The sequence below is a fragment of the Oncorhynchus tshawytscha genome, linkage group LG09 (assembly GCF_018296145.1).
Source record: "Oncorhynchus tshawytscha isolate Ot180627B linkage group LG09, Otsh_v2.0, whole genome shotgun sequence".
NCBI classification, from domain to species: domain Eukaryota; kingdom Metazoa; phylum Chordata; class Actinopteri; order Salmoniformes; family Salmonidae; genus Oncorhynchus; species Oncorhynchus tshawytscha.
In genome coordinates this window covers 46,462,570-46,606,748 of record NC_056437.1, presented here as the reverse complement: position 1 = coordinate 46,606,748, position 144,179 = coordinate 46,462,570, and the positions used below count along the sequence as shown (strand labels likewise).

The 144,179-nt window shown below is 42.3% G+C and overlaps 5 protein-coding genes and 1 long non-coding RNA gene across 9 annotated transcripts; 3 read left to right on the top strand and 3 right to left on the bottom strand.

Moving 5' to 3' along the window:
* Positions 1-5,898: 5,898 nt before the first annotated feature.
* On the top strand, positions 5,899-12,071 carry LOC112258057 (tripartite motif-containing protein 16-like). The gene is made up of 6 exons (XM_024432129.2): positions 5,899-6,574; positions 6,816-6,896; positions 7,081-7,314; positions 7,603-7,762; positions 8,961-9,122; positions 9,226-12,071. Exons 1-6 carry the CDS (start codon positions 5,999-6,001, stop codon positions 9,762-9,764), a joined length of 1,752 nt encoding a protein of 583 aa, XP_024287897.1. The 5' UTR covers positions 5,899-5,998; the 3' UTR covers positions 9,765-12,071.
* A 17,340-nt stretch (positions 12,072-29,411) lies between these two features.
* On the bottom strand, positions 29,412-48,941 carry LOC112258056 (glucose-6-phosphate exchanger SLC37A2-like). Its single transcript, XM_042326964.1, has 19 exons — positions 48,234-48,941; positions 43,596-43,677; positions 43,189-43,279; positions 42,912-42,990; positions 42,657-42,792; positions 41,941-42,017; positions 41,332-41,494; positions 41,000-41,003; positions 40,823-40,860; positions 40,360-40,506; positions 38,307-38,397; positions 38,081-38,143; positions 37,613-37,698; positions 36,767-36,815; positions 36,412-36,485; positions 36,009-36,087; positions 33,792-33,889; positions 32,496-32,560; positions 29,412-29,790 (listed from the first exon to the last, which is right to left on the bottom strand). The coding sequence occupies exons 1-19, from the start codon at positions 48,290-48,292 to the stop codon at positions 29,775-29,777; spliced, it is 1,497 nt and encodes a 498-aa protein (XP_042182898.1). The 5' UTR covers positions 48,293-48,941; the 3' UTR covers positions 29,412-29,774.
* A 19,349-nt stretch (positions 48,942-68,290) lies between these two features.
* On the top strand, positions 68,291-72,280 carry LOC112258055. The gene is made up of 3 exons (XR_002954675.2): positions 68,291-68,330; positions 71,229-71,440; positions 72,063-72,280. It is a non-coding gene; the product is annotated as an uncharacterized LOC112258055 (long non-coding RNA).
* Positions 72,281-72,311: 31 nt separating this feature from the next.
* Positions 72,312-80,362, bottom strand: LOC112258054 (hepatocyte cell adhesion molecule-like). Its single transcript, XM_024432127.2, has 7 exons — positions 80,098-80,362; positions 76,584-76,928; positions 75,632-75,913; positions 74,777-74,870; positions 73,739-73,833; positions 73,555-73,625; positions 72,312-73,260 (listed from the first exon to the last, which is right to left on the bottom strand). Exons 1-7 carry the CDS (start codon positions 80,183-80,185, stop codon positions 73,033-73,035), a joined length of 1,203 nt encoding a protein of 400 aa, XP_024287895.2. The 5' UTR covers positions 80,186-80,362; the 3' UTR covers positions 72,312-73,032.
* Positions 80,363-87,660: 7,298 nt separating this feature from the next.
* nrgna (neurogranin (protein kinase C substrate, RC3) a) lies at positions 87,661-101,210 on the bottom strand. Its single transcript, XM_024432126.2, has 3 exons — positions 101,044-101,210; positions 93,883-94,029; positions 87,661-88,475 (listed from the first exon to the last, which is right to left on the bottom strand). The coding sequence occupies exons 1-3, from the start codon at positions 101,056-101,058 to the stop codon at positions 88,455-88,457; spliced, it is 183 nt and encodes a 60-aa protein (XP_024287894.1). The 5' UTR covers positions 101,059-101,210; the 3' UTR covers positions 87,661-88,454.
* A 28,467-nt stretch (positions 101,211-129,677) lies between these two features.
* Positions 129,678-140,391, top strand: LOC112258194 (TIP41-like protein). Of its 4 annotated transcripts, none has more exons than XM_024432389.2 (9): positions 129,730-129,762; positions 135,987-136,041; positions 136,837-136,964; positions 137,162-137,341; positions 137,507-137,606; positions 138,360-138,491; positions 138,727-138,822; positions 139,010-139,072; positions 139,805-140,391. In XM_024432389.2, exons 2-9 carry the CDS (start codon positions 136,039-136,041, stop codon positions 139,934-139,936), a joined length of 834 nt encoding a protein of 277 aa, XP_024288157.1. In that variant the 5' UTR covers positions 129,730-129,762; positions 135,987-136,038; the 3' UTR covers positions 139,937-140,391. The 4 variants fall into 4 exon arrangements, with proteins under 4 accessions (XP_024288158.1, XP_024288157.1, XP_024288160.1 ...); XM_024432392.2 differs by having other exon boundaries at positions 129,745-129,762; positions 135,987-136,098; XM_024432390.1 differs by lacking the exon at positions 135,987-136,041 and having other exon boundaries at positions 129,678-129,762.
* The last annotated feature ends 3,788 nt before the right edge of the window (positions 140,392-144,179 follow it).

Sequence of the window (144,179 nt, the reverse complement as noted above, 5' to 3'; positions counted from 1 at the left end):
GTTTTCTCTCTTTTGTCTCTCTGCAGCAGACATAGTGAGCAATATATTTGGAACATCAAATTGCAGTATCGAATCCCAATACATATAGAACTGTGAGAATCGCAATACATATCGTACCGGCACCTTAGTATCGTAGTAATTTTGTAACTGGAGGTCCTGGCAATTCCCAACCATACCATTAAGGGTGGTAGTCATTCCTCTCACAAAAGCTTAGGTACGATAGAGTTAATAATACCTATGAATCAATCCCACTATTAAGATTGTGATGTGTTTGCATCTAAAAGGTGTATTGCTATAGTAGGTTATATGGCCTAGGCTGAAATCAATAAACAGTGTTCAAAAGAACACAATATTGGATTATTCATTTATCCAACAACATTTAGGCAGTCTTGTAAAGGACAAACCTATATCCATTTTACTAGATCTGGTTACATTTTTGTTGGAGATCTAGCCATATTGTTTTTGCCCCAAAACCACCAAATGAGTCTTTAGCTTCTGTAAGAGGAAACCATGTGGGGGAACTGGATGACCTCTTCTTTGCTCCAGACCCGACAGATGTTAATTCTCTCACCTTCAAACTTAATGAACTGATCGATAAGGTCGAGCAACCTGTCGGTTCCAATTGGAACAATATGTGACTCACCACCTGGATTCGGTCATATGTATCACATTTTGTTATTTTTTACATGGGATAAAAGTAGAGACTCAGAGCTACAAAATGGTATATTATACACAGCATTTTTGATGGGTCATGTCAAAGAAATGCTCGAACCCTCAGCCATATCCAGTGGTGGAAAAAGTACTAAAGTGTCATACTTGAGTAATAGTATAAATCATTTCTAATTCCTTATATTAAACCAGACGGCACAATTTTTTTTTTTTTTTTTTAAATAGCCAGGGAACAACGTATTAAGTATTAAAAGTAAAAATATAAGAAACCAGGGGCACACTCCAACACTCAGACATAATTTCCAAATGAAGCATGTGTTTAGTGAGTCTGCCAGATCAGAGACAGTATGGATGACCAAGGGTGTTCTCTTGATAAGTGTTTAAAATTGGACAGTTTTTCTGTCAAAATGTATGGTAATGTACAGATACCACAAAAAATAACTTAAGTAGTACTTTCAAGTATTTTTACATCACTGCCCAAATTCCTTCACAACAGTACATTAGCATACTTTATATACTGTGTACACATGCACGCATCACATAGGATTACATACACAAAAGGCCATGCAACCTAAATTGAAACCTGAGTGAGATGCACTTGTACAGTACATAAACCTATGCATGCACCATATATTTACGTTGTGGACACTTGAGACAGTCACATGATGTTGTTGCAGTATATCACAAAATCATGATACGACCACACAAATCAATATTCATTTTATTTATCAATATTTTGCTAAGTCTTGCTAAGTGGATGGTCTCTACAGAAGGTGTAAACAGTACAGCCAAATGGTTACTTGCATAGTAGCAATATCAGAAATAGATAGTGTCAATATAAATAGAATATACAGTATGTACAAGAACAATAACGATATCAGTGATATACGAGGTAGTTATATGCATACAATCAGGGGTAAAGTGGCTGAGCAGCAGGATAGAAAAAAATAGCAGCAACGTATGGCGTGTATGTTAGGAGAGAGTCATGTGAAGAGGCACTGCAGATAGTGCTGATGACTGGTCCGTCCAAACCACACATGAAGGGAATCTATATTCAGAGAGCATTTCTGTCCTGCCCTGGACTTTGGTGCAGGGCATGTGATGTCCATAGCCTCAAAAATATAGTTTGTCTAGCTGTGTCCAGTCCAGGTGGTGCTTTTACAGGCAGACCATCTATGGGAGGAAGGATGCTAGCGTTGCGCAGCAACTGAAACCTGGTCCCGACTGAATCCGAACGCTCCTTGGCGACAACAACACCAGGTGTCAGAGCATTGAAGCTATAAAACAGGGAATAACAGCAACAAAAAATCCAAAGACATTACAACCCTGCACAACATAAATTCACCTCCCAAGTTTAGATAAGCATAACCTCATACAAAGAAAATCATTTTTTACCTGAAGTTCTGGTACTGCTTGATCTGTGGCAGCGGCCTGAAGGACAGAGTCAGGTGTTGTTGCCAGACATAGCTTTCCACCAGCACTCTACCATCCTCCAGTCCAACCAGCTGTGGGATGTTGACACATGTCTCAGTGCTGTCCTTCACAACACCAGCAATCTCAGACAAGGTATTCACTCGGGTCTTTCTGAAGCCCTGTTTGATGAGGCCGAAGCACAAGTCAGGGGCAAACTTGTTGTGGCCTGTGATCAAGAAGTGAAGATCCAGAATGTGGTAGAGCTTGTGCATGGTCCACCAGGCACAATACCAGAGCACAAACGTATTGTTTTGGCCACTGCAGTTATCACAATTCAGGTCCACATGTGTTTTCCCAACTCCATAGTTGAAGAAATTGTGCATGTAGGCAGCTCTCTTTTTGATGACTGTATGACTGGTGGATTAGAGTCAGGCATGTTCTACTGATTAATGCTGAAAGAAATTCCAGATACAAATACTTCAGCATTATCATACAATAGATGTGAAATGGCATTCCGAGATAACATCACTACACACAGCTCATACAGGTAATGTTAGCTACTGTAGCTAGTCAGCCATCTAACGTCAGCTGGCTAGTTAACAGCAAAGTTTTAACTAGCAATACAAACCGATTGTCATAACTAGTTAAAGTTAACCAATAAGTTCAATGTTAGCTAGCTACCATTAGGCTATAACTAGCAATGCGAAATGGCATTCTGAGAAAACATCATTAACGTTATACACACTTCATACACATAAATTAATCTTAGCTAGCAAGCAAGCCAGCCAGCCACCTAACCTCACCAAACAGCAAGCTTTAACTTGGGATCTTTTGTTTAGACATGTCATGTTAAATAGATAGCTAAATTAACTGTAATCCCAAACCACAGAGTAAAGTTACTAGCAATACAAACCAATTGTCATAGCATGATAAAGTTATCTAGATTCTGTAGCTAGATTCTTAACTGTATACATGGATGACTGCAGCCACTTTTATAAGACATCCTGTGTTGTTTCCGTTTAGTTTGCACAGTTTGTTTGGCCCGTTAAGTTCCACTAATTTCAAAATGTGTTATGAAATGAGAGTCGCATAGCATGGCACGATCGTCTTCCAGAAAGTACTCCATCAAAACCTTTTCCCACTGACCTTTGTTGATAGCGCCTGATAAATTCTGGGCATCACTGTTATTGAGAGCAGTAGCAACATATTTGCAGTTCTCCATGGCTAACATAATAACTTTCTGAAAAAAACTGCAGTACAAGCAGCTCATTTTATAGACACAAGATGCAACACCGACCAATCCAAACTCATCTCTCGGCATGTCCAGCCGACTCATTAGCTCAGACAATCATGGCTAGCGTGAAGGTTGCTTACTTTTTCTGGGGATAAACCAATTAGGCTATTTACCGATGACATACAAGTTTGATATTAAGGCACATGAAAGTTCACATGTTTGAGAAAGCATTTCTGCCCAAAAAATGCATTTTGATAAAAAATATGTTTTTACATTCAAAAGGCTCCCTGTGAAGTCGTGACTTGCGACGTACGCCTGGATCTATTTTTACCTTATGATCGCTGGAGTCATGTAAAACCAATCATGTGACAGCCACCGTAAGTTGCCACCAGTCATTGCCATTAGTGTTAATTTCCTTACATTTTGCATCATTCCATTACATAATTAGTTTATCTTTCTTTCCTCTGTCACATTCGTGTGGTTGTTCCTGAGGATCACTAGTAATAGAGGATCATATTAGGCTAAAGTTTTACAAGTTGGGTAAAGAATTGGGACATGTGGCCTATTTTGAATCACTATGGAACGCAGACCATACCAGGAATACCTGTGTAAGAATGCTGTTCATCGACTACAGCTCAGCATTTAACACCATAGTACCCCCCAAACTCATCATTAAGCTCGAGGCCCTGGGACTCAACCCCAACCTGTGCAACTGGGTCCTGGAATTCCTGACGGGCCGCCCCCAGGTGGTGAGGGTAGGAAACAACAACTCCACCCCGCTGATCCTCAACACTGGGGCCCCACAAGGGTGCGTTCTCAGCCCTCTCCTGTACTCCCTGTTCACCCATGACTGAGTCGCCATGCACACCTCCAACTCAACCATCAAGTTTGCAGACAACACTACAGTGGTAGGCTTGATTACCACCAATGACGAGACAACCTACAGGGAGGAGGTGAGGGCCCTCGGAGTGTGGTGTCAGTAAAACAACCTCACACACAATGTCAACAAAACAAAGGAGATGATCGTGGAATTCAGGAAACAGCAGAGGGAGCAGCCCCCTATCCACATTGACGGAACTGTATTGGAGAAGGTGGAAAGTTTTAAGTTCCTCGGCATACACATTACGGACAAACTGAAATGGTCCACCCACAAAGATAGTGTGGTGAAGCAGGCGCAACAGCGCCTCTTCAACCTCAGGAGGCTGAAGAAATTTGGCTTGTCACAAAAAACACTCACAAACTTTTACAGATGCACAATCGAGAGCATCCTGTCAGGCTGTATCACCGCCTGGTACGGAAACTGCTCCGCCCACAACCGCAAGGCTCTCCAGAGGGTAGTGAGGTCTGCACAACGCATCACCGAGGGCAAACTACCTGCCCTCCAGGACACCTACACCACCCGATGTCACAGGAAGGCCAAAAAGATCAAAGGACAACAACCACCCGAGCCACTGCCTGTTCACCCCGTTATCATCCAGAAGGTGAGGTCAGTACAGGTGCATCAAAGCTGGGACCGAGAGACTGAAAAACAGCTTCGATCTCAAGGCCATCAGACTGTTAAACAGCCATCACTAACATTGAGTAGCTGCTGCCAACATACTGACTCAAATCTCTAGCCACTTTAATAATTAAAAATTGGATGTAATAAATGTACCACTAGCCACTTTAAACAATGCCACTTTATATAATGTTTACATACCCTACATTACTCATCTCATATGTATATACTGTACTCTATACCATCTACTGCATCTTGCCTATGCCGTTCAGCCATCGCTCATCCATATATTTTTATGTACATATTCTCATTCATTCCTTCACACTTGTGTGTATAATGAAGTTGTTGTGAAAATGTTAGATTATTTGTTAGATATTACTGCATGATCGGAACTAGAAGCACAAGTATTTCGCTACACTCGCATTAACATCTGCTAACAATGTGTACGTGACAAATACAATTTAATTTGATTTGATACTTAGCAGTTTAAACCTGGAGCTTTGCGCACGGTTCACAACAACTAGACCGTTGTCATTACACTCATTAAATCCATGATTAATGAGTATTATTAGGGTAGATTTATAGGACTACTGTTCATCCCCTATTGTACACTTTTTTTTAACCTTCCAATATTTAATGGATTTAAAAATGTAATACGGCAACTTTCAGGATGAATAACATTGAAAGACATGTATTTAGCGTTAAGCACCTGCATAAGGTAAGTCTGAATACTAACTACTGAGAAGTGTGTCGGAAAGGCGTGCGCAGGAAAGGCGTACTTTCCTAAGTCTGAACGGGCCCTACATGATCGAGGGATACTACAGTGTTTAGTATAATATTCTACAGTATTCTACAAAAGTCTATAGTAAGCACTACACGATCTTAGGTATACTACAGTGTGGAGTACAGGTTTTTACAGTATACTACCATGTAGTACTATTCTATAGTAAACTGTAATATTTTTTTATGTAGGCGCCCCTGCACTGGCCGAGGAGAAGATATTCACTATCAAAGAAAATAGCCCCTCATATAACTATATAGAATCCATCCAACGCCACACCCCTTGCAGGTACAGAGTACACGCACAATCAATTCTCATTTCTATAACCCTAAACACTTCTAGAGAAACGTTAGTGAACTCTGATACTCTGCTGCACTCCATCTGTTAGTGTGTCAGCGCCAAAATGGCAACATCCATGGATTCGATCAGTTGTTCGATCTGCCTGGATCCACTGAAGGATCCTGTGGCTATTCCCTGTGGACACAGCTACTGTATGGCTTGTATTAAGGATTACTGGGATCAGGATTACCAGAAGGGTGTCTACAGCTGCCCACAGTGCAGACAGACTTTCATTCCAAGGCCTGTTCTCAACACAAACACTTTGCTGGCTGAATTGGTGGAGAGTCTAAAGAAAACAGGGCTTCAAGCTGCTCCTCTTGCTCACTGTTATGCTGGACCTGGAGATGTGGAGTGTGACGTCTGCACTGGGAGAAAACTCAAAGCCGTCAAGTCCTGTCTGGAGTGTCTGGCCTCTTACTGTGAGACTCACCTTCAACCTCACTATGAATCTCCTACCTTTAAGAAGCACAAGCTGGTCAAAGCCTCCACACAGCTACAGGAGAAGATTTGCTCTCGTCATGACAAGCTGCTGGAAATGTACTGCCGTACCGATCAGCAAATTATCTGTTACCTCTGTATGATAGGTGATCATAAAGGCCACGATACAGTGTCAGCTGAATCAGAAAGGGCTGAGAGGCAGGTAAGGACATAAACTGTATTATTTACACAACACTTGAGCAATTAACAAGTCATTTTATGCATGGCAGTAGTATTTGATTTCAAACATGTTTTTTTATGGAAACTTTAGTTACACTAACGTGCGTGTGCATACATACACACCTCCATGTGGTATGGACATTGACTTATCATAAAGTTTGACGTAGACAGACACTTTTGCAAATGGTCTATGGAATGAAAATGGAAGATTTGTTTCTCTACAGAGGCAGCGGGGGGAGAAACAGAGAATCCAGAAGATAGAGAAAGAGATGCAGATGGTTAGACGTTCTGTGAAGTCACTGAAGGTGAGTTTTGACCATTTACATTTATTCACTTAGCAGTGAGTGACTTACAGTAAACTATACTGCAGAGCCAGTGAGAACCCCAGTGAACCCTACTGTGGGGAACCTGCTTATCTGGTGTCCTGGTGAGAACGGAGTGACTGGGCTGATTCAAAATGAAACCCCTCCTCTCTCTGTGTCTTAACAGCGGTCTGCACAGGCAGCAGTAGAGGAGAGTGAGAAGATCTTTACTGAGCTAATCTGCACCTTTGAGAGAAGGTGTTCTGAGGTGAAGGAGCTGATCAAAGCCCAGGAGAAGGCAGCAGTGAGTCAGGCTGAAGGACTTCTGAAGCAACTGGAGCAGGAGATAGCCAAGCTGAGGAGGAGAGACGCTGAGCTGGAGCAGCTTTCACACACAGAGGATCACATTCATTTCCTCCAGGTGACATCACTGGTTTCGCTCTCCACAGGAGCAGATGGCACTGCAGAAAGTGATCGTTTCAGCCGTTCCCAATTTGATCCCCTTCCCATTGGTCCCACTCCTAACCCTTCAATGTTTGCAAGATCTGTACAGTGGAAGCTTCACCATTACACTGCCTATACCTATAAAGAACCTTCAGGAATGCTAACATCAAGGGGTTAGGGCCAATGGGAAGGGATAGGGAGTGATTTGGGAACGGCTGGGAGTCATCCTCAACAATAATCTATTCCCTGTTTCCTTACTCTGTAGACTTTGCAGTCCCTCTGCGTCTCTCCTGGATCTGAGGACTTACTGAGCATCACTGTCAACCAACATGTCTCTTTTGAGGATGTGAAGAAATCAGTGTCTGAGCTGAAAAATCAAATAGAAGTTATCTGCTCTGGGGAAATTGCTATGATCTCTGCGAAAAGTAGGTCTAGGTCTTTTTGAAGGACATTGCTAGAAATGAAATGTGCTTCATCCTATCGGAGTTAATCTCACTGACATGGTGATTTCATTAGGTGATCTAATTTGAACATAGATGAATGTTTATACTCAGTGAAGAACCACTCTCAACCTGGGATTCAATGCACGGTACATTATAGCGCAGCACACTATAACATACTTTTAAAGGTTATTTACACTTGAGCTGACATTTACCATGAATGCAAGCTCTGCAAACGTAGGGGAAAATGCCTTTAAAAGGCCTATTGTCTGCTTGGTTGTTCCATGAAAAGAGCACCTTTTGCATCTCTTTGATATTTTAAGTAGAAATTGCGCACCAATATTGCATTTTAAAAGCTATTTATCTTGAATGAGTTGCCCTTTAGTATAGACAACATGGAGAATTCAATAAATCTGAATTTAGTGTGCATAAAAATGTTAACCCACTTTAAACCCACTTAACCCCAAAATGTCTACAAGTTTTCATCATCATTGTAAAGCCCTAGCTTTTTTGTTGCTTTGACAAAGTCATTTCTGAAGATTATTATTAATTTATATTTCATGTGATTAGTGATTCATTTAAAAGTTTGTCCTTAATCTTAAGGTCAACCTAGTTACGTGAACTGAACTCTCAATTTAATATGGCGAAATTATTCCTTAAATTTTTATTTTTTTTAAATTAAAAAAACATTTAACATCTAATAGTCAAATCATTGTGTAAAAGCTGGTGAGCTGGGTCTACTCTTTTTGGCCCTTTTTCTGGTGTTTTTGTGGTGGAAAATGCAGCGGGTCGAATATAACACGTAAACCCTTTTACCCATAGATAAACGGGCTTGAAATATTTTAACAATTTAAATGCATTTGTGGATCTTGCGTTCAATTGCCACTCACTGTTACGCACAACAAGCTACCTTTCCCCCTAAACAGGATTTATTGCTGATTTAAGATGACATAGTCAAGTTGAAGATATGCTCTTTATGACAGAATGTTAAAATTAGGTGAAAAAGGTTTTCTGACGAAGTTACACTTCTCAAAAGGCACCCAATTGGTAGAATCCCGCTAATGTATAGTGCTCTGTGCCTTACATTGAACCCCAGCCTTAGTTTCTTGACCCGTTAACTTCCTGTATGTTTATGTAATGATCAGTGTGGACCAGTGATATTTGATGTTCTTTATCTCCATAGTGACAAAAGTCCAGATTTTTCACCCCGTTGAGCCCTGTAGTCTCACGTCATTCAGCACGCCTCAGTCTGGACTGTTAGTTGGTAAACTAGCGTCATGTAGAAATGATGCCACCTTTCAGAAGATAAGGCCTGAACCCAAGACCAGAGAAGAGTTCTTGGAATGTGAGTGTGCATGCATGTGCGTACACACACACACACACACACACACACACACACACACACACACACACACACACCCTTTCACCTACTTTTTCTTTGTCCTCAGATTCCTGCCAGCTCACATTGGATCCCAACACAGCTAATAACTGGCTGTGTCTGTCAGAGGGGAATAGGAAGGTGACGTGGAGTCCATGGAGTAATAAGGCCCAACCTTATCCTGACCATCCAGACAGATTTTCCACCTATGAACAAGTCCTATGTAGAGAGGGTCTGTCTGGAACCTGCTACTGGGAGGTAGAGTGGAGCGCATTCAAGGCTTATATAGCCATCTCATATAAAGGGATTGGCAGAATAGGACGTGGTGATGAGTGTTGGTTTGGAGGCAATGATCAGTCCTGGAGTTTGGTGTGTTGTTCTCTCCTTGGCTGTTATTTCTACCACAATAACAAACGGACTGCCATACATGTGCCCCGCTCTTCCAGAATAGTAGGAGTGTACCTGGACCATAGGGCAGGAACTCTGTCCTTCTACAGCGTCTCTGACACAATGACCCTCCTCCACAGAGTCCAGACCACATTTAATCAGCCCCTCTATCCTGGGTTCTGGATTTATGCTGGATCATCTGTAAAGATACTGAACCAGTGATTAACTTTGTTGAAAATACAGGCATGCTACTGTATATGACATGTTCAACTATCCATGTTGCAAGATTTTAGCATTTAAAAAATATTTGATCACTCTTCGCAATGTCAGCGCATAGTTCTGATATCTACCCTAATAATCCTCACTAATCATGGGATTGTGGTGACAATGGTCCATTCATCGTGAACCGTGCTCCAGGTTTAAACTGCTACATATGGTTTGCGTTCTATAATGATTCAAATAGGCTACATGTCCCAAATGATTGAACAACTTGTAATACGTTAGCCTTAGATGCCCTATTGCTAGCGATCCTCAGGAACAACCACACGAATGTGACAGAGGAAAGAAAGTTAAACTAACAATGCAATGGAATGATTCAAAATGTAAGGAAATGAACACTAAAGTCAATGAGAGTTATAAATGTATGTGGGTCTAACTGGCGGCGATGTCCTATAGTGGCTAATATTTAACACGATTCAAATTGTAAAGAATACTGTGAAAAGTCCGGGCATATAATTAAAACATTCTAGAGATCCTAAATCAACTGATTTGGCGCTGTAGTGTCATTTGCACATGGCTACAGAAGGCTATAGCTTGGGTCTCCAAATTGCATCCCATTATTAGACCAGTATTTCATAAATGTCACTGTGGAAAAGGTGATTTGTTGATATGCTTCAGTTTGCTGCCGTATGACTGGTTTCACATTTGTCTCCAGGGATCACAAGGTAAAATAGCTCTAAAACAATTGTCATTTATGTTTACAATTCCCTTATCGAAACCGCTCACTCACTTATTTACTTTATCAATAGCTCCTATCAATTTGTAAATTACAGTGAATGGAGAATGGTGTTATTTCTATCAGAAAACAAATAAATGAGATGTTCCACTTGGAACTGACAGGTTGCTCAACCTTATTCATAATTTCATCACGCGTAAAGGTGGTGGAATTATGAGTGCATTAAGTCAATTAATCTGTAGACACACCTCCGCCACACCTTTATTTGTTTTTAAATCTCCACCCCAAACGAATAGCGGGTGAATGGCATGCTTTTCTCGTGTTCAAGGTCAAGGTCCGTATACACGTAGAGAGAAAAGAGCATAAAAAGGGAATTATTTTCCATTTACACCGCTTAACTTGGGTAGGAATTCCCCCTTGGTGAATAGAATCCTAGAATCCTATTGACTCTTGGAACTAAGACGACCCAGTCCTATGGTTCCAGTTTACTATGGAACTAATCCTGACTATCACAGATACGCTGGATTTTCACTGAGGTCTAGCTTAAATTTCACATTTTATTTCAGTCTAAAAAAAGGCTTAATGAGAATTGATTACATTGTTGATTGCAATATTTTGGTTTTAGACAAACAGAAAAATAGACATACAGAGGGATGAGTTTCTACACAAAAATATATTGTTGTGTGTGTGTGTGTGTGTGTTAGTTAGACAAGTATTGCTGTTCTTTTTTTGTGACCAAATCCGTATTCATTTTTTTTATTGGAGGGGGGACTACATACACAATACAGAAATCATTTAATAGTTAGCTTGCATCACAGAACCAAAAAGTAACAATACATTTAGTTTGTAAAAAAATAACATTAAAAATAATTGTGCCTCCACCCTTTCTGAACAGCTGTGTTAATCATTTCATGTAACAGTGGATCTAATTGGTTAAAAAAATGTGTATAGATCTCAGTAGCAGTACTGTCCCAACCAGATGATTTGCTTTTCTCCAATGCCCTTTTAAGTTCATGGAGAGAGCTTTGGGCTCCCATATCTTTAAAAAAAAGGACTCAGTCTGGCTTGGTGTTGATTTATACTCAGAGGTGTACAATTATTTAGAGAAGCAGAATAATCTTTGGTTGATTAATTTGGGTTCTGATAGTAATTTACCTGACTCAGATTCAATAGCTGCAATATCCACTAACCGATCATTACGTCGAAGCATGTTAGCTATTAGATGACTGGGTCGATTACCATGAAAGTAATGGTTGAGTCTAACTCGATGGTTGGCTAATTCTGCTCTCTGTCTAATCAATATATTTAGTTCTGTCAGAGAGTAGTCACTACCTGAAAAAAGTGTTTGTTTACATCGTTAACAACTTTTCCAATTATGATATCTTCTTTAATTGTGATTTATTCAGTCCGGATGCAAATACATTTGCATTGTTTTCAATAATAGCTTTAATGGTGTCCCATAAAGTCAAAGGATGATAGACTGAGTTTTTGTTAATCAATATGAATTAATTCAATTGAGTTTTAAATTGGTCACAGAAATTAGGATTTTGTAGTAAGGAAACATTAAAGTGTCATCTTGTGGCTCTTTTAGCAGATTCTGAAATGTGTGTCTGTCTGTAAGCATGATTATCACAAGGGGGCTGGGGAAGGGGAAAGGGGGGACTGCCGCGCTGCGCCACCGTCCTGTTCAAGTGCGCACAACAGGACAAGGTGAGTCTAAAAAATTTCTTATATGCAGCAGCATAGATGATGTAATATGACAGGGAGATAAAGTTGAAGTCAGAAGTTTACAGACACTTAGGTTGGAATCATTAAAACTTGTTTTTCAACCAAACCACACATTTCTTGTTAACAAACTATAGTTTTGGCAAGTCGGTTAGAACATCTACTTTGTGCATGACACGTAATTTTTCCAACAAATGTTTACACAGATTATTTCACTTATAATTCACTGTATCACAACTCCAGTGGGTCAGAAGTTTACATACACTAAGTTGACTGTGCCTTTAAACAGCTTGGAAAATTACCTACCTTCTTACTTAGTGCATCTTTGCTTGACATCATGGGAAAACCAAAAGAAATCAGCCAAAACCTCAGAAAAAAAATTATAGACCTCCAAAATTCTGGTTCATCATTGGGAGCAATTTCCAAAAGCCTGAAGGTACTACGTTTATCTGTACAAACAATAGTACGCAAGTATAAACACCATGGGACGACGCAGCCGTCATACCTCTCAGGAAGGAGACGCGTTCTGTCTCCTAGAGATGAACATACTTTGGTGCGAAAGGTGCATATCAATCCCAGAACAACAGCAAAGGATCTTGTGAAGATGCTGGAGGAAACTGGTACAAAAGTATCTATCTCCACAGTAAAAGGAGTCCTATATCGACATAACCTGACAGGCCGCTAAGCAAGGAAGAAGCCACTGCTCCAAAACCACCATAAAAAAGCCAGACTACGGTTTGCAACTGCACATGGGGACAAAGATTGTACTTTTTGGAGAAATGTTCTCTGGTCTGATGTAACAAAAATAGAACTGTTTGGCCATAATGACCATTGTTATGTTTGGAGGAAAAAGGGGGAGGCTTACAAGCCGAAGAACACCATCCCAACTGTGAAGCACAGGGGTGGCAGCATCATGTTGTGGGGGTGCTTTGCTGCAGGAGGGACTGGTGCATTTCACAAAATAGATGGCATCGGAGAAGGAAAATTATATGGATATATTGAAGTAACATCTCAAGACATCAGTCAGGAAGTTAAAGCTTGGTCGCAAATGGGTCTTCCAAATGGACAATGACCCCAGGCATAGTTCCAAAGTTGTGGCAAAATGGCTTAAGGACAAGAAAGTCAAGGTATTGGAGGGCCATCACAATGCCCTGACCTCAATCCTATAGAAAATATGTGGGCAGAACTGAAAAAGCGTGTGCGAGCAAGGAAGCCTACAAACCTGACTCAGTTACATCAGCTCTGTCAGGAGGAATGGGCTAAAATTCACCCAACTTATTGTGGGAAGCTTGTGGAAGGCTACCCAAAACATTTGACCCAAGTTAAACAATTTAAAGGCAATGCTACCAAATACTAATTGAGTGTATGTAAACTTCTGACCCACTGGGAATGTGATGAAAGAAAATAAAGCTGAAATAAATCACTCTCTCTACTATTATTCTGACATTTCACATTCTTAAAATAAAGTGGTGATCCTAACTGACCTAAAACAGGGAATTTTTACTAGGATTAAGTGTCAGGAATTGTGAAAAACTGAGTATAAATGTATTTGGCTAAGATGTATGTAAACTTATGACTTCAACTGTACATAGTGGGATCATGATGCTTATCCTGGGTCATGTTCTTGAGGCACTAAATGGAATAAATGTATTTTTAAACTTGCAATTTTACTTTTAAGTTGAGAGAATTCTCAAAATGTGGGAATGTGATAGAAAAATGACATTTACATGGTTTGTTTGATATTAATAGTTAGCAATTAATACTTAACAAACAGGACATTTCTGTTTTGTTTAATTCTGGTCACCAGCTTCATAAACACAGCAAAATCTGGTCACCAGCATCCAAAAGACCACGAAAGCTAGGCACTAGTGTCCAAAACACAACTAAGGCTGGTCATCAGCGTCTAAAACACAAGCAATGCTGGTCACCAGCGAAAACACAAGCAAGAATGGTCACCAGCGAGAACACAACAAAGGCTGGTTACCAGCGAAAACACAACAAAGGCTGGTTACCAGTGTCCAAAACAACAAAGGCTGGTTACCAGTGTCCAAAACACAAAAAAGGCTGGCCACCAGCTTCCAAAACACAACGAAGGCTGGCCACCAGCATCCAAAACACAACAAAGCCTAGACACCAGCGAAAACACAACGAAGACTAGACACCAGCGAAAACACAAGCAAGGCTAGACACCAGCGAAAACACAAGCAAGGCTGGCCACCAGCGAAAACACAACAAAGACTAGACACCAGCGAAAACGCAACAAAGACTAGACACCAGCAAAAACACAACGAAGGCTAGACACCAGCGAAAACACAAGCAAGGCTGGCCACCAGCAAAAACACAACAAAGACTAGACACCAGCAAAAACACAACGAAGGCTAGACACCAGCGAAAACACAAGCAAGGCTGGTCACCAGCGAGAACACAACCAAGTCTTGTCACAGGCGAGAACACAACCAAGGCTGGTCACCAGTGTCCAAAACACAACAAAGGCTGGCCACCAGCATCCAAAACACAACAAAGGCTGGTCACCAATGTCCAAAACACAACAAAGACTGGTGACCAGAGTCCAAAACACAACAAAGGCTGGATACCAGAGTCCAAAACACAAGCAAACCTGGTCACCAGTGTCCAAAACACAACGATAGCTCGTCACCAGTGTCCAAAACACAATAAAAGATGCTCACTAATGTACAAAACACAACAAAAGCTGGTCACCAGCGCCAAAACAAAAGGAAGCCTGGTCACCAGTGTCCAAAACACAACAAAGGCTGGCCACCAGCATCCAAAACACAACAAAGGCTGGTCACCAATGTCCAAAACACAACAAAGACTGGTGACCAGAGTCCAAAACACAACAAAGGCTGGATACCAGAGTCCAAAACACAACAAAGGCTGGATACCAGCATCCAAAACATTAAAGGCTGGACACCAGCAAAAACACAAGCAAGGCTGGACACCAGCAAAAACACAAGCAAGGCTGGTCACCAGCAAAAACACAAGCAAGGCTGGTCACCAGCAAAAACACAAGCAAGGCTGGTCACCAGCAAAAACACAAGCAAGGCTGGTCACCAGCAAAAACACAAGCAAGGCTGGTCACCAGCAAAAACACAAGCAAGGCTGGTCACCAGCAAAAACACAAGCAAGGCTGGTCGGCAGCGAGAACACAAGCAAGGCTGGTCACCAAAGAGAACACAACCCAGGTTTGTCACCAGTAGAGGTCGACTGATTAATCGGAATGGCCGATTAATTACGGCCGATTTCAAGTTTTCATAACAATCGGAAATCGGTAATTTTGGACGCAGATTTTAATTGAATCTTTATTTAACTAGGGAAGTCAGTTAAGAACACATTCTTATTTTCAATGACGGCCTAAACCGGTGGTTTAACTGCCTTGTTCAGGGGCAGAACGACAGATTTTTACCTTGTCAGCTCAGGGATTCAATCTTGCAAACTTGCGGTTAACTAGTCCAACTCTCTAACCACCTGCCTCACGAGGAGCCCGCCTGTTACGCGAATGCAGTAAGAAGCCAAGGTAAGTTGCTAGCTAGCATTAAACTTAATCAATCATAATCACTAGTTATAACTACACATGGTTGATGATATTACTAGTTTATCTAGCGTGTCCTGCGTTGCATATAATCGATGCAGTGCGCATTCGCGAAAAAGGACTGTCGTTGCTCCAACGTGTACCTAACCATAAACACCAATGTCTTTCTTAAAATCAATACACAGAAGTATATATTTTTAAACCTGCATACTTAGCTAAAAGAAATCCAGGTTAGCAGGCAATATTAACCAGGTGAAATTGTGTCACTTCTCTTGCGTTCATTGCACACAGAGTCAGGGTATATGCAACAGTTTGGGCTGCCTGGCTCATTGCGAACTAATTTGCCAGAATTTTACGTAATTATGACATAACATTGAAGTTTGTGCAATGTAACAGGAATATTTAGACTGATGGATGCCACCCGTTAGATTAAATACGAAACGGTTCCATATTTCACTGAAAGAACAAACGTCTTGTTTTCGAGATGATAGTTTCCAGATTCGACCATATTAATGACCTAAGGCTTGCATTTCTGTGTGTTATGTTATAATTAACTATATGATTTGATAGAGCAGTCTGACTGAGCGATGGTAGGCACCAGCAGGCTCATAAGCATTCATCCAAACAGCACTTTCGTGCATTTTGCCAGCAGCTCTGCTGTTTATGACTTCAAGCCTATCAGCTCCCGAGATTAGGCTGGTGTAACGATGTGATGTGAAATGGCTAGCTAGTTAGCGGGGTGCGCGCTAATAGCGTTTCAAACGTCACTCGCTCTGAGACTTGGAGTAGTTGTTCCGCTTGCTCTTCATGGGTAACGCTGCTTCGAGGGTGTCTGTTGTCGTTGTGTTCCTGGTTCGAGCCCAGGGAGGAGCGAGGAGAGGTACGGAAGCTATACTGTTACACTGTTACACAATACTAAAGTGCCTATAAGAACATCCAATAGTCAAAAGGTATACAAAATACGGCCTCCCGGGTGGCGCAGTGGTTAAGCGCGCTGTACTGCAGCGCCAGCTGTGCCACCAAAGACTCTGGGTTCGCGCCCAGGCTCTGTCGTAACCGGCCGCGACCGGGAGGTCCGTGGGGCGACGCACAATTGGCCTAGCGTCGTCCGGGTTAGGGAGGGATTTTATTGATGTATTATATTAAGTTAAAATAAATGTTCATTCAGTATTGTTGTAATTGACATTATTACAAATACATTTTTATTTGTTTTTTAAAATTTAAAATCGGCCGATTAATCAGTATCGGCTTATTTTGGTCCTCCAATAATCGGTATCGGCGTTGAAAAATCATAATCTGTCGACCTCTAGTCACCAGTGTCCAAAACACAACAACGGCTGGTCACCAGTGTCCAAAACACAAGGAAGCCAGGTCACCAATGTCCAAAACACAAAAAAGGCTGGTCACCAGTGTCCAAAACACAACAAAGCCTGGTCACCAGCCTTTGTTGTGCTTTAGACATTGGTGACCAGGCTTTGTTGTGTTTTGGACACTGGTGACCAGCCTTTGTTGTGTTTTGGACACTGGTGACTAGAGGTCGCCCAAAACACAACAAAAGCTGGTGACCAGCGTCCAAAACACAACAAAAGCTGGTGACCAGTGTCCAAAACACAACGAAGGCAGGTCACCAGTGTCTAAAACACAATGAAGGCTGGTCACCATCGAAAACACAAGGCTGCTCACCAGGGCATGCTGGTTCATGCAGTTTTTTTCAGCATCAGTATGAGAGGGTGAAGGACTCCAGGAGCGACTGGAAAAGGAAATAGCTGAGCTAAAGGAGCAGAGGCACTGAGCTGGAGCAGCTCTCACACACAGAGGATCACATCCATGTCCTTCAGGTGATACAAATGGCTCTCTGTCCACTGCAGCAGGTGTCACTGCTGAAAGTGAAAATAATATTTTCCCTGTTTTCAGTCCCTCTGCGACTTTCCTGAATCTGAGGCCTTACTCAGCATTACTGTCAACCAACATACCTCCTTTGAAGATGTGAAGAAATTAGTTTCTGATCTGCAAAATAAAATTGAAGAATTAGTGCATTCGGAAAGTATTCAGACCCCTTGACTTTTTCCACATTTTGTTACGTTACAGCCTTATTCTAAAATAGATTTTTTTAGAATAAATCTAAACACAATACGCCATAATGACAAAGCAAAAACAGTTTATTCTGTAAATGTGTTAAAAATAAAAAACGGAAATATCACATTTACATAAGTATTCAGACCTTTTAATCAGTACTTTGTTGAATCACCTTTGGCAGCGATTACAGCCTAGAGTCTTCTTTGGTATGACGCGACAAGTTTGGCACACCTGCATTTCTGGGGCTCTCGAGTGCCACAAATCAAATCTCATTTAATGGTCACATACACATGGTTAGCAGATGTTACAGTGAGTGTAGCGAAATGCTTGTGCTTCTAGTTCCGACAGTGCAGCAATATCTGACACGTAATCTAACAATTCCCCAACAACTACAGTAATATCTTAGTAATCTAACAATTCCCCAACAACTACCTAATACAGACAAATCTAAAGGGGTGAAAGAGAATATGTACATATACATATAAGTATATGGATGAGCGATGACCGAGCGGCATAGGCAAGGTGCAGTAGATGGTATAAAATACACTATATGTTGTGATATGAGTAATATGATAAGATATGTAAACATTATTAAAGTGGCATTATTTAAAGTGTTAGGTTCTAATTTTAAGAGGAAATGACTCCACGGACACTAGGAAATCTTAACCAACTTTAATTCTTCTCTAAGGGTCGATACAGCTGCATTCAGACAAACAACATTTTACACAAGCACTGATATTTAACCCTTTCTCCTATGTTGTGTCTCCTCCACAACTGAACAGACCATTGTATCTCTGTTGCTAGACAGAACCTTAGTGATATCTGTTCTTCCTCACTTCATCTAACCTGACCTCTACCCCAAAGTGCTCATTCCTCCCCAGCTCAAGACTGTCATGGTTATTGATACCAGACTGTATCTCTTCTCCTCCCAGAGGATCCCAGATGGCTAATAACATATCCTGACATAATGTAAACGCTATACATTACCCTCTCTCCCTCAGTGGTATTGTTAGGTTCTAAGATCTCCACCCGTCTCCCCTACACTCTCCAAAGCTATCTAACTCCTACAGATAACCATTAACTTCCGATGTAAAAAACAGTCTTGTTCACTGGTAGACACTATCCTTATGAGTATAACAATGTTCCAAGTTTCACCCAGAATCTAACAGTCTCCCGTCTGGAACAATAGCTTCCTAATGTTCAACTTACATAAAGTTAGAAATTACTTATAAATGAACAAACAATGTGCATCTGTAAAAGTTTGTCAGGGTTTTGGGTGACAAGCCACATTTCTTCAGCCTCCTGAGGTTGAAGAGGCGCTGTTGAGCCTTCTTCACCACACTGTCTGTGTGGGTGGGCCATTTCAGTTTGTCTGCGATGTGTATGCCGAGGAACTTAAAGCTTTCCGCCTTCTCCACTGCTGTCCCGTTGATGTGGATAGGGGGGGTGCACCCTCTGCTGTTTCCTGAAGTCCACGATCATCTCCTCTGTTTTGTTGACGTTGAGTGAGAGGTTGTTTTCCTGACACCACACTCCGAGGGCCCTCACCTCCTCCCTGTAGGCTGTCTCGTCTTGGTTGGTGATCAGGCCCAGTACTGTTGTGTCGTCTGCAAACTTGATGATTGAGTTGGTGGAGTGCATGGCCATGCAGTCATGGGTGAACAGGGAATACAGGAGAGACCTGAGCACACACCCTTGTGGGGCCCCAGTGTTTAGGGTCAGTGAAGTTGAGATGTTATTTCCTACCTTTACCACCTGGGGTCTGCTCGTCAGAAAGTCCAGGACCCAGTTGCACAGGGTGGGGTTGAGACCCAGGGCCTCCAGCTTGATGATGAGCTTTTGAGGGTACTATGGTGTTGAATGCTTAGCTGTAGTCAATGAACAGCATTCCTACATCGGTATCATTTTTGTCCAGATAGGATAGGGCAGTGTGATGGCGATTGCGCCATCTGTAGACCTGTTGGGGCGGTATGCAAACTGAAGTGGATCTAGGGTGCCCGGTAAGGTGGCGGTGATAGGATCCTTGACTAGCCTCTCAAAGCACTTCATGATGGCAGAAGTGAGTGCTACGGGGCGGTAGTCATTTAGTTCAGTTATCTTTGCCTTCTTGGGTACAGGAACAATGGTAGCCATATTGAAGCATGTGGGGACAATACAGACTGGGATAGGGAGTGATTGAATATGTCCATAAACACAACAGCCAGCTGGTTTGCACATGCTCTAATTGCAACTCCACCTTGTCCTTGTACCAGCATTTCGCTTGTTTGATTGCCTTGCAGAGGGAATAACTACACTGTTTATATTCAGCCATATTTCCAGACCTCTTTCTTTCCATGGTTAAATGTGGTGGATCGCTGATTGGTCAGACCAGTGTTGAATGGTTCTCGTCACTGGTACATCCTGTTTGAGTTTCTGCCTATAAGACAGAACAAGCAAGATGGCGTCGTGGTCAGATTTGCCGAAGAGAGGGCGGGTGAGGGCTTTGTATGCATTGCGGAAGTTAGAGTAGCAGTGGCCGAGAGTATAAGCCCTGCGAGTCGTGCAATCAACATGTTGATAGAATTTAGGTAGCCTTGTTCTCAAATTTGCTTTGTTAAAATCCCCAGCTACAATAAATGCAGCCTCCAGATATATAGTTTCCAGTTTACGTGGAGTCCAGTGAAGTTCTTTTAGGGCCGTCTTGGTGATCACTTCGGGGGGAATGTGCACAGCTGATGACTCTAACTGACGAGAATTCTCTTGGTAGGTAAAATGACCGGCATTTGATTGTAATGAATTCTAGGTCAGGTGAGCAGGACGTGAGTTCTGTATATTGTTATGATTACACCATGAGTCGTTAATCATAAAGCATACACCTCCGCCCTTCCTCTTCCCAGAGAGGTGTTTATCTCTGTCGGCGCGATGCATGGAGAAGCCCGGTGGCTGAACCGATTCCGACAACATATCCTGAGAGAGTCATGTTTCCGTGAAACAAAGAATGTTACAACCCTTGCTCGAATTTCATCTACCTTGTTGCCAAGAGACTGGACATTGACGAGTAGTATACTCAGGAGCGGTGAGCACGTCTACGGAGCTTGACCAGAAGGCTGCTCCATCTGCAGCGCCAATGTTTTGGGTCAGCTACTGGGACCAGATCCATTGTCCTGGGTGGTGGTCCGAACAGAGGGTCCACTTCAGGAACGTCGTATTCCTGGTCGTAATGTTGGTAAGTTGATGTTGCTCTTATATCCAAGATTTCTTCCCGGCTGTATGTAATAAGACTTAAGATTTCCTGGGCTAACAATGTAAGAAATAATACATAAAAAAATGAAATACTGCATAGTTTCCTAAGAGCGCGAAGCGAGGTGACCATCTCTGTCGGCGCTATTTACATTATGCGGTCTAAGGCACTGCATCTTAGTGCTAGAGGCGTCACTACAGTCCTAGGTTCATTTCCAGGCTGAATCACAACTGGCAGTGATTGGGAGTCCTATAGGGCGGCGCACAATTGGCCCAGGGTCATCCGGGTTAGGGTTTGGCCGGGGTAGGCCGTCATTGTAAATAAGAATATGTTCTTAACTGATTCACTAGGCAAGTCAGTTGTGAACAAATTCTTATTTACAATGACGGCCTACCAAAAGGCCTCCTTGTGGGGACGGGGACTGGAATTAAAAATACAAATAAATTTAATAAAAATATAGGACAAAACACACATCACGACAAGAGAGACAACACAACACTACATAAAGAGAGACCTAAGAGAACATAGCATGGCAGCAACACAACATGACAACAACATGGTAGCAACACAATATGGTAGCAGCACAAAACAGGGTACAAACATTATTGGGCACAGACAACAGCACAAAGGGCAAGGTAGAGAGAACAATACCTCATGCAAAGCAGCCACAACTGTCAGTAAGTGTCCTTGATTGAGTCTTTGAATGAAGAGAATGAGATAAAACTGTCCAGTTTGAGTGTATGTTGCAGCTTGTTCCAGTCTCTAGCTGCAGCAAACTGAAAAGATGAGCGACCCAGGGATGTGTGTGTTTTGGGGACCTTTAACAGAATGTGACTGGCAGAACGGGTGTTGTATGTGGAGGATGAGGGCTGCAGTAGATATCTCAGATGGGGGAGTGAGGCCTAAGAGGGCTTTATAAATAAGCATCAATTATGAAATATGATATAGGTGGGAAAAGGGTATTGTTTTCCATTCATAGCAGCCATTGATTCATTACATGTATTACATTCATGCTGGATCATTACCATGAAAAGGAAGTGATAGTATACTTACTTATCAAAATGTAAAATATGATCAAATAATGATTTTTGACATTGCGTATACTTTGAATAAATACATAAAAGATAAACATTAACATTTTCCTGTCAACCAGTTGCTACATATCACATTGAACGATAAAGGCAATCGTGTAGAATGTCAAATGTAATATCATGAACAAAAATAGCTCAATGCTTATTCATCTTCCAAAGAATCGAATGAAACTAGATTTACGTACCTCAGTCAGTCAGTTAGGAGCTAACCTCTCCCGCCTGTTGATATGCTGCAGATCCAGTTAGGGGGATGGAATACCACAACCTGTATGAAAACTGAGAGGGAGTGATCCACTACCAGCGCTTTAAATAATCACCCATTTACTCTGCAGTTGCCAAGGTACCGTTACTACAGCGAAGTAGGCTTTCCACTGACCCTGTCACATCTTCCACTCCTTTCAGGAATCCATGAATTGGGATCATAGTGGTAGAATATCAATATTCTCTTGATTCCTCGCATCCTCTCTCCTTGCCTCCAATGCAGTTTGAGTCTAGGAAAGAGGATGTGAGGAATCAAGGAAATACTGTTGAGATGCATCCATGGTGGTAGAAAAGAATCAAACATTGAAATGTGCATGCGTTTACCTTTGATGGCCTGATTTGGTAATGCCTACTCAATGGGTTACATCAGATGCGAATGGTGTTCATCAGGTGTTTCCACATTGAGTTCACACGTTCATACATCACTAATATCAATAATAAAGTGGGCTTGTTCTGATTAACTATTAGTTCACCTGGGGTCGAGGAAACAAAAGATCCAGATGGTGTTAAAAGTATGTGTGTGAATCTTAAATTGTACTATTTTACCTATATAGTACACTACTTGTGACCAGTCCTATAGGTCCTGGTCAAAAGTTGTGCACTATAAAGGAAGTAGTGCACATTTGGGATGGACACAGTTATTGTGGTACCAGGATATAGGTTCTTGAGTGATTTTATATTTAGATAACTGAGTATAGTTTCTGTGTAGCCATTTCCTATCTTCTACATTATAGAAAATATGAGATAAAAACATCCTAGGATAAGTTTACACCAGTTATCCTAACTGTTATGGTGAGGAGTTGCTTTTTACATATTAGGTAGACTTCCCCTGTAATCAATCATTCCCATTGAATATGAATTTTACATGAAGCAAAACATGCCCTTTTAATGAAATACTCAAACTCATATTCATCGGATGTTCATACATTAAATGCACATATTTATTTGTTAACATTTTAGTCATTTTTGGAGACAGTCTTATCCAGGGTGACTTACAGTAGTGCATACATTTTCGTACTGGTTCCCCATGGGAATCAAACCCTCAGCCCTGGCGTTGCAAGCGCCATCCTCTACTAACTGAGCCACAAATGTAAATCATGTTAAAAAAAAAAACATCTACTTTGAATATACACTGAACAAAAATAAAGAACATTTAAAAGTGTTGGTCCCATGTTTCTTGAGCTGAAATAAAAGATCCCAGAAATTTTCCATACGCAAAAAAAGCTTATTTCTCTGAACATTCGTGCACAAATTACACTGAACAAAAATGTAAAATGCAACAATTTACAGGATTTACAGTTCATATAAGGAAATCAGTCAATTGAAAAAAAATCCTTAGGTCCTAATCTATGGATTTCCCATGACTGAGAATAGAGGTACACATCTGTTGGTAACAGACAGGGGGGGGGAAAAAAAGTAGGGGTGTGGATCAGAAAACCAGTCAGTATCTTGTGTGACCACCATTTGCCTCATATATCGCGACATCTCCTTCACATAAAGTTGGTCAGGCTGTTAATTATGGCCTGTGGAATGTTGTTCCACTCCAGTTCAGCGGCTGTGCGAAGTTGCTGGATATTGTCGGGAACTGGAACGCGCAGTCGTACATGTCGATCCAGAGCTTCTAAAACATGCTCAATGGGTGACATGTCTGGTGAGTATGCAGGGCATGGAAGAACTGGGACAGTTTCAACTTGCCCAAATTGTTTACAGATCTTTGCGACATGGGGTTGCACATTATCATGTTGAAACATGAGGGGATGGGGATGAATGAATGGCACGACAATTGGCCTCACGATCTCGTCACGGTATCTCTGTGCATTAAAACATGAAATTATCTGGCAAGAGCTCTGGTGGACATTCCTGCAGTCAGCATGCCAATTGCACGCTCCCTCAAAACTTGAGACTGTGGCATTGTGTTGTGTGACAATACTGCACATGTTAGAGTGGATTTTTATTATCCCCAGCACAAGGTGCACCTGTGTAATGATCATGCTGTTTAATCAGCTTCTTGATATGCCACACCTGTCAGGTGGATGGATTATCTTTTAGAAATGCTCACTAACAGGGATGTAAAACAATTTATGCACAAAATTTGAGAGAAATATGTATGTACATTTTCTGCAATCTTTTAGTTCAGCTCTTTAAATGTGCGTTCATATTTATGTTCAGTAAAGATGAGTGTACCTAAAACTGAGTGTACAGTGCATTCGGAAAGTATTCAGACCCCTTCACTTTTTCCACATTGTTACGTTACAGCCTTATTCTAAAATGGATTAAATAAAACATGTTCTATATCAATCTACATACAATATCCCATAATGACAAAGTGAAAACAGGTTAAGAAATGTTTGCAAATGTATTACAAATAAAAAACAGAAATATCTTATTTACATAAGTATTCAGACACTTTGATATGAGACTCGAAATTGAGCTCAGGTGCATCCTGTTTCCATTCAACATATTTGAGATGTTTCTACAACTTGGAGTCCACCTGTGTAAAATTAAGTTGTTTGGACATGATTTGGAAAGGCACACACCAGCCTATATAAGGTCCCACAGTTGACAGTGCATGTTAGAGCAAAAACCAAGCCATGAGGTCAAAGGAATTGTCCGTAGAGCACAGAGACAGGATTGTGTCGAGGCACAGATCTGGTGAAAGGGACCCCCCCAAAAAATCTGCAGCATTGAAGGTCCACAAGAACATTGAAGGTCCACAAGAACACAGTAGCCTCCCTCGTTCTTAAATGGAAGAATTTTGGAACCACCAAGACTCTTCCTAGAGCTGGCCGCCCAGCCAAACTGAGCAATTGGGGGAGAAAGGCCTTGGTCAGGAAGGTGACAAAGAACCCAATGGTCACTCAGAGAGCTCCAGAGTTCCTCTGTGGAGATGGGAGAACCTTCCAGAAGGACAGCATTCTACCAATCAGGCCAGATGGAAGCCACTCCTCAGTAAAAGGCACATAACAGCCCGTTTGGAGTTTGCCAAAAGGCAGCTAAAGGACTCAGACCATGAGAAACAAAATTCTCTGGTCTGATGAAACCAAGATTGAACTCTTGGTATGAATGCCAAGCCTCACATCTGGAGAAAACCCGTCACCGCTTATCACCTGGCCAATACCACCCCTACGGTGAAGCATGGTGGTGGCAGCATTATGGGGATGTTCTTCAGCGGCAGGGACTGGGAGACTAGTCAGGATCGAGGGAAAGATGAACGGAGCAAAGTAAAGTGAGATCCTTTAAGAAAACCTGCTTCAGACCTGACTGGGGCGAAGGTTCAACTTCCAAAAGCACAACGACCCTAAGCACATAGCCAAGACCACGCAGGAGTGGCTTCGGGACAACTCCCTGAATGTCCTTGAGTGGGTCTGCCAGAACCCGGACTTGAACACGATCGAACATCCCTGGAGATACCTGAAAATAGCTGTGCAGCGACACTCCCCATCCAACCTGACAGAGCCGGAGAGGATCTGCAGAGAAAGCTCACACTAACTTTAACCACGGTGGGAGCAGGCCTGGCTAGGCAAGTGCAGGGGGGTGGCCTAGCAATACGTGCCTCGGAGGGAGACAACGCCTGCATAGCGTGACAATTTCCAATGATTTGTGAATCTGTTCAGACCAAACTAGAGCAACAGCTAAAATGGCTTTGAAAAAATATTATTTCAGCTTCTAATGAGAAGTATCTTACAAAATAACTACACTACGGCATTCACTAATCAAACTGTTTACGTTTTATAGAAATGTGGATATATTTGTGGTTTTTTTGTTTGTTTACTTACTCAACCTTAAATGTTTACTATATTTTGCTACTTCACTCAAGTAAAACTTTTTAAAGTCAACTAACAAATTTGTTTTTAACACTAATGAAATTCTAAATTTCTTCCACCCGATGCACCATCAGATTTCTCTTCCCAAATGATACTCAAACGTTTTCTAATTTCTCATGAGTGAAAGTGTATTAGTCTGAGTGTAGTTATTTCTGATTAAATATGTGTTCTAACTTCCCCATAGTCCAAAGTAATAAGGTTAATATTGTCAAAGTAATCAGACTAGATATTTTTACATTTTGAACTTTGACTATATTTCACCACTTCACTTAAGAAAATCGATTTAAACTTCTTCCACAAACATACTTTAAGAGCTGACGCAAGTCCTAACATTTATCTTCATGGACCCCCCCCCCCAATAAAATAAAACAACCATTCTATCATACGTTTCAGCACTCTGACAGAGTTGATAAAAATTATAATTTTTCTTCATTCGAGTGGTATACACAGAACCAATTGTGTTTTTCCCCAGTTGCTTTGACTCTGAACCATATTAAAAGTAACATATTTGAACCAAAATGTATATTCTATCAGACAGATGGTGTTGACAGTTTACGGTTGTGACCATGGTGATTCCAATATTGTTTGTTTAAATCTATCAAAAGTGGAGCACTTTACAGACCATAAGTGGTCTTGTTGCAAAACATGTGCATGTAATGAGGACACAAATGTTAAAATGGCGCCAGAGCAGAAGGCAGACGTTTTACATGCCCCCAACCGATTGTTTTTTTGTTTGTTTATTACTTTTTTTTCTCTTTTTTTTAAACTATTTTTGTACATAATGTTGCTATCTCTTATGACCGAAAATAAATTATAGACATCAGGACTGCGATTACTCACCATGGACTAGCAGAATCCTTTTTCTTCTTTCACGACTCTGACAAGCCCGAGGCGGAGGATATAAGTCTCCCTCGGGAACAGGCCCGACCCAAATGATCTGCGTGAAGAGGAGGCAGAGAAAGAGAGGCCGGAGGGCGGGCTGCCTTCTGAGGAGTAGGCGGCTATCGAATCGAGGACAGAGCATGCCCCCATTCTCATCGACGGAGCTGCAGTGGAGCAGGTTGAGCGCTTCAAGTTCCTTGGTGTCCACATCACCAACAAACTAACATGGTCCAAGCACACCATGACAATCGTGAAGCAGGCACGACAAAACCTATTCTCCCTCAGGAGACTGAAAAGGTTTAGAATGGGTCCTCAGATCCTCAAAAGGTTCTACAGCTCAACCATCGAGAGCATCCAGACTGGTTGCATCACTGTCTGGTATGGCAACTGCTCGGCCACCGACTGCAAGGCACTACAGAGGGTAGTGCAAATGGCCCAGTACATCACTGGAGCCAAGCTTCCTGCCATCCAGGACCTCTATCCCAGGCGGTGTCAGAGGAAGGACCTGAAAATTGAAAAGACCCAGCAACCCTAGTCATAGACTGATCTCTCTGCTCCCACGTGGCAAGCGGTACCGGAGCACCAAGTCTAGGTCCAAGAGGCTTCTAAGCAGATTCTACCCCCAAGCCATAAGACTCCTGAACATCTAGTCAAATGGCTACCCAAACTATTCACATTGCCTGCGCTTGAAATTGGGATCCTTTGCTTCGACAAGGACATTCAGGCACAGAGCCGACATGGAAATGAACAAATATTTAAAGTATTTTCAAAAATTCCCAAAACGAATCTATTCCCTTATAAAATTCCCTTAAACGTAATTTTTATGCTCAAATAATGCAACAAAATCAAAATAATTTCTACTCTATTTGGGGGGGATTGTCACGACTTTCAAGAAAACCGGACTTTTAAAAACCCATCTACATCAGAATACAGCCTGCCCTCTGCATACGCTTATGCATGTCATCATCTGTGGCATTACAACTACCGGTAACTGCATACCTCTCCCTCAATTCAAAATGTATTTTCTGCCACCTATAGCAACGCCTCTCATTACAACAAAGCAGAGGGTCCCCAAAGTAAAATGATCACCTTAATAACATGGGCCACTAGTGAGGATGGAACCAATGTGTGAAATGTAGATCAAAAGGAATGGAAGACCAATTCATTGAAGAAAAAAAATATATATATATATATATAAAAATGTGTCAAGTGCACACTGGTCACCTGCCTGTTGTTGGTCAGAGGGCATAGTTGTCATGTGCCATTGAAGTGTTTACAAATCAAAATCACATGAAAACATTGAGTGAGCTTGTTCTGCATGGCCCACAGTTCTACTATAACAGGGTGATCAGATTAAGAGCTTACATCTGTAGCACTCAACTTGCAATTTGGGAGCCCGGCGACAAAAGTCAAATCCCCGTTATTATACTAATGGGCGGCAGGTAGGCTAGTGGGTGGAGCATTGGGCTAGTAACCCAAAGGTTGCTGTGATTGAATCCCCAAGCTGACAAGGTAAAAAATCTGTTGTTCTGCCCCTGAGCAAGGCAGTTAACCCACTGTTCCCCAGACGCTGAAGACTTGGATGTCAATTAAGGCAGCCCCATGCACCTCTCTGATTCAAAAGGGGTTGGGTTAAATGCAGAAGACACATTTCAGTTGAAGACATTCAGTTGTACAACTAGGTATTTCCCTTTCCCTAATGGTTTGCCAAGTCTGATGGTTTCTACAGTTGTGGCTAGATGGTACAGCTCCATCAAGTTATTAACCTCATTCTTAACCTTAACCTCATTCTCCTATGTTAATACTCCTAACCTGCTGCGTTAGTTCTCCTAACCTGCGATGTAAAGTCACTTCTGTCCGTAGCTGGCCACAACCGTAGAAACCATCAGTATCACCACACCCCGCTCAACATGTGTGAGGCCCACTATGAGAGGTGGAGTCAAAAACAAAACAACAACCAAATGCATGTGGTGGATACAAACAAATGTCTAATCATTGATCAACAAACATTTCCATCAGAAACAAATGGAAGGATGTGATGGTACTGTCTGAGAAATATTCTTGATTTTTTGATTGGTCAGACAATTTATCCTTATCTGCACTGGTTTAGTTAGTGACAACATTTTCCGCCACAGCACTTGATTACAACTGCAAACTCCTCCTTCGCTGCTTATGTAGTTCGGCGTTCTCCAGGCTGTGCAAAACATGTGCGCCCAATTTAGCTTGGCCAATACTAGCATGTGATTTTAACTTATAGTAACCATTGAGGAGAGATTGGGGAAATGCAGTGTGCACATTATTTTAATAATAAGATGAAAGATGCACACAGCCCCGAGAGGGGCAAACAGAGAAAAAAAATAAACATACAAAATAATCATAAAAAAGGCATAAGAGAGAAAGTGCTTTGCGACCATTTGAAGAAAGGACTTGTTCTCTCTCTCCATCAGATGGTCCCAAAATATCAATGGCCCCTTCCTCCTTTTTCAGATCCTTTCATCCGCTGGTGACGGGGTCTGGGGCCATTAAGGATGAAGGATGAAAGGATCGGCACCCTATAAATCTTGATGCACCTCAGGGGTTAGTTCTTGGTCCTTTTTCCTGCGTCCTTCCTTGCATGTGTGATACGGTCTCTTGTCCCAGGCACCCACTCATATTTCTTTGAACCTGACAACACAAGGTGAGATTAGCCCGTTTCAGAATGGACCAAATACAAACCAATTCTGGTCATTAACATAGGTACCAAATCATTGGATCTGATTAATTCAATGTAATTTTATATTTGAGGACTGGAGGAGAAGCAAGCACCACATAATCTTCAACTGAGTATCCTCTCTGAAAATGTTGCAAGTAAACACAGTCCCTAGCACTTTCTCAACCTTGCTGGAGAGAGGCTAATGCTATGGAGTCAGTTTGGGAAGTGGAATAAATGAGGGGCAGTATAGAGCCATGAGGTGCACAATTGTTGTTGGGGATGGAGCCTTGCTTTATTTGGCAGCATTATTTGACAGGATGTGAGGGTTAGTTTGGGACTTGGAATAAACGGGACAGTGTGAGAGTGGCCGGTGCCTTGCGCAGTTGTGTATATTGGGGTGGATACAGCTTCCTTTTAGCTTTGACACTTAGGTAGCTCAAAGAAAGACTCCTTGGACTGTAGCGTAATTCCATTATGACAAACCAGACATGTTACATGGTGAATTATGAGTAATGTAGTACTGCTATAGTTTCCAAAACAGCCTACAATGACATATGTTAAACTTGATGTCACAATGGCTCTTAACCCTTTACATTCGCATAAGGGTTGAAAATGGTAGATTTGGGCACTGATAAACGCCTAAACAGGAACGCAGTGGCTGTACAGTATCACGCTATACATAACGTCTCTGACAGCCATTCTGAACTTGAGTACCTCACACGACAAGAAGTTGCCCCCATCCCCGCATCTAAATTGGGCAACTTTTCACATTTCTTGTTGTCTGAGTGAGGGAAATGCTATAAACTCAGAGGACTATGTATTTTGAAAGATGAGATAGAGGATTATAATAAATACCACTGATGTCATACAAGCAAGCCAAACACCTGTGAGTCCAGAGGTGCACTTCACATTTCCATATCATAAAACTCACGTCGTATAGTTAACGTTTATGATCACTATGTTTGATGTACAGTTACTAGATTACATTGCATCATACACTGGGTTGTTCTGACAAGGATGAGCCCGTTTGTCTATTGTGAAGAAAAGTTACCACGGCACATGAACCAGAATGCACTCATGCCTCCTTTCTGTGCGCGCCAAAATTATGATCCGTTTCCCTGAATTGCATTGTTAAAGCCTAACACTAAGATCGTATTTTATAACGTAGCTAGTCATGTTGGCAATAGTACAGACTTTCAAATTATGCCCACCTGACAGATTGAGATTTATTAATGAACTGTTTTTTTGACAGTAATTGTGTGATGGCGGGGATGAAGGGCTGTGTACCAAAGAAAACAACTAAAAGTGTGGTTGCTCTAGTTCCTCAACGGCACTGCTAGGAGTGCTCAAAAAAGCACCGTATAGTTAAAGACTGGATACGTAGAGTATTTTCTGATTTTGTTATCAACAAATACGGCGAAAAGTATAGTAAATAAAATGCACATAAAATCAACAGTGTAATGTCTGGATTCAGTCTTGTGTCCTCACAACTTTGGTCTAAGAATTTTTGCATAATCTCCAAATTGTTCCCTTTCATTGCTACCATGGTTATGCATATTCTTTTCATATTTCTTCTGTAAGAAACATTTCAATTTAGCCCTATCCATATAAGCCAATTTCCACAAGTGCAAAGGGTTAATCGCAGTTGCACAGTGTATATAGATTTGCAGAACATGGAAAGTTGCTTGTAATCAAGAAACCGTTACTTGATGCTGTGAAAGAATAAAGAAGCCTGAGTGCTCAGTGAACAGAGAAGATTCTGTGTCATATTTGATTGAGCGTCTAAGACCCAACTCAAGTCATCCATTCAAAGACAATCATGTCTCAAATCCTTTGGGAACCTGTTGGAAAAATAGAACTCTCAAGACGCAGGTTGTCCCAGGTTGATAGTGATTGATTACCTATGATGCCTAAAAATAGCCTGAGGTGTAACTGCAATTTTTTTCTTAAACTGTCCAATGAAATTCTCACTTTTAAAAAGTTAATATTCAGTTAACGCATACCCAAATATTATTGTCGATTCATTCTATACTCCTATAAATTGGAGAAAAAAATGAAGAAAAAGAAAACATTTAAAAAAAACACACCTTAAAATTGTATCAAACAGAATGTTTAAAAGAATGCTTGATATTTCCTCATAGAGGATGAGCAGGCCAATCAGTGGTCTACTCACATTAATATTTTGTATGGCCAGAATACGCCCCCCTTTCTATTCCAAAACAGAAAATATGCTTTTTAACATACTTAATTACCATGTTTTGGAAGAAAACTATTTCACTGATATTATAATTAATTTCAGGTAATATTTCATAGAAATGTAGAAATACTGGACAGTTACTTTCAAGCTGGCCAATTAATAAGCAGCCTGGAGGCCCCTTTGGAGTAGAAAAATGGGCACCCTTAACCTCCAGAGAGAGGCTAATGTACAACAGCCCTACTGAGTAGCTATTTGTGGCTTTGACCTGTATTTCAAGGAGGAGCCATTTTTGTGCACACGCAAGTTCAATTGCAAAAAGAAAATGTACCCTTAAGGAGCCAGTATTTGGTCACTCCTTAGATTCGCAAATGTATTATTTTATGACTTATTGCACTTAGAAGCCTCTTCAACTTAAAAAAATGAAACCAGCTTTTGGTTTCCTGATTGGTGATATAAGTGGTGTATTCATGAGTGGCTCACCCTCTCTGTCTGGGGCTGTGTCCACACCAGCCCCTCACCTCCTTATACACCAGCCTGGACAGCAGCTGGAAAACAGGAAGACAGCACACTCAACACAGTTTACCAATCACCCGACCTCAACCAAATTGAGATGGCTTGGGATGAGTTGGACCGCAGCGTGAAGGAAAAGCAGCCAACAAGTGCTCAGCATACGTGGGAACTCCTTCAAGACTGTTGGAAAAGCATTCCTCATGAAGCTGGTTGAGAGAATGCCAAGAGTGTGCAAAGGCGGTATGTCATCAAGGCGGTGGCTACTTTGAAGAATCTCAAATAGAAAATATATTTTGAATTGTTTAACACTTTTTTTGGTTACTACATTATTCCATATGCTTCATTTAATAGTTTTAGGTCTTCACTATTATTCTACAATGTAGAAAATAAAGCAACACCCTGGAATGAGTAGGTGTGTCCAAACTTTTGACTGGTACTGTATATACTGTATATATGTTTTTAGATATATAAAAAAACACATTTTCCACATATTTATAACACAAATGTTTTTATAAGAAAGTATTCAGACCCCTTCCCTTTTTCCACATTGTTACGTTACAGCCTTATTCTCAAATGGATTAAATAAAACAATTCTCATCAATCTACACCCAATAACCCATAATGACAAAGTGAAAAACAGGTTTAGACATTAGCAGAAATGTTTTGGTACCACTCTCCAGATCTGTGTCTCAACACAATCCTGTCTCAGAGCTCTACGGACAATTCCTTTGCCTTCATGGCTTGGTTTTAGCTCTGACAAACACTATCAACCATGGGACCTTATATAGACAGGTGTGTGCCTTACCAAATTATGTCCAATCAATTTAATTTACCACAGGTGGTTTCCAATCAAGTTGTAGAAACATCTCAAGGATGATCAATGGAAACAGGATGCACCTGAGCTCAATTTCGAGTCTCATAGCAAAGGGTCTGATTACTTATGTAAATAAATTATTTCAAAAAAAAAAAAACAGATTTATGCTTTGTCTTTATGGGTTGTTGTGTGCAGATTGATGAGGGAAAAAAATATTGAATCAATTTTAGAATAATGCTGTAACGAGGTCTGAATACTTTCCAAATGCACTGTACAAGCTCCCAGTAATGTATTGGGTAAAATAGAAGCTGGCAACATTTATTTTTTTAAAGTAGCTCTCATGGTAGAAAGTGTTGGAGACCGCTATTGTACACAATCCACAGGTATAGCACCTTCTTTGTACATGTGGCTCAAATATTGCACTGATTTATAAAACAAGACTAAAAACTAACCAAACAGGCGAGGATATCAGCAGTGATCAGCATGAAGAAGACATTGTTCCACCCCGTCGGAGAGATCACTCCTGCTAACAGAGGACCTAGGGCAGCACCTACAGGACAGTCAGAATAACAGTCAAACACTTGAGCAGGGGAAACCAAGCACCTGAAACTAGGGGCTACATTTATCAACCGTGTGTAAATGTCTCACTAAATTCTGTCGATTCTAGGATTTGCAGGTAACAACAAATTGGGATTTATCAAACTGGCGCATATGTTTTCATTGATAAATCAGAGCCATATTATATTTGTGCGCTCGTGAACGAGCGTTACAACCCCGCCTGGAAAACACCCCCATTCACCTTTTATGGTAACAAAAACACCCTCGTTTGCTGTATGATTTGGAGATGTTGGAACTGGGCCATGACAGGTTGTAAAGTAAAGCGCAATGGTACATTTGATCACATTTATGTATAGATATGCACAGAATGTTTTTGTCGTAACTTTTTCAAACAAATGCATGCCGCCTATAGCGAGTGCCAAACACTAGCAGCACATTCTGGAAGTATAATTTTCTATTCGAACAATGTAAAACTAGGACTAAATGCTATAGAAACACAAACATCTATTGAAAATAGAAGTGTGCTATCTCCTGCCTTGGTATAGGATCTGAATGTATATATTGGCTATGATGTTGCGCTCCTATCGCACAGCTATACTGTAGCCTACTGTATACCCATACTACCAAATATATTAAATTGGCTACCGGTCTATTTAATTTCTAGCATGTTTGGCTATTAAATGAGCGATGAATAAATGGTACACTATTATATGTTGTGTAGCGGGAATAAATCAGTCATGTCAGAAAAGGGCAGTCATGTCCTGCAATATGATCATGATTTAGGCCTATATACCGTAAAACTTCAATTAAAAGCTCAGTCTCAAATGGCCACCTGTCCCTTTAAATAGCTGGGCAATGGCACGCATTTCAGCAAATAAATGCTGGGTTTGAATTGTTTACGAGGTTACCATGGATTACCATGAATTGTTTACAAGGTTTAATGTTTGATTTGTTACATTAAATAATTCAGTAATGACAACAACAAAAAATCTTCTGTTTTTTATCACCAGTAAGAAACTGCACGCCATTGGCTGCTAACAGCTGAGAAGTGCTAGCTAACGATCAAGCACAAAAACAGTCAACAACTTTGGGGGTTCAGACCCCTAGAAATCATCCGAAAGTAAGAACTGCTGAAAATGCAGTCAGAGGAGAATAATTATTCCATCAATTAAATGTTTTTTTTCTGTCTAAATTGAGACATACTACAACAAAAGAAATGTGACAATGTGTAAATGATAACACAGTGCATGAAATGAATAAATAACTTAATTGTTGGAAGCAAGCAATTAACTATGCAAATGAGAAAAAAAGCTGTGTTCATTAAGGAAATAGATGCCTGGTTCAAATAGAAACCTATCTCTAATAAGCGCCTGTTGTGTTCAGTGATTTAAGCAAATAAATGCCAAAGCTATTAAAATCAAGTTTTACGGTAATAAAAGAAACACAATAGGCTACATGCTGCCATGCGATCTCCTTACTCACGGCAAATGCATCCGTTTTATCATTAGGTGTTTTTATTCGTCTAGTATTATTACAATTCCGATGTATCAAACACCCACAGTTCCCTCAAAATAACAATATTTGCTTGCAATACAATTGATCAACCACTAGAAATGAGATATGCGTGGAGATACCCCCACTTTCACATCGTGTTCAAAATGGTTAAATATACCAACCTCTGGGGGAAAACTGGCGCACGCAATGTTTAGAGGCTTTTTTGTGCGTGCGCAGCTTTGATAAGTAAGGCCCCAGGTCTGGATATACAATTTGATTTGGGACAACAATCATAAAAAGTCTGCCTTTAGAACACTACATGATTTACAATGGAAAATAATTGTGCATGGCAATTAGCCATGGACCTTGTACATGAACTGTATAAAACTATTTGTCAATTGCCACATTACACTGCAATAAGTGAGCCATTGAAGTGAATCTCGAAACATAGGTGACCTCAAATAAATAAATAAAAACATTCCTTCATGCATTGACACAGGCGCACATAAATGCACCACAGCCCCACTAACCCATTACTGGTCACCATTACAAGCGTCAAAACTAAAACAACAAAATCAGCACCAATCCCCCATGTGGCCCAGACATTCCCCACATACCTATTGACCCTGTGCCGTCAATTATGGCCGTGACCGTTGACAACGCTCTAGAGTTTCCACTCAGGCTCTCATGTGTCCCCTATGAAAGGAAAAACACTCATTATGAATCATCATTCAATCCTATTCCTCAATTTGTCTCATCGATTCCTTGCGTCCTCTCTCCTCAAAACGCATTGAAGGTGATTGTCTGACGGGAGGCACCTTGAATCGGTTTGAGAAAGAGACAAGGGAGACAGAACGCAAGGAATCGAGGAAAGACGCATTAACACAGAGCCGTGGACTAACAGGGGATGTGGGAGGAGCTAGGGCAATGAGGAGCTTATCTCCTCCGTGTGACTTCGGGAGAGGTGAGGACCTCATGTTAGAGGCATGAAGTGGTCCATTCTGGAATGGATATGCTTACCAGGTCAGCAGACACAGCTGTGGTGATGAGGGCGTAGGGTCCGTTCACCAGGGCTCCACACACCAACAGCATCCCTACGGTGCAGAGTTACACAACAACACAGCACTGTGAGAGAATCAGGCATGTACAGTACGCTAGCTAGCCGATAGCAAGGGTCTTTTTAAAGAAGATTTATTGTGATATGTGGTTATGTTGATTGCCTACTTCACTTGAATGCACCGAATGTAACTCGCCCTACAATGTGTTAAATTGGAGCATTGATGTAGTTGTTAGCAGGAGGGGTTGAGACTAAAATGGCTCTATGGTTTGAAAGTCAAATACCATACAAAAAAAAAAAAAAAAATGTATCTCTTACCGATTGTGGTTGCTAGGCTATACTGTCCAATGTGGTTGTACAGGAACAGCTAGGAAAGCAAAACAAACATTTGGACTGGATTTTGGATAAAAGGTGGCACTCTTGAAGGATTTGCTCATGATTTAATAACCCACATGTAAACCCAAAGGAAAATATTTAGCTATGGTGAAAAACAGATTGACACAATACTGTCAAGGACCTTGCAACCTATCACGAAATATTTCTCGGGCAGCGGGTGAATTTCACTGCCAATTCCAGAGCTACAAGTGCAGCCAAATTCCGAGTCCACCAGGCAGTCATATTTACATGACATATGCAGTACCAGTATCAAAAGTTTGGAGCTGCCTACTCATTCAAGGGTTTTTCTTTATTTGTACTATTTTCTACATTGTAGAATAATGGTGAAGACATAAAAACTATGAAATAACACAAATGGAATCATATAGTAACCAAAAACGTGTCAAATAAATCAAAATATATTGTATATTTGAGATTCTTCAAAGTATGATGACAACTTTGCACAATGAGTTGGTGCGTCCTAACTTTTGACTGGTACTGTATGTGATCAACACATTTACTGAGAGAATTTCCTCTTTTCATTAGTGAACATAAAGTGTGTCCAGTAAAGATTTGCAATTCAGGCATTTGTGCAGGCCTTTCCTTTCATGATATACAGTATATTTTTGCCCAGCACCGGTTTTCTAAAGATTGGAATGTGCATATTACACTCAATTGCCACATTTACAATTCAAAGAGAAGTCATGAGTGTACTATAATAAAGAGACATGTCCATGGTGTTACACATGGTAAAAGCCAGTGATGTTTTCTGTGTGAGTGAACACTCACCATAGGAGCAGCCACTATTAACATGACACAGCAGGTTGAGGCTCTGCCCCCAGTTTGGTCCGACACCAGTCCAGCCACAACGCCCCCTGTAGACACACAACACACGCTTAACAGACTTAACACGTAGGGGAAGATAGCAGTCCTACATCATCTGAACGTCTTCAGCCTTTGAGGAGCTGCATTGAAGATCAATAGTAAGTGCTCAGACACCAATACAGTAGGAGCCAATCATTGGGCAATTCTAATGAGAACTCTTCTGACTGCAGACATCACTTGGTATGTCTGTTTTGTTATGACTGCAGAAACCCCCCTCGTTATGTCTATGACTTGTTATAACTACAGTGTAGACAAAACATCCAGATCAATAAGAGAAGACCTTCCTGGTTCCTCATATGATCGCTCAGAGTATTGTGCGATAAAGGTTACCTAATTCCATATAAAGTCAGTCACATGACTGTTAAGGCTTACCCACAATTCCTCCTACATCAAATAGTGTTGACATGTCCCCAGCTTCCTTGGGGTCAAAATGGGCTGAGGAAATAAACATTCGGAATTTTTAGCGACACAGTGTATGCCAAATTAACTAATGGCGCATCTCAAAATGCAAAGCAAATCATTATCAGCTTATAAGCATTGATATCATTTGAACCCTCAGGTGAACTGTCAACAAATAGGAGCTAAACTGAGTACGTACCAACATTAGAGATGTAGAGAGGAAGCCAGTAGAGAAAGGTGTAGCTAACAAGCTTAGCGAACAGCAGACAGAGGGAGAACTCCATTACACCCTGTAAGATAATATATCACACAAACTCAGCAAAAAAAAGAAACATCCGTTTTTCAGGACCCTGTCCTTCAAAGATAATTCATAAAAATCCAAATAACTTCACAGATCTTCAGTGTAAAGGGTTTAAACACTGTGTCCAGTGCTTGTTCAATGAACCATAAACAATTAATGAACATGCACCTGTGGAACGGTCGGCTAAGACACTAACAGCTTGCAGACAGTAGGCAATTAAGGTCATAGTTATGAAAACGTAGGACACTAAAGAGGCCATTCTACTGATGCTGAAAAACACCAAAAGAAAGATGCCCAGGGTCCCTGCTCATCTGCGTGAACGTGCCTTAGGCATTCTGGAAGGAGGCATGAGAACTACAGATGTGGCCAGGGCAATAAATTGCAATGTTCGTACTGTGAGACTAAGACAGCGCTACAGGGAGACAGGACGGACAGCTGACGTCCTCGCAGTGGCAGACCACATGTAACAACACCTGCACAGGATCGGTACATCCGAACACCACACCTGCGGGACCGGTACTGGATGGCAACAACTGCCCGAGTTACACGAGGAACGCACAATCCCTCCATCAGTGCTCAGACTGTCCGCAATAGGCTGAGAGAGGCTGGACTGAGGGCTTGTAGGCCTGTTGTAAGGCAGGTCCTCACCAGACATCAACGGCAACAACGTCGCCTATGAGCATAAACCCACTGTTGTTGGACCAGACAGGACTGGTAAAAAGTGCTCTTCACTGAGGAGTTGCGGTTTTGTCTCACTAGGGATGATGGTCGGATTCGCGTTTATCATTGAAGGAATGAGCGTTACACTGAGGCCTGTACTCTGGAGCGGGATCGAGTTGGAGGTGGCGGGTCCGTCATGGTCTGGGGCAGTGTGACACAGCATCATCGGACTGAGCTTGTTATCATTGCAGGCGATCTCAACGCTGTGCGTTACAGGGAAGACATCCTCCTCCCTCATGTGGTACCCTTCCTGCAGGCTAATCCTGACATGACCCTCCAGCATGACAATGCCACCAGCCATACTGCTCGTTCTGTGCATGATTACCAGCAAGACAGGAATGTCAGTGTTCTGCCATGGCCAGCGAAGAGCCAGGATCTCAATCCCATTGAGCACGTCTAGGACCTGTTGGATTGGAGGCCTAGGGCCATTCCCCCCAGATGTGTCCGGGAACTTGCAGGTACCTTGGTGGAAGAGTGGGGTAACATCTCATAGCAAGAACTTTCAAATCTGGTGCAGTCCATGAGGAGGAGATGCACTGCAGTACTTAATGCAGCGGGTGGCCACACCAGATACTGACAGTTACTTTTGACCCTCCCTTTGTTCAGGGACATATTATTCCATTTCTGTTAGTCACATGTCTGTGGAACTTGTTCAGTTTATGTCTCAGTTGTTGAATCTTGTTATGTTCATACAAATATTTACACATGTTACGTCATAGCAACTGTCATAACAATAAATCAAAACTGGATGGTCTTCAGAGATATATGGAAGGGGTTGAGGGTAGCTGAAGGCTGGGACTAAAAACAAACAAAAGATAACTCATGTAAAATATACTGTACATGAAATGTATGCAATATGTTTATACTGGAAGTGGAAGCCTAAGTATTGTTGTCTATTAGTTTACTCCAATTAGGGGAGGGGTGGTAGGGTTAGGGGAAAATAATAAAGAAAGAAAATATTTTTTTTAAATAACAAAAATATAAAAACACAACACTTTTTAAAAAGTTTTTAATTTAGCTTAAGAAACATGGAACCAACACTCTACATGTCGTGTTTATATTTTTAGTTCAGTGTAGTTTACTACAATTAGGGGGGGGGGGTTTAGGTGAAAATAATAAAGGAAAATATATTTTTTAATTATTTTATAAATATAATAAATGATCAACGATGAGTCACAACAGAAAGCAAATGAAAGAGCTTGAATTTAAAGTAGATAGTCATCGCACTCACAGGTATCCTGAGGGCCCCACAGAAGCTGATGGCCTCGGTGTGCTCCTCTGTCGACTCGGAGGAGATAGAGTTGGACAGGCCAGGACTGCTGAAGATCTCCTCGCTACTAGATGAGTTTTGTAAGAGAGGCTCCTTCTCGTTGTCCTCCTGCTCATACACAGCCATTAGCATTGTTCTAACCAGGGCTACAACTATTGACTATGTTTTATGTATAGTCTAACATGTCTTCTATTACTCTATAATATCAAGTCTTTCGAAAGAAGGGGAATTAATAGAATGACAAAACATTGGTCAAAACAAAACCAGGCCATAATCTGGTGGGAGCTGGTAGCCTAGAGGTTACAAAAGCAGGGCTGATATCATATCTCAGGTGCCACCGACACCGACTGCCCTTGAGCAAGGCAGTCGTTCTCTATAATACTAAAGGCACCCATTACTTCATATGTTCTTTGGTTATACTTACATGGTGCTGCGGAGGGCTGCAGCCGACATCTTCTGGTTCTGTGACAAAAAAAAAAAAAGGGTATGCTCACAAATCCATTTTCATGTCAAAATACGTCTTGGGATGAGCCTATTCTCATTTTACATGTCTAAATGAAAACAGTCTAGGTTGAATATGAAATTCCTGCAGAGTAAAAACTCTCGGATAAATCCTGTCGGGGGAACGCAACATGATCCATTTTCAAACTAGGTTAATAAAAACGTATCCTCCATAATAACTTCCTAATGGCAATTAATATTGTATACCATTTCATTTGGATTCTATGATCTACGGTATCAAGCTTCAATAGGTTGCAGTGGTTTATGCAGTCAGCACTATGGTCCTGTTGACATGTTTTGAACATCTCAAAGTAAGAATAGTGATCTAGGATCAGGCCCCCTCTGTCCATTCATTATAATCTAAAAGGCAAAACTGATCCTAGATCAGCACTCCTACTTTCTCTATGAAAACAGACCCAGAGGTCAAAAGGTCACCAGGAAGAAGAAGCAGAGAATGCCCGTGGATGCGATAATGATGCCGGGCACGATGAAGGACATGCCCCAGGCCGAGGATACAAAGATGCCGGCGATGAGCGAACCCAAGATATTGCCTACCGAGGTGTGTGAGTTCCACACGCCCATGATGAACCCTCGCCTGGAGGGAGAAGGGCAGACACACACAGATGGGATGGACACGAAAGAAGTGGGTTTAGAAACATTGTATATCTTGACAGTGAAAGGTGAGACAGTGAGCCTGCTTACATTAACTTATAGGGACACTTGAACATAGGGAATTTATTGGAGTGAATTCAATACATACTTAAAACATTCAACATACTACTAAATACTGAGGACAGCTTCCGGCAGTAAAATGCTGAATTGGAAACTGGACATCTGTAAATTGTTCCTATTTTGAATTTCCAAACACTCATTACACTCAAACAAAGGAACTGACCGGAGAGTTCTGTTTTTAATTTCACATAATGTGACTGACCTTGAGCAACAAACAAAAAAATACCCTACACATTATGGAAAAGGGGTACTGATACTGTGCACTCAGCATTGCTGAACCAGTCAAGAGTAAGAATATGTCTCACTCACTTCCCCTTTCCAAACCAGTTCCCAATGCAGGCCACCACTGCAGGCCAGCCCGTTGTCTGCACTAGTCCATTCATTGCCTAGGGAAGTAAGAGGGAGATTTAGATTTTTAGATGCTTTTAATTTCAACATTAAATATGCCCCTATACCCAACCCGATGAGAGAAAAAAAAAAGATGGGGACACAAAACATCTCTCCCATGAGAGAGATACAAACAAAGACACAGAAAAGAGAAGGGGGCTGGGCCGGTTACCCACACCATTATATTATCACACACATAGCCTTGAGGAAAGTACTGGCATGGAAACAATCCCTCAGCCTCCCTCACACGCTCTACATCATATGATACTGCTGATCTGTCATGTGATAGTGCCTAAAGCCCCCATGCCAACTTTTACCTGACTTTCCCAAGTTGTTTTGTTGCTGCATATGCTCAGATAGGAAAACTCATGCATGTGCATGCATACACAAGGCCCAGTAAACACAGTGTGGACAAAGATGTAACTTTAAACTGTTGTTTTTCAGTACCAGGCTGTGTTCATTAGGCACGAAACACAAGACAACTGACTGAAACAGAGGGACTACCAGGACTTCCCGTTGCAAAATGTTTAAGCTGCAAACTCTTATGAACATGCCCCAGGTCGGGCCTGAACTCAAAGGTAACTATGGGGCGGGGTGTGAGCGAGTGACAATGGTTTTAGAGGAGATTTAACCCTTACCTGGACGAAGGCGTAGTACCAGATAGAGTGGATGTTCCAGTAGAAGCCCAGGCCAAACAGACATGTGAAGAGACCACTGAGAAGCATCCCGGTGGTCAGGTAGTAGCGCAAGGGCACGCGCTCACCAAATATCCCACTGTCAAAACACACAACACATCATCTGGTTAACTCCTTGTAGTGAGGTTTAATACACAGGCAAGCACGCACACCCACAAAAAACAAAAACAATGATAGAATTTACATCATTCTGTCTACCTGAAAAACATGCCAATGGCATAAGCAACGAGGAAAGAGTTGTCCACGGCTCCAAACAGCGTCTGGTAGTTGTCCTGGTCTGGAGAAAACGAGTTGGCACAGAAAATGTCAGAATGAAATCTGCTGTCGTAATGCTTAAACAGCAACATAAAAACTGATTAATTCTATTGACATGGTGTGCTTTCTATATTCTCAGAAACACTTTGGAAATGTTTTGGAAGCATTTTTATTCCTTTTAAAAAATGAACGAAGAAGTTAAGTCAAGCCGAGGACTCACCAAATGGCGCCCAGTCACACCAGGTTTCATTGTCAGTTCCGTTTAGGTTTGGTGGCCGAATGAGGGTGGAACAATTTTTGTGCAGCTCACTCTGTATATACATGGGGCAATAACCAGAGATTACACACATGGACACAAAACACTAGGCCTTCAAGACGCAACCAGCTTAAACGTCTCGAAACAAAAACAGCCACTATCATATAACTATCTCAAAAATGACTATGTTAACTATTGTAGTGCAACTTGAGTGTTCTAGGGCTTTTGTGACCTAGAACACTTAGATAGTTAGAATATAGAGCTGAACAGTGTGGCCTTACATTAAGATGCCTGGTTAAATAAAGGTTACATTTAAAAATACAAATAAATAAGATAACGTTTCATACAGGTTTGTGAAGTCAGTGTATCACCTTGACGATGCTGATGGGTTTCCGGGAGAGATGGTAGCTGGTATAGAAGAGAAAGGTGAGGAAGAGGGTGAAACCTCTGTACCTGCACAGAGAGTAGAAAATGAGCTCATTCTAATGTTGTCCAAAGCAAATACCATGCCATCAACAACCTCACCTTTGTCAAAGCACACACATTTGTTGGACAGTCTCTTATACATTATCTAGAGGTCTACAGGGCTTGGGTATTATGGGATGTTAGTCTCATAAGACCGGAAGGGGGAGAGAGAGGGAAAAAGATTTTTAAAAAGAGAGAAGGAGAGAGAAAGGCTTCAAACTACCATCCTGAAGAAGGATCTGAGGAGAAGAGAAAACAAAACAATTGTTCACATGGTCTTGTCTGTACAGTAGGCAGTACACATAGGCTTGTTTTTTAGTGGGAACCAAACAGGGTATTCAGAAGAGTTAATCACTGCTGAGAGCAGTACAGAGACTTAGCTGACACGAGGTGTACACTGCACAGGAAGGCAGCTAGTTACACCACACTCACACTGTATTGACCTGTTTACATTTCCTGGAGTGGAAAGGAAGGCTTTACCACATTTAGATTTTAGTAACAGTTAACACCTCACTCACAACCTGGTGTAAACTCCTCATCCTCAAGCTAATTGCACACAACACATAAGATGCATCCAAAAAGACACCCTATTACTGAACTACTTTTGTCCAGAGCACTATGGACCCTGATCAAAAGCAGTACACTAGGGCCTTGGTCAAATGTAGTGACTACTGGGATGCCATTTCGGACACAAACATTCAGGAGAAAGTGTTGTGCACAAGACTCAACCTGCAGTGACTTTTACAGTTTGACTGACTAAATCTAGGACAAAGTGTGACTATTTGGTAAGGTTTATGGAACAACCTGGATCAGTGACAGCAATAATCCAGAAAGTATTGTGGATTGATGAAATGTTGTAGAAATCCAACAGTGTAGATGGCCTTCACCTAGGATGTTTTCACATAAAATTCGATGCTTCTTTTTGCACAAGACATCTTTGAATATGGGGTTTAAAGTGAAAATAAAACAATTGTGGCCCACAATTCATGGCGTTCCAACATGTGGGCATTCCTGCATTTGCAGGAAACCCTCTTTATACCTCATCTGGTCCATTTTTAAGCTAGGACCCCAGTACACAGGCGGGAATAGGTGGCGGTAATTAATGCACCATAACGTTGGATACCAAACACAGATAAAACCCACAGAAGAAGAATAGGCAGGGGAGACAACGCTAGCTAGCTAGTACACCGGTATACAGTGTTCATCACCCCCGCCCTAGCGCACATAGAACAGATATATAGCTTTGAATACTTGCTTTCAATGAGAAAACAGATCTAGAACTCACATTTCTATGTGAATTTGGTCGTGTCGCCCAAAAAGTTACATATTGCAGCTTTAAAGTATACTTATTTGAAAGTTCTAATGTTAAAAATGTCCCCACTACAACAAAATACTTAAAGCTTCAATATGTAACTTCTTTTGGCAAACTGACCAAGTGCACATAGAAATGTGAGTTATAGATCTGTCACTCATTAAAAACATGTCTAAGAAGCGGTACATCTGTTCTATGTGCTCTATTTCCATGCTTCCTATTCTTAAGTTTTGTTTTTGTGTCTTTTACTTTCGGTTTTGTACACCAGCTTCAAACAGCTGAAAATACAATATTTTTGGTTATGGAAAATATATTTCACAGCGGTTTAGATGGTTCAATGATTTTCTACACTATACAGAGCCAAATTTCAGTTTGTGACAAAACAATCAAACTATTAGAATTTTAGCAACCAGGAAATGTTTGCTAAAAATGAAACATTTAATTTAAAATACTGTAGAATTCTATTAATTCCTATAGACTATAGAGGACTGCGTCTTCTGGGGAGTTCCAATATGGTCGACCGGTGACTTCAAAGCCTCTCATTGGCCAAAACATAGCATTAGCAATCCAGGGTTTATATACATCATTGGTTTTAACTATACTAGAGGTCGACTGATTATGATTTTTCAATACCGATTTTTGGAGGACCAAAAAAAGCAGATACCGATTAATCGGCCGATTTTTATATATATATTTGTAATAATGACAATTACAACAATACTGAATGAACAATGAACACTTTTATGTTAACTTAATAGAATACATAAATCAAATCTATTTAGTCTCAAATAAATAATGAAACACGCTCAATTTGGTTTAAATAATGCTAAAACACAGTGTTGGAGAAGAAAGTAAAAGTGCAATATGTGCCATGTAAAAAGGCTAACGTTTAAGTTCCTTGCTCAGAACATGAGAACATATGAAAGCTGGTGGTTCAATATTCCCAGTTAAGAAGTTTTAGGTTGTAGTTATTATAGGAATTATGACGCATTGACTATTTCTCTCTATACAATTTGTATTTCGTATACCTTAGACTATTGGATGTTCTAACAGGCATTTTAGTATTGCCAGCCTAATCTCAGGAGTTGATAGGCTTGAAGTCATAAACAACGCTGTGAAGCAAGCATTGCTAAGAGCTGCTGGCAAATGCAGTAAAGTTTGAATGAATGCTTACGAGCCTGCTGCCGCCTACCACCGCTCAGTTAGACTGCTCTATCAAATGATAGACTTAATTATAATATAATAAACACAGAAATACGAGCCGTTGGTCATTAATATGGTCAAATCCAGAAACTATAATTTCGAAAACAAAACATTTATTCTTTCAGTGAAATACGGAACCGTTCCGTATTTTATCGAACGGGTGGCAACCCTAAGTCTAAATATTGCTGTTACATTGCACAACCTTCAATGTTATGTAATAATTATGAAAATTATGGCAAATTAGTTTGCAATGAGCCAGGCGGCCCAAACTGTTGCATATACCCTGACTCTGCATGCAATGAACGCAAGAGAAGTGACACAATTTCCCTAGTTAAAATTGCCTGTTAATATGAATTTCTGTTAACTAAATATGCAGGTTTAAAAATATATACTTCTGTGTACTGATTTTAAGGAAGGCATTGAAGTTTATAGGAAGGTACATTTGTGCAACAATTGTGCTTTTTTCACGAATGCGCTTTTGTTAAATCCTCCCCCGATTGGCGAAGTAGGCTGTGATTCAATGATAAATTAACAGGCACCACATTGATTATATGCAACGCAGGACAAGCTAGTTAACCTAGTAATACCATCAACCATGTGTAGTTAACTAGTGATTACATTAAGATTGATTGTTTTTTATACGATAAGTTTAATGCTAGCTAGCAACTTACCTTGGCTCCTTGCTGCACTTTCGTAACAGGTTGTCAGCCTGCCACGCAGTTTCCTTGTGGAATGCAATGTAATCGGCGTCCAAAAATGCCGATTACCGATTGTATTGAAAACTGCCCTAATTAATCGACCATTGAGATTAAATCGGTCGACCTCAACTATACGTAATGAACAGTGGCGATTTCAGCATGTAAATCTTGGTGGGGCAAACACCCCAAAAAATAGCAAATATGCATGCCAGCAAAGGCACTACACAACACTTAACAATACATTAATTGCACTATAACAGTAACAAACGATGCCCACAAACTGTTAGGGCCTACATAAAGCTGTCGCAACACCTTACCACTGCTACACCTGGCTATCAGCGGAGCCTTGTATGGCAGAGAAACAGTTCATTCAGCCTCATTTACTGCCTTTTCCCAGAGTTGCCAGTTGTCTTGAACTCACTGAAGTCATGCTGGATTGACAGCATGGCTAATGTTTATCTTTTTAAGCTTGGAAAAGAGACCCTTAAACCTAGACTTGGACCACACACCCATTCCACTGAATAACAGGCTAGTGATTGCTTTGCAATGCTTGCAGTTAGCCACTGATTCCTTCCACACCACTCATTGTTGAATTTGCGATTTCCAACATAAACTAATGTTTATGTCCAATGGCCGATGAGCACCGATACATTTTATCTATAATTTCTCTTCGTATAACAAGGATTTGCCAGTAGATTGTCGACTTGATTCATGATGACTGCTAGCTAAGATTTTGAAAGTATGATGTTGACATTATCAGTCCAATAAAAGCTACGGTAGATATAACTTGATTTGACGTCATTTATCTGTGTCCAATGACCTTGTGCTTTCTTGGATGGGCACTTCTAATTCTAACTATATGGCAGCACCCAAGCTGCTTGAATTTTCGAGGTAGCTGACTAGTGTTGGCTATTTAGCAGCCTGATGGTCTATAGGTAAAATCTCTTGGCCACTGGCCAGTCTTCCATTTTTTGCCATGATGCTCCTGAACCCAAACCTTAACCTAGCTAACGTTAGCCACCTAGCTAACATTAGGCACAACAAATTAGAATCTGTAACATATCATTTCGCAAAATCGTAACATATTGTGGATATCCACAAAGTAATACATATCATACGAAACATAACATTTCATACTACAGAATAATACAAAATGCTTTGAGACCAGGTTACAGCCTCATGTCTAGCCAATCATAGACTTCTATCTGATTAGGGACAAAACAGCTGTCCCCCCCCATCATCAACCTACATACTGTACAATGCAATAAATAGCTTTGTTTGCATAAAGGGTGTCACACACACAATAGAATTCAAAGATAGTAGAAACTTACCAGCTGTCTCTTGAGAAGGACGTGATCAGTCTGATACCGGGAGCCAAAGAAGACCTCATCTTGGGTGGAGGTCTTCGACCTTCGAAAACCTTGTTAAAACCGCTTACACTTTTCTCTCAGACATGGCATCAAAAGTTAGTTCGTTCGTCTTGTATACATCCAATTGATATGGTCTGTTAAAAAAATAGGACTACAAAAATATATAAAAACAGCACAAAAGCAAACTGAAAGTCTATACATGGGACTTTCAAAAACAGCTTCTCACACACGTTCGAGCTCCAGTGACTTTGAATTTTTAGTTACAATATTCCATCGATATTTTTCACACTTTGATTATAAAAACACTGGTTTATTTATTTTTTGTTTTGTTTAAAGTGTAATAATTTAAAAAATAAACAAATGTTTAAAAAGCACACTGATCAAAACAGCTTCAGTCGCTTGGCTATTCCTACTTCCTGTTAATGGGTGAATCTCCGCCAACAATGAATTCCCATAGATTTCCATGCATGCTTGAGCAAGCTGATAGCGTTACAAAAGCCGGTTCCTATAAATACTCTATGCACTTCTCTACTGTGTCACATGCACATTAGTCCACATGTTTACGGATTCTGTCCATAAGAGTTCAAGGGTAGCCATTTCCCAATATTTTCCAAGCCCAGCCGCCGTACCAATACAAATCTTCCCGAAGTGTGAGGACATGTGATTCCCGTATCTGACGTCACGGCATTAAAGGAGTGATGACTGATTTACTCAAGTACAAAACCACCACCACCACAGAAAATGATGCGTTGTCTTCTGTCAATCAAATGTGGTACAGCCTACTTAGAGCAGAAAATGAAAAGACATCAATGTGTTTGAAATGTAAATTATGCTCCTCTAAAATTACAGATTGAAAAGTTTCTAGGGTCATGAGTGGAGCATGCCACAGCAGCTCCTGAGTGGTGCAGTGGTCTAAGGCACTGCATCTCAGTGCATGACTGTAGTCTCTGGTTCAAATCCAAACATCACTGTTGTCCCTGGTTTAAATCCAGGCTGAGTTGCAACTGGCTGTGATTGGGAACCCTATAGGGTGGTTCACAATTAGCCCAGAATCATCTGGGTTTAGGCTGCCATTGCAATTAAGATTTGGTTCTTAACTGACTTGCCTAGTTAAAGAAAAAAAAATTCAAATGTTGAAAAGCTGTGCTGAGAAGGACAATGTAAAAAGAAAATAGTCATTACGGGTTGGTTTGGGTCAACACAATCCTTTGTGTGAAAAAAATATTGAAAGTTTCCAGGGCAGAAACACCTTGAGGGTGGTCATATGTCTCATGATTACAGGGTTTATGAACAGTGGGAAAGCACACCACACTTTCAAAATAAAGCGTTGAGAAAATCTCTCATTATTAGGTATCTTAAATTAGAACAACACACAAGCAATTTGTAAAAAAAATCTGTGCACTCATAGTAATAAATCAAATCAAATTGTATTTGTCACATACACCTGGTTAGCAGATGTTAATGCGAGTGTTGCGAAATGCTTGTGCTTCTAGTTCCGACAATGCAGTAATAACCAAAACAGTAATCTAACCTAACAATTTCATAACAGCTACATTATACACACAAGTGTAAACGGATGAAGAATATGTACATGAAGATATATGAATGAGTGATGGTACAGAACGGCATAGGCAAGATGCAGTAGATGGTAACGAGTACAGTATATACATATGAGATGAGTAATGTAGGGTATGTAAACATTATATTAAGTGCCGTTGTTTAAAGTGGCTAGTGATATTTTTTTTACATGTATGGCAGCAGACACTCAATGTTAGTGGTGGCTGTTTAACAGTCTGATGGCCTTGAGATAGACGCTGTTTTTCAGTCTCTCGGTCCCAGCTTTGATGCACCTGTACTGACTTCGCCTTCTGGATGATAGCGGGGTGAACAGGCAGTGGCTCGGGTGGTTGTTGTCCTTGATGATCTTTATGGCCTTCCTGTGACATCGGGTGATGTAGGTGTCCTGGAGGGCAGGTAGTTTACCACCGGTGATGCGTTGTGCAGACCTCACTACCCTCTGGAAAGCCTACAGTTGTGGGCGGAGCAGTTGCCGTACCAGGCGGTGATACAGCCCGACAGGATGCTCTTGCTTGTGCATCTGTAAAAGCTTGTGAGTGCTTTTGGTGACAAGCCAAATTTCTTCAGCCTCCTGAGGTTGAAGAGGCGCTGCTGCGCCTTCTTCACCACACTGTCTGTGTGGGTGGACCAATTCAGTTTGTCTATGATGTGTACGCCATGGAACTTAAAACTTTCTACTAACTTTCTAAACTTTCTACTGTCCCGTCGATATGGATAGGGGGGTGCTCCCTCTGCTGTTTCCTGAAGTCCACGATCGTCTCCTTTGTTTTGTTGACGTTGAGTGTGAGGTTATTTTCCTGACACCACACTCCGAGGGCCCTCACCTCCTGCCTGTAGGCCGCCTCATCGTTGTTGGTAATCAAGCCTACCACTGTAGTGTCGTCTGCAAACTTGATGATTGAGTTGGAGGCGTGCATGGCCACGCAGTCGTGGGTGAACAGGGAGTACAGGAGAGGGCTCAGAACGCACCCTTGTGGGGCCCCAGTGTTGAGGATCAGCGGGGTGGAGATGTTGTTACCTACCCTCACCACCTGGGGCGGCCCGTCAGGAAGTCCAGTACCCAGTTGCACAGGGCGGGGTCAAGACCCAGGGTCTCGAGCTTGATGACGAGTTTGGAGGGTATTATGGTGTTAGATGCTGAGCTGTAGTCAATGAACAGCATTCTTACATGGGTATTCCTCTTGTCCAGATGGGTTCATTATGGTTCATTAATAGTTCATTATGGTAGGTGCTCTCATTTCTCAGGATTGTGGCATTGATTCATTTGTTTTAATGTTACTACATGGATGCAAACTCAAAGGTTTTAAGTGCGCTTTTCTGATAAGAGTGCCTTGGTAATTGAGTACTTTTTCCACCACTGCTCGTATCCCAACGTCATGAAAGTTTGAAATGATTGTTTTTGTCAAATACTATTTCTGTTTTGGCTTCTTGCAGTAAATGTTCTATACAAATTCTTTATAATTACGTTCCGGCCTCCCGACCATCTGCTCAAGAAAAAAATTGTACCGCGGCTGAATGTTATTGGGGACCTCTGGTCTATATCCTACAAGTATAGCCTCCAATGTGGCCTTTCATATTCTGTTTTGGTTAAAACTAAAACATACATTCACTCATCTGACTACAATAGGAAACATTGTGACCAATCAACCTCACAATGCAATGAGTAACACATTAATAATACATTGACATAAAAAAAATACCAATTCAATCATAGGTCTGTGGTCTCAGACAAAAGTCACTCTTTCCCCATTTTATAGGAAATTAAACCAGCAGACAACATTTTCAGCCCACTCTTTTTCCATAGGAATGGAATAATATACACTGAGTGTACCAGACATTACGAACAGCTTCCTAATATTGAATTGCACCCCTTTTGCCCTTGGAACAGCCTCAATTTGTCAGGGCACTGAATATACAAGACGTTGAAAGCATTCCACAGGGATGCTCGTCCATTTTGACTCCAGTGCTACACACGGTTGTGTCAAGATGGCTGGATGTCCTTTGGGTGGTGGAACATTCTTGATACACATGGGAAACTGTTGAGCATGAAAAACCCAGTAGAGTTGCAGTTCTCGACACAAACCTGTGCACCTGGCACCTACTACAATACACCGTTCAAAGGCACTTAAATATCACCCTCTGAATGGCACACATACACAATCCATGTCTCAATTGTCTCAAGGCTTAAAAATACTTATTTAACCTGACTCCTCTCCTTCATCATCACTGATTGAAGTGGATTTAACAAGTGATATCAATAAGGGATCATAGCTTTCATCTGGATTCATCTGGTGAGTCTGTCATGGAAAGAGCAGGGGTTTCAAAATGTTCTACACTGTGTATACTGTATACTGTCATAGGAAGGATTAGGAGACCATCAGTGATTATGCCCACTGCCGCATCCAAAATACATTATAGGACAAACACCAATGAAGCATCATCCTGAGGTTCAAAGATAAATTGTCAGGTGTTTTTAAATCAGGACAGACTTAAACCAAGTGTACATCTCTGACAAAGGACTGAAGCAGGGAGGGACTACACTACCCATCCAACAAGAAACTCTAATTTGATCATTTTAGGTTGCAACGCTTAAACAATATATATGTTGCGTACCCTAATAAACACGATCCAGATAGGCTTGAAAAGAGACAAATCTACACAGGGAAGAATAAAAATAGGGACAATATGGAAGGAAGTTGATACTTTATATGAACAGGAGGTCACTAATGGGTAACTGGTACACATTAGTGGGTTCATGTTGCGGGACCTTGAAATACTTGTGTTAATTACTCCTCGAGGTATGTTACTAACAGGAACTGAAGAATGAATGCTTTAGGAAATAGTGAATTCTATCTAGTTTTCCCACAACATCGGACACCCCCTAACTTCGGACACTCTCATGGGTTGGAGGATTAAACCACTCAACATTTAAAATGGCCTGGAAAATAACGGTACGTTTTGCGACTAATGACTCTCTTCTATCTAGCTGACCACTGATTTTCATTGCAGTTTATGTAAGTTAGGTTTTGAGAGTTTTCAAAAAAGTAATATATACAGTTGAAGTTGGAAGTTTACATACACCTTAGCCAAATTTATTTAAACTCAGTGTTTCACAATTCCTGACATTTAATCCTAGTAAAAATGCTCTGTCTTAGGTCAGTTAGGATCACCACTTTATTTTAAGAATGTGAAATGTCAGAATAATAGTAGGGAGAATGATTTATTTCAGATTTAATTTCTTTCATCACATTTCCAGAGGGTCAGAAGTTTACATACACTCAATTAGTATTTGGTAGCATTGCCTTTAAATTGTTTAACTTGGGTCAAATGTTTCGGTTAGCCTTCCACAAGCTTCCAAAAATATGTTGGGTGAATTTTGGCCCATTCCTCCTCACAGAGCTGGTGTAACTGAGACAGGTTTGTAGGCCTCCTTGCTCGCACACGCTTTTTCAGTTCTGCCCAAAAAATGTTCTATAGGATTGAGGTCAGGGCCATTTGAGGTCAGGCCATTTGTGATGGCCTCTCCAATACCTTGACTTTGCTGTCCTTAAGCCATTTTGCCACAACTTTGGAAATATGCATGTCCATTTGGAAGACACATTTGCGACCAAGCTTTAACTTCCTGACTGATGTCTTGAGTTGTTGCTTCAATATATCCACATAATTTTCATTCCCTATGAAGCAATCTATTTTGTGAAGTGCATCTTGCAGCAAAGCACCCCCACAAGATGATGCTGCCACCCCCGTTCTTCATGGTTGGGATGGTGTTCTTCAGCTTGCAAGCCTCCCCCTTTTTCATTATGGCCAAACAGTTCTATTTTTGTTTCATCAGACCAGAGGACATTTATCAAAAAGACCAGTGCAGTTGCAAACATTTATCACAAAAGTTTTCCACCTCTTCCTCTGAAGAGGTGTAGTAAGGATCTTTGGTTGCTTATTTTATAAAACATAAACTGAACACTCAATGAATACAAAACAATAAACGTGAACAAAACCGAAACAGTACCGTGTGGCGAACAAACACAGACACGGAAACAATCACCCACAAAACAACAGTGAAACCCACGCTACCTAAGTATGATTCTCTATCAGAGACAACTAATGACACCTGCCTCTGATTGAGAACCATACTAGGCCCGAACACAGAAAACCAAGCTAGAAACACAAAACATAGAATGCCCACCCAAACAAACAAATAACACAAGAACTAGGGTCAGAACGTGAACCTATAGGGGAGGGTCTGGGTGGGCATCTGTCCGCGGTGGTGGCACTGGCGCTGGACGTGGACCCCACTCCACCATAGTCTTAGTCCGCCTCTGTGGCCTCCTAGGAACGGCGACCCTTGCCGCCGACCCTGACCTGGGAACCCTAATAAATAGGCCCACAGGACTGAGGGACACCTCTGGACTTAACAAATTCCTCCTGACCGAGGGGTAGCTCAGGACTGAGGGGTAGCTCAGGACTGAGGGGTAGCTCAGGACTGAGGGGTAGCTCAGGACTGAGAGGTAGCTCAGGCTGGTTGACGGCTCTGGCAGCTTCTGGCTGACTGGCGGCTGCTGGCTGACTGGCGGCTCTGGCGGCTCCTGGCTGACTGGCGGCTGCTGGCTGACTGGCGGCTCTGGCGGCTCCTGGCTGACTGGCGGCTCTGGCGGCTCCTGGCTGACAGGTGGTTCTGGCGGCTCCTGGCTGACTGGCAGCTCTGGCGGCTCCAAGCTGACTGGCGGCTCCAAGCTGACTGGCAGCTCTGGCGGCTCCATGCTGACTGGCGGCTCTGGCGGCTCCATGCTGACTGGTGGCTTTGGCGGCTCATGACAGACTGGCGGCTCTGGCGGCTCATGACAGACTGGCGGCTCTGGCGGCTCAGGACAGACTAGCGGCTCTGGCGGCTCAGGACAGACGGGAGACTCTAGCAGCTCTGGATAGGCAGGAGACTCTAGCAGCTCTGGACAGGCGGGAGACTCTAGCAGCTCTGGACAGGCGGGAGACTCAAGCAGCTCTGGACAGGCAGGAGACTCAAGCAGCTCTGGACAGGCGGGAGACTCAAGCAGCTCTGGACAGACGGGAGACTCTAGCAGCTCTGGACAGGCGGGAGACTCTAGGAGCTCTGGACAGGCGGGAGACTCTAGCAGCTCTCGACAGGCGGGAGACTTTAGCAGCTCTGGACAGGTGGGAGAATCTAGCAGCTGTGGAGAGACGGGAGAATCTGGCGGCGCTGGAGAGGAGGAAGGCTCTAGCAGTGCTGGACAAGCGGGAGCACCTGTAGACAAAGGACGAAGAGACAGCCTGGTGCGGGGGCTGCCACCGGAGGGCTGGTGCGTGGAGGTGGCACTGGATGGACTGGATCGTGAAGGCGTACTGGAGATCTTGAGAGCAGGGCTGGCACCATCCGCCCTGGCTGGATCTTCACTCTAGCCCGGCAGATGTGGGGAGCTGGGATGTAGCGCACCGGGCTAAGCACGCGTACTGGGGACACCGTGCGTTCCACCGCATAACACGGTGCCTGATCAGTACAACGCCCGCCACGGTTAGCACTGCTAGGAGTACTGTAGTGCTGAGCTAGCACAGGATGTGCAGGACTAGGGAGGTGCACAGGAGGCCTGGTGCTGTGCCTGGCTGGCACAGTCTTCACCAGACGACTAGCACGCACCTCAGGACTAGTATGGAGAGCTGACCCAGGTGCCATCCAATCCCGATACGCTCCGTCGGGCGAATGCCGTGCCTCATGCACCAACACAGCACCTCCCTCATAACTCTCTCCTCCAATTTCCCCATTAACTCCTTCACTGTCTCTGCTTCGCTCACCTCCAACACCGGCTCTGGTTCCATCCTTGGCTCCTCACAGTAAACAGGGGAGTTGGCTCAGGTCTGACTCCTGACTCTGCCACACTCTCCTGTGTCCTGGGGCTGCCTCCCTTCCAGCCACGCTGCTGTTTTTGGGGCCGCCTCTGCTTTCGCCGCCTCCAGCTCTGCATTTGGGGTGGCAATATTCCACCTGGCTCTGCCCAGTGTCCTTTTCCATCCAACTCGTCCTCCCATGTCCATGAGTCTTGTGATGCTGGCCGCTGCTGCTGCTGCTGCTGCTGCTTCTCCTGCTGCACTTTGGGGCGGCGATGTTCCCCTGGCTTTGCCCAGGGTCCTCTCCCGTCTAGGATTTCCTCCCACGTCCAGGAGTCTTGTGTCTTCGGCCGCTGTTGCTGCTGCCCATTACCACGCCGCTTGGTCCTTGGTGTGTGGGTGATTCTGTAAAGGTTTTCCTCCTCTTCCTCTGAAGAGGTGTAGCAAGGATCGGACCAAGATGCGGCGTGGTAAGTGTCCATGGTTGTTTATTTAAAAATATATAAACTGACCACTCAATGAATACCAAACAATAAATGTGAACAAAACCGAAACAGTACCGTGTGGCGAACAGAAACAGACACGGAAACAAACACCCACAAAACAACAGTGAAACCCAGGCTACCTAAGTATGATTCTCAATCAGAGACAACTAATGACACCTGCCTCTGATTGAGAACCATACTAGGCCCGAACACAGAAAACCAAGCTAGAAACACAAAACATAGAATGCCCACTCAACTCACGTCCTGACCAACTAAAACAAAAGCTCAAAAGCTAAGATTAATCTGTAAAACAAATAATGACACATTATTTGGTTACAACCCTGAAGATGATGTTGGTGGGCTACGCAATGAATATGAAAAACATACAGCAAGGGTGCAAGTCACCTATCTTGGCTTGCAGCAGGTCAAAGAATAACAATACCTTTAACTTTACTGTTCTATTGGAGGTAGCCAATTGACTTGTGGTTGAGACATTTAGCGCTGATTGTACACTCTTACTGACAGTTGTGGCTGCTTTGCGTGATGTATTGTTGTCTCTACCGTTTTGCCCTTTGTGCTATTGTCTGTGCCCAATAATGTTTGTACCATGTTTTGTGCTGCTACCATGTTGTGCTGCTGCCATGTTGTGTTGATACCATGTTGTTGTCATGTGTTGCTGCCTTGATATGTTGTTGTCTTAGGTTACCCTTTAGGTAGTGTCGTGGTGTCTCTCTTATCGTGATGTGTGTTTTGTCCTTTATTTTATTTTTAATTCCCCGTCCTCGCAGGAGGCCTTTTGCCTTTTGGTAGGCCGTCATTGTAAATTTGTTCTTAACTGACTTGCCTGTTAAATAAACGTAATAAAATAAATAAAATTAAAATGTAGAGTTGTGGTAGAAGACACAATTTGCGCAGGTGTCAGGATGGGAGTCCCAAAACTGTCTCTGCAGCAACAGAGAGGGGAGCTCTGTCTTCTCCAGAGCTATGCTCTCCATCAGACCTCTCAGAACCTTGATGTACCTGCCACAGAACACAGTACAATCTTTATTGGTCCATTTACTGTCACAGGGCCCAACTTGTTACACAATTAACATGCACAACATAGGCTGGGACACAGGGCCTTATTTTCTAGGTTCACCAGCACAAACACATTTAGGTCCAGTTTCCTGGAGTCATATTATTCCTGGACTAAAAAGTACTTTCAATGGAGATTATATACTGAACAAAAATATAAAACACAACATGTAAAGTGTTGGTCCCATGTTTCATGAGCTGAAATAAAAGATCCCAGAAATGTTCCATACGCATCAAAAGCTTTCTCTCAAATGTGCACAAATTTGTTTACATCCCTGTGGTGTGGCATATCAATAAGCTGATTGAACGGCGTGATCATTACACAGGTGCACCTTGTGTTTGGGACAATAGAAGGCCACTAAAATGTTCAGTTGTGTTACAACATAATGCTTCAGATGGCTCAAGTTTTGAGGGAGCTTGCAATTGGCATGCTGGCTACAGGAATGTCCACTAGAGCTATTACCAGAGAATTTAATGTTAATTTATATACCATAATCTGCCTCCAACTTTGTTTTAGAGAATTTGTCAGTACATCCAACTGGCCTCACAACCGCAGACCACTTGTAACCACGCAAGCCTGGGACCTCCACATCTGGCTTCATCACCTGCCGGATCGTCTGAGACCAGCCACCCGGACAGCTGATACAACTGGCTGTGTGTAAATATGGTCACTAATAAAGGTTATTTGGTAGCCATCTTGGAAGGGCCTGGTTGTATATTCATAAACACTAGAACCCTATAATGTAGTTCTAACTGACCTTTATCACCTGTCTCTATTAGTTCCTCCTGGTCTTCTTGTGGCCAGAGCAATTGAGTAGCTCTATAGTCAGTACCAAACTGAAAACTATGACCTGTAGGATAAGGCTCTCTTACTAGCCTCTCACACACCTGCAGCACACACAGGTATGTAAGATTGATTATCAGCGGTCACAATAGATGCATTTTAGCATTAAAGCAGTCTTTTTCATACAAGTCAGATGACTCCTGGGCAACAGCACCCAAAGACTAAAAGAGTTAAGCACCTCTTAAAGAAAACCATATAGACTGATAAACAAACACAAACACAAATCGCTATAGCTTGACTAAAGTAATGGTAGAATAAGCACGTGCCTCACAGGACTGTATGTGGTTTGAGGAAATGGGAGTGTTTGGAAATTGGAGAACTGTTAAAAAGAGAACACTTGTTGTGACCGACCGGATTGTTGTCGAAGGTGACAGCCTTTCTCCCATGACCTTCGTGAGATTCAAAGTTCTGAAAAGGGAGTCTTGTGGGAGCTAAGAATTATAAAGTTATATCCATTGAAAAATAATTATAAATTCATAGGAGGTAGAAAACGTTTTTCTTGAATTCTATGGTTATCTGACATTTTTGTCAAAACTGACTTTGGCCAGTTAGAAAGGAGCAGTGTAAATGCACATCTCTGGCTGGAGACACTTTCCATAATCCCCCAGGGAGCTCTGACATCACTTCTCCATCTTGGAACATTTGACAGGCCACCAGTCTGTGTCTGACCTGCCTCTTGACTTTGCTGAGCTGAAAAACCAGAACCAGCCCGTATGAATATCTATTTTATCTATAGAGCTAATGACAGCACTAATGGCAATGTCACTGAATTAGTATGTTCAGCCAGCAAGGCTGCAACATCTGTGTAAAAAATCCATCTGCATCACTGAGGATAAAAAGGGCAAGTCGCCTAGGTCTATAAGGAGCAGAGATCAATGATGGATATAGATGCACATTAGATATAGATGCAAAAAGTTACATTGAGTCAGAATATAGCGCTGGGTCTCAATCTAAAAATCACACTCACAGAATCCAGAACAGTATCAACTCAGTGCTTGCGTGGCCTTATTCAGTGTTTTCATTACAGCAGATAAAGAAATATCACTGACTATGTTTGCTTTACTGTACCCTCAAATAAAAGCTGACACTGAAGCAAAAAAATGTACATTGAGCTTTATACTCCAGCATTTTGGATTTGAGATCAAATGTTTCACAGTACATAATGTCACATTTTATTTATATTTATATTTTAAACTATTTTGTACATTGTAGAATAATAGTGAAGACATCAAAACTATAAAATAACACATGGAATCATGTAGTAACCAAAAAAGGGTTCAACAAATCAAAATATATTTTAGATTTTAGATTTTTCAAAGTAGCCATCCTTTGCCTTGATGACAGCTTTGCACACTCTTGACGTTCTCTCAACCAGCTTCATGAGGCAGTCACCTGGATGCATTTCAAGTAAACAGACGTGCCTTGTTAAAAGTTAATTTGTGGAATTTTTTTCCTTATTAATGTCAAACCTTGATTTGTTGCACCTGTCCTTCTGCTTGTCTCCACCCCCTCCAGGTGTCACCCATCTTCCCCATTATCCCCTGGGTATTTTTACCTGTGTTTTCTGTCGGTCTGTGCCAGTTCGTCTTGTTTTGTCAAGTCAACCAGCGTGTTACTCCGTACTCCTGCTTTTTCCTCTTATCTGTTTTTTGCTAGTCCGCACGGTTTTGACTCTTGCCTGCCTTGACTCTGTGCCTCCTGGACTCTGACCTTGTTATGATCTTTTGCCTGTCCACGACCATTCTCTTGCCTGCCCTTTGGATACTAATAAATATCAGAGACTCGAGCCATCTGTCTCCCGTGTCTGCATCTGGGTCTCGCCCTGTGCCCTTATACTTAATGCGTTTGAGCCAATCAGTTGTGTTGTGACAAGGTAGGGGTGGTATACAGAAGATAACCCTATTTGGTAAGAGACCAAGTCCATATTATGCCAAGAACAGTCCACATTATGGTAAGAACAGCTCAAATAAGCAAAGAGATACGACAGTCCATCAAATTACTTTAAGACATGAAGGTCAGTCAATCCGGAACATTTCAAGAACTGTGAAAGCACATTCGAAAAAAACATCATGCGCTATTATGAAACTGGCTCTCATAAGGACCGCCACAGGAAATGAAGACCCAGAGTTACGTCTGCTGCAGAAGATAAGTTCATTAGATTTACCAGCCTCAGAAATTGCAGGCCAAATAAATGCTTCACAGAGTTCAAGTAACAGACACATCTCAACATCAACTGTTCAGAGAAGACTGCGTGAATCAGGCCTTCATGGTCAATTTGCTGCAAATAAACCACAAATAAAGGACACCAATAATAATACGAGACTTTCTTGGGCCAAGAAACAAAAGCAATGGACATTAGACCGGTGGAAATCTGTCCTTTGGTCTGGTGAGTCCAAATTTGAGATTTTTGGTTCCAACCGCTGTGTCTTTGTGAGATGCAGAGTAGGTGAACGGATGAGCTCAGCATGTGTTGTGCCCACAGTGAAGCATGGAGGAGGTGTGATGGTGCTTTGCTGGTGACACTGTCAGTGATTTATTTAGAATTCAAGGCACCCTTAACCAGCATGGCTACCACAACATTCTGCAGCGATACGCCATCCCATCTGATTTGCTGATTTGGAGGGGATTGTGGTAGAGTTTGCTGTCATTAATTGTGAAGACTTATATTATCAAATAAATTCTCTATGTGTAATTATTCCTTATGTGATTAATCTAATCATGTAACTTTAATTAACTAGGAAGTAGGGGCACTACGTGAAAATGTTTATAGTCTCTATTTTATTGAACTAACTCTTCAAATATGTTCATATCTTATCAATTACGGTCTTCTATTAATGTATTATTACCTCATCAGTCATATTCTGAATGTCGCAAACCCTTGGATATCTGCACGAACCCTAGCATAGATCATGAATCAGCGATATACAAATTGGCTTAATTATTTATTTATTTACTAACTAACTTAATCAATCACAGAATTACATACATTTGAAAGACGTATCTTCCTCTATCTTTTCTTACAACAAAACCAAGAAATGTTGGGTGTGGTGCTGGAGATGATGAATATGAGTTGAATAATTGTGAAGTTTCCCTTCAAGTTAAAATGTAATTGTTTTTAACTTCTGGCTTCCAGCAGACTGTTTTTGTGTAACTCATTACAATAGGTATAAACACTAGTGTTTGTAAATACCCCTGAGTTACTAAAAGCAACTATGGCAATACAACAATGTAAATTATCCACACAATATAGGCTAGTCACTATTTCGCATGACTTCTGAAGCTGCCGCCTGATGCGGACTTGTTGCGCCACGCGGCGGCACACTTCGTCCTGAAACCGGCAAAGACTATCCTCTTTCTCCTGTTGCATCTCCACCTGTAGCCCCTCAGTTAGCAGGGTACTAATCTGGCCCATGCGAGAATAAGTCAACAGGTAAATATGCTCCAGCTATCTACCTATTCCAGTACAATAATTGATGTTGCTAACTACAGCACGTGACTTGCAGTTGGATGCTCATTATCGTGGTAGTCTTGTCCACTCTTCACCCAGGCGCCTGCAGGTGCAACTGCCTGGTTCCTCTCGGCCAATACTTTATTTTGACGACCATGTTTGCTTTGAGCATGTGCCCCACTAATTGAAACGTTGGTTCAATTTGCATGCAACGTTAGCTAGCTACTTCTTCAACCAACCTAGCTAAGAGCTAAGATTCACTAACTACAACAGGTTTTTGAAATGAGTATTACTTGTCCCTAAATAAAGGTGAAATAAAAAAGGGATATAAATCGTTTACGAATATTACGTCTGTGAACCGAACCATAACTGAAATATCCATGCAAAGAAGTTTGTTTGGCTTCTCAACTGCCACAGTAGACTCATGTTGTTGGATGACATATGCAACCATTTTTGCTCCACCTACTTCATTTCTTCTTCTTTGATTAGGTTTAACGGCAGTTGGCATTAAATATGTTGCGTTACCGCCACCAACTGCACTAGAGTATAAATCCATTATACTTTCTGACACGAAAAGGAAAAAGGTAACAAATTACCCTGCCATCTAAGGCTACACTCATTAAAAACCCACCACCCTATTCCACTATTTTAACCCCATCAGGTCCTACACCCCGCGAACGGCCTGGGAGGATGGGGCACTACCACTCAACACTCCCAGTAAACTCTTCTGCAGTAAAATCTCAAGTACTTCTCCGAAGCTGCCACCACAACACCTATTTTCTGTAACTTACATTCTATTCCTGCGGTACAGTTGATAACCATGGCAATGAACACTAAAGAGCCAACCTCGCTGAAGCACAATTAATTTGCAGTCCTGTCACTGAACTGGCAAAAGTATGCTACTCACCGGGAGCCTCTTAGGATCCCTACCCCTTGACCTCTCTTTTTCTACTTTCTTCACTGCTTCAGCAAACGACACCTCCTGTACAACTCCTAACCGTGGCAACCTCAACCTGCCTCTGTCGCTTCTGATCTCCAGCACCATGGGAACCCCTACAATGAACACATACCGCTTCTTTCACCGATACGACACATTCCTTTGTCTCATGACCTTCTGTACACTTCTCACATAGGAACCTCCCTCCTACACACTGCTGCCACATGCCCATAAGCTTGGTACCTGAAACACCTACTTGAGTTATTTTGGTTCCCGCTACAGAATCTGTGAATGCAATCTGAATGGTCGTACCAGATACCAGTCAATGTGGTTTGAGTTAACCAGGCCCATTCTAGCCCGTTCAAAATGTCCTCTCGGCTCAGAAGCACAGAGCAAACATTAGGCATAGAAGTGAGTTGATTAAAAATATATTTGGGCTGTTAGAATTCAATAAGCAGATGTAATCAACCTGCCTCTGTGTTTTCCTTGCCCTGGGCAATTTTTTGATACATGGTAAAAAAGCAGCAATAAGTGGTGGAGAGTATACTTTCTGTACCCAATAAGGTCAGGCTTTTCTTTAGGTTGTGGACCTGACAGCATTGACAACACTTGGACACATACAGACACACAAATTCCCGGTCCTGGTGTTCACCTCTGCACCTGTGGTCCACTGATTGAGTCCCCCTTCTGCTGTTTTCACTGTCTAAATTGGTCTACTACTGGGGTGTTAATCATTGTGCGTGTGTGTATTTATTCGAGCTACTCCTCACTCTTTTGTTTGTGTTTCAACCCTGTGTTTTGTGTACGTGTGTTTGGTCTTCGTCCCCGTGCTTTTACATGGCACACTGTAATTTGGGCTGAATAAAAAACCCTATTACGCATTCCTGCGCCTGTCTCCTGAATCATATATAACCGACGTGACACATAGTCCAGCGGCTACAGGAAAAAATTGCTGATAGCACCACCAAATTTCACACACAGCTGGGACATGTCTAAATAAGTATTTTTGGCTATAGTACAATCACAGATTTTGTCCATTACCCCCCTGGTTGGCCATTTCCAATATGGACACCAACCAACTGCATGCATATTGGACAAGATTCATTTGGCCATTTCTCCGTAAATAATTGGTACTTACTGTCACGACTTCCGCCGAAGTCGGTCCCTCTCCTTGTTCGGGCGGCATTCGGCGGTCGACGTCACCGGCCTTCTAGCCATCGCCGATCCACTTTTCATTTTCCATTTGTTTTGTCTTACACACCTGGTTTCAATTCCCCAATTACTATTAGTTCGTTATTTAACCCTCTGTTCCCTCATGTTTGTTTGTGAGTAATTGTTTATTGTATTGCGGTCAGTATTTGTGGCCTTGTATTTATACGACGTGTATTGTTATATTAATGAGTAAAATTGCTTTCGTTACTCATATCTGCTGTCCTGCGCCTGACTCATCTCACCAGCTACACACAGACACATTACACTTACAGACCAATTATGGCTTAAAATGTTTGAGAGGGTCTGGAAAAAGACAATAAAATGCCATTTATACAGTGCATTAGGAAAATATTCACTCCCCTTGACTTTTTCCACATGTTGATACATTGCCGCCTTATTCTAAAATGGATTAAATAAAATGTTTTCCTCATCGGTCTACAGACAATACGCCATAATGAGAAAGGGAAAACAGTTTTTTAGAAGAGTTTGCAAATGTAATTAAAAAAAACTGAAATACCTTATTTACATAGGTATTTAGACCCTTTACTATGAGACTCGGAATTTAGCTCAGGTGCATCCTGTTTCCATTGATCATCCTTGAGACGCTTCTACAACTGGATTGGAGTCCACCTGTGGTAAATTCAATTGATGGGGCATGATTTGGAAAGGCACACACCTGTCTATATAAGGTCCCACAGTTGACAGTGCATGTCAGAGCAAAAACCAAACCATGAGGTCGGAATTGTCCATAGAGCTCCGAGACAGGATTGTGTCGAGGCACAGATCTGGGGAAGACTACCAAAAAAATGGCTGCAGCATTGAGGGTCCCCAAGAACAGTGACCTCCATCAATCTTAAATGGAAGAAGTTTGGAACCACCAAGTCTCTTCCTAGAACTGGCCGCCCAGCCAAACTGAGCAATCGGGGGACCGATGGTCACTCTGACAGAGCTCTAGAGTGCCTCTGTGGAGATGGGAGAACATTTCAGAAGGACGACCATTTCTGCAGCACTCCACCAATCAGGTCTTTATGGAAAGTCACTCCTCAGTAAAATGATTGGCTTGGTCACTTTACATTTTTTAAATTATTTTTTGATTTTTTACCCTGTTTTCTCCCCAAATTCATGGTATCCCATTGTTATTTTTAGTAACTACTATCTTGTCTCATCACTACAACTCCCATACGGGCTCGGGAGAGACAAAGGTTGAAAGTCAAGGGTCCTCCAATACACAACCAAACCAAGCCGCACTGCTTCTTAACACAGCACGCATCCAACCCAGAACACCAATATGTCAGAGGAAACACTGTGGCAACCTTGGTTAGCGCGCACTGCACCCGGCCCACCACAGGAGTCGCTGGTGCACGATGAGACAAGGATATCCCTACCAGCCAACCCCTCCCTAACAACACTAGGCCAATTGTGCTTCGCAACACAGACCTCCCAGTCACGACAGAGCCTGGTGGCACAGCTGGCGCTGCAGTACAGTGCCCTTAACCACTGCACCACCCGGGAGGCGGCTTGGGCACTTTTACATGACAGCCCACTTGGAGTTTGCCAAAACCCACCTAAAGACTATCAGACCATGAGAAACAAAATCTGATGAAAGTCTGATGAAACCAAGATTGAACTCTTTGGCCTGAATGCCAAGCGTCCAATCTGGAAGAAACCCCTCATGCTGTGGGGATGTTTTTCAGAGGCAGGGACTGGGAGACTAGTCAGGATCCAGGGAAAGATTAACTGAGCAAATTACAGAGAGATAATTGATGAAAACCTGCTCCAGAGTGCTCAGGACTTCAGATTGGGCTGAAGGTTCACCTTCCAACAGGACACCGACCCTAAGCGCACTGCCAAGACAGTGCAGGAATGGCTTCGGGACAAGTCTCTGAATGTCCTTAAGTGGCCCAGTCAGAGCCCGGACTTGAAGCTGAATGAACATCTCTGGAGAGACCTGAAAATAGCTGTACAGCGACTCTCCCCATCCAACTTGATAGAGCTTGAGAGGATATGCAGAGAAGAATGGGAGAAACTCCCCAAATACAGGTGTGCCAAGCTTTTAGCGTCATACCCAAGAAGACTCAAGGTTGTAAGCACTGCCAAAGTTGCTTCAACAAAGTACTGAGTAAAGGCTCTGAATAATTATGTAAATGTCATATCTAAAAACCTGTGTCTGCTTTGTCATTATGGGGTACTGTGTGTAGATTTATGAGGGGGAAAAAATAATTTAATACATGTTAGAATAAGGTAGTAACGTAACAATATGTGGAAAAAGTCAAGGGGTCTGAATACTCTCTCTCAGGCTGTTATGCAGATTACTAATGAATCATTAATTAAGTGATCCTGCGAGACATTGATTAGTCACTCCGCTGCACTCCTGCAGCACTGCACCCTATTTATACTCAGTTTTCCAAAATGACCACCAACCAGCTCCACAGGGCCATTTTGGACAGGATTCACATGGCCATATCTCCATAAATAATTGGCATATAGAGCGCAATTATGGCTTAAAATGTTTGAGGTGGTCTCTGGCAACACAATATGTCACAATGCTTCCACTCTTGCTTGTGGAGTTCTACTTCCCCAAAACTTGGTCTGGTGGAGGAGAGGGGACACCAGTCTTCTGGGTCAAGAGCATAGCTGGAGTGAGGATGAGGGGTGATTCTGGGTGTGAAGATACTGGGATGAGAGGCCTGGCATTTATCACAGCAGTGAACTCGGCCATCAGTGTTGACAGGACTTTGTGTGTAAGGAATGAAGATTCACCTTGGAGGAGCATGCAGTCGCGGATACGATGTGCAATGCCAATCATCTGCTTCCATGCACCACCCATATGGGATGAGTGAGGGGGGTTGAACACCCAGGTTCATTTATGTTATTGGAGATACAGTTGAAGTATACATGCACTTAGGTTGGAGTCATTAAAACGTGTTTTCAACAACTCCACACATTTCATAACTATAGTTTGGCAAGTCGGTTAGGACATCTACTTTGTGCATGACACAAGTCATTTTTACAACAATTGTTTACAGACAGATTATTTAACTGTATGATGAATTCCAGTGGGTCAGAAGTTTACATACACTAAGTTGACTGTGCCTTTAAACAGCTTGAAAAATTCCAGAAAATTATGTCATTGCTTTAGAAGCGTTGTCAGGACATGGTTACAAACTCGGGTCTACGGTGTGAGAAACAGTCACTTAGCAAACTGAGCCACTAATAGTCGGCAGAACCCAGAGGATGAGGCAGACAACAGTACTTGAGACTGTTTTAATAAAGTAAAAAGGAAAGTACTTCAGGCAAAAATATAAATCCACATCAAAAGTAATTCCAAGAGAAAAAGGTAATCCTCCAAGTGACAAGGTAAATCCACAAGGTGGTAGGTAGAACAGGGGAAAAGCCTCAAAAGATAATCAAAAATAAATAAACGAGTACCACAGGAGAGAGAGAACCACAGGAGAGAGGAGAGAGAGTACCACAGGAGAGAGAGAGAGTACCACAGGAGAGAGAGAGGAGTACCACAGGAGAGAGACCACAGGAGAGAGAGTACCACAGGAGAGAGAGTACCACAGGAGAGAGAGAGAGTACCACAGGAGAGAGAGAACCACAGGAGTACCACAGGAGAGAGAGAGAGTACCACAGGAGAGAGAGAGAACCACAGGAGAGTACCACAGGAGAGTACCACAGGAGAGTACCACAGGAGAGTACCACAGGAGAGTACCACAGGAGAGTACCACAGGAGAGTACCACAGGAGAGTACCACAGGAGAGTACCACAGGAGAGTACCACAGGAGAGTACCACAGGAGAGTACCACAGGAGAGTACCACAGGAGAGTACCACAGGAGAGTACCACAGGAGAGTACCACAGGAGAGTACCACAGATTCACAGCATCACTGGGGTTGGGTGCTAACATTCAAACACAGAGCAAAGAACTGAGGAAAACTAAGGGTTTAAATACATTCAAGGGAAACGAGGCACAGGTGCAAATAATAATCTGGAAACAGGGGAAAACAAAAGGGTCAAAAAAGCACAATGGGGGCATCTAGTGGCCAAAACCGGAACAATCCTGGCCAAATCCTGACAAGCTTGTGATAGGCTAATTGACATCATTTGAGTCAATTGAAGGTGTACCTGTGGATGTATTTCAAGGCCTACCTTCAAACGCAGTGCCTCTTTACTTGACATCATGGGAAAATCAAAAGAAATCAGCAAAAAATTGTCGACCTCCACAAGTCTGGTGTCACGTTCTGACCTTAGTTCCTTCGTCTTGTCTTTGTTTTAGTATGGCCAGGGCGTGAGTTGGGGTGGGAAGTCTATGTTCTTTTTTCTATGATTTGTGATTTCTGTGTTTGGTATGGTTCTCAATCAGAGGCAGCTGTCAATCGTTGTCCCTGATTGAGAACCATACTTAGGTAGCTTGTTTTTCACCCTTGAGTAGTGGGTGATTCTTTTCTGTTGAGTGTTTGTAGTCTGCACCAGACAGAACTGTTTCGGTCACGTTGTTGGTTTGTATTTCAGTGTTCAGTTTGATTCATTAAATATTAACATCATGAACACATACCATGCTGCGCATTGGTCCTCACCTTCTTCCACCAACAACGGCCGTTACATCTGGTTCATCCTTGGGAGCAATTTCCAAATGCCGGAAGGTACAACGTTCATCTGTACAAACAATAGTACGCAAGTATAAACACCATGGGACCACGCAGCCATCATACCGCTCAGAAAGGAGATGCTTTCTGTCTCCTAGAGATGAATGTTCTTTGGTGCAAATCAATCCCAGAACAGCAAAGGAACCTTTTGAAGATGCTGGAGGAAACGGGTACAAAATGATCTATATCCACAGTAAAATGAGTCCTATAATCGACATAACCTGAAAGGCTGCTCAACAAGGAAGAAGTGAGGAGTGGAAACACTTTGTTGCTTTTATGAATTTTGTCTTCTTGCTCTGTCTGTATGCTATGTCTTGCTTGTCCTATGTTGCTATTGTCTATATTGTAATTGTTTTTAATAACCTGCCCAGGGACTGTGGTTGCTTAATGTGCACTGTCCCTGTTAAAATCAACTCAAGTCACTGCTCCAAAACCGCCTTAAAAAAATACCAGACTAAGGTTTGCAACTGCACATGGTGCAAACCATAGTCTGGCTTTTTTATGGCGGTTTTGGAGCAGTGGCTTCTTCCTTGTTGAGCAGCCTTTCAGGTTATGTCAAAATAGGACTCGTTTCACTGGATATAGATACTTTTGTACCTGTTTCCTCCAGCATCTTCACAAGATCCTTTGCTGCTGTTCTGGGATTGATTTGCACTTTCAGCACCAAAGTACGTTCATCTCTAGGAGACAGAACACGTCTCCTTCCTGAGCGGTTTGGTGGCTGCGTGGTCCCATGGTGTTTATAGAGGTCTACAATTTTTTTGTTTGATGTCTTGGCTGATTTCTTTAGATTTTCCCATGATTTAAAGCAAAGAGGCACGGAGTTTGAAGGTGGGCCTTGAAATACATCCACAGCTACGCATTCAATTGACTCAAATTATGTCAATCAGAAGCTTCTAAAGCCATGACATCATTTTCTGGAATTTTCCAAGCTGTTTAAAGGCACAGTCAACTTAGTGTATGTAAACTTCTGACCCACTGGAATTGTGATACAGTGAAATAATCTCTGTAAACAATTGTTGGAAATATTACTTGTCATGCACAAAGTAGATATCCTAACCAACTTGCCAAAACTATAGTTCGTTAACAAGAAATTTGTGGAGTGGTTGAAAAACAAGTTTTAATGACTCCAACATAAGTGTACATAAACTTCCAACTTCAACTGTATATGGCGACAACAAGGGACAGGCTACTGACGAAGACATGGACACGCATTCTGTAGTCTACAATTGTTGCGATACCACAGGAAGCAAAGGAAGTCTCTGTGATCCTCCATCATCCCGAAGCAGTGGAACATGTGTTGGATATCAGCAGTGATGGCCACAGGTTCTTTCCTGAACCTCATGAGTACCCCAGCAGGCTGTCGTTGAGATCAGGGCCTGTGGGGAGTACATAATTGAGGGAGACTCCTTTGAATGGTGCACTTGAGTTGAACACCACACGGCTCTGTTCTGGCTTTATAGGGTGATAGACTCCAAATGGAGGTACCAGCATTCTTGACCTTCCTGGTGGAGCTACCTCTGCATGGTCGATGATGAGCGTTTTCTGCATGAACTCTACGAATTGCTCCTTCATCTGAGCCTGCTTTGCTAGAGTACGACAGAGTGAGGTGAGACGACTAAGCATACTCCATATTGTTTGGCAACCGTCTTCTGGGTTTCTGAAAGGGTGCGACCCAGCTGTTGGAGTGGTCTTGGCAGACCTCGTTGTCTGTGACCTGAAGGAATCTTGAGTCAATCGAAGGTGCAAGTTTGTGAATGCTAGCTGTGCGACAGAAGATTGGCTGACCCAGGTTCTCTCCGGTAAGTGTCAGTGAGTTGTGTTGATGGTTTGGCTCGTCAAGGATCTTCTGCGGTGCTCCGTAACTGAGCTTCTCTTTCACCCTAACCTGACTGCTGCATGGGCTGAAGTAGGTTGGACGACCATTTTCCAAGATGGATGTCTTGAACAAACTCACCTGAGATGGTTTGCGGGCACCTCTGAGACACACATCCCCGACAACAATCAAATCTAGGTCTAGCTTCTGGGCAAATGGAGCATTGTCTGGACCGTTGATTTCGTTCCTCACTATGTACTCTCAAGACAACTCTGCCTAAGAGGAGAAGTATGTCGGCATCGGAATCCAGAGGTGGGATCTCGTTTGCGATGCGTCTCAGGTGACTGTGGTGGCGAGCTGAGTGGTTGTTAGGGACTTGGTTACATTTGATGAGCGTGGGAAGGCGGAGTCTCATCTTCTCGTCGACTGACTCCACAACGTAACCACGGGCCGTCCTGCCAGCTGTCTCTGTTAGTACCACGCACATCTTGAGTGTGTATGGTGATGAACTACCTTTGACCTTGAAGATGTTGAACTCTGATCTTGCTTTGTTCATCCAGTATAGCGCACATCCTTTTTGATTATTCACGGCATCCTTCTGGAACACATTTACAAGGCATATCTTGGAGCATGCTCTCACGCTCATTCCTTTTCCACATACCGCGGTGCACTTAGATGTGACCTGATTGGCTGGTTCCTCTTCCTCCCTGCTATGCTCTAAAGAGGAAGGGGATGAGCTTAACTTCCATGGAGCTGGACCAGGATGGAGTGCTGAGAGGTGCCGGCCGCATTCACATTCGCTGCATTTCACCGTTACCTTACAGTTCTTGGCGAGATTATTTGTGGAAGAGCAGCACTGAAAACACACAGTTCTCTTTGAGGTACTGTTTGTGGTCTTCCAGGGACTTCTCTGAAACCTCCACACTTCTTTAACGGATGAGGCTTGGTGACCTACGTAATCTACTTTGCAGATTTAATGGCTGGTTTCTTCTGATCCCCTGTGTTCTCTGTTGAAGATACTTGTATTTTGTGGACAGATATTGTCTTCCCATGTCTGTCTTGCTCGTCTCTTCTGACAGGTGCCGAATGGGAGGAGAAGAGGTTGAAGCTGGGGTCTGCCCTGACTTTGGCTTCTCTACGGATGAAGTTGGCGAACACCCAGAATGGAAGGTGACATTGTTTTATAGCTTGACGTTTGACCCATATGATGTCCACGTTTCCTGCAGGCCATATGGGAGCTTCTCTACGATAGGGCTCACCCCTCTGGATGTCTCCAGGTATGATAGGCCAGGTAGGTAGCCATCTTGCTTTGCAGCTTCAAGCTCCAATAATAGATCTCCAAGGTCAGTGTCTGGAGTTCTTTATTTGTCACGTTTTTTTGCAGTACAGGTCATGATCATAGGGCTGTTGTCACTCTCTCTACACTAGTCGACTACACATGCATTTTGTCAAACTCTTCTCCAGTAGCTGAATCAAGTTAGACCTGCTTGAAATACTTTTGCAGATAAATTGATAATTTACATCTATGGAAATAGGCTGTTTGATTTAGACCTACTGAAAAGTCCAAGTCATGCGAGTGACAGTTTTCTAGTGAGAAAACATGGTAACAACACCTAATTGTTATCCAGGCATCTCTGTTCTGTGGAGAAATTGTGTATTGTCTCCACTCTCCAATTTATTCATTCATGTTTATGTTGGGATAGGCAGATGAATTGCTTTCTTTCTTCTCCACGCCTCGACCACAAAGCCACAGTCGTCACTGAACAGGCATGCTTTTGTCCTCTTGGTGAAACCGTGAATCAGCAAACAGATTCTCTCTGTGTTCGAGAACAGAATGATGAGCATTAGACAAAAAGGAACAAGTTACATAAAGCTTGTACTGTGTTGAAATTGTCCCCTCTGTTTTATTGCAGGGCACAAACATTCCCTGTGAACAGAGATGAAGAGATTGCATTGATGTCGACCACGATGACTGTCTGAAGAAACCCTATGTAAGCTGTATGGATAAATGTCAACAAAAAAAAATACAAACCAACAATATTAAGGACAAAGTGTCTGAAACATTCAAACTTTCCCTAAAGTTTAACTTTAAGTGAAACAAATTTAGAAATGACGACAAATATTTCTTCATACCTTTTATTGAACATCTCTACTGATGTGTACAGTGCATCCTGTTTTTCTTAACAAATTCTATAAATCTTGACAAAGGAAAACAAATATTGAATGATTATTCAACTATGATACCAAGAACACAGACCATTAGTAGTTCAATTACAAACATCCACACCATACAAAATGTACTAAAAGAAATTGGTACTGTACTAAAAGAAACTAAACTGACCCATACAGTTGTGGAGGATGACAGTGTATTTACAAATCCATTGAGGAGAATATTAAAGTGCTGTGTTGGGTTCTGAGACAAACATTACTGCACTATCACGTCATAAAAACATATTTACAAACATACAGTCACCATGTGAACGTACAGAAATATTCACATCTCTCTGCAGCTCCAAGGCATGGACCACAGGGGCCATGGTGTGTGGAAGCGTTTTTTCCTGGCCCAGCTTCAACACACCCGGGTCATATTCATTAGGCCACTGAAAATAAACTGTTTTAAATCATTTTGCAACAAAAAAAGAAAATTAATGTCCAGTTTGTTCCCTTTGGTGCCTATGTTTAAATTAATCATGGTCTTAAATTTAGGCCAGATGTGTTAGTGCTGGGCTGAAACAAAAGCCTGCACACACTGCATCTCTCCAGGACTTGCATATAGACAATCAGGGCAGAGTGGCGCCATTGATCTCCAGTATGGGGGTGGGCTCTTCCAACTGAGGGGCAGGTAGTATGCCCCCTGGGTTGCGGAACATGCGCCTGGAGCTTCTAGTGCGGGGTGGGGAGGGGGTGGCGGTTTTGCTCTGCAACTTGTTGTTGTGATGTGAAGGGGGAGCTTACTGGGGTGCGAGGGTACCTGCGAGAAGAGCGGGCAGGGGGGTCAGGGGAGTGTGAGGGGGGCAGGGAGCTGCTGTAGCTGGGAGGGCTTCTAGGTGGTACAGAGGGGAGGCCCAGGCCTATGTTGCTGGGGGAGTCATGGTCTTCCTGAGGGGAATCCTACAAAGAGGGGAACCAAGTCAATACACACACACACACACACACAATGCTCTCTAAACAGGTCCAAACAATACCTAAGGTGTAGTGGCTGTATTGCATTCTACATTGAGATATTGTGGTCATCCTAACAACTGAATGAGGGTTGAGAAATAAAAATGTACAAACCCCCACAGTATCTCTGTCCATTTTATCGATTTAATAAATTAACATTTATTCAGACGGGTTTATTTAGTTGTTTTGAGTCTGATAGTGATGGTGACAGATTTACATGTTTTTTGTGATTTCGAGAGTTACCTTTTTGAGGATGTAGAGTGCCACTGGATTCTTGCGTTCATGTTCAGTCATAATTTTTGGTAAAACTCGAACTGAACAGGATGAAAAAGACATTGGATGAACACCTTTGGTGCAGCACACATTTTTATTTTATTATTATGAATAAATTGGAAATACAAATAAAAGTTATTATTAGTTTTCTTACCTGCATGATTGATTTGGGAATAATCAGGGTGTTCTATTAAATGCCTTGGCAGGCCTGCCAAACCTCTGGGCTTCATTTGCCGTTTCTGACGTTCTCTGCATAATAAACGTACAATACATGTGAGATTAAACTGTGTGCTAAAATGATACAGTATACAACTGTTAAACCCTTTAGAGTCTAAGCCCTGTCTAAGCCAGGGGATAGGGGGTGGGGGGGGTCTAAGCTAACATATGGAATTGTTTTAAGATGTTCATACCAAGGATAATTTAGCTATTTTATTTTTTTATTTTAAGAGCCCTTGATGTATCAGAAAAATATATACAAAAATGATTAGATAAAATTTTTATTAGGCATTACTGCTATTAGCCAATAGAAACACATTGAACAACAGATTCTGTACATGGAACAACAGTAGGGGTAGTGCATACAGCCCAGTACATCACTGGGGCTAAGCTGCCTGCCATCCAGGACCTCTACACCAGGCGCTGTCAGAGGAAGGCCCTAAAAATTGTCAAAGACCCCAGCCACCACAGTCATAGACTGCACTCTCTACTACCGCATGGCAAGCGGTACCAGAGTGCCAAGTCTAGGACAAAAAGGCTTCTCAACAGTTTTTTCCCCCAAGCCATAAGACTCCTGAACAGGTAATCAAATGTCTACCCGGACTATTTGCATTGTGTCCCACCCGCAAACCCTCTTTTACGCTGCTGCTACTCTCTGCTCATCATAAATGCATAGTCACTTTGACCATATCTACATGTACATGCTACCTCAATCAGCCTGACTAACCGGTGTCTGTATTTAGCCTCACTTCTTTTATAGCCTCGCTACTGTATATAGCCTGTCTTTTTACTGTTGTTTTATTTCTTTACCTACCTATTGTTCACCTAATACCTTTTATGCACTATTGGTTAGAGTCTGTAAGTAAGCATTTCACTGTCGGCGCACGTGACAAATAAACTTTGATTTGATGTACAGACAGAGAAGCATCCAGAAACATGTAGCGAGTGAGACAACCATCAATAAGCTAGTTCTTACTTCTTGGAAGGCCCCCAGCAGGCGCATACTGTAACCAAGGTGATGAGAAGAAAAATACCCCCGGTGGAGAGAATGATGTAGAGGGAACTCCTCCCTGTGGGGGGAACACAAGAGGGTCAGGAGCATAACAGTGTCACAGGTTGTGTCCCAAATGGCACCTGTTTCCCTATTCAGTGCACTACTTTTGACCAGGGCCCATAGGGCTCTGGTCAACAATAATGCACTATATAGGGAATACGGTACTATTTGGGTGGTAACCGCACAGGAAAATAAATGTCACAGGAGAGCTACTTAACAGTATGTTCAAGCAGAATTACAGTATGTACTTTCTCCCCCGTCCTCCCACGTACACACTCATGTCTCTGTGATGTAGTCATGTACTGCATGTATAGCCAGTGATCGACTTCCCTCCCACGCATTCTGTCTGCTAATGGTACATTACAATGATGTTTTTCCCCCTCTAGAGTGAGAGCCTTGGGTTTATTTTACAGAAGCTATCATGATTTGCATTTGCCTTTATTCACCCCTTCCCTAAAGTACAAGGACGTGCTTTTCAGTGAAGTATTTGTTTCATGCCCTAGGCTTGAACCACTGACTTGTACGCCTAAGAAAGCGCTCTGAGATGAAATTATGAAAATAACTTCAATTTTACTTCGTGAGTACTTACTAAAGAAGCCTATATCATGGGTTAGAGAGTGCGAGAGTATTACAGGAGTTAGCAAAATTTCTCCATCCTCATCCCTCTACTTTATAGCAAAGCAAGTGGTGGGGCTGCCATTTTACAGAAAACCAGATTGCAGATTGTGGCTTTAAATTGCCACTGGTTCAAGCCTATAGTTCCACTGTTAAGCCTACTGTAGATAGTGAGTTTAATGGGCAGGCTCTTCATGCTGCCAATAGGGTTCTCCACCATGCAGCCGTAGATGTCATCATCCACCATCAGCACCCGCACAATTGTCAAGAGCTTCTGGTCAGGTGACAACTGCAGGCGCGTCTCATTGGTCAGCGGTTTACCGCCTTTCTGCCAGCTGTACTTGGCATTGGTTCCATTGTCGTGGGAGCAGTTGAGGGTAAAGTGCTCGCTGAGCTCCAGCACTGAGGAGGCCTCCATGTGGACATAAGGCCTGGATATGGGCTCTATGGAGAAGAAGCATAGTAGTCACACATGTTTCTGAAATACCCCAATGCAATGAAAAGATTAGGATCTCTTGTTCGTTCAGGGTCAAAAGTTATGCTGATATAATGGTGAAAAAAATGTGTCACGAGTCAGCTAATGTACATATACAACTTCTCAGGTGACCCATGTGACAATGACTTCACAGGTTCAACACTGTTTGGGCTACTGTCCCTTGCACTTTCCTTGACAATTCAGCCTATTCATACAAATTCATGCAATTCAGCCCAGTCTTATGAATGAGAAATATAAACAAAAATGTCAAAAAGCTTTTGGTTTTGTCACAGACAATGCCAGAAGTCCCTGCAAGCAGTGCCTCTTTAATGCAAGTCATGTCACAGAGGACTATTCACCAACCAACTTAGTGACCTTAGTATCCACCCTGAAATTGGTAGAGTCATACCAAAGACTCCAAAAAGGGTACTCAATGCCTCTGCTTGACACTCAGCATTAAAGAGATGGATTAGGGATAAGGTCCTGCAATAGACTAGCATCCTGTCCAGTGGGTGTACTTGTATATCAAACTGCCTCACGCTACAGAATAAGGACATAGGCTACTACCCTATGGTCCATTCTGGCATGGACAAGGCTTACTTTTCCAAGGCTTACTTACTTACACTATGAACCACCTACCATCCACAGTTAGGTCGATACTCCCTTCTCCAGTGAATGTATCATCCGTGATTGAAATCTCCACTTCGTAGGTGCCCTCATCTGAGAGCTTGAGGTTGTGGAGCAGGAGGGTGCCATTCTCAAACACCAGGATGCGGTCCCGGTACTCTGGCCTCAGGTTCCCAATGATCTCGGTGCCAATGGACTGGACCACAGTGACAGGCTTGTCGTCCCTCTTCAGCTGCCACTTGATGACAGGCGCGTCGGGGCTGGAGCTGCTGTAGCGGACGGAGAGGAGTGCCTCCCCGCCCAACGTCCCCCGGATCAGGGAGCCAGGGCTGGTGATGTTGACCCCCTCGACACTTCCTAGTCATAGAGGAGATGGAACAGACTGGATGTATAAGATCCACCTTATTGTATCTAGTCAATTTATTCAGGTTCTAGTCTCCTGGAACATGTGTAAGCACCACCATACATATTATATTTTGCATATTTGTAATCATATTTGTATTCTTTATCTTATCAGATTTGAGTAAAATTACACAAATGTAACTTACACGCATGTGAGACAGATTAACTTACACATTACACCGCAGTAGGGCACAGGTAGGGCACTAGCTGCAATGCCACTTCAGGTTGCTACAAGTGTCTTTCAAATAGGCCTAGTAGCAAACCATCCAACAACAAGCTTTACCCAGATCGTGTACCCAAGGAGACTTGGCCCACTTCTTAATGGAAACGTACTGCCTTTCCTATTCCATTACTCTGTGAATGCTAGTGTTCTGAAGAATATTGGACTGTCCACAATCTCCACACCAGTACCACCATCCCAGCCGTAACTAGGCGGTCTTTGATTGAGTGGCATGCTTCTTTCCATTCATCGTTAACAGGTCATTGTCCGGGCATATGCGTAGCTTCCTCCTCTCAGCCCCTTAGCTATTTCAACAACATATTTCAAACAGTCTAAGTTATGGCCAACAGATTTTGCAGCAATACTTTCTGAGTTCATTGACCAGAGGTTTCATCTCTGTGAGGGAAATAGCCTACAGTATGTGTTCAGAGTGGGCTAAAGTGAGAGCCAAATGACTGTATCTAGCTCTGCTGGCTGTTGTTGTGGGTGGTAGGCTGCTGATGACTCGACTGTGGGCACTGGGCCCCCTCCTCCATTGGGGCAGAGTGTGCTGAAGCGAGCCTGCGTGGCAGCACTGCATCGCCGTGGTAACGGCTCGCAGTTCTCTGGGACCGCTGGGATGAGCTGACAAAAGTGGCGATTGTTTGGACCAACTTCCTCCCTGGCAGTCCATGAAAAGAGCCCTCAGAGCATACACGAGATCCCCGATTGGCTGAGCCCGGAGACAGAGGACCCCAGTGATTCTGCTGATGACAACACAATCGCACCTCTTTCTATGCTTGTGTCTTCACACCTTTTTTATATATCTCATGTAAAGTTAGAATGATATATTTACAAAAGTATAGATTCTTCGTATATCTTCCCCTTTATGTTTCTAGGTCGTACCTCAATACCCTGAGCTCAGGTCCTTCACCAACCAACATCTGCCCTTTCACCATGATCCTCTCTGCTTGGAGGATCCTCTGATTGCCATTCTCACAGAGCAGTTTGGCTCCATGACATCACCATTCATACTGGTGGAGGACTTTGGCTAACCTGCTAAACCAACCGGAAGACATTTGAGTAGTGTAGTGCCCACATGGGCTCTACAGAGGTCAAATACAAACACTTGTTAAAGTCTAAACCTTGTGGGCCGGTTTCCCAAACCCAGATTAAGCCATCCTGGACAAAAAAAATAATTCTCAGTGGAGAATGTCCATTGAAAGTACATTTTACTCCAGGACTTTTTCTGGGTCCTATTGTGACTGCTTTCTGACAAATAATATATCTTCATCAATTTTTTAAATCCACAGATTATGTGTTGTTTTTTGAGTGTCAACAATTTGACTACAAAATGGTTTTCTAGTAATTTAGGATTACTGTACTGTGTGGCATTGTGCTTTCAGATTGAATGAAAATACACAGAGTGTACAAACATTATGAACACCTTCCTATTATTGTGTTCCACCCCATTTTGCCCTCAGGGGGCATGGACTCCACAAGGTGTCAAAAGCGTTCCACATGGATGCTGGCCCATGTTGACTCCAATGCTTCCCACATTTGTGTCAAGTTGGCTGGATGTCCTTTGGGTGGTAGACCATTCTTGATACACATGGGGAAACTGTTGAGCGTGAAAAACCCAGAAGCTTTGCAGTTCTCCACAGGAGATTGGTGGCACCTTAATTGTGGAGAATGGGCTCATGGTAACGACTGGGGTGGAATTAGTGGAATGGGTCTGTGTGATTCAGTTGGTAGAGTATGGCACTTGCAATGCCAGGGTTGTGGGTTCAATTCTCATTGGGGACCACTACAAACAAATATGAAAATGTATGCACTCTACTGTAATTTGCTCTGGATAAGAATGTCTACGTAAAATGTAACATGCCTCAAACACATGGTTTCCAGATATTTGATGCCATATTCCCTTCAGCAGCATCATGTGCTGCATTCAAAAGCACTTCAATCTTTTGCCTTGCCCATTCTGAATGGCACACATACACAATCCATGTCTCAATTGTCTCAAGGCTTAAAATTCCTTCTTTAACCTGTCTCCTCCCCTTCATCTACACTGATTGAAGTGGATTTAACAGGTGACATCAGTAAGGGATCATAGCTTTCACCTGGATTCAATTGGTCAGTCTATGTCGGGGAGTTTATATATATATATATATATATATTATTTTTTTGTTGTTGGTAAATGTTTTATTTAACCTTTATTTAACTAGGCAAGTCAGTTAAGAACAAATTCTTATTTTACAATGACAGTGAAAAGAGCAGTGAAGTGGATTTCACAAGTGACATCGGTAAGGGATTGTAGCTTTCACCTGGTCCGTCTGTCATGGAAAAAGCAAGGGTGGCTATTTTTTATTTGTTTAATCTTTCTTTTATCAGGGAGTCATTCTGAGACCGAGGTCTCTTTTACAGATGAACCCTACATTTCATAAATGACAGAAAATACACACATCAAAATATAAATACAAAATGCAAGCAGAAAGAAAAACACGTTCATAAAAAATTAAAATAAAACACAATCAGTAATAAGGTCCTCAATCAGCATTCTGAATTCACCTAGAGGCACCAAAACATCACATTGAAGATTGTTCTACAGATAAAGTGCAAAAAAACAAAAAGCTGATTTACCTAACTCAGTAGAGACCAAAAGAAACCAAAGGAATGTTATGTACACTCAGTGTAAGCTAATATATAATAAGGAAACGTGTATTTGCTTGTTTGACATGGACAAAGTAGGCATAATTGAACATGTTCTTGCAAGTAGAATATGAAAAACACAAAATGTATGTGTCCAACCTATCAGACAAACAAATCGCTGTCAGAAACCGTTTACTTGTCCACTCCATTCTAAATACCTCCCACACACATTGCCTTGCCTGGTGTTTCCCAAAAACAGGGGAAAGTTTCCCTTACCTGACTGGGACAAAACAAGGAGACACCAGAGCAGCAAAAGTTGAGGAGCGGCTATGGCTTTTGAGAGAGCCTCTCTCTCTGCCTTCATCTTGGGTTTAGCACTCCGTTTCTGTCCCAGACAATTAGCATGATTTGTCCACTCTGGCCACGTCCCCCAGAGAGCGCACAGCCATTCCTCCAAGGCAGGACTCCACTAGGACTGGGTGCACTGCACAACAAAGCAACGCACCAGCAGGCAAGACAGAGTGATTGATGTGTATGTGTGTGTGTGGGTTGGTTGGTTCTTCTATCCTTGTGGGGACCTAGAATCCCCAAAAGTCCCTACAAGGAGAGAAAACAAGGAAAATTTGCCACATCCCCGTTTGGACAAAAGCTATTTTAAGCTTAATGGTTAGGGTTACAATTAGGGAAAGGGGGATACCTAGTCAGTTGAACAACTGACTGCATTCAACTGAAATGTGTCTTCTGCATTTATCCCAACCCCTCAATCAGAGAGGTGCAGGGGGCTGCCATAATCAACATCCACGTCATTGGTGCCCGGGGGAACTGTTGTTCTGCTCTGGGGCAGAACAGATTTTTACCTTCAGCTGAGATATTTGATCCAGCAACCTTTTGGTTACTGGCCCAACGCTCAAACCAATAGACTACCAGGGTAAGGGGTTAGTGGTTAGGGTGAGGGGTTAGGTTAGGATTAGGGTCAGGGCATGGGTGGGCAAACTTTTTGTCTTGAGGTCCACATCGGGATTTTGAAATTCAACGGAGGGACACATTTTTTGGGGGATCAATTGTTTGTTAAAATCAATTTGCAGCGGCCTCCTGAGTGGCACAGTGGTCTAAGGCACTGCATCGAAGTGCTTGAGGGGTCACTACAGACCCGAGTTTGATCCCAGGCTGTGTCACATTGGCCGTGCATGGGAGACCCATGAGGCGGCGCACCATTGGTCCAGTGTCGTCCGGGTTAGCAGAGGTTTTGGCAGGCCAAGATTTCCTTGTCCCATCATGCTCTAGCAACTCCTGTGGTGGGCCGGGTGCATTGCACGCAGACACGGTCGGCACGTGTACGGTGTTTCCTCCGTCACATTGGTGCGGATGGCTTTTGGGTTAAGCAGGCATGGTGTCAAGAAACCACTTCAATCCGGCACACGAGACAAAAATAAATGTCTTGCAGGCCTATTTTCTCCCCAATTTCGTGGTATCCAATTGGTAGTTACAATCTTGTCCCATCGCTGCAACTCCCATATGGACTTGGGAGAGGCGAAGGTCAAGAGCCGTGCGTCCTCCGAAAAATGACCCAGCCAAGCCACGGCCACGGCCACTGCGACCTGTATGCTCTCGTTGGCTGGCCATCGCTATTTTCGTCGCCAAATCCACTGGCTCCAGGTCATCTATAAGTCTTTGCTAGGTAAAGTCCCGCCTTATCTCAGCTCACTGGTCACCATAGCAACACCCACCCGTAGCACGCACTCCAGCAGGTTCCAGCTGGAGACTGATATCTCCCTCTCTAACTTTAAGCATCAGCTGAAAGAGCAGCTTACCAATCACTGTACTTGTACACAGCCAATCTGTAAATAGCACACCCAACTACCTCATCCCATATTGTTATTTATCTTTTTGCACCCAAGTATCTCTACGTGCACATTATCATCTGTACATCTATCACTCCAGTGTTAATTGGTAAATTGTAATTATTTTGCCTCTATGGCCTATTTATTGCCTTACCTCCCTAATCTCCTACATTTGCACTCACTGTACATAGATTTTCTATTGTGTTATTGACTGTATGTTTATTTATGTGTAACTCTGTGTTGTTGTTTTTGTCACACGCTTTGCTTTATCTTGGCCAGGTCTCAGTTGTAAATGAGAACTTGTTCTCAACTGGCCTACCTGTGAAGGCACAAGGCGAGACCTAATGCAGACACAGGAGGCAGATGGTTGGAGTCTCACAATGTTTATTAATCCCAAGGGGTAGGCAAGAGAATGGTTGTGGACAGGCAAAAAGGTCAAAACCAGATCAGAGTCCAGGAGGTACAGAGTGGCAAACAGGCTCGTGGTCAAGGCAGGCAGAATGGTCAGGCAGGCGGGTGCAAAGTCCAGAAACAGGCAAGAGTCAAAACCGGGAGCACTAGAAAAAGGAGAATACAAAAAGCAGGAGAACGGGGAAAACCACTGGTTGACTTGGAAACAAACAAGACGAACTGGCACAGAGAGACAGGAAACACAGGGATAAATACACTGGGGAAAACAAGTTACACCTGGAGGGGGTGAAGACAATAACGAGGACAGGTGAACCTGATCAGGGTGTGACACTACCTGGTTAAATAAAGGTGAAATAATAAATAAATAAATAAATAAATAAATAAATAAGGAAATCAGTCAATTTAAATAAATTCATTCGGCCCTAATTTATGGATTTCACATGACTGGGCAGGGGCGCAGCCATGGGTGGGCCTGGGAGGCCATAGGCCTACCCGCTGGGGAGCCAGGTTCAGCCAATCAGAATGAGTTTTCCCCCACAAAAGGTATTTCTTACAGCCAGAAATAATCCTCAATTTTTGAGGCCGGTTGGACATACTGCCAAATTCTCTAAAACAACGTTGGAGGCAGTTTATGGTAGAGAAATTAACGTTAAATGATCTTGCAACAGCTCTATTGGACAATCCTGTAGTCTGCATGCACACTGCACACTCAAAACTTGACAAATCTGTGGCATTGTGTTGTGTGACAAAACTGCACATTTTAAAGTGGCCTTTTATTGTCCCCAGCACAAGGTGCACCTGTGTAATGATCATGCTGTTTAAATCAGCTTTTTGATAAGCTACACCTATCATGGTGGATGGATTATCTTGGCAAATGAGAAATGCTCAATAGGAATGTAAACTAATTTGTGCACAACATGAGAGAAATACGTTTTTTGTGCGTATGGAAGATTTCTGGGATTTTTATTTCAGCTCATGAAACATTTTACATGTTGCGTTTATATTTTTGGTCAGTGTAGTTCACTACTTTTGACCAGGGCCCATGGTCAAAAGAACACTATATAGGAAATATGGTGCCATTTGGGACACAGCCAGGGTATATGGCCAAATACAGTTCTTGATGAATGGAAGGTGGGTCTTCAGACTCCTTTACTTTTCCCACATATTGTAACATTACAGCTTTATTCTAAAATTGATCACATTGTTGTTGTTTTTTTTACCATCATCAATCTACACACAATACCCCATAATGACAAAGCAAAAACAGGTTTAGACATTTTTGCAAATTGAAATTTCACATTTACATAAGTATTCAGTACTTTGTTGGAGCACCTTTTGGCTGTGATTACAGCCTCGTGTCTTCTTGGGTATGACACTACAAGCTTGGCACACCTGTATTTGGGAAATTTCTCCCATTCTTCTCTACACATCCTCTCAAGCTCTGTCAGGTTGGATGGGGAGCATCGATTCACAGCTATTTTCAGGTCTCTCCAGAGATGTTCGATCAGGTTCAAGTCCAGGATCTGTCTTGGCCACTCAAGGACATTCAGAGACTTGTCCCAAAGCCACCCCTGCTTTGTCTTGGCTGTGTGCTTAGGGTCGTTGTCCTGTTGGAAGGTGAACCTTCACCCCAGTCTGAGGTCCTGAGCACTCTGGAGCAGGTTTTCATCAAGGATCTCCGTTCATCTTTTCCCTGGATCCTGACTAGTCTCCCAGTCCCTGCTGCTGAAAAACATCCCACAGCATGATGCTGCCACCACCATGATTCACCGTAGGGATGGTGCCAGGTTTCCTCCAGACGTGATGCTTGGCATTCAGGCCAAAGAGTTCATTCTTGATTTCATCCGTCCAGAGAATCTTTGCTTCTCATGGTCTGAGAGTCCTTTAGGTGCCTTTTACTGAGTGGCTCCTGTCTGGCTACTCTACCATAAAGGCCTGATTGGTGGAGTGCTGCAGAGATGGTCGTCCTTCTGGAAGGTTCTCCATTCTCCACAGAGGAACTCTGGAGCTCTGTCAGAGTGACCATCAGGTTCTGAGTCACCTCGCTGACCAAGCCCCCCCACCCCCTCCCCACCTTCCATGCTGTAAAATAAATGTGGTACCCTTCCCCACATCTGTGCCTCGACACAATCTGTACTCGGAGCTCTACGGACAATTTCTTCAACTTCAAGGCTTGGTTTTTGCTCTGACATGCGTGATCAACTGTGGGACCTTATATAGACAGGTTTGTGCCTTTCCAAATGATGTCCAATCAACTGAATTTAGCACAGGTGGACTCCAAGTTGTTGAATCATCTCAAGGATGATCAATGGAAACAGGATGCACCTGGCTCAATTTTTTGTCTCACAGCAAAAGGTCTGAATATATATGTAAATAAGGTCTTTATGTTGTTGTTTTTATTACATTTGCCCCAAAAAATTAAAAATACCTGTTTTTGCTTTGTTGTTATAGGGTATTGTGTGTAAATTGATGAGGACGTTCTTTTATTTAATTCATTTCAGAAAAAGGCTGTAACGTAATACAATGTGGAAGTAGGGATGGGGTCTGAATCATTTCTGAATGCACTGTACTTTTAAGTGGATATTATAAAGGTTAATATTTTTTCAAATAAAACAGTTTGGGTTGCAGTTGTATGTACCTTTTTGTGTAAAAACAAACATAATAGGCTATGTCTGGCACGCAAATTTGTTGTTTTTTTTTCATTATGGACATTGCACTAATTGAGCTTGACACCCCTGATATATTTAAAAATGTATATATATATATATTTAACCAGGCAAGTAAGTTAAGAACAAATTCTTATTTACAATGACAGCCTACCCCGGCCAACCCTAACAACACTGGGCTAATTGTGCACCACCCTATGGGACTCCCAATCACACCCGGTTGTGATACAGCCTGGAATCGAACCAGCGTCTGTAGTGAAACCTCTAGCACTGAGATGCAGTGCCTTAGACAGCTGCGCCACTAGGAAACCCAGTATCTTTAACTGAATGTAAACAAAAGACCCCCTCCCCATCAATGAAGTCTCATTGATACCAGCATAGTCTTATATTGAGATATATCAATTAATTATATATCAATTAATTTACATTTCACAGATCCATGGGTGTAAGACCTCTGGGCTACTCTATTTGTTTGTCTTCATCGATCCTCTCTGGCACTTATCACAGTTCTTATGCTCTGATGACACCCCCTGCTGTTTGCTTTACACCATAGCAAGCTCACGTGGCCACGACTAGTTCAACGAATAGTGGCGAAAAGTGACAAAACCAAACATTTCTATTGTAGAAATGTAGAAAATGAAGAAAACAACATATCCGGCTCAGCAAATTTGTGTACACGAGTCAGCAGGGTGGTATTCATTAATGCACACCATGGCAAAGCATTTTATAACAGAAAATGTAAGTGAGCATTTCTTGTTTAGTTCCCAGTGAATATGACACAGTACTTTGTGTGCACTTAGTAGCCTCGCCTATAAGGGGTTTAGATTCGGATTTTGTAGGTTGTGGTGCTTTTTAATGAGTACTTTATTGTAAACGGTTCCATTTCCATTATGTGCTGTCTCCCAACCTGGAGTGGTACAATTCAATTCCATTACACCCCACCCCCATGCTAACTCCTGCAGATACTCTGCACAGGAGTGTGTTTGGCTGTGTCTGTGCTTGTCTGTGTTTTAACATGCTTCAAGTGCCCTGCCTACTGTAGCCATTGACAGGCTCTTCCCATTTGTGGTAGTGGGTGAGTGAGACCTGAGAGGGGACACCATTATAAAGTATCCCAGAGATGCCATCTAGCCTAGCTCGAACCCCACTTTATCTACTTTGACGAATGTCTTTACTTTTTCATTAGGCTTAATACACACATCCATTGGGAACCATTGTACTGTTCAATGCTACTGTCAAACATTTTAAGGCTCTATGGTAGGGTGCCATTGTGTTGATCCACTCATTCCCCCCTGCTCCTATCAATGCTCACCTCAACCTTCATAAATCCTTCACATGCCCGACCACACCTCAGAAATTGTGCTACGATGACTCTCTTTAAACTGCGTGTTAATTCACTAAACATGAGCTATACTCACTCATTCTCCACAACTCCTAGTGCCGTGTTTCAAACCGACAAGACCAGAGGAGGAGTAAAATAACAGTGGCTGTGGTGGGTTGCTATTGGAAACCCTCTGAAAAATGAATCTTTCATAACTCTCACCTCAGTGAGTCGAGTCTGCATTAGCATCCCAGAGCTGATTCCCACTCCATGGCAGTGTGAGTGGGAGCCTACGTGGGCGGCCGTTGGGCTCAGAGCGACCCGAGTGCAAGTCTACACAGGAGGGTTCAACTTCAAGAAGAGCAACATAAAAATATCTGATCTGTGGCTCTATGCCGTACGGCTGGGGCTGTTGTGTCTTTGCTATCTCGGTGCCTGAGGTTGAGGGTTCAAATTCAAATGGGAAAACTGGCTACATGCGCTATAGTTAGTAATGAGGATATTTGAATGAATATGTGGTGCTGCTTAGTCTGCGGCTATACGCTACAGTGTCTATTTCATGGAGGGGGTTTCAGTTCAGAAAATGAAACAGTTGAGGCGATCACCAGCAAACTGTTCTTATCCTCGAGAATGAGCAAAGAAACGGTTGCAAAGCTAGGTCACAATTTGTACAGCCAAGCACTCCTTGACTGAGATGGCAAACCCAAAAGAAATAGCAATAAAATACACAGCAACTTGGCTTTTTTTTGACAACTATCAACCACCAACTCTAACATCTACATAGCAACCACCACCACCACCCCAATCAATAGCACCGAAATGATCTGTCTCACTTAACAGTTGCTGATGTGGCTAACGTATGAATCCTGTATCGGTAGCGTGCTTCAGCCTTTGCCCTTTTAGCTGGCGTTAAATATAACTGAGGTAGCTACTGTCAGGAGAGAAAACAGGACAAGATAATTACCACACGCTCCAGTTTCCCTTGTCCTCCCTTTACCATTGTGATTTGTGCATAGTAATTAAAACATGAGAGCTGCTGGTATAAAGTTACACACAGTGTGCATTAGCTTAGGGAATGTGCATGGTGCTGCTGTTCTCATGTACATCAGCGTAGGTTGCTGATGGGAGGATGTGTGTTTGATGTATTTGTTCCACCTATTCTGCACCAGCCATTACCATGAGTCTGTCTTCCCCAATTAAAGGTGCCACCAACCTCCTGTGATGTACATACAGTATGTGTGTGTTCAGGGGAGGGGCGTCTAAATGTGTGTGTGTGTGAGCGAGAGAGACAGGAGAAAATAGAGATAAAGAGAGACAGTGAGAAAATAAAAGGGTGGGCGGGCGTACAAACCTTTGTTGCATTAGGAGCGAAATCCTCCTAAAAGCTTTCCAAACGGATGAATCCCAACATGCAGTGTAAAGGTGTTCTGATGTGTTATTCTGCAAGACTGAACATAGCGAGTGCATTTCACTGTATACATTTTTTAACCAGCATCAGTTCTACATGGGAGACAAATTTGCTAGATTTAAAAGATTGATTAGCCACAACTCAAGGAAAGGAAATCAAGGGCCTACGGCAAGAAGAAGGTAACAAACTTGCTTCAATCATTATTCCTCTATTTATTTGGTTTTCACAGCTATCAAACCAGCCAAACACCATACAGACTTTCACACTTGTCCATTTTTATTTAACCATGTAGATACTTTACTTTTAATAAATATATATATATATATATATCAGGGACAACCAAAGAAACAAAGTCAAAGAAAAAAGTACAAAGAAAATGGTGCCATTGGGTCATACCCCCATAAATAACGAAACATTAACATAAATCAATATGTCACATCCTGAGCAGTTCTATCAATTCTACTTCAATCAATGTCACTTTATTAGAGTGACACAAAACACACACAAAGAAAGTTACTTTTATATTGTAAAATGTATATGATTATATAGCCAGTTAAGTGAGCACAAATATACATTTCCCAAATCAACTGTCCACCTTGCCATTACACTTGCTCTGGAAGGAGCAAAGTCCCACGTCACCCTTCAAATCCATCAAAACATACTTTTCACTTGAGTGCACTTGTTTTGTTTACAAAAACAAAAAAAATCATGGCGTGAAATATTATTTTGGGTCACAGACATTTACCCTGATACTAGTGGAGGAAGGGGAGTGTGTTTGTGAACAAGAGAGTGTGTGTGAGTGTATGTGTGTTAGTGAGAAGGAGAGAGTTCACTGATCAGGTACACCAAACCTACATCTAGTTAGTTCTATTTGTGTTGGACGGTGACATTTTTTCTCTTCATGATAACAGGTCTTGATATTGCAGTAGCGTGCGTGTTTCTGCCAGGATCCACTACCTCACAGTACAGGAACCTCTCTCTCTCCTCTACTTCTGCTCCTGTCGCTTCTGAAAAGCATGCACACACACACACACACACACACACACACACACACACACACGGCATCACAGGGTGTAATGGCAGGATATGAATGGGTCAAACTCATTTGCATAATGATGGCGATCTAAAAGACAACTTTTAAAAGGTTCACTGGATGATGAGAAAGAAACAAAAGAAAGACAGAAAGCTAGAAACAAAGAAAAAAATGAAGCTTTTTTGAACATGAATGACAGAGGTCAATCCTAGACGCGCACCTTTAAATCTGTATATCTAAAAGTTATGAGAGGACATTATGACACCAAAAGTGCAGGACGTCCAAAGAAAATGATATACTAAATATACACTCTATTATACCTAACCATCATGGTGTCTTATCAAATGTTTTGAAGTAAATAATATTCTGAAAAACTGTCAGGCATGATGCTATAACTTAAATGATAGAAAATACTGTATGTGCAAAACTCCTCATTGTCGTCAAATATACAGTATGTGACTGGTGTGAGCGTTCACTACTCAGTGAAGATCTTGCACTCTCATGACATTAACTGGATGTCATCTGAATTATTGCCTAGCAACACGCAATTAAGTCTGCATCGCTTGGAAAGCTTTTTTTCCCCCTCCGGGGATTGGTGATAGGAGACTGGCTGGGTTACTGATTCCTTGTGGAACACACACAGTAGATGTGTCATGCCCATAGCGGGCACAAGGGCACATGCCCCCTCAGATTTTCCCTGTTTTGTAATTTTTCTGATGTTAAATGAATTATTAAACTTTATTTTTAAGTCCACATTTTATCATAATTATTTATAGAAAGATCTATCATATGTATTTAGAGGAGGAGACACACTGACTGGACCAGGCAAAGAGTATCCCCCCATTCTCCCTAAGGAAGTGGTTCCTTCCAAGGTGCACCACATAGCAAAGATATATTTAGGCAGGATGTTAGACACTAGTTAGTGCGTGCAGACAGTATCATCAGTGAGGAGGAGAGTGTAGTGACACACACAGCGTTTGATTTGATTTGAGCTGCCAGTGATGAGTAGGACTCGCAGGAGGTATATTTGTAAAATAATTTGATCAAGCTATGTAGCCTATTGATTCCTTCTTGATGAATAAATACAATTAAAATGTTTTGCTGTTTCTGTAATACTAGCCACCTAGCAATTTCATGAAGTTGGCTTTAACTAGCCAGCTAGATAGTTTCCCAAACTAGCTACCAAGCCATTTCAGGTTCTCAATCAAGTTAGAGTAGCGTGTCTAACTATCTTAGCTGGCAAGGTTGCTAGACTTTAGAAAAGCAAACAATTACTAAATAAGACTCACATTCCTTTCCATCTTTTACCCAAGTTTTAGCAGAGAAGCATATTTCCTTTATTAGAAAAAATAATCACCAGTCAGGAGGATACAGACAGTTTAAGGGGTATTTATTTTATACCTTTATTTAACTAGGCAAGTCAGTTAAGAACAAATGCTTATTTTCAATGATGGCCTAGGAACAATGGGTTAACTGCCTTGTTCAGGGGCAGAATGACAGAATTGTACCTTGTTGGCTCGGGGATTTGATCTCGCAACCTTTCAGTTGCTCACCCAACGCTCTAACCACTTGGCTACCTGCCGCCCCGGGTATGCAGATATGCAAAAAAGAATTGGTTTAAATGTAATCTGGCACCTTATGATAATCATATTTATGTATTACTTATGATGCCATGATATGCATCACATTTCATGTAAGACCCAGATGCAGACAGTGTCAGAGTAACAAAAGTTTATTACTAGTACAGTGGCAGGCAAACGACAGGTCAAGGGCAGGTAGAGGTCAGTAATCCAGATAGGGTGCAAAAAGACCAGAACGGCAGGCAGTCTCAGGGTCAGAGCAGGCAGGGGTCAATTCAGTGTGGTATGGCAAGGTACAGAACGACAGGCAGGCTCAGGGCAGGCAGAATGGACGAAAACTGGGAAAAACTAGAAAACAGGAACTAGAACAGACAGGAGCAAGGGGGGAAAAAATTATACCTAAGAAGGACCGACCGGGCTCTCTTCCAGGTACGGCTACAGAGGCAGACAACATCTGGGCCGAAGGTATGCCGACCTCTTAAGCTGATACCCCAGGGAACACTCAAAGGGCAACGGACCCGTGGCAGAGCAAGGAAGGGTGTTGCGGGCATATTCGACCCACACTAGTTGCTGGCTCCAGGTGGTGGGGTTGGCGGAGACCAGGCAGCGCAGAGTCATCTCCAGTTCTTGGTTGGCTTGCTCCAACTGGCCATTGGACTGGGGGTGGAACCTGGAGGACAGGCTGGCCGACGACCTAATGAGTGCATCCCAAGGTGTTGCCATCAGACAGGGGGAGACCCGGGGTGCGGCTGGGAACGCTGCGCCTCACAAACCTGCTTCCCTATTCTCCTGCTGTTGCCAGGCATGAGGTGGGAAGGATGGTCTCGGGTTCCCGGGGTTGTACCCGTGAGGCTATAGCGGCGTGACAGCGCATCCGGCTTGACATTCTGGGATCCCGGCTGATATGAGAGGGTGAACAGCAGGGCCAACTTAGCTTGCCTGGAATTGAGCGGTGGAGATATTCCAGGTTCGTCCACACAATGAACGGATGTTTCGCCCCATCCAGCCAGTGCCTTCACTCCTCCAATGCCATCTTCACCACGAGAAGCTCACGATTCCCCACATCATAGTTCCTCTCCGTGGTGTTGAGGTAGTGGGAGAAGAAGGCACAGGGATGTAACTTGAGGTCCAGGTCAGATCGCTGGGACAGGACAGCCCCCACTCTGAAATCCGAAGCATCGTCCTCCAACTGGCGGGATGGGTCAGGATGAACCAAGATGGGAGCTGTGGTGTTTGAGATCCTGTAACGCCCGGTCAGCAGCCGGGGACCACGTGAACCGAACCTTGGGAGAGGTGAGTGCAGACAGGGGGGAAGCCAGGGTGCTGTAGCCGCGGTGATAAAAGTTCACGAATCCCAGGCACGTTGCAGCTGTACTCTGGATGTAGGCTGGGGCCAATCCACCACCACTCTCACCTTCCCGGAATTCAGCTGTACACTCCTTGCAGCTATGTTGTAACCCAGAAAGGGATGATGGAGTGATGGAATTTGCACTTCTCTGCTTTTACAAAAAGCTGGTTCTCCAGGAGACATTGGAGAACCTGTCAGACGTGGAGCATGTGTTCTTGGATGGAGTGGGAGAAGACGAGGATGTCATCGAGGTTAACGAAGACGAACCGGTTCAACATGTCATGGAGAACATCATTAACCAGAGCCTGGGACACAGCAGGGGCGTTGGTAAAACCAAATGGCATGACCAGATACTCTTAGTGACCACTGGCCGTGTAGAAGGCAGTCTTCCACTCGTCCCCTTCCCGTATCCGCACCAGGTGGTAGGCATTCCATAGGTCCAGCTTGGAGAACACAGTGACCCCCTGGAGCAGCTCGAAGGCCGAAGAGATGAGAGGTAGTGGGGTAGCGGTTCTTCACCATGTTGTCATTGAGACCCCGGTAGTCGATGCAGAGGTGCAGGGTTTTGTCCTTCTTTTCCACAAAGAACCCGTCGCTGGTGGGGGAGGCAGAAGGACGGATGAACCCTGCAGCTAGGGGGTTCTCATTGTAGGTCTCCATAACCTTGGTCTCCGGACACAACAGAATACAATCATCCCCGAGGCGGAGTGGTACCTCTGAGAAAGGGCAGGCAGAGGTCAGTAATCCAGATAGGGTGCAAAAGGTCCAAAATGGCAGGCAGTCTCAAGGTCAGAGCAGGCAGAGGTCAATAATCCAGTCTGGTGTGGCAAGGTATAGAACGGCAGGCAGGTTCAGGGTCAGGGCAGGCAGAATTGTCAAAACCGGGAAAAACTAGAAAACAGGAACTAGAACAGACAGGAGCGAGGGGAAAACCACTGGTAGGTTTCACGAAACAACACGAACTGGCAACAGACAAACACAGAACACTGGTATAAATACACTGGGGGTAATGGGGAAGATGGGTGACACCCTGGAGGGGGGTGGAGACAAGCACAAAGACAGAAACATATCAGAGTGTGACTGGTATGTGCCTGTATTGATGATGTGTGTTATGATCCCATGTACCGTGTTGTAATTTGGAAGCTATATCCTAGGCATGTTAGTGCAGTAAATTGAGATGAGTGATTTACAGTCAAATGACACCCTCATTAAAACTATAACTGAACAGAGGTATGCTTAAATAACGTATGCAGAAAAATAGACATACAGTATATAATGATTATGGAACTAGATTGCAGGAAAAAGCACTTTCACATACATTGTGCCCCCTCTAAAATAATTGGTGCATTACATGGGCGCATCACTATAGTAAAAGTAATAGTAATAGAAAGAGTAAAAGTAATGCTTAGAGTAATAGTGACTTTCTGACCAAATTAGAAACGTATAATATCTGAAAATGTAGCTAGCTAGACTATCTTACCCATATACATGGACAGATGCTTCTCCCTCTTTGTCACGGATGCCATGGTTGGCCTTAGTTTGAAGATGTAATTCGGAGATAGGTGTTTTATACAACAGTCTTCTGTGCGTTCTATTTTCAACTCCCTCTGCATATTTGCAATCAAACCGCTGAATTATCTCCAAATCCTTAGCTATCATACTCTAATTCCACCGGGCATTCCGATGTTTTCAAAACTCGGTCCTCCAGAAAGTGGAGACCCACACTTTTGCAGCGTTAGAAATGATTACCTAGACATACTGACCAGCTCATGTTATAGACAGAAGTGTGCTACATGGCAGACCAATCCAAACTCATCTCTCGGCATTTCCAGCTCATCCATTATCTCAGCCAATCATGGCTAGCGGGAAGGTTCCTGTATTTTTCCGTGGCTAAACAATCTAGGCTCGTAATTTAACAATTTTATTTGTATTTACAGATGGCATACAAGTTTGTTATTAAGGCACATGAACATTCACACGTTCCAGAAGGCATTTCTGCCAAAAAAACGCATTTTGATTAGAAATATAAGTGCCTGATTCAGAGGAGTTGGGTTAAATGCGGAAGACACATTTCAGTTGAATGCATCCGCTTGTACAACTGACTAGGTTGTCCCTTTCCTTTTCTCTCTTGTGAAGTAGTGACGTGTGACATACACGTGACATACACCTAGTATCCTAAATCATAATACACCCTCAGTTTCCCTCCTAAGATCAACGTTCTTAACCTTATCCCTCTCTCTTACAGCTCTTGTGCTGTCTTTCCACAACTTGTACTACACCCATACAAATTTCTGTCAACATTGTTGATGGCAATTACAGTTTTTATTTCTGATTCTGATTAGGGTTATAAAATTCTGGTAACTTTCCCAGAATTCCCAGGATTTCCAGAATATTCTGGGAATTCTGGAAAAGTTACCAGCATTTCGCCAACCTAATTCTGCTCAAGCTTTCACCTCCTCCCTGGGTTTGTCTTCCTTCATTTTCTTGCGAGTCATGTGACCACGGAAGCTGGCCTGGATCTTGGCAGCAGCCTTGTTGGCCTCGGGGTCATCCAAGGGGATGTCCATGATGTCCTCCTCGTGGGTCTTGGGACACCCGTCCTGAGAGGGACAAACAACACGGTTGGGGTCATTTCCACTTTAATTCAGTTAATTCAGTTAACTGAAATTCCAATTCAATGTTTTTTCTCATTTAAACAACAAGGCCAATATCAGCTGTTCTCATCCCATTCACTGATTGACTGTTGTACCATTTGAAAGCCAGCCTGGGTGCCAGTCTGTCTCTGCTTTAGACAACTTGTTGCTGTTAAGCGATAAAATGGATGGCAACGTGTAATTCTGAATAGAGTAACAGATTTCACAGCGATAGGTTTGATAAATTCGCCTCTGAAGGTGAAATGTGTCCTTACATTCTGACATCTTGCTCTGATTTATCATCCAAAGGGTCCCAGAGATAACATGATAGATAAATTCCTTTTTCATATCCTAAAAAGGTCCATATAGCATGCACGTTCGATTTTGTATTTCCACTCATTCAATTTGCAAAGAAAGGAAGCCTTGAAAATCTAACCCTAAACGTTGTTTCAACCATTCAAATCACGTTCGTATTTCACGATAACATTAGGAGTATAGTATATCCTATAGGACACCAAATTTGGTTAGAGAGCGACGCCTTCATGGCACGCCAATGATGTGGGCGGTCTTCACTTGATTGACTTTGTCGAATAAGCACCAATCGGGGTCAAACAAAGCTAGCTAGATACCCCCGTAAAGCCCAGCTCATTGGCTATCTGTTGCAAAATGTTGCTGCTAACCTTGTGCGACATCAAGCCTTTTCCTTTTGGATAACAATTATAAGAATATGGAGAGTTATGAAGTTATGAAAATTGGGTGTTTTGCAAATGTTGAACTTATAATATGGCTACTAATACTGGAAAAGCTAAATCAAAGTCCAAGAATACAGATTTTACGATATTCTTGCAGAAAAATGTAATGTGAATGTAAATGACTCCTTCACGATTTGCCCAAATGTACCTGGGTGACTTCATACTAAATGGCATGTAGTTTTCTCAGAGCGATGGCTAGATTTGGGACCTTTCTGTTGCATTTCAAAGATGGTAAATTCTTGCAGAAAAATGTAATGTGAATGTATTTTTGAATGCATTTTTCTGCAAGTATTTTCTTCTACCAGATCTATTGTGTTATATAATCCTACATTCAATTCACGTTTACACAAACTTCAAAGTGTTTCCTTCAAATGGTACCAAGAATATGCATATCCTTGTTTCAGGGCCTGAGCTACAGGCAGTTAGATTTGGGTATGTCATTTTAGGGGAAAATTGAAAAAAAAGGGAGCTATCACAAATTATTGACTCCCCGGGAACGTGTACTTGGTTGCACAGCCAACGGCCAAGATAACTGCAGACAAATGCTTTTTATAACCATCAATGCGCTTGCTGGACCTTTCTACTGGCAATTTGGGCAACTTTTTAGCAGCAAACTGATCTGATTCTTCAATGTTTTGAGGGGTGCCCTCCACTAACTGCTGTTTTCAGATTGCGCCATAGGTTTGGGATGTAATTCTGGACTCTTCGCTGGTCACTCCAGAGCAATCCAGCATCTAGTCTTGAACCATTCCTGGGTGCTTTTTTATGTGTGTTTGGGGTCATTGTCCTGTTGGAATACCCACAACCTTCAATTGAGATGCATCTTATGGGCAACCCCACAGCATTATCAACCCTCCCCCATCTTTAATTGGAGGGAGGGTGTTCTTTTCATTGAATGCTTCATTTGGTCATCACTAAACACAACACTGATATGTATTGCCAAAGGTTTGTAATTTTGTTTCATTGGTCCACAGAACATTTCCCCCAGGATTTAGGCTTGTTTAGGTGGGTTTATGAGAAGTTCAATCAGGCTTTCTTGTGTCTTCGTCAGCAATGGGGTCTTCCTCACCGCAACCTTCCTCAGGAGTGGCAGGTAGCCTAGTGGTTAGAGCATTGGGCCAGTAACTGAAAGGTTGCTGGATCGAATCCCCGAGCTGACAAGGTAAAAATATGTCGTTCTACCCCTGGCATCCAAGTTGCTAGCTCCTAGGTACCAATAATTCGGGCCATGCCATTTGTCTTTATGTTCTAAGTTACAATTGTACATTTACGTTTACACAAATAAAATTGGTTCTGCAATGTTGAAAATTCAATAAGATGGTGTAGAGACTATTTTTTTTAAACATTTTATTTCAGCTTATTTTAGAGGAAATAGGGAATTATTTAAGTACAGTGCAAGGGTGCCAATATATTTGGCCGCAACTGTATCTGCCTAGGGCAGCTGTAACTTATTGTAGTAATCTATAAAGACAGCTGATAAACGTTTAGGTTGCTATCTAGCTCTGATAAGATGATTTGATGGTCCGATATTGAAAGTTTGAATATGTATGATCTGCATGAAGGAGAGTTGGGCAAGAAGTATGGCTATGAGTCAAGTGGACCAAATATTCTACTCCATGTAATGAGGTATAATTTCCAAACACTTTGATACAAATGAAAGTGGCACACAAATGGTGCTCAGAATTGACTTAAAATAGAAAAGAAAATAGAAAAGACATCAGAATGACAAGGGCTAGAACACAGTATTGGTATTATCAGGAATCAAGGTAAAACCCAAGTGCAGACTGTGTGAAGTAACAATGTTTATTGTAACCACAGGGGAAGGCAAACGACAGGTCAAGGCAGGCAGGGGTCGATAATCCAGAGCAGAGGCCAAGGTACAGGACGGCAGGCAGGCTCAGGGTCAGAGAGGCAGTGGTCAGGCGGGCGGGTACAGGGTCAGGACAGGCAAAGATCAAAAACCAGGAGGACGAGAAAAAGAGAGACTAGGGAAAAACAGGAGCTGAGACAAAATACTGGTAGCTTGAACAAACAAGACGAACTGGCAACAGACAGACAGAAAACACATGTATAAATACACAGGGGATAACGGGTAAGTTGGGCAACACCCGGAGGGGGGTGGAGACAAGCACAAGGACAGGTGAACCCGATCAGGGCGTGAGAGTAACCCCCCCCCAGGGACGCCACCTGGCGTCCTACCTGGGCGCATACCTGGTTGAGTGGGGTGCCGGCACTGGTACTCAGAGATGAGGCCTGGGTCCAGGACGTCCCTAGCGAAGACCCAGCACCTCTCCTCCGGGCCATAACCCCCCAGTCAACCAGGTACTGGAATCCCCTGCCCCGAGGTCGAACCTTCAGGAGGCGTCTCACCATGTACGACGAGCTGCTGTCGATGAGACGAGGGAGAGGGATGGGCCTGGAAACAGGGGACAGTTAGTCATGATTTTATCTCTGGACACAGAAAAGGTAGGGAAAATACAGTGGGTACGGGGCAACAGAGGACGAACAGCAGAGGGGCTAATGATCTTGGAGTGGGGGGGGAAGGTATCGGCTTCTGGGCCAGTAGCCGCGGCACTATAGCGGCGTGCCAGCGCCTCAGGCTTGACCTTCTTGGATACTGGTCAGTGCTGCGGTAGAGAAGTGGCCTGGGGAAATTTCCAAGCACCCAGGACTTCCCGGGGCAGGCAGAGCTGACTTCAAGTTAATAGTGTGGCAGGATGGGCTCCAGCCCATGATGGCACCAGTTGCACAGTCAATGGAAGGATTGTATCGCTGGAGCCAAGGGAATCCCAATACCACGGGAACCTGCAGAGACTCAACCAGCAGGAATTGGATCATCTCACTGTGGTTCCCCAACACTCGTAGGTTGACAGGGGTGGTCTGGTGGGTGACCCGGCCTATAGAGCGCTCTAACACCCATGGGAATGAAGAGGGGTTGAGTGGGGATGCCCAGCTCGGATGCCAGGGTAACGTCCATGACTCTCACACCGGCCCCCGAGTCGATGAGTACCTGGAGAGACTTGGACTGGTCGCCCCCACCGTAGGGTGGCATGAAGAGGGGGGCAAGTAAGGGGAGAATAACATTTATCTTTAAGACCCACCAGAGTACTCAATCCAACGAATGAGCTGGGTCTCTTGAAGAGACAAGTAGACACATAATGACCGACAGTACCGCAATACAGACAACTCTGGGTGTTCAGTCCGTGTACGCGTTTGACTGGAGGCAGCCTAGCCCTGCTGCGCTGCATCGGCTCGGGAAGAGGCAACTCGGCTGTCTTCGGAGGATCTTGGAGGAACTCGGCTAACCTCAGATCCTCTCGGGGAATTCCAGAGTTCACCAGATGCAAGGTGGGATTCTTGAGTGAGCGAGTGAGCGAGTGAGTCTTACGTTCCCGTAACCGTCCATCGTTCCGGATGGAGACAAGCACAAGGACAAGTGAAACAGATTAGGGCGTGACAGGTATAGTATAACAGTAGATAGGTTATCACATATACCTGCTTATCAACTTGTAATTATCATTTGGGTCACGTAAAATACGATGTAATCGACATTAATAACCTATACCCTAAAAGATATATAAAAAATGAAATACTAATATGTCAATTTATCATTCCATACAAATAACATAGTGACATGAAACATTGTACCGTCATATCATTGCGGAGCGGATAAACAGACCGTCTCATAGAGTGCATTGTTCAACTCTAAGGAATATGCTTAGGAACAGAATCCCTCATGCTTTGTTTATAAGCACACAAGCCTCCTGTGCTCTGTCTGTGCCTCTCCACCCAGGTCCTATGGGGTCTTCAGTTTCCATCAGCACATCTATTTCCTCTTGGCTGTTAGGGGATGGCTACATCCCAAATGGCATCATATTCCCTATATAGTGCACTACTTTGACCAGAGCCCTGGTCAAAAGTAGCACACTATATAGTGAATAGGGTGCCATTTTGGACACAGATGATGTTTCAGTGTCAGGGAATCAGAGGCCAGAAGACTTCCTCGTACAATAAGGCTTGCTAGACATGAAGGTTGTTTAGTGAAATGAAAGCAACATCCTCGGGTGAGTTTCACGTACTATAGCCAAGCCGAGGAAACCAAGGGTATGTTATACACGAAGTGTGGCCTAAACTATCTGACTTTTACAGAGGAAAATCGGTAGACCACTCTATTGGGTGATGTTTCCTTTTCTTGATATTGGCCTCTAACACTTTACTTAAAGACAAATGATATAATGATTTATGGTGCATTAATAATTATGCATTATGCATTATTGACGTAAGCATATATGACCCCTTATGATGTCTTAGCATTATTTCACAATAATCCTGAATAATCAGCCATATTGAGTAAGGCATAGTATGTTATGACTGCGTAATTAAACATGATACGGGCTCATACATACTTACAACAAGTTATAATGCATTATGCCCGCTGACCAGAGTTATTTCAATTATCTGGTCACATAACCAAAACCAAAGACAAAAGAGGGATTTGAGTAGTGGTTATAACTGAAATATATCGGTGGCAGTTACATTTGCCAAGAACCATTGTTCACTTAACAAACACATCATTTCTCAGAGTATACTATAAATGGAAACAAGAGATTAAAGAGGGCATATTTAAGTTGAGTGTCACCCCATCTCTTTTCAATATTTCAATATAATGCTCTAGGGCGGAAACACAACAAACAATGTACTCTAGCTAAAGAAAATCCAAGCTCTGTCAATATATACACTTTTAATGTAATTATCAATCATTGTCCAAGTCATCTCTGACAGTATGGATCTTCAAACTATGCAGGTCAAATGACTAGGGAGAGTTAGTATGCAAATGACCATCTGTCTACTCAGTCACAAGCACACGGTAGCAAGTCTTCAAATTATACACAGATAATTGCTGTTTCTCGAAAACTCGAAAGTCTAGGGTCCTCTCACAAACAGACAACCTTCGAGCCCACGCAGTTCAGCAAGGATGAGTTTTGTAGCGTACCAACTGGTGCTATCCATACCAGATAATTTTTTTTGCAAGAAATCCTCAAACCCTACTGAATATATTTATCTCCCTTTACCTAAATCCCAATAGAATAAGTTGCCTATTTTGGATTGAAGATCTCATATTCTAAAATGATTCACATAGTACAATTCAGTGAGTACAGCTGGGTCTCAGGGCAATTCGTATTATTCTGTACGTAAATTTGTACACCCCATTTAATGTGATGTACATTACGTCATATTATAAATGGAATCGTGGTCGTACAATATCCGAATTACAGGACATATAGTGTCTTACGTCTTATTCGGTTATACAATATACATACGAATTAGATGATGTACCTTCTTATACATCTTGGAAGAAGTACCATATTACACATGTTTTTCTGAGACCAGGTTGCTTGTTTCGATTAACAACAAATAACATTTGAATTTAGTCAGAATAATTGAGTCTGAATCATTATGAAATGATGAGACATTATAAGGTGTGATGCATGCTTATGACAAGTCTTACGCTGCATTATAACACAGTTATACATTATATCTGCATTATCGCACAAACCAGTCATTGGAGTAAGCCTGGATTTTCATGAGTGATTTGCATGCGCCTGTGCTTATTATACTAAAGCTCACACCAGGTATTTTCCCCTATCACATTTTGTCACTTCTCATCCTATCTTTCCAATAATTATCAAGCAAATTAATGTCGGACTGAAAATTACATACAGCTGAAAACACAGTTGACTAAAACAGTACAAAAACAGAACGTAAAATAAATACATCTGAGTAGTTAAACGCGTCTCTCAACAGTTCTATGCACGTTTGATATGAAAATAATCACATAATGCCAGTCTGAGCCTGCAGCTGCTCTCCCACCTCCATGATTTGCAGGATAACCCAGCCAATAACTACAATGTCTCATCATTGTTTCTAAATGGATCTACATTTGTGGTGCAATTTTGCATTGAGTCACAGGTCAGCTTTTGTTTTGCAGAGCAAAAACGCACTGACTTTGGAACGCCAATTTTCTTGGACTAAACTGTGCCTGGATGCCTGAATGTTGTTTTATCCTAATTATTTAGGCCTGCTATATCCACTATTTCAACTTGTCTCCCGTTATTTTCACTATGAAATACATCTAACAAAGTAGCCTAAAACATAATAAATAAAGTTCAACATTTTAAATTGCTTGCACTTCATAATTTTTTACAAAATAGTCTAGATCGATACTTACATTTAGACATTCCATTGCGAGAGAATGGAAAACAAAAATCCTATATAGAAACGTAAAGTTCACTTCTCAGAGTTTTTGGTTGATATTTATGAACAATCCCCGTCTCCGTTTGTGCGCTTCTCTCCGGTGCCTTTTCTACTCCTGTATGGCAGTGCCTGTGTGAAGCTAGCCACAATAGTGGAATTTTCGGTTCGCCATCAAAATAAAAGTCCCCTAATGAAAGTGATTCAAACGGATACAGTAGCTTACGCACATTCATTCTCCAATCAGCTGCTAGCAGTGCAGGAACGACCTCTGACGTTATCCTTGCTCTGCCCTATGATCACAAAACAAAACATTACAAAAGTGTAAGAACATTTTGAGGTTATAAGTAATTAAAAGCATTGATGGGAATATCACATATAAATAGAAAATATCCATTGTAGAATTAATTTTCCCTCATGATCCTCATAATATTACATACTGATTGTTTTTCCCCTCATCAATCAACACACAATACCTAATAATGTTTTGCTAATTTCTTAAAAGTACTGAAATATGACATTTATATAAGTATTCAGACATTCAGTATTTGGCAGCGATTAAAGCCTCAAGTCTTCTTGGGTATGTCACTACAAGCTTGAAACACCTGTATTTGAGTTTATCTCATTCTTCTCTGCAGATCTTCTCAAGCTCTGCCAGGTTGGATGGGGAGCATCGCTGCACAGCTATTTTCAGGGTTCTCCAGAGATGTTCAATCAGGTTCAAGTCCGGGCTCTGGCTTGGCCATTCAAGGACATTCAGAGACTTGTCTCGAAGCCACTCCTGTGTTGTCTTGGCTGTGTGATGAGCGTCGTTGTCATGTTGTAAGGGGAACATTCGCCCCCCAGTCAGAGGTCCTGAGCGCTCTGGAGCAGGTTTTCATCAAGAATCTCTGTACTTTGCTCCGTTCATTTTTCCATGGATCCTGACTAGTCTCCCAGTCGCTGCCACTGAAAAACATCCCCACAGCATGATGCTGCCACCACCATGCTTCACTGTAGGGATGGTGCCAGGTCTGGATGGTTCCAGACGTGATGCTTGGCATTCAGGCCAAAGTGTTCAATCTTGGTTTCATCAGACCAGATAATCTTGTATCTCATGGTCTGAGTGTCCTTTAGGTGCATTTTGGCAAACTCCAAGCAGGCTGTCATGTGCCTTTTACTGAGGAGTGACTTCCATTTGGCCGCTCTTCCATAAAGGCCTGATTGGTGGAGTGCTGCAGAGATGGTCGTCTTTTTGGAAGGTTCTCCCATCTCTACAGAGGAACTCTGGAGATCTGTCAGAGTGACCATCGGGTTCTTAGTCACCTCCCTGACCAAGGCCCTTCTCCCCCCGATTGCTCAGTTTGGCCGGGCAGCCCGCTCTAGGAAGAGTTTTGGTTGTTCCAAAATTCTTCCATTTAAGAACGATGGAGGCCACTGTGTTCTTGTGGACCTTCAATGCTGCAGACATTTTTTGGCACCCTTACCCAGATCTGTGGCTCGACACCATCCTGTCTCGGAGCTCTACGGACAATTCCTTCGACCTCATGGCTTGGTTTTTGCTCTGACATGAGTGATCAACTTTGGGACCATATACAGTGCCTTGCGAAAGTATTCGGCCCCCTTGAACTTTGCGACCTTTTGCCACATTTCAGGCTTCAAACATAAAGATATAAAACTGTATTTGTTTGTGAAGAATCAACAACAAGTGGGACACAATCATGAAGTGGAACGACATTTATTGGATATATCAAACTTTTTTAACAAATCAAAAACTGAAAAATTGGGCGTGCAAAATTATTCAGCCCCCTTAAGTTAATACTTTGTAGTGCCACCTTTTGCTGCGATTACAGCTGTAAGTCGCTTGGGGTATGTCTCTATCAGTTTTGCACATCGAGAGACTGAAATTTTTTCCCATTCCTCCTTGCAAAACAGCTCGAGCTCAGTGAGGTTGGATGGAGAGCATTTGTGAACAGCAGTTTTCAGTTCTTTCCACAGATTCTCGATTGGATTCAGGTCTGGACTTTGACTTGGCCATTCTAACACCTGGATATGTTTATTTTTGAACCATTTCATTGTAGATTTTGCTTTATGTTTTGGATCATTGTCTTGTTGGAAGACAAATCTCCGTCCCAGTCTCAGGTCTTTTGCAGACTCCATCAGGTTTTCTTCCAGAATGGTCCTGTATTTGGCTCCATCCATCTTCCCATCAATTTTAACCATCTTCCCTGTCCCTGCTGAAGAAAAGCAGGCCCAAACCATGATGCTGCCACCACCATGTTTGACAGTGGGGATGGTGTGTTCAGGGTGATGAGCTGTGTTGCTTTTACGCCAAACATAACGTTTTGCATTGTTGCCAAAAAGTTCAAATTTGGTTTCATCTGACCAGAGCACCTTCTTCCACATGTTTGGTGTGTCTCCCAGGTGGCTTGTGGCAAACTTTAAACGACACTTTTTATGGATATCTTTAAGAAATGGCTTTCTTCTTGCCACTCTTCCATAAAGGCCAGATTTGTGCAATATACGACTGATTGTTGTCCTATGGACAGAGTCTCCCACCTCAGCTGTAGATCTCTGCAGTTCATCCAGAGTGATCATGGGCCTCTTGGCTGCATCTCTGATCAGTCTTCTCCTTGTATGAGCTGAAAGTTTAGAGGGACGGCCAGGTCTTGGTAGATTTGCAGTGGTCTGATACTCCTTCCATTTCAATATTATCGCTTGCACAGTGCTCCTTGGGATGTTTAAAGCTTGGGAAATCTTTTTGTATCCAAATCCGGCTTTAAACTTCTTCACAACAGTATCTCGGACCTGCCTGGTGTGTTCCTTGTTCTTCATGATGCTCTCTGCGCTTTTAACGGACCTCTGAGACTATCACAGTGCAGGTGCATTTATACGGAGACTTGATTACACACAGGTGGATTGTATTTATCATCATTAGTCATTTAGGTCAACATTGGATCATTCAGAGATCCTCACTGAACTTCTGGAGAGAGTTTGCTGCACTGAAAGTAAAGGGGCTGAATAATTTTGCACGCCCAATTTTTCAGTTTTTGATTTGTTAAAAAAGTTTGAAATAGCCAATAAATGTCGTTCCACTTCATGATTGTGTCCCACTTGTTGTTGATTCTTCACAAAAAAATACAGTTTTATTTCTTTATGTTTGAAACCTGAAATGTGGCAAAAGGTCGCAAAGTTCAAGGGGGCCGAATACTTTCGCAAGGCACTGTATATATACAGTTGTGTGCCTTTCCAAATCATGTCCAATCAATTGAATATACCACAGGTGGACTCCAATCAAGTTGTAGAAACATCTCAAGGATGATCAATGGAAACAGGATGCACCTGAGCTCAATTACGAGTCTCATAGCAAAGGGTCTGAATACTTATATAAATGAGGTATTCCTGTTTTTTATTATGGGGTATGATGTGTACATTGATGAGCAACATTTTTTTTAAATCCATTTTAGAAAAAGGATGTAATGTAACAAAATGTGGAAAAAGTGAAGGGGTCTGAATGCTTTCCGAATGCACTGTACATGTCAACATTAGGTAGGCCTATAACTTCTCTTATCTCTCAATTTGTTACAGAAAACACATTTAGAAACACTATGTAGGGAAAGTACTGCACATTTGAAATAGTGCCCTTTATTCACCTGATCGTTAGGCATCGTATTATACTTTTGTAAGCCTACACAATGCAGGGTTATTTTGCTGATAAGAAAATCATGATAATGGATAATCATAAACAACATGTTTTTTTTGCCTTCATAATACTTATATCATACTGTATCTAACATTTCATACTTTGTTTAGGCAGAACAGTACCACAGTACAGTCGAGGTGAAAACCTCGTTTCCCATAGGATCTTTCCATTCTCTGTATGATGTTCATCATGAGTAACTTCAGCCCCCATGTTCCTCCACTAACTTCTCTACCCTGGGGTGTTATGATAATATATGATTCCACTCCCTCTTTCATTTCTCTTCTTCTGTGGTGTTTTTTCAGGAGCAATCACCACACAACACCCTTAGACAGTGCAGTTGGGTGAGTCTGAGTGGGCAAAGGTTCACTTTAACTTCTCACTTAATGCAATAAATATTGACTGTAATTGCAGTGCAGGAATTCTATGTCATACAGGTCCTATGCAACAACAACAAAAAGGTTATATCCAAAGATTTCCTGTGCATAATTAGGCTACTGTGTCTACCCTGTGTGTAAGCATTTTGTTGAAATGGTTTGCAGAAAACAAAAATACACATCATGTACACTGTATGATATAAAAGTGACAGATTCATCCAAATATAGCATTCTCCCTTGAGAATGCAGACAGACAATTTCACTTTGTGCTACTCACGCATGCTTAGAAGTGCATAAGTAAAGATTCCAGATTTAAGTGTTGATGCTAACACGAACGCATCATAATTCTAGTCAAGAATCTGTGCTCCAGCCAGGTGTGTGTGTGGTATCCAGGGGTTGGGAAAATACTTCACAGTGGACCAATGAAGGACATGCTATTGCTTGTTAGCCATTTAACAGTCCTATTGCATTAGACAGTAAAATGGCTTGTGGCTGCAAAAACTTCAGTGCCTTCACTTCATGAGGTGCTACATCACTCTACATGTTTCTATGGTAATATACTCACTTGAGAAACACAATCCCTCATTGTTGCGTGCCAATTTCAACAGAGCCTACATCAGATGCCTAGGCATAACATTCACATGTGAGATTACACATTGGATGGTTTGATTCTCTCTCTTTCTCTTACTTTCTCTATCTCTCTCTCCCCCACTCTCTATCTCTCTCTCTCTCTCTCTCTCTCTCTCACACACACACACACACATGTACGCACATACACATACATGTACGCACACACACACGTCAGATCTGGATGAAGTGAAACATCAATGTATGTGTTTGAACCACAAGTTATTTCTGAGGACACTTCATCAGTGATTTGATATCACCCAATACACCATGGGAGGTATAGGTATCAAATATCTCAGAGTAGGAGTGCTGTTCAAGGATTCAGTAAGATTAGGTCACTCCTGTCCATATAATCTTATTCATTGTGATGAGATAAAAAAAGGCTAAACTTGTCCTAAGTCAGCCCCATGTCTTTGAGAGTAATACTGTATGTTGTATTTAAGTAACATTATGTAACCATACCAAACGTAACATATCATACTCATTTGTATGTTACAGATATATATGTACTATGTTACGTCTAGTCTACGAGACCAGGCTGGAGGAACAGATATAGCTAGCTACCAAAGACTGAAATTAGATAAATATATTTCTTCAAGTGAACTTGAAATATGCAACATACAATATGAATTGTCTTGATCGTATGAAGAGGTAATACTGTTGACTATTTAGCCAATTTATTGAAAGCTAGCTAATGTTACAGTTTGACTAGCCTAGCCAGCTACTGTAAACGTACATTCATGTCTTATTAGCTATCTGTCAATTAATTACATTTTAGAGTCATGTTTTGGCATGATTATGCAGGCTTGAAGAAACATTCAATCATATACTTTACAGAAAAACCCACTTAAAAACATCTAGATCGAAAGATGTGTGTGTGCCATGTATGCTAGAATGGAGGTTTTAAAACGACAGCTGCGTATGCATATTTGCCAGTACATATGGCATAGCATACACATACAGTATAGCATACCTTGCAATAGAATCTTCTCTAAAAAGAGTTGTAAAATGGGCTCTGCATTAAGATAACCGGAGTTTGATTTCTAAACCAGATGAGTTGTCAAATAATAGCTGCCCATTCCATGGCATGCATATTGTTGGATGCATTGGAATACAAGGTATGGAGACTGATAAAGAGCCTGTTAGATTATAAACACAGCAAAAAAATAAACGTACCTTTATCAGGACCCTGTCTTTCAAAGGTAATTCGTAAAAATCTGAATAACTTCACAGATCTTCATTGTAAAGGGTTTAAACACTGTTTCCCCATGCTTGTTCAATGAACCATAAACAATTAATGAACATGCACCCGTGGAACCTGTCGTTAAGACACTAACAGCTTACAGACAGTAGGCAATTAAGATCACAGTTATGAAAACTTAGGACACTAAAGAAGCCTTTCTACTGACTCTGAAAAACACCAAAAGAATGAGGGTCCCTGCTCCTCTGCGTGAACGTTCCTTAGGCATGCTGCAAGGAGGCATGAGGACCGCAGATGTGGCCAGGGTAATAAATTGCAATGTCCATAATGTGAGACGCCTAAGACAGCGCTACAGGGAGACAGGACGGAAAGCTGATCATCCTCGTAGTGGCAGACTATGTGTAACAACACCTGCACAGGATCGGTACATCCGAACATCACCCCTACGGGACAGGTACAGGATGGCAACAACAACTGCCCGAGTAACACCAGGAACGCACAATCCCTCCATCTATGCTCAGACTGTCCGCAATAGGCTGAGAGAGGCTGGACTGAGGGCATGACAGTTATGGTGCCACTGACAACCATAATTATGCCAACGTTAAGGTGTTGTTATGATGGAGGAATCTACTAAAGTGTTACCAAAAGTTCATAGCTAAATCAACAGTGTTGTTGTTAACCTTTAACATAACACCATTTTCCCCCCATTCACTTCTTGAATCACTTCTAGATTTTAATGACAGATTTTCACCTTGTCAGCTCAGGGATTTAATCCAGCAACCTTTTGGTGACTGACCCAACACTCTAACCACTAGGCTACCTGCCACCCCTAATATGACATTATAATTTCCACAACTTTGCCATGCAACACAACAGAACACAACACAAACTAAAGCTGAGCTGAGCCACCAATGTGTTTCTAGATAGTAAGGTGTCAATCAGCACACAAGCAAATCAAATCAAAGTTTATTGTTCGCATACACAGTTTAGCAGATGTTATAGCGGGTACAGCAAAATGCGATTAACATCTCAAATAGCACAGTAACAGACAGGGGTGCAACTATGGTTTTAGAAGTGGGGGGACATCATTTTTTAATATATATATATATTTTTTTATCCAATCGGATAAACACTCCAAACAGCCTACCTACCACTCTGAGGCGTCCACATGGCCCTAAAGTACAGTTTTGGCTCATTTTGTACCACATTCCAAGGAAACTAGGGGAGACAAAAATGCAATTTCAGAATGCGGGGTGTCCCCTCCCATCTCTAGTGAAAGTTGGTAACAGTAGTCCCTGGTAACAGTAATCCAAATGTATCTACAGTTGAAGTCAGAAGTTTGTATACACCTTAGCCAAATACATTAAAACTCAGTTTTTCACAATTCCTGACATTTAATCCTAGTAAAGATTATTTGTCTTAGGTCAGTTAGGATCACCACTTTATTTTAAGAATGTGAAATGTCAGAATAATAGTAGAGAGAATGATCTATTTCAGCTTTTATTTCTTTCATCACATTCCCAGTGGGTAAGAAGTTTACACAGTATTTGGTAACGTTGCTTTTAAATTGTTGAATTGGGTCAAACACAAGCATCCTACAATAAGTTGGGTGAATTTTGGACCATTCCTCCTGACAGAGCTGGTGTAACTGAGTCAGGTTTGTTGTCCTCCTTTCTCACACACGCTTTTTCAGTTAAAACTCAGTTTTTCACAATTCCTGACATTTAATCCTAGTAAAGATTCTCTGTCTTAGGTCAGTTAGGATCACCACTTTATTTTAAGAATGTGAAATGTCAGGTTTGTAGTCCTCCTAGCTCGCACACGCTTTTTCAGTTCTGCACAAAACTTTTAGATAGGAATGAGGTCAGGCCTTTGTGATGGCCACTCCAATACCTTGACTTTGCTGTCCTTCAGCCATTTTGCCACAACTTTGGAAGTATGCTTGGGGTCATTATCCATTTGGAAGACACATTTGTGACCAAGCTTTAACTTCCTGACTAATGTCTTGAGATGTTGCTTCAATATATCCACACTATTTTCCTTTCTCATGATGCCATCTATTTTGTGAAGTGCACCAGTCCCTCTTGCAGCAAAGCACCCCCACAACATGATGCTGCCACCCCCATGCTTCACGGCTGGGATGTTCTTCGACTTCCAAGCCTCCCCCTTTTTCCTCCAAACATAACGATGGTCATTATGGCCAACAGTTCTATTTTTGTTTCATCAGACCAGAGGACATTTCTCCAAAAAGTACGATCTTTGTCCCCATGTGCAGTTGCAAACCGTAGTCTGGCTTTTTTATGGTGGTTTTGGAGCAGTGGCTTTTTCCTTGCTGAGCGGCCTTTCAGGTTATGTCAAAATAGGACTCATTTCACTGTGGATATAGATACTTTTGTACCTGTTTCCTCCAGCATCTTCACAAGGTCCTTTGCTGTTGCTCTGTGATTGATTTGCACTTTTCGCACCAAAGTACGTTCATCTCTAGGAGACGGAACGTGTCTCCTTCCAGAGCGGTATGACGGCTTCGTGGTCCCATGGTGTTTATACTTGCGTACTATTGTTTGTACAGATGAACGTGATACCTTCAGGCATTTGGAAATTGCACCAAAGGATGAACCAGACTTGTGGAGGTCTACAATTTCTTTTCTGAGGTCTTGGCTGATTTCTTTTGATTTTTTTAAATGTCAAGCAAGGAGGCACTGAGTTTGAAGGTAGGCCTTGAAATACATCCACAGGTACACCTTCAACTAACTCAAATGATGTCAATTAGCCAATCAGAAGTTTCTAAAGCCATGACATCATTTTCTGGAATTTTCCAAGCTATTTAAAGGCACAGTCATCTTAGTGTATGTAAACTTCTGACCCACTGGAATTTTGATACAGGGAATTATAAGTGAAATAATCTGTCTGTTGTCAATGGTGTGCGTATTGGGAGTGGAGTCAGGTGCAGGAGAGCAAGGAGTTGTGAACAGGCGCACACTTTATTGAGGCAGGAGAAACCAACAGCCACTATGTGGAAACCCCCAGCCAATAGGCAAAAGTGCAAATCGTGCAAACAGTCACAATAATATTGTTCAAACAAATAAACATACCTCGTGACAAAACATGGAATAAACGAATACCAGTCTAGTGCGTCAAAATTAACACAAAAAATTTCACACAAAGACATGAGGGGGAACAGAGGAATAAATACATGTAGTGTGATTGGGGAATGAAAACCAGGTGTGCAGGGAACAAGACCAAACACATGGATAAATGAAAAATGGAGTGGGCGATGGCTAGAAAGCCGGTGATATCCGAATGCCGCCCGAAAAAGGAGAGGAGCCGACTTCAGCGAAAGTCGTGACATCTGTAAAAAATGGTTGGAAAAATGACCTGTGTCATGGACAAAGTAGATGTCCTAACCGACTTGCCAAAACTATAGTTCGTTAACAAGAAATTTGTGGAGTTGTTGAAAAACGATTTTTAATGACTCCAACCTAAGTGTATGTAAACTTTCGACTTCAATTGTATATCTATATACACCGGATGAATTTACACAAGATATACTAAGAAGGATATGTATAGCAGTTGATATATTAGTTTGCTATGTCAAGAATCTGGTATATAAATAAATATGCAGTATGTATAAACAGTGTAACTAAAATGCAATATACTGTAGTAGAAATATTAGAATTAGCTATGTCAAGAACACAGTATTTAAATACACAGCACAAAACCCCATGGCAAAATGGATACAATTGCAGAAATTTAACTTCCAGACCAGAGTCTGGATTATAAATATATATTGTACTGTATGTATGTGAATGGTGTGTATAGACAGTATGGGCAGTATGTGAATAGAAAAGGTGTGTACAGCAGTAGTTATAGAGGTTGAACCATCACCATGACCAGAATACAGTATAAACAGTACCATTCAAACGTTTGAACACACCTACTCATTCAAGGGTTTTTCTTTATTTTTACTATTTTCTACCTTATAGAATAATAGTGAAGACATCAAAACAATGAAATTACACATGTGGAATCATGTAGTAAGCAAAAATATATTTAATATTTGAGATTCTTCCAAGTAGCCACACTTTGCCTTGATGACAAATTTGCACACTCTTGGCATTCTCTCTACCAGCTTCATGAGGTAGTCAGCTGGAATGCATTTCAATTAACAGGTGTGCCTTGTTAACAGTTAACTTGTGGAATTTATTTCCTTCTTAATGTGTTTAAGGCAATCAGTTGTGTTGTGACAAGGTAGGGGTGGTATACAGAAGATTGCCTAATTTGGTAAAAGACCAAGTCCATATTATGTCAAGAACAGCTCAAATAAGCAAAGAGAAACAAACAACAGTCCTGTAATGAATGCGCTGAGAGTCGGGAAGCATGTTCAGAAAGTGAGTGTTTTAATAAAATAATACAAATCAAGAAACACTAACAGCACACAGACAAGAAACATAAATAGAAACAATGATGCCTGGGGAAGGAACCAAAGTGAGTGACAAATATAGGGAAGGTAATGAGGGAAGTTATGGAGTCCAGGTGAGTCTGATGATGGGCCGGTGCGCGTCACAATGTGACAGGTGTGTGCCATAACGAGCAGCCTGGTGACCTAGAGGCCGGACAATTGACAAGTCAATCATTACTTAAATGTTTTACTTAAAAATACATGTATTTCACCTTTATTTAATTAATCAGGTAGGCCAGTTGAGAACAAGTTATCATTTACAACCGAGACCTGGCCAAGATTGAGCAAAGGAGTGCGACACAGAGTTACACATGGGATGAACAAACGTAAGTCAATAACACAATAGAAATAGAACAATAGAAAAGTCTATATACAGTGTGTGCAAATGTAGTAAGATTAGTGAGGCAAGGCAATAAATAGGCTATAGTGGCGAAATAATGACAATTTAACAATTAAACACTGGAGTGATAGTCGTGCAGAAGATGAATGTGCAAGTAGAGATACTGGTGTGCAAAGGAGCAAAAAAGAAATAACAATATGGGGATGAGGTAGTTGGGTGGGCTATTTACAGTTGGGCTATGTACAGGTGCAATGATCGGTAAGCTGCTCTTACAGTTGATGCTTAAAGTTAGTGAGGGAGATATAAGTCTCCAGCTTCAGTAATTTTTGCAATTCGTACCAGTCATTGGCAGCAGAGAACTGGAATGAAAGTTGGCCAAAGGAGGAGTTGGCTTTGGGGGTGACCAGTGAAATATACCTGCTGGAGCACGTGACCTGGAGCCAGAGGGTTTGTCGATGAATATGACGCGAGGGCCAGCCAACGAGAACATACAGGTCGCAGTGGTGGGTAGTATATGGGGCTATGGTGACAAAACAGATGGCACTGTGATAGACTACATCCAATTTGCAGAGTAGAGTGTTGGAGGCTAATTTGTAAATGACATCGCCAAAGTCAAGGATCGGTAGGATAGTCATTTTAACGAGGGTATGTTTGGCAGCATGAGTGAGGGATGCTTTGTTTTGCGAAATAGGAAGCCGATTCTAGATTTAATTTGGTATTGGAGATGCTTAATGTGAGTCTGGAAGGAGAGTTTACAGCCTAACCAGACACCTAGGTATTTGTAGTTGTCCACATATTCTAAGTGAGAACCGTCCAGAGTAGTGATGCTAGACGGGCAGTCGGGTGCGGGTAGCGATCGGTTGAAGAGCATGAATTTAGATTTACTAGCAGTTGGAGGCCACGGAAGGAGTGTTGTATGGCATTGAAGATCGTCTGGAGGTTTGTTAGAGTCGGCCGAGAATTAAACTCTGTGGCACCCCCATAGGGACTGCCAGAGTTCTGGACAACAGGCCCTCTGATTTGACACACTGAACTTTATCTGAGCAGTAGTTGGTGAACCAGGCGAGGCAGTCATTTGAGAAACAAGGCTGTTGAGTCTGCCGATAAGAATGAGGTGATTGACAGAGTCGAAGCCTTGGCCAGGTCGATGAATATGGCTGCAAAGTATTGTCTTTTATTGATGGCGGTTATGATATCATTTACGACCTTGAGTGTGGCTGACGTGCACCCATGACCAGCTCGGAAACCAGATTGCATAGCGGAGAAGGTACAGTGGGATTCGAAATGGTCGGTGATCTGTTTGTTAACTTGGCATTCGAAGACCTTAGAAAGGCAGGGTAGGATGGATATAGGTCTGTAACAGTTTGGGTCTAGAGTGTCACCCTCTTTTGAAGAGGGGGATGACTGCTGCAGTTTACAATCTTTAGGGATCTCAGAAAATGTGAAAGAGAGGTTGAACAGGCTAGTAATAGCAGTTGCAACAATTGTGGTGTATAATTTTAGAAAGAGAGGGTCCAGATTGTCTAGCACAGCTGATTTGTAGGGGTCCATATTTTGCAGCTCTTTCAGAACATCAGCTATCTGGATTTGGGTGAAGGAGAAATGGGGGAGGCTTGGGCAAGTTGCTGTGGGGGTTGCAGAGTTGTTGACCAGGGTAGGGGTAGCCAGGTGGAAAGCATGGCCAACTGTAGAAAAATGCTTGTTGAAATTCTCGATTGTTGTAGATTTATCGGTGGTGACAGTGTTTCCTAGCCTCAGTGCAGTGGGCAGCTGCGAGGAGGTGCTCTTATTCTCCATGGACTTTACAGTGTCCCAGAACTTTTGGAGTTTGTGCTACAGGATGCAAATTTCTGTTTGAAAAAGCTAGCCTTAGCTTTCCTAACTACCTGTGTATATTGGTTCATAACTTCCCTGAAAAGTTGCATATCGCGGGGGCTATTCGATGCTAATGCAGTACGCCACAGGATGTTTTTGTGCTGGTCAAGGGCAGTCAGGTCTGTAGTGAACCAAGGGCTATATCTGTTCTTAGTTCTACAATTTTTAAATGGGGCATGCTTATTTAACTGGGACGTGGCGCATGGAACGCAAAAATATTCGTAGAAATATTTAACCTCCACACATTAACAAGTCCAATAGCTCAAATGAAAGATAAACACCTTGTTCGTCTAGCCAGCAAGTCAGATTTCTAAAATGTTTTACGGTGAAAACATAGCACATATTTATGTCAAACCACCACCAAAGACACAGCTAATTTGAATAGCCACGTTGAACAAAATATGCAATCAACAACCGCAGGATTAAAAGAAAAATAATTCACTAACCTTTTGAAAATCTTCATCAGATGACAGTAATAGGACATGTTACACAGTACATTTATGTTTTTTTCAATAATATGCAATTTATATCCATAAATCTCTGTTTACAATGACGCCATGTTCAAAAAATGCTACTCAAATGTCCGGAGAAATGATGATATCTGCCGGAGCTAACGTCAGATAACAAGCAATGCACATCATAAACTTTGACTAAATATACATGTTCTACATATAGTTAGAAAGATACACTTCTTCTTAATGCAACCGCTGTGTTACATTTATTTTTAACATTACAGAATTCATTCACTAGGCTATAATATGAGACGGCGCTCAGAAATTAGCATTATGTCTCCTCTATCTCGGAGTCCACAGAAACCCATAATTAACACATAAATATTCCCTTACCTTTGATGTTCTTCGATCAGAAGACGTGGAAGGAGTTATACTTACCAAAAACTGTGTTTGGTTTTCAAGTCTGTGTCTTTAGGTTATCAAACACGACAAATTCCGGTCAAATGCAGCCAAAATTCTAGTGGATGCGCATCAAAACTTAAAAATTACATATTATATGTCGACTAAACTGGTCAAACTAAGTGCAGAATCGAGCTTTAGCATGTTCTAAACATGCAAAACAATCCTTAGCATGAACAGACAAACCTACATCGTTTGGTGAATCTTGGAACAAAGAGAGCTCCGGACCCGACGCGCGCATGAAAGTACATGTATTTTCGCGTGACCCGGAGGTTTCAGCGAGCAATTCTCACAATGACAGGCCCCACTGAAAGGGGACATCGCGCTGAAGAGATAGGAACTGTTCCCAGATCTGTAGCTGGTTGGGAAGGGTGGGGGCGATGACGTCAAAGTTGTCCCAACTTTTCTGTTGCCAAGAGAGAGTTTGGGAGAATGGCTGCCCTGAGAGTTCTGCTTTACATACAGACATAATTTGAACGGTTTTAGAAGCTTTAGAGTGTTTTCTATTCAATAATAATTATTATATGCATATATTAGCAATTTTTGACAGATTTGTTTTCTGTTTACTATGGGCACGCAATTCCTCCAAAGGGGGCAGTAGTCAGCCCTATCTTTAAGATGGTGAGGAAAGCATTTTTAAAGAATAACCAGGCATCCTCTACTGATGGAATGAGGTCAATATCCTTCCAGGATACCCGGGCCAGGTCGATTAGAAAGCCCTGCTTGCTGAAGTGTTTTAGGGAGCGTTTGACAGGGATGAGGGGTGGTCGTTTGACCGTGGACCCATTATGGACAAAGGCAATGAGGCAGTGATTGCTGAAATCCAGGTTGAAGACAGCAGAGGTGTATTTAGAGGGCAGGTTGGTCAGGATGTCTATGAGGGTGCCCATGTTTACGGATTTAGGGTTGTACCTGGTGGGTTCCATGATAATTTGTGTGAGGGCCGGGGTGTTTAAACCTGTTTAGGACTGCAACAGCAACAGCCAGTGAAAGTGCAGGGCGTCAAATTCAAAACAACAAAAATCTCATAATTAAAATTCCTCAAGCATACAAGTATTTTACACCATTTGATAGATAAAATTCTCATTAATCCAGCCACAGTGTCTGATTTCAAAAAGGATTTACAGCGAAAACACCACAAACGATTATGTTAGGTCACCACCAAGCCACAGAAAAACTGCCATTAAGCATTAGGCAACAAATCAGCCAAAAAGATACCCGCCATATTGGGTAGTCAACATTACTCAGAAATAGCATTTTAAATATTCACTTACCTTTGATAATCTTCATCAGAATGCACTCCCATGATTCCCAGTTCCATCATAAATGTTTGATTTGTTCGATAATGTCCATCAGTTATGTCCAAATATCTTCTTTTGTTAGGGCGTTTGGTAAACAAATCCAAAATCGCGTTCAGGTCGCACCGAACGTCGGACGAAAAGTTAAGAAAGTTCCGTTACAGCCCGTAGAAACATGCCGAACTAAGTATGGAATCAATCAATCTTTAGGATGTTTTTAACATTAAACTTCATTAATGTTCCAACCGGACAATTCCTTTGTCTGTACAAATGAAGTGGAACGTAGCTACCTTTCACGTGAGCGCGCCAGACTGAGGCTGTGGCACTCTGCCAGAACACTCACTCAAAGAGCCCTCCTTCAGAGTAGAATCCTCAAAACAGGTTCTAAATGCTGTTGACATCTAGTGGAAGCCTTGGGAAGTGAAACATAACTAATATCCCACTGTATATCCCACAGTGGAGGTAAACCTGGGTGTTGACTGACGATGAGAGAGGTTTCGTCTCTGGAGGGACAAGTTAAGCCAGGTGAGGTCTCCACATGTATGTGGGGTGGGACAAAAGAGCTATCTAAGTCATTTTGAGCAGGACTGAAGGCTGTACAGTGAAATAAAACAGTAAAAACTAGTCAAGACAGCAGTAGACAGGGCATATTGACATTAAAGAGAGGCATAAAGCATTCACAGGTGTCGATCAGGAGAGCTAAGACAGCAACGGGTAAATGGCGATAGAATGGGCAGAGTTAGGTACATACAGGACCTGAGTTCGAGGCTGAAGCCGACCGGTAAACGAAATTAGGTATCGTGTTATTGAAATAGTCCAGGGGTCATCAGCTGTGTAGCCGAGTGATCATAGGGCCAAAAGAGCAGCAATAGGTGACTCAGGGTGCTGTTCGGTAGTCACTACTACGCTAGGCAAGCAGGGGACACAGCGTTCTGAAAAGCTAGCAGGCCGGGGCTAGTAGCTGGTTCTTCGGCGACATCGTAACAGAATAGCCTGTTTAGACCACATCAGGGGATCACGTCGGCAGTCCAGTCGTGATGGATCGGCGGGTCTCCTTGTCGACAGTAAAAGGTCCAGGCCAATTGGCAAAGGAGGTATTGTAGCTCTAGAATTAGCTGGTATATGGGCCTAGCTCGAGGCTAGCTCAAGGCTAGCTGGTGATTGCTTCGGGACAGAGGCATTCGCTAACAGTAGCCACTCGTTTGCAGCTAGCTAGTTGCAATGATCTGGAGTAATGATCCGGTGTAATGATCCAGAGCGGCAGGGATCCGGTGATATGGTAGAGAGAAGCAGTCCGATATGCTCTGGGTTGATATCACGCTGTGCAGACTGGCAGGTGTTGTCCGAGCTAAGGCTAGCTGATGACGGGGGAAAAAGGCGAGGTGTTTGTGTTTCTTGTTTGTATGTAGTTGCGTTTTTTAATTAAATTACTCTCTCCCTGAACTTGCTTCCCGACTCTCAGCGCAGATCGTTACAAAATGACTCCTCACCAAAGGGAAGCATCAGGGAGTGTTTTTTGTTTGTTTTCGAGGTGATTTGGGGTCCAGATGTGAGAACCGGAGCTACCTGGGAGGCCTCAGCTGGTTTGTCAGATTCCAATGCCTTGGTGGGTTCGATGTGTTCCCCTGCCTCAGCTGGCTCGACCAGTTTCCATATCTCAGATAGGCTCCCATGCTTCAGCTGGCTCAACAGGCTGCCATGCCTCAGCTGGGTGAACAGGTTCCCGTGCCTCGACCAAGGCTACCGGGAGGTCTCAGCCAGCTCATCAGGTTCTCCCGCCTCAGCCGGTTCGTCAGGTTTCTGCCCCTCAACGGAGGTGACCGGTCCGCTCCTAATCCCCGAGATCGTCCCTGTGATTGGCGTCCTGCGGCTGGAGCCGAATGCACCGGCTGAGGCCGAACGCATGACACTCACCTGGACTCCATCACCTCCTTGATTACCTTCTCTATATATGTAACTCCCTTTGGTTTCTTCCCCAGGTGTCATTGTTTCTGTTCCAGTGTAATTTCTGTATGTTGTTTGTGTTTCTTGTTTTGTATTTAGTTGTGTTTTATTTATTAAAACACTCACTCCCTGAACTTGCTTCCCGACTCTCAGTGCAAATCGTTACACAACTGTTCAGAGGAGACTGCGTGAATCAGGCCGTCATGGTTGAATTGTTTTAAAGAAACCACTACTAAAGGACACCAATATGTAGAAGAGACTTGCTGGGGCTGAGAAACAAGAGCAATGAACATTAGACTGGTGGAAATCTGTCCTTTGGTCTGATGAGTCCAAACTTGAGATTTTTCAGTTCCAACCGCCGTGTGTTTGTGAGGTGCAGAGTAGGTGAACGGATTATCTCCCTACGTGTGGTTCTCACCGTGAAGAATGGAGGTGTGATGGTGCTTTGCTGGTTACACTGTCTGTAATGTATTTAGAATTCATGGTACACTTAACCAGCATGGCTACCACAGCATTCTTCAGCGATAAGCCATCCCATCTGGTTTGCACTTAGTTGGACTATCATTGTTTTTCAACAGGACAATGACACAACACATCTCCAGGCTGTGTACAGGCTATTTGACCAAGAAGGAGAGTGATGTAGTGTTGTATCAGATGACCAGGCCTCCACAATCACCCGACCTCAACCCAATTGACATGGTTTGGGATGAGTTGGACCGCAGAGTAAAGGAAACGTAGCCAACAATTGCCCAGCATATGAGGGAACTCCTTCAAGACAGTTGGAAAAGCATTTCAGGTGAAGCTGTATGAGAGAATGCCAAGATTTTACAAAGCTGTCATCAAGGCAAAGGATGGCTACTTTGAAGAATCTAAAATATATTTTTATATGTTTAACACTTTTAGGTTACTACATGTTTCCATTTGTGTTATTTGATAGTTTGATGTCTTCACTATTATTCTACAATGTAGAAAATAGTCAAATAAAGAAAAACCCTTGAATGTGTAGGTGTGTCTCAACTTTGGACTGGTACTGTACATTCAAGTGGGTAAAACAGTATGTAACCATTATTAAAGTGACCAGTGTTCAATGATTGTATGTACATAGTTCAGCAGTCTATAAGGTGCAGGGTAGAATAAAGGGGGAAAGCCGGCTAGTGACATTGTCTAAGGTTCAGGGCAGAGTACTTGGTCAAAGGTCGGCCAGTTTGAGCACCTGCAGATAGAAGCTGTTTAATTCAATTCAAATGGGCTTTATTTGCATGGGAAACGTGTTTACATTGCCAAAGCAAGTGAAATAAACAGGCAAGTGAGAAGACACAAACCAATATCCACAAAAAACTCTTAGAATTTAACAGTAAATATTGCACTCAAAAAAGTTTCAAATAGATAAAGAACCTTTCAAGTCTTACATTATCAGCTATATACAGTGTTTTAGCAATGTGCAAATAGTTGTTGTACGAATAGTAAGGGAAGATAAATAAACAGTTAAATATTAGTGGTATTTACGATGCTGTTCGTGCTCTGCTGGTTGCCCTTATCTCATGGATATGGGCTACAAATCTTGCTGCTGTGATTGCACAAGGAGGTATTTCGCATAACAGATACAGGAGTTTATCAGTGTTTGATTTATCAACATGCCTTGACTGGGGTGGCTGAGGTACTTGATGATCTTCTTGGCCTTCCTGTGACACTGATTGCCTTAGATGTCCTGGAGGGCAGACAGTGTGCCCCCGATGATGCGTTGGGCTTACCGCACCACCCTCTGGAGAGCCCTGTGATTGCGGGTTGTGTAAATACCGTACCAGGTGTTGATACAGCCCGACAGAATGCTCTCAATGGTGAATCTGTAGAAATCCGTGAGAGTCTTGGGGTCCAAGCCAAATTTCTTTAGCCTCACTAGGTTGAAGAGGTGCTGTTGCATCTTCTTCACCACGATGTCAGTGTGAAGGGAACATTTCAAATCAAATCAAATCATATTGGTCACATACACACAGTTAGCAGATGTTGTTGCGAGTGTAGCGAAGTGCTTGTGCATCTAGTTCCGACAGTGCGGTAACATCTAACAAGTCATCTAACAATTCCCCAACAACTACCTAATACACACAAATCTAAAGGGGTGAATGAGAATATGTACATATAAATATATGGATGAGCGATGGCCGAGCGTGATAGGCAAGATGCAAAGATGGTATATACATATGATATGATTAGTGTAAGATATGTAAACATTGTTAAAGTGGCATTATTTAAAGTGGCATTGTTTAGAGTGTCTAGTGATCAATTTATTAAAGTGGCCAGTGATTTTGTCTCAATGTAGGCAGCACCCTCTCTGAGTTAGTGATTGTTGTTTAGCAGTCTGATAGCCTTGAGATAGAAGCTGTTTTTCAGTCTCTCGGTCCCAGCTTTGATGCACCTTGACTGACCTCGCCTTCTGGATGGTAGCGGTGTGAACAGTCAGTGGCTCGGATGGTTGTTGTCCTTGATGATCTTTTTGGACTTCCTGTGGCATCGGTTGGTGTACATGTCTTGAAGGGCAGGTAGTTTGCCCTCTTTGATGCATTGTGCAGACCACACCACCCTCTGGAGAGCCTTGCGGTTGTGGGCGGAGAAGTTGCCGTACCAGGCTGTGATACAGCCCAACAGGATGCTCTCAATTGTGCATCTGTAAAAGTTTGTCAGGATGTTGCACCTTCTTCACCACACTGTCTGTGTGGGTGGACCATTTCAGTTTGTCTGTGATGTGTATGCCAAGGAACTTAAAACTTTCCACCTTCTCCACTGCTGTCCCTTCGATGTGGATAGGGGGGTGCTCCCTCTGCTGTTTCCTGAAGTCCACGATCATCTCCTTTTTTTTGTTGATGTTGAAGGAGATTTTGTTTTCCTGACACCACACTCCGAGTGCCCTCACCTCTCGTCATTGTTGGTAATCAAGCCCACTACTGTTGTGTCGTCTGCAAACTTGATGATTGAGTTAGAGGTGTGCATGGCCACGCAGTCATGGGTGAACAGGGAGTAAAGGAGGGGGCTGAACACACACCCTTCTGGGGCCCCAGTGTTGAGGGTTAGCGAAGTGGAGATGTTGTTTCCTACCTTTACCACCTGGGGTCGGCCCGTCAGAAAGTACAGGACCCAATTGCAGGTCCTCAGTGATGTGTATGTCTCAGTGATGTGTGATGTGCATTTCAGACCTTCTCCACTGCAGCCCCATTGATGTGGATTGGGGCGTGCTCTCTCTGCTATCTCCCATAGTCCACGATCAGCTCCTTCATTTTGTGTACATTGAAGGAGAGGTTATTTTCCTGTCACTAATCTACCAAAACTCTCACCTCTTCCCTGTAGGTTGTCTTGTCGTTGTTGGTAATCAGGTCTACCACTGTTGTATCATCAGCAAACGTATTGATTAAGTTGGAGACTTTGGTAGCCACACAGTCATGAGTAAATAGGGAGTACAGAAGGGGCTGAGCATGCACCCCTGTGGGGCACATGTGTTGAGGATTGTTGGTGTTGTTGCCTACCTTAACCACCTGGGATCGGCTCATTAGGAAGTCTAGGACCCAGTTGCACAGGGAGGTGTTCAGAACCAGGGCCCTGAGCTTAGTGATGAAGTTGGAGGGCACTATATTGTTGAAAGCTGAGCTGTTGTCGATGAACAACATTCTTACATAGGTATTCCTCTTGCCAGGTGGGATAGGGCAGTGTGCAGTGCAATGGCAATTGTGTCATCTGTGGATCTGTTAGGGTGATAAAAATGCCTGTTGTGTGGTTTATTTTTAGTAACTGTACAGTGAAAATCACACTTTTAAAAGTTAATATTCTGTTAACTTACACTGAAATAATATTGTTGCCTCATTTTCTATTTCAAATTATGTGGTCTGTAAGAGTTGGCCTGCAGAATTGGTACAGGGAGGAAAATGGGGGAGGGTCGTGCTTTTTCAATTTTAGGCAAGGGGAGGATTTTAGTAGTTTTGTATCTAGTCCAGGGGCAAGGTCATGTCATTTGTAATTTATTAACATTTTAGAATAAGTTGCTTATTAGGATATATATGGATGTTGCCCCTCATCTCTGATTCTCCGCTGGGTGTGCAATATAAAGCTATTTAGTGTGATCTCAATCAAATGATCCATAGCCTATAGGTTACGAAGTGCAAGCTCAGAGAAGGTCAGAGCAAAGTAATATTTGTAAGAGCTGCTGGGATGGTGTAAATTAAACTAGGCTGTATTACACACTGCAATGGATATTACAACCCTAAGCCCCGGCCTGCTCTGATCTTGCTAATCAAAACTTTTTGTGTGCTGCCTAACCAATCAGAAAAGTATTTTTTATTAGGCCTAGTCCAAAAAATTCTATAACTTGCAGGCGGACTGTTCAGTTTGAGAAGGAGAGCGAGAAGATGAGAAGGAGGACCTGAGGTCAATTTTGATAGCTTGCTTCTACTAAAATAGATTTGATTAAAAACAATGTGTTTCTTGCCCTGAAACATATTGTTGGAAATTGGGCTATAGCTGCTATAGCCATAGATTTGTCGTTCAATTCCCCCACCCACGATTCACTATTTAAATAGCCTACCTCTGTGTCAGTGAAGGGCTGTTAAGTATGATATGTTACGTTTTGTATGGTATGTATTAATATGTGGATGTATTAATGTATGTTACAAATTACAATTCGTATTATATGTTACGATTTTGCAAAATGTACAATATGTTAAGAATTTACTAAATGTGTTATATTGTTGAAAAGTTGCCAATTTGCTAAAACTGTCTGTGATAAGATGGGAACCCTCAGCCTTTGGGTTGCTAGACATTTGCATTTAATGCCTACCCATCCAACCCCACCAACCACCCTACTTTTGATTTTGCAACCATCTGTCTTAGTAACCATACTAAATGTAACATATCATACTAAATGGAGTGTCTCGGATTTATGTTCAGAATAATAAGAAATGCTCTGAGATCAGGCCGATGAGAGGGTATGCCATAGGCCTGCCTTTAATTAAAGAAGATGGTAAAAACCACATGCCTACCCCTTGTTAGCTTAAGATTTTGAAAGAAATCGAACAGATCAGATTTATATAAAGTGATTTATAACAGCGCTTTGGTCCGAGATGCTTTATGCTACAAACAAGCTGTAAAATAGCTGGGAAAGATGTGACTCTGATGCATATGGGGATAACATTGGTTTGTTTCTTTCAAATTCAGAGGCTAAGCTACAACCTTCTATAGCTGAGAAGACAACATTTTTACTTTGCTTGGGAAGTAATCTAATTACTTCACTATCAATTGATTAAGCTATTCACTTTCTGTCCAATATAATATGTTTAAACCAAGGCAGCAAGAGGTTAAGGGAACACTTGTGACATTCTATCGTTGGGTTAAACTTGTCAAGAAAGAAACAGACTCTGGGACAGTTGTGGGACGATAAAATCCCAAATTCATACAACCAGTAGGCCTAGGCTACAATGCTTATTATTTTTTCAAGCAATGAGTCTGACGGAACACAACAGAACGTTTAGCTTCAAATGTTGATAAACTATTATTTATTCACATTATAAGCACAGCAATGTGCACAAGGTGGTAGGCTACGTGTGAATGTTTGTTCCATGATGCAATTAGCGGTCAAACACTGTTGTTAAAAGCAAACTGCACATGCCAGCGGTTTTATGTGTCAGAGATGAAAATATCCATTAGAAAATGTGAAAGAGGGGAGCTCTTCTATGCAACAACTTGTATAGGTTGCTAATATGACTAGGATTGTGACTTTGGCTACTGGACAATGCAGAAAGTTTACATAAAATAATTGCCTCCACAGATATGGTCTGATTTTGCCTAGGGTACTTTGAAGCAAGGTAAGACATGCCTCATAATATGTAGTAAAAGGTTCAAGTTTCAAACTATTGAGTAGCTTTATGTTTTCAAAATGCATGTTGCCTCCAGCTCATTGCAAAGTGGTGTGTGACATGCTGATGAAGCCTGCCTTCCGTTGCCTATGCATTTTCAGATTGAGATGATGTAACAGCAGCTCCTACACTGTCTGACAGATTTTTGTTATGCTCTGTATGTGTGTGATAAATAAGATGCATAACGAATATACTGTGCATGGTCCAATTTATTCCACAACATCATGCAAATTAACCCATAGACTGTTAAGCATGACCAGTCAAATTTATTTTCACAGTCTGGTATTTCCATCAATGAATAGCCCCAAAAAAATCGCACTTTTCTTCTTCTCCCGGACAATGGTTAGAGACAATTTTATTTACCGCCTTTTCTATTTTTTTTATTGGTCAAAAGCCGGCTATTAGCGGCTATCTGAAGCCCTGAATAATGTCAAAGCAAATCCTCTACACAACAACAATCAACAATCTCACCATTCTCTTCTATTTTATATCATGGGGTTTGTAGCTAAAAGTTTTATGTCAAGAGGAAATCTAGTTAACTGTTAACTGACTGATAGATAGCAGTAGTAGTTAGCTAGCTTCATGACTATCTTATTATGTGGCTTACAACGGAAATATCAATAACATAATGACAAAGCAAAGGACAGAAATGGCTCACGCTTGTGAAATAATCAGCCTGCATTTTTTGCTGTTCTAATAAAGTGCCCTAGTACGTAGTAGTGCCATCTGTATTTCCAAAACATCCATACTATTTAGCCGGGCTCAGGCAGTCTGCCCCAGTGCCCCAATGTGGGAAGAGCTCATTTGAATATCCAACCATTTGTAAATCTCATTGACTAATGGAAGTTTAACTTACTCAAACGTGTTCTCAGAGCAGAAAGGATTATTATTGGTTGTGTCAGGCAAACAATGAAAATGGACAGGGGGAGGCGGGAATACCAAACAGAGCAGGCGGGGGAGTAGACTTGTCATGTGACGGGATTCGAAAACATTTGAGGGAGAAAAAAAGTGAGGCAAGAAGTGGAAGAACAAAATTCTGCAGGAACGAGCAGCAACAAAGCAAAACAAGGTTAGTTGAATATAGATAGCAAGGTCTTCATTTAGCATATTAATGCCCTTTTTTCAGCTAGTCTAAATAATTAATGAAATACTAAATGTGATGCAAGCTAAAGTCAGTTAGCTAAAATGTGTTTTTCTAGCTAATGTTACAGTTTAGCCTTATTTACCAACCTAACTAGCAAGTAAACGATTTAAGCGTGATGGAGGTGAATGAACCTACAGCAGCCAAGGTGATAATGGCTGAGGTCATTTTGGCTTGTGTTTGCTGTTCTCCAAAGAGCATTATAACGTTTTGGAATTGCATAGAAATGTTGTAAATGAGCTTCACTTAAACAAAATCCTGGGGAGGGGGAACCCCCCCACTCAACCCCTCCTTATGGATCTCAGTAAAACTCAAACCCTGCTTATGGCCCCGGTTGGAAGGAAACCTGGATAGTGACTGTAACAGTGATTGTTTAATCTATATAGTTGAATGCACTGACTTTAAGTCACTCTGGATAAGATTGTCTGTTAAAATGACAATTGTAAATGTAAAAATGATATACTTTTCCATCATCACCATAATAAGAGAAGTCTATTTTCCAATACTGATCTAATTTCTATTCTGGCATGATTATGTTCTGTGAATACTGCATGTCAATTACTTTTCTCTCATGATTTGATTTATATCACACACTTTTACTGATTATGTTGCAGGTTTCCCAGTGAGTGGGATATTGATTGCGGTCGTTATTGTAGTGGTGTTGATTGTAGTGGTCCTTATTAGGATCATCAAGTGTACTAATTTCTGTGAGTATTCAGCTTTTCTGTCTCTCATGCAGGAAATAGTGATAACATGATTTATGAAGTATCAAACACTAGACGGAGAAGATGGCTGATGTTTTACGTGCTCCTGACCAACTGTGGTTTAAAAAAAAAATGTAACGTTATTTGTAACTTATTTTTTAAATTATTTTGTACATAATGTTGCTGCTACCGTCTCTTATGACCGAAAATAACTTCTGGACATCAGAATAGCGATAACGCAGCACAAACTGGCAGAAGCTTTTTTTCCTTTAATGAGTCCGACGTGAAGGACATACTGCTTTCCCGGGAACAGGGCCAAATCCCAATCATTTGCTGGAAGAGAAGACGGAGAAAAAGAGGATGAAATTCGGGCTGCCTTCTGAGAATTTGTAGGCAATCGAATAAACCCCCACTGCCTTTGGTTCTACTAGCTAACATGCCATCATTGGAAAATAAAATAGACGTCATACGAGGAAGATTAAACTTCCAATGGGACATTTAAAACTGAAATATCTTATGCTTCATGGAGTCGTAGCTGAACGACAACATTATCGGCAGGATAGAACAGCGGCGTCTGGTAAGACAAGGGGGGCGGACTATGTATATTTGTGAACAACAGCTCGAGGTTTTGCTCACCTGAGGTAGAGTATGACATGATAAGCTGTAGACCACGCTATCTGCCCAAAGAGTTTTCACCTCTATTTTTCGTAGCTGTCTACATACCACTACAGACCGATAATGGAACTAAGACCACACTCAATGAGCTGTATTCGCCATAAGCAAACAGGAAAATGTTCATCTAGAGGCGGCGCTCCTAGTAGCTGGGGACTTTAATGCAGGTAAACTTAAATCCATTTTACCAAATTTCGATCAGCATGTTAAATGTGTAACCAGAGGGGAAAAAACTCTAGACCACCTTTACTCCACACACAGAGACACGTACAAAGCTCTCCCCCGCCCTCCATTTGGCAAATCTGACCATAATTCTATCCTCCTGATTCCTGCTTACAAGCAAAAACTAAAGCAGGAAGCACTAGTGACACGGTTAATAAAAAAGTGGTCAGATGAAGCAGATGCTAAGCTACAGGATTGTTTTGCTAGCACAGACTGGAATATGTTCCGGAATTCTTCCGATGGCATTGAGGAGTACACCACATCAGTCACTGTCTTCATCAATAAGTGGCTTGAAGATGTCGTCCCCACAGTGACTGTATGTATATACCCCAAACAAAAGCCTTGGATTACAGGCAACATCCGCACTGATCTAAAGGCTAGAATTACCGCTTTCAAGAAATAGGACTATAACCCGGAAGCTTATAAGAAATCCCGCTATGTCCTCCGACGAACCATCAAACAGGCAAGCGTCAATACAGGACTAAGATCGAATCGTACTACTCCAGCTCCGACGCTCGTCGGATGTGGCAGGGCTTGCAAACTATTACAGACTTCAAAGGGAAGCACAGCCAAGAGCTGCCCAGTGACACGAGGCTACCAGACGAGCTAAATGCCTTCTATGCTCGTTTCGAGGTAAATAACACTGAAACATGCATGAGAGCACCAGGTTTTCCGAACGACTGTGTGTTCACGCTCTCCGCAGCCGATGTGAGTAAGACCTTTAAACAGGTCAACATTCACAAGGCCGCAGGGCCAGACGGATTACCAGGACATGTGCTGCGAGCATGCACTGACCTACTGGCAAGTGTCTTCACTGACATTTTCAACCTCTCCCAATCCGAGTCTATAATGGCAACATGTTTAAGCTGACCACCATAGTCCCTGTGCCCAACAACACTAAGGTAATCTGCCTAAATGACCACTGACCCGTAGAACTCGCGTTTGTAGACATGAAGTGCTTTGAAAGGCTGGTCATGGCTCACATCAACACATTATCCCAGAAACCCTAGACCCACTCCAATTTGCATACCGCCCCAACATATCCACAGATGGCACTCCACACTGCCTTTTCCCACCTGGACAAAAGAAATACCTATGTGAGACTGCTATTCATTGACTACAGCTCAACACCATAGTGCACTCAAAGCTCATTAATAAGTTCAGGACCCTGGGACTAAACACCTCCCTCTACAACTAGATCCTGGACTTCCTGACTGGCTGCCCCCAGGTGGTCAGGGTAGATAACAACATATCCGCCACGCTGATCCTGAACACATGGGCCCCTCAGGGGTGCGTGCGCAGTCCCCTCCTGTACTCCCTGTTCACTCATGACTGCACGGCCAGGTACAACTCCAACACCATCATTAAGTTTGCCGATGACACAACAGTGGTAGGCCGTGTCACCGACAATGACGAGACAGCCTATAGGGAGGAGGTCAGAGACCTGGCTGTGTGGTGCCAGGACAACAACCTCTCCCTCAATGTGATCAAGACAAAGGAGATGATTGTGTACCTCAGGAAAACGAGGATTGAGATGACTGTGGACTACAGGAAAAGGAGGACCGAGCATGCCCCCATTCTCATCGACAGGGCTGGAGTGGAGCAGGTTGAGAGCTTCAAGTTCCTTGGTATCCACATCACCATCAAACTAACATGGTCCAAGCATACCAAGATAGTTGCGAAGAGGGCATGAAAAAACCCATTCCCCCTCAGGAGACTCAAAAGGTTTGGCATGGGTCCTCAGATCCTCAAAAGGTTCTACAGCTGCACCATCAAGAGCATCACTGCCTGGCATGGCAACTGTAGTGCGTATGGCCAAGTACATCACTGGGCCAAGCTTCCTGCCACCCAGGACCTCTATACCAGGCGGTGTCAGAGGAAGGCCCTAAAAATTGTCAAAGACTCCAGCCACCCTAGTCATAGACTGTTCTCTCTGCTACAACACGGCAAGTGATACTGGAGTGCCAAGTCTAGGTCCAGAGGCTTCTAAACAGCTTCTACCCCCAAACCATAAGACTCCTGAACATCTAATCCAATTGCTACCCAGATGATTTGCATTGCCCACCCCCCTCTCCACCACCTATTTTACACCGCTGCTACTCTCTGTTATTATCTATGCATAGTCTCTTTAATAACTCTACCTGCATGAACATATTACCTCAATTACCTCGACTAACTGGTGCCCCCACACATTCACTCTGTACCGGTACCCCTGTATATAGTCTGGTTATTGTTATTTTACAGCTGCTCTTTAAATACTTGTTCCTTTTATTTCTTATTTTTAAACTGCATTGCTGGTTAGGGTTAAGTACGCATGTGACTAATACACTGATTTGATTAGAATGCGTTAGAAAACAGTACAAATTTAATAAAACCTTCACTGCTATCGCACATTTCCAACTACAGTACGAGTCATAAACATATAATGTAGGTTATGGGTCAGGCTTTTTGTAGGGGACTTATTTGTGATTTTTTTTCCCAAACAAATGCATTTTGTTCAGTTTTTGAATGTCACATTTACTGTTTTCTAGAGAGTGTTCTTTACCTTTCTCCTCTTGGGAACGTCCCAAGAAACTGGCCTCAGTGTATCCCCTGGGACTGAGCAGCCCCATGTCTACTCAAAACTGGGAGACCATAATTCAATCCCTCTCTCCACTGCCATACATACATAGACAAGGGGCTTCCGAATGGCGCAGCTGTCTAAAGACACTGCATCTCAGTACTTGAGATGTCACGACAGACACCCTCGTTCGAATACAGGCTGAATCACAACCGGCTGTGATTGGGAGGCCCATAGGGCAGTGCACAATTGGCCCAGCATCGTCTGGGTTTTGCCAGTGTAGGCTGTCATTGTATACAAGAATTTGTTCTTAACTGACTTGCCTAGTTAAATAAATAAATAAAATTAAAGCGAGCAAGCTGTACTGTACCAATAGGGCCATAGACAGTACCACCCACTGTACCAAATCCTAGGATGGGATCAATTACTTAGGACATTCTCACAACTACCATTTTGGAACACTTGACTGTAATGCCTCTGATTATGTAATTGATACCAGTCATCTTCTCTCTCTTATGTCTGGTTGACAGCGCAGAATATCACCACAACATATAAAAAGTAAAACTGCCATACACTTCAAGTAAAAAAAATAAAAAATATGAAAACATTTCTAAGATAATATTTTATTAAGCATTTTATTTCTGTTCAATTCATTTTTGGGACCTGTCTAACATAGCAGCTAGTATATGGCTAAATGATGCGGAACCATATAATACAAGAATGAAAAGTACGTCGGAAGCATTTCTGTGAAGCTCTCTTTCATGGACGTTATCTGACGATCAAAATACTGGAGTAAGTTGTGTACTTTTAGCTATCTTTTTAATGTAATATCTGATTTTAATTTCAATTATCTGTCTTTTCAGTAGGTTATTCATTTGGGATGGCTATCCATTAGTAGTGAAGTTAAGATAACAAGCTTATATGGTGATGGTGAGCCAGCCAGCTTGTCACAAAACAAGCCGGAGGCGCAGCTAGTGTTAGCCAGCTAGATAAATACGTTTGTGGGATGCTTGATCAAGTTATTGCATGGTTGTTTGCCACTCCTTTTGAATAAACATTCGTGCCCGTTTGTCAGCTACCTGCTGCTTCTTTTATATAGCGTTGAATTTTGCAATAGCTAGAAGTTAGACGTTCGCCGCTATGATGAGCCCCGCCCACGTCCTGTTTTTTTTTCTTCACCTTTATTTAACCAGGTAAGCTAGTTGAGAACAAGTTATCATTTGCAACTGCGACCTGGCCAAGATAAAGCATAGCAGTTCGACACATACAACAACACAGAGTTACACATGGAATGAACAAAACATACAGTCAATAATACAGTAGAAAACCAAGTCTATATACAGTTAGTGCAAATTAGGTCAAATAAGGGAGTTAAGGCAATAAATAGGCTATGGTTGCGAAGTAATTACAATATGGCAATTATGGAATGGTAGATGTGCAAAAGATGGATGTGCAAGTAGAGATACTGTGGTGCAAAAGGAGCAAAATAAATAAATACAGTAAGGGGATGAGGTAGATAGATGGGCTATGAACAGGTACAGTGATCTGTGAGCTGCCTTGACAGCTGGTTCTTTAAGCTAGTGAGGGAGATGGGAATCTCCAGCTTCAGTGATTTTTGCAGTTCGTTCCAGTCAGTGGCAGCAGAGAACTGGAAGGAAAGGCGAATTGGCTTTGGGGGTGACCAGTGACATATACCTGCTGGAGCGCGTGCTACGAGTGGGTGCTGCTATGGTGACCAGCGAGCTGAGATGGGGCAGGGTGTTATCTGGCAGAGACTTGTAGATAACCTGTAGCCAGTTGGTTTGGCGACGAGTATGAAGCGAGGGCCAGCCAATGAGAGCGTACAGGTCGCAGTGGTGAGTAGTGTATGGGGCTTTGGTGGCAAAACGAATGGCACTGTGACTACATCCAGTTTTCTGAGTAGAGTGTTGGAGGCTATTTTATAGATGACATCGCCGAAGTCAAGGATCAGTAGGATGGTCAGTTTTACGAGGGTATGTTTGGCAGCATGAGTGAAGGAAGCTTTGTTGCGAAATAGGAAGCCGATTCTAGATTACATTTTTGATTGGAGATGCTTATTGTGAGTCTGGAAGGAGAGTTTACAGTCTAGCCAGACACCTAGGTATTTGTCGTTATCCACGTATTCTAAGTCAGAGCCGTCCAGAGTAGTGATGCTGGATGGGCGGGTTTTCCCTAATCTTAACCCAATTCTTCAAACCTGCTTGTTTAATTATCTTAACCTGCTGCGTAATTTATAACCTGCTCAAAAATAAGTTCCGGTCGTAGCTGTTCTTCTTTGATGAGGTTTAATGGCAATTGTTATTCAATAAATGTTGCATTACCTCCACCTACTAGACTGTAAAACTCCCTTTTATTTATTTTTTAATTTTTAATTTCACCTTTATTTAACCAAGTAGGCCAATTGAGAACAAGTTTTCATTTACAACTGCGACCTGGCCAAGAAAGCAAAGCAGTGCGACACAAACAACACAGAGTTACATAAATAAACAAATACCCTACCATCTAACACAACACTCAAATAATAAAAATAAAAAGGAACTCTACCCTAGTCCACTATTTAAATCTATTTAGTCCTACTTCAGGCCAACAACCTGAAGGGATGGGACACCACCACTTAACACACCCTGTAATGCTTCTGAAGTCTCACACACCCAAATCCCTCTCTGCAGCTGCCACAACAACCTACAAATTCTGCGACTTACTTCTATCCCTGCAGTACAGTTGATAACCATTGCTAAAAATCCAATCTTACTGAAACATATCACTTGTTGGCCTATTGCTCTGTACTGGTACAGATCTACTACTCACACCACTCTTCTCAGGATCCCTCCCCCTTAACCCATCTTCCTCTACTTTCTTCACGGCCTCAGCATAAGACAACTTCTGCGCTACTCTAACCCTGGAAACCTCAACCTGCCTCTCACTTCTGATCCCCAGCACAATGGGCACCCCTACAATTAACACATACCACCACTTTCCCTAATGCTACACCCTTCTGAACACTTCTCACACACAGGAACCTCCCTCCTACACACTGCTGCCACATGCACATAAGCTTGACACCTATAACAATGTAATGTATTTGGCACAAATGCTCCTACAGGATAACTTATATATCCTAACATCACTTTGTCGGGCAAAGACTCAACATCAAAACTCAAAAGAACAGACTGACTCTTCTGTTGCGCCACCCTGTGTGTGTCGCACCAATGGAAAAATATCACAAACACTGGGAATCTTCCCCTTCAGTTGGTCAACTTTTACATTTACTGCTACCCCATTAATCGCTCCTTTCAATGGCACCCTTTTCTTGAGTGCAAAACAATTCACATTTCTTGCCCCCATTCATTCTAATGCGGAGCGCCTTCTCCCTCTGACCAGCAGAAACAAATGATTATCACAAGACCGCTTCTGGTTACCCTCACTGATTCCACAGCATCCAACTCCGCTTTCACCTACCCTGAAAGCACATGGATCAGCAAAAATACACTTTTTCCAAAAACACTCCTACAGTCAGACTCCTCTTCCTATTGATCATCGGTCGTAGCTGTATCGAAGTGGCGTGTTTTTATAGGGAATTTTGTAATAATAAAAAAATATATATATATATAGGACTTGAAAAAGAAGTAGGTGGGATGTTCATGGTCATTTTTGTTTTCCTAACCTTAAATTGGGACCAAAAAGCAAAGGTTAGCAGTGTGGTTAGGGTTAAGGGTAAGAAATTGTAGAAATAGGCTGGGTTTATCAAATCAAATTTTATTGGTCTCATACACATGGTTAGCAGATGTTAATGCGAGTGTAGCGAAATGCTTGTGCTTCTAGTTCCGACCATGCAGTAATATCTAACAAGTAATCTAACAATTTCACAACAACTACCTAATACACACAAGTGTAAGGAATGAATAAGAATATGTACATATGGATGAGCGATGGCCGAACGGCATAGGCAAGATGCAGTAGATGATATAGAGTACAGTATATACATATGAGATGAGTAATGTAGGGTATGTAAACATTATATAAAATGGCATTGTTTAAAGTAACTAGTGATACATTTATTACATCCAATTTTTTATTTATTATGTGGCTAGAGATTTGAGTCAGTATGTTGGCAGCAGCCACTCAATGTTAGTGATGGCTGTTTAACAGTCTGATGGCCTTGAGATAGAAGCTGTTTTTCAGTCTCTCGGTCCCAGCTTTGATGCACCTGTACTGACCTCGCCTTCTGGGTGATAGCGGGGTGAACAGGCAGTGGCTCGGGTGGTTGTTGTCCTTGATGATCTTTATTGCCTTCCTGTGACATCGGGTGGTGTAGGTGTCCTTGAGGGCAGGTAGTTTGCCCTCAGTGATGCGTTGTGCAGACCTCACTACCCTCTGGAGATCCTTGCGGTTGTGGGCGGAGCAGTTGCCGTACCAGGCGGTGATACAGCCTGACAGGATGCTCTTGATTATGCATTGTATGCATTTTTTGTCTGCAAACTTGATGATGAGTTGGAGGCCTGCATGGCCACGCAGACATGGGTGAACCGGGAGTACAGAAGAGGGCTGAGAAGGCACCCTTGTGGGGCCCCAGTGTTGAGGATCAGCGGGGTGGAGATGTTGTTTTCTACCCTCACCACCTGGGGTTGGCCCATCAGAAAGTCCAGGACCCAGTTGCACAGGGCGGGGTTGAGACCCAGGGTCTCGAGCTTAAAGACGAGTTTGGAGGGTACTATGGTGTTAAATGCTGAGCTGTAATCGATGAACAGCATTCTTACATTGGTATTCCTCTTGTCCAGATGGGTTAGGGCAGCGTGTGGACCTATTGGGGCGGTAAGCAAATTGGAGTTGGTCTAGGGTGTCCGGTAGGGTGGAGGTGATATGATCCTTGACTAGTCTCTCAAAGCACTTCATGATAACGGAAGTGATAGTCCCACAAAGTCTGACTTGTGGTTGTGGTAATTATTAATGACTGACTTTCATGGGTTATTGAGAATCATTAGGAATTGTGTTCTATTGTAATAGCTAGGTATGAAGTGTCCCACTTCAGGAGGGTGGACGTGTGCTTCTGGAGGGCGGACATCTGTGCTAGCAAAGCAGAGGCCTTGGGCAGAGCATGTGAGCAGTTGGAAATCCTACTCATCTGAGATGTGCGCTTCGTGTCCTTTCCTACCACTCAGCTAAAAACCTCTCGGTGCTCAGTTTTTTTCTCTCCTAAACTCCTTTCATTAAAAATCACAATTTAACCAACAGCCACTTTTGTGACTACCTGGACCCCTATATGGATTTCAATGAAAAGTATTTGAATAAACATGGAAAGGGGAATGTAAGAAGTGAACATCATTTCAAATAAGCTACATGTCATATTTAACAGTATATAAAAACACTCTAAATAGGTCAGGAGCCAGACAGGGAGCCTAATTATTATTTCAAGGCTATAGCCTACAAAGAAATACATTGTGAAGCATTTGCGAGTGTGACACAATAGGCTGGTAGGAACAAAGTGCTTGGCGTTTAATCATTATAGTCTATACATTGCACATATAGGCTACGACTTGCTTAGAATTAAATACAAATTAAATTTAAAATGACTAAGTGCCTTTGAATTCATTTTTAGAAACAAGAGTTTGGCCAGTCTGGGGCTTCAGACTCATGCGATGGTGCCTGGAGAGCCGGCCAGCAGCGGTGAATATCCTCTCCACACTTGCAGAGCCACTGGGGATGCTAAACACCCCCTTGGGCTACTCTTGCCAGGCTGTGCAGAGATGTTGAGTTACTTTTTTTCTATAGGTTGGTCTTAAAGGTCTTAAATGTTTTAAGGCAAAATAACCCAATCAAAATGGAAAGCTCCTTGAATGTGGGAATATGCCAGACCTATTGTGCAAAAATCTATTATGGCCTATTGTATAGATAATATAACGAAAATGAACAAATCGTTTTAAGAGATCAGATTTTTAGTTTAGGAATACTTTGCTCCAATGACACACTTGTCTACCCACCTCGTTATTTTCTTTTAGCATGTGCCGGTAGTAAATACACCATCATGCTTTTGGGATAAGTGTCTTTTCAGATCCCAAAATGTTTCTTTAGTTGTGGACACTACATCATCGCACTCTCTCACTTGCTCTTGGTCCTCATCTTTGTAAGTCACCTTGATGTAGCACCTGTATGTTTTATCAGTTTCTGTATGAAAATATCTAGCGAACTCCATGACAGTAGCTAAAGTAAGGGGCTATAGCAGCACACAAGTAGCCTACAAATGCATGCTGGGGTGGGCATGCCCTAAGCTTATGAAGTGAGCACTATTGGAGCAGGCTGACGCTCCTTTGGGATTTTCACTCACGCTTCAGTCAAATTGGGCACGCTCCGCTCGCATATTCTGGCCCTGGGTTCAAGCAACAATAGAACAATGAGCCAGAAATTTCACCTGATGTATAAATGTGAAGCCTCCAGTTGGAGTTTCCACTCACTACCAAATATGGTGATGAGAGGAAGCTCACTGAAAATGGAGCGAGATGGATTTTGGCAGACATTCTGCACATTTTCTGTTTCCAAAACGAGAATCTATAACAAACAAGTGGACTGCGTTTGTAGATTTTACCCTTTGCCAAAGATTCCAAAAAGTGCATTGTTTAGGAAGAGTAAACGGGCTAATTGAGGTATTGCACACTTCAGAGTAGGTGTTCCATAATGGAAATATGCAAATAAATGATAAAACACGCCAATAGGATCTCACTAGCTCGTGCTTGACTCTGCCCACCTCCTTGCTTGTTCTGCCCACTATGATTAATTTGTTCCCATTGGAAACAACAGACGAGCCTATCTTGGAATAGTTATAAAACTGTGGTTCAAGCCTCTGTGTGAGTCGAATCAGGAGGAAGTAGTACTCGCTAAGCAGCGTGACGTTAGCCTATATATACATTTCTAAACGTATTTTTCAACGCTCGTGCACGTGACACGAGCGGTGTAGTCAGCCTGTTTGACATTTTTCTAACTTGATGTCGTCTTCATTCCAGCCAGAGTTCATTGAAGAACAGGAAGTTACCAAACCACAGAAGATGAAAATATATGGTATTCGGTGATGGCTTTATGGGTTAGCTAGTAATTTGTAAATAATTACCTATTCCTGTGAGTACTATTTTAATAGTAATGTTACATTGCCTGTTAAGCCAACTATATTATGGCTGTTGCCTCCCGTTATTTTGTTGTGATAGTAATGACGTTTGTTTTTTATGATAATTATTAGGTGGAGGTTGCTACATTGGAATCATCAACCTAGCTTTTAGCTAGTTAGCTGCTCTGCAGTGCAAGGTAGCTTGACTTGCTATAAAGTTAGACAAGTTGATGAAAAAGTAACTAAATAAAACATGTTTTATCACCTGAAACAATATATTTATCCTGTCTTGAATGAAAATTTCATATTTAGCATTTGTACAAAACAAATGCCATCGCTGACAAGACAGGCTCTCCTTCATCTTTTGTCACAAACACTAATTTACACTTGTCTGTTCAGTAGCGGGGCAAGACTCCGTAAACATGACCTACAGCGTAAGGAAATCCGTGTGGGGCATAAGTTGTCAAAATCTGAAAAGAGTGGTGGAAAATGTGTTTTATTAGGACATTACACATTTGTACCATTTTTACCCAACAGCTCACCATTTAAAGCTAGTTAAGGAGGAAAATGATGCCTTAGAAGCCCCAATGACGGATGTTTTATTTACCAGCCGGGGACGGGGACGCTTAGTGTAATACCAGGAATACACATGAATCCTAGACAGTGCAGATTTAGCGGCCACTATTGGCTGTCTAGGCTATCGTGACGTCCTTTACTTCTGTCTCTGATGGGTTTGGTGTCTGTATTTACAGTTGATGTTTGCCAATTTGTCAGCCATGATGACCCATGGGTTTAAGAGCAGTAAGCAAGACTTCACATTCGGACCATGGAAAGTAACTGCTGCAAAAACCCACATTATGAAATCTAAGGACATTGAACGGTAAGCTATTCCAAGTATTTTGTGTCAAATACTTTGTCTTTTTAATTCTCTGTTTAATATTCTTAAGGTTTAGTCTACATTGGGGAGCTTGTTTATCGACTTAGACTTACTTTTAGTCATTCAAATCTCGTCAATTTACCAACTAAGCTGCATTGAGGTTAGTTGTTCAGGTTTCAAGCTTGACAGTTTCGTCCCAGGTTAGGGGAGGAGATGCACATGCCCTCGCTCCCAGAGATGCTGTTTGGGGACAACATCCTACGCATCCAGCACACAGACGGTTATGGCATTGAGTTCAATGCCATCGATGCCCTCAAGAGGGTCAACAACATGCATGACTCTGTGAAAGTGGCCTGTGCACAGGAATGGCAAGAGAGCAGGTACAACCCATATCATAAGTCCTCTGTGATAATACACTAGCCACCTTCACTGTCTAAATGCTGTTGAAGTAGAAAAACAGTGGCATTTTAAATGGTTTAGTCCTAACCAGTCCTATTATGGGGAATGATCTCAGTGAGTGGATGTGGATGTGGCTGTATTCCCAGGGCTGATTCTGAACACTCCAAAGAGGTAGTGAAACGCTACGACTGGACATACACCACAGACTACAGAGGCACCTTGTTAGGAGAGGACCTGCAGATGACGGTAAAACACTGTATATATATATATATATAATATGACATTTGTAATGTCTTTATTGTTTTGAAACTTCTGTATGTGTGATGTCTACTGTTAATTTTTATTGTTTATTTCACTTTATATATTATCTACCTCACTTGCTTTGGCAATGTTAACACATGTTTCCCATGCCAATAAACCCCTTGAATTGAATTGAATTGAATTGAGAGGCTTTTCGGGTTCACACTGTGGATACAACACAATATCCCAAACACAAACATTACAAAATAAGGGACACATCTTAACTTTTAAGTCCAAATTAAACTTAGACTCATATTGACATCGATGCATGACTAAGTGGAAGATTTTCTTGTAAGTCATTGGCTGTGTTTAAGACAGACTTTGTTGCAGATGCCTGCCAGATCTCACATTGCTTGGATAGGTGATTAACACGTCATCTAACCACGCCATATGATATGGCAGCCTGACGCCCGACTGTGCCGTCAATGATGTGTCACACAACCATCGGTTGATGAAATGCAATGACTGCAATGTAGTTTGCCTGGAGCGCAATAGTTTCTTCGCATAGGCTTAATATTCTAAAGCTTTTTGGTCTCAAGATGTCTCTTGTCTGGGGGGGTCATTCACTAGGAATGAAACGGGCTGAAATGGGGAGGGGCCTACCTGAATGCGTCTAATGATAAACTTTTATATTTGTGGGAAAATATTTTATTTTTGCTATGGTGTGCACTAATGAATACACACCTGCTATTCCATCAGGCGACAGAAACGTCGGAGCGCATTGACATGGAGAAGCTGAAGGCGCGAGAGCAGATCATGTTCTTCGACGACGTGCTTTTGTTTGAGGACGAGCTGCACGACCACGGAGTGTCCATGATCAGCGTCAAAATAGTGAGTGGTACTTTCATACAGGAACTGATACTTTATGATAACATATGTCCGTCTCCGTGACAAGCGCCAAAGGACATGCTCTTGCGGGGGCTGTAAGACCAGGAATAAACATTTAAAAAAAGGCAATTTTCCTATTCAACTACTTATGTTAAATGCATTTTCTGAAATGCTTGCCTCTGAGAGGCTAATGAGGTTTTGAAGAATGACTTATCCTCTTGTTACCCACTTGTTACAGAGAGTGATGCCCACCAGTTTCTTCCTGCTTCTGAGGTTCTTCCTGCGAGTGGATGGAGTTCTGATCCGTATAAACGACACGCGGCTCTACCACGAGGCAAGTGTGACTGGGCTGTCCTGAGAAATGACAATCGATTAACCACCAGAGTGGATGTGCATGAGAGTCATTTTCTGTGGATATCTTTAGCAGGAAATGGACAATATTCACTGTTAAGAAGTTCAACTATGAAAAGGCTAGGCCTACTTATGGAATGAGTCATCACTTACCCTGGTTTTCTTTACAGGCTGGAAAGAATTACATGATCAGAGAGTATAGCACTCGAGAAAGCAACATTTCAGAATTGCAGGTGAGAATTGTATTTTCTGTTTGGAGAGTACATGTGTAGTTTAGTATAGTCTTCTCCCTGAAAGCTTGGAGCACTGATGCCTCAGATCCTTAAACCCCCTTATACTCGTGGAAAAAACATGTGTGACCAGTGTTGCATTTGAACAAAAACACTTTGAAGGTTATGGGGAAATTATCACACCGAAGGTGAGGACACAACAGTTCACCTGACAGGGGATTAAATCCAAACATTAACCTGTTGATGGGCGTTTTACATTTGCTGAACTTTTTAAAGCATTTGACAATAACGAAATCTGAAAATCCTCTGGATACATTCAGTAACATAAGAATATTCATTGACATTTTGGAGTAGGTGCAGGATAAGAAAAAACTATTACAATGGTTTGAGCAAGAGGTCTAACTTTTGTTTCCAAGTGGCCACACCTCCAAATTGCACATATTCAAATTGCACAAGTCATTTCAATGCAATTCTATGACTCAAGGAAAGAGCATTCAACTATAAGGCCTTTGGTATGATTCGGCCAGGGTTTGAGCTCCCAAACTTCCAATCTCAGGTCACTTTTAACCACAAGTGGTCAGCATTTCCACCCTTTGCTAAAAAGTATGTATGATTTTGTCTAAAACATATTGTCCAAATCATTCATGCTACTTCATGCATGTCACTGTGCAGCTGATACTATCATACTATCGTAGAGGGTTAGTCATTTGCAAAATCTCCCTCCTTGTCTTCCAGAACGTCCCTGCTGCTCTGTACACCGACCCCAATGAGATCTCCCAGCACTTAACCCTGAAACTGACTAAGTGTGAAAAGCTGGAGCTCCCTGAGACAGGCCCTCAGCCAGGGAACACAGAGGCCCTCCAGTGATGGAGAGCAGGCTGGGCACTATGACTGGACATCACATTCACATGTGTCTGGACTTAAGACAAGGGCAGGCCAACCAAGGAAGAGTTTACCCTCCCTCCCTTTATTTTGTATAAACAGAACACTGCACCTGCCTCCCTCCACACACAAAAAAAAAGTTCATAGAACTTAATTTTGGCATGGTCAAGTGGCCTCTTATTTTGAGTGTTATTTCACATTTCCTCTATGTAAATGTTTTGGTTGGAAAATTGTGATAATTGCGTCTTTTCTATTAGAACACCACATAATGGTTGTGTTGAATTCTATGTAACGTAGTCTGATACTTGAAGGTTGTGCTATGTTAAATGCATGCAGCGTTGGCTTGGATATCACAGAGATGGCTACACTGAAAAAATATATAAACACATCATGTAAAGTGTTGGTTTCATGAGCTAAAATAAAAGATTGCAGACATTTTTCATATGCACAAAAAGCTTCTTTTTCAATGCTGTGCACAAATGTGTTTATTACTGTTAGTGAGCATTTCTCCTTTGTCAAGATTATCCATCCACCTGACAGGTGTGGCATATGAGGAAGCTGATTAAACAGTATGATTGTTACACAGGTGCACCTTGTACTGGGGACAAAAAAAAAGGCCACTCTAAATGTGCAGTTTCACACAACACAATGCCACAGTTGTCTCAAGTTTTGAGGAAGTGTGCTATTGGAATGTCCACCAGAGCTGTTGCAAGATAATTTAATGTTAATTTCTCTACCGCCTCCAACGTCGTTTTAGAGAATTTGACCTGACTGCATTTCGGCGTCGTAACTGACTTTACTGAGCAAATGCTCACCTTTGATGGCCACTGGCCATACTGGAGAAGTGTGCTCTTCACGGATTAATCCTGGTTTCAACTGTACCGGGTAGATGGCAGACCTCATGTGTGGGCCAGCGGTTTGATGATGTCAACATTGTGAACATAGTGCCCCCATGTTGTTAGCGGGATTATGGAATTAGCAGGCAATCGCTACGGACAATGAACACAAGTTTTTTTGATCGATGTTTGAATGCACAGAGATACCATGACGAGATCCTGAGGCCCATTGTCGTGCCATTCATCCGCCGCCATCACCCCATGTTTCAGCGTGATAATGTATGCTCCAATGACACAAGGATCTGTACTCAATTCCTGGAAGCTGAAAATGTCCCAGTTCTTCCATGGCCTACACACTCACCAGACAGGTCACCCATTGAGCATGTTTGGGATGCACTGCATCAACGTGGACGAAAGCGTGAATCCAGTTCCCGCCAATATCCAGCAACTGCGCAGCCATTGAAGAGGAGTGGGACAACGTTCCACAGTCCACAATGAACACCCTGATCAACTCTGCAAACGAGATGTCGGGCTGCATGATGAAAATGGTGGTCACACCAGATACTGACTGGTTTTCTGATCCACATCCCTACTTTTTGTATCTGTGACCAAGTTATCTTGGTATATCTGTATTCCCAGTTGTGAAATCCATAGATTAGGGCCCAATGAATTTATTTCAGTTGAAATCTCAGTAAAATCTTAGAAATTCTTGCATGTTTCATTTATATTTTTGTTCAGTGTATTATGGAGTTCCATTCCTCGTGATCAAAACATTAAAAGAGCCAATGTGTAAATAAATAAACTACACCAGAGCGGAAAGCACTTGTTTCTCTTCAGACATTATACGCTGCACGATGGAACACAATTCTCACGTTTAGCTATCAAACCTAACTGTGATGGACATGGTTATGTTAAAGATACATTTGTTCCAGTGGGTGTGAGATTTTTGGAGAAGGTGGAACCAAGCTTTTCAGGTGATCCATGGGTGGTTTCAGGTTGGGTGGGAAAGGTGGTGGGTGCTGTTGAGTTGGTGGAGCTTGATGTTGGTTTGTGTTTCTTCATATCAGATGAAGCAGGCGCTTCGTGCGAGGCGACTTGTGGAAGACCTGTATCTTACTTTGCGCTTAGGTACAGGGCACCATTGAAGAGAATGATTTCTGCGGTAGCTGTAAGTGTGGAGGTAGAGCAATTTAGGTTGAAGATTCCTTGTGTTTGTGGCGCCCGCCTTTTGGTGTGACGCAGACCTGGTGGGGAGCGTGGTGAAACAGCTTTTATTCAGAGTCTTTACCGGACAAAGTCATGTTAAATATGAGTTATGCTGTTAGAGCTTTAGTGCCAAAAAGACTGCTGTGTTATAGGTGTCATGTTTATGGGCATGTTGCAGCAGTGTGTTGGAGGGAGAATCCAAGATGTGGGAAGTGTGCTGGAGGACATGGGAAAGAGGAATGTGTAGTTTTAGTGGGAAAATGTGTGTCAACGATAGGGGTGCTCATGTTTCTGGTCATTGGAGGTGTACTGTGCGAGAGCAGGTTGAGGTTGCCAGGGTCAGAGTAGTGCAGAAGATGTCTGCTCTATGCTGAGGCAGTGAAGAAAGATAGGCCAATGAGAAATATGTTTGAGTATGGTTGGCTTCTTAGCGTTCATCACGATGGCTATCAACTGTACCGCATAAATCACAGAAAATAGATGCTGTGGTGGCAGCTGCAGAGATGTACTTGGAGGTAGGTACGAGAATTGACTTCAGAAGAGTTACAGGGTGTGTTGAGTGGTAGTTTCCCGTCCTCTCAGGTCGTTGGCCTGGGCTAGGATCAAATCAAATTTGATTTGTCACTTACGCCAAATACAACTGGTGAAATGCTTACTTATAAGCCCTTAACCAACAATAAAGTTCAAGAAATTGTTAAGAAAATATTTACTAAATAAACAAGTAGATAAAAAAGAAAATCTAAATTAACAAGAAAATTACATAACAATCACGAGGCTATATGCAGGGTGTACTGGTATCGAGTCAATGTGAGGGGGTACAGGTTATTCAAGTTAATTTGTAAAGTGACTTCAAATCACCCGGTATGGCTAACTGCAGCGTTAGTTCTCGGTAAATGTTGCAATTCTTCAGCCAGTCCTGGACCTGTGACCAAAAACGAGCTACATATGGACAGTACCAAAATAAATGATAGAAGGATTCTGCCTCCTTGCAGCAAAATCTGCAGAGCTGGGAAGATTGTGTCCCCCATATACAGTTGAAGTCGGAGGTTTACATACACCTTAGCCAAATACATTTAAACTCAGTTTTTCACAATTCCTGACATTTAATCCTAGTAAAAATTCCCTGTCTTAGGTCAGTTAAGATCACCACTTTATTTTAAGAATGTGAAATGTCAGAATAATAGTAGAGAGATTGAATTATTTCAGCTTTTCTTTCTTTCATCACATTCCCAGTGGATCAGAAGTTTACATACACTTAATTAGTATTTGGTAGCATTGCCTTTAAATCATTTAACCTGGGTCAAACGTTTCGGGTAGCCTTCCACAAGCTTCCCACAATAAGTTTGGTGAATTTTGGCCCATTTCTCCTGACAGAGCTGATGTAACTGAGTCAGGTTTGTAGGCCTCCTTGCTCGCACACGCTTCTCAGTTCTGCCCACAAATTTTCTATAGGATTGAGGTGAGGGCTTTGTGATGGCCACTCCAATATCTTGACTTTGTTGTCCTTAAGCCATTTTTCCACAACTTTGGACATATGCTTTGGGTCATTGCCCATTTGGAAGACCCATTTGCGACCAAGATTTAACTTCCTGACTGATGTCTTCAGATGTTGCGTCAATATATCCACATAATTTTCTCAGCTCATGATGCCATCTATTTTGTGAAGTGCACCAGTGCCTCCTGCAGCAAAGCACCCCTACAACATGATGCTGCCACCCCCGTGCTTCACGGTTGGGATGGTGTTTTTCGGCTTAAAAGCCTCCACCTTTTCCCTCCAAACATAACGATGGTCATTATGGCCAAACAGTTCTTTTTTTGTTTCATCAGACCAGAGGACATTTCTCCAAAAATTACAATGTTTGTCCCCATGTGCAGTTGCAAACCGTAGTCTGGCTTTGTTATGGTGCTTTTGGAGCAGTGGCTTCTTCCTTGCTGAGCGGCCTTTCAGGTTATGTTGACATAGGACTCGTTTTATTGTGGATATAGATACTTTTGTACCTGTTTGCTCCAGCATCTTCACAAGGTCCTTTGCTGTTGTTCTTGGATTGATTTGCACTTTTCGCACCAAAGTACGTTCATCTCTAGGAGACTGTACACGTCTCCTTCCTGAGTGGTATGACGGCTGCGTGGTCCTATGGTGTTTATACTTGCGTACTATTGTTTGTACAGATGAACGTGGTACCTTC

Excerpts from the sequence above, each read along its gene's own strand:
- LOC112258194 (XM_024432389.2), top strand. Across the intron at positions 138,823-139,009 it reads ACACGCGGCTCTACCACGAG|GCTGGAAAGAATTACATGAT; the intron begins GCAAGTGTGACT and ends TTTTCTTTACAG. Across the intron at positions 139,073-139,804 it reads GCAACATTTCAGAATTGCAG|AACGTCCCTGCTGCTCTGTA; the intron begins GTGAGAATTGTA and ends CTTGTCTTCCAG.
- nrgna (XM_024432126.2), bottom strand. Across the intron at positions 88,476-93,882 it reads AAGACAAACCCAGGGAGGAG|AAGCGACAGGAGCAGAAGTA; the intron begins GTGAAAGCTTGA and ends CATGCTTTTCAG.
- LOC112258056 (XM_042326964.1), bottom strand. The coding sequence starts at position 48,292 with ATGAGGTCTTCTTTGGCTCCCGGTATCAGACTGATCACGTCCTTCTCA. Across the intron at positions 43,280-43,595 it reads AACCCATCAGCATCGTCAAG|AGTGAGCTGCACAAAAATTG; the intron begins GTGATACACTGA and ends ATGTATATACAG. Across the intron at positions 42,018-42,656 it reads GGTACTACGCCTTCGTCCAG|GCAATGAATGGACTAGTGCA; the intron begins GTAAGGGTTAAA and ends TTACTTCCCTAG.
- LOC112258057 (XM_024432129.2), top strand. The coding sequence starts at position 5,999 with ATGGCAACATCCATGGATTCGATCAGTTGTTCGATCTGCCTGGATCCA. Across the intron at positions 6,575-6,815 it reads CAGAAAGGGCTGAGAGGCAG|AGGCAGCGGGGGGAGAAACA; the intron begins GTAAGGACATAA and ends GTTTCTCTACAG. Across the intron at positions 9,123-9,225 it reads CAGAGAAGAGTTCTTGGAAT|ATTCCTGCCAGCTCACATTG; the intron begins GTGAGTGTGCAT and ends CTTTGTCCTCAG.
- LOC112258054 (XM_024432127.2), bottom strand. The coding sequence starts at position 80,185 with ATGAAGGCAGAGAGAGAGGCTCTCTCAAAAGCCATAGCCGCTCCTCAA. Across the intron at positions 75,914-76,583 it reads TATCGACCTAACTGTGGATG|AGCCCATATCCAGGCCTTAT; the intron begins GTAGGTGGTTCA and ends TCTTCTCCATAG. Across the intron at positions 73,261-73,554 it reads CACTCTACATCCTCAAAAAG|GATTCCCCTCAGGAAGACCA; the intron begins GTAACTCTCGAA and ends CCCTCTTTGTAG.